General features: G+C 39.7%; 3 protein-coding genes across 10 annotated transcripts; all 3 read left to right on the top strand.

The window, feature by feature from the left end:
• The first annotated feature begins 38,738 nt into the window (after positions 1–38,738).
• LOC142596753 (protein FAM240C-like) lies at positions 38,739–42,119 on the top strand. The gene is made up of 2 exons (XM_075727191.1): positions 38,739–38,884; positions 41,987–42,119. Exons 1-2 carry the CDS (start codon positions 38,739–38,741, stop codon positions 42,117–42,119), a joined length of 279 nt encoding a protein of 92 aa, XP_075583306.1.
• Positions 42,120–88,177: 46,058 nt separating this feature from the next.
• PRXL2C (peroxiredoxin like 2C) lies at positions 88,178–92,210 on the top strand. The gene is made up of 6 exons (XM_075727031.1): positions 88,178–88,348; positions 88,889–88,957; positions 90,487–90,540; positions 90,964–91,069; positions 91,314–91,445; positions 92,078–92,210. The coding sequence occupies exons 1-6, from the start codon at positions 88,178–88,180 to the stop codon at positions 92,203–92,205; spliced, it is 660 nt and encodes a 219-aa protein (XP_075583146.1). The 3' UTR covers positions 92,206–92,210.
• Positions 92,211–95,633: 3,423 nt separating this feature from the next.
• CDC14B (cell division cycle 14B) lies at positions 95,634–143,656 on the top strand. 8 transcript variants are annotated; one of them, XM_075726468.1, is made up of 15 exons: positions 95,757–95,793; positions 103,671–103,764; positions 104,702–104,777; positions 106,335–106,427; positions 116,937–117,013; positions 123,010–123,076; positions 124,529–124,591; positions 125,505–125,592; positions 125,930–126,160; positions 127,954–128,092; positions 128,217–128,370; positions 129,137–129,237; positions 138,290–138,406; positions 141,489–141,554; positions 141,795–143,656. In XM_075726468.1, the coding sequence occupies exons 3-15, from the start codon at positions 104,736–104,738 to the stop codon at positions 141,832–141,834; spliced, it is 1,278 nt and encodes a 425-aa protein (XP_075582583.1). In that variant the 5' UTR covers positions 95,757–95,793; positions 103,671–103,764; positions 104,702–104,735; the 3' UTR covers positions 141,835–143,656. The 8 variants fall into 8 exon arrangements, with proteins under 8 accessions (XP_075582589.1, XP_075582583.1, XP_075582585.1 ...); XM_075726470.1 differs by lacking the exon at positions 141,489–141,554 and having other exon boundaries at positions 95,758–95,793; positions 141,798–143,656; XM_075726469.1 differs by lacking the exon at positions 141,489–141,554 and having other exon boundaries at positions 95,758–95,793.
• The last annotated feature ends 523 nt before the right edge of the window (positions 143,657–144,179 follow it).

Raw genomic sequence — 144,179 nt, 5'->3', positions numbered from 1 at the left:
AGCGCTGGAGCTTGGTTATGATCACATCTCTGTGTACCAGTCTGGCTCCCTGTCTGCCAGGAAACACTGACTGTTTGCCAAACACTATCAAAATGCACCCAAACTAGCCAAAATACTGCAAACTTTTAGCATGTATGGCTTTGGCTCATTCATAAATTACATATCCCAGTACTATGATTTACTCCACTTATTGTTTTCCAGAAAACTATACTTTCTATCATAGTCACATGAATAGCAAACCTGTCCTGGATAAGTTCTTCAGTTCTCCTTAAAGCCATGTTTCATTCCCGTGCTTTGGTGGGGGAAAAAGACCCTTTTTCCATCATTGTTTTGCAATCTAACCCTCCAGAACTTTTGGGCAAAGCAACTACCAAAAAAAAAAAAACAAAAAACAAAAAACAAAAAAAAAATCCAGCATGTATACAACATGGAGTTAAACAATCCTTTATGAAAATTGACCCAGGTTGAACATTTTGAAGACTGTCTATGGAACTGCTTGCACAGAAGCTCTTATTTTAGGGTATCTTCTGTACAAAGCATTTACTCATCCAACATGTGTACACATTAAAACGGGTTATTCAAGAAAGTGGCCACCTCAGGCCAGAGACTATTGTATTCAACCAAATAATCCTTCTTTACACATCAGTTATGAACATCACAAATTACTTTTATGGTTATGCTGACCTTGATCTCTTCTTTTATAATTTCTTTCAGCTCAAGAGCAATATTTTTTCAAGAAAATGGAAATAAAGCTCCTCAATTTCACAGCACAAATAACCTGACAGAGACTTTGCTTTACCTGAATAGAATGACTTTCAGGAGCAAAATACTTCCTTCCTAGTGTAATATTGCTGTAACATTTCTCTACTTCCATACCCCAGAAAGAATGAGACAACACATAGCTGAGCTGGAAGAATGATTTAGCTAAGGTGCTACTAGCTTTTCTTTCAGAACACCAAATGTTAAAACTCATCTTGGACCAGTCTCTTATTTAATTTGATCTTTTTCTTTGAAAGACCCAGGAGACCCAGCATGTTGAACCATAAAGAGCAAGCTAAGACATGTGAGATCAAAACACAGCAGCTGCCTAACTCTAAAGGAGATATTTCCAGAACCTATGTCATTTTAGCCTAAATGTTCTCCCACATGCCCACAGCTCGGCTACTAGACTGCCCAAAGCTGCCCCAGCCTAAACCCATAGGTACTTCACTCATGCCTCACTCAGGCATGAAAATAGGCAAGGCAGTAACCAAGGCCTCTGACATGGATCACTGAATGTGATCCTGATTAGTGCAAGAGCGAGACAGAGAAGAGTAATTGTGGCTCATTCCTGCATTTCAGTCATTGAGCCTGTTACACCGTTTCTGTGGAAGGCAATGAATGTTGCTCTTTCTGTGAGTCTCTGCAGTTTTCTCCCTCCTGGACTCCAAGACACCTCCCCAGTTCAGTTTTAGGAGATGGCTACTCTGCTCTGCTCAGCAAATGACAGTCCCTCTCTTCTGATCTTCATCAGGGGTCACCAACATGCTCTCACTTTCCATCAGTTCTTTGAACTACAACCTTCCAAATTTGGGAGGAAAAACAGGCACTGGTAACTTAGCTGAACTCCTTATCAAGGTCAAGCTCACCCTTACTCAGTCTTTCGGTGGTTATCAGGGTCCTCTCTCCTTTACACTTCTGAATGTTTCTATTGTGTGGGAACAGCATGATGATTTACAAATCTGTTTGATACCAAGAAAGTGTCATAAAGACCATGTCTCCATGGCAATATCACATTAATTTACTTTCCTCACTTGCAGAAAAGTACAGAATGGTTAAGCATAGCAGCATCCACCACACGTTATCTTACCATATATAGTTTTCCTGGTAAATCCTTTGCCTCTTTGCAGTTCTACATTTATTAACTGGTTTGTACTATGGGCAGATGTCTCAGGATGGGAAAGCCATCTCTTGCCATTTTTATTCTCATGGTTGTAGCGTATCTATGAGAAACTATAAAAATTATATGAGAAGTAAAACTAACACATTCCTGTGATTACTTTCTTGGCATTCATTATTTTTCCAGTGCTGCTTCTGAACAGCTTCTCTGGCAGCAAACCCCACTTCTGAATGATGTGAATTTGACAGCCCTTAATAAGAAGCAGATGGCACGTGTATTTGCAGTGATGCAGGTGGCTGGATTTGACTCTGCTGTTTCATAGGGATGCAGATGCTACTCAACTAACGAAAGAGAAGAAGGAGCAGGGGATTTAAATTTGATGTTTACTTTGGCAAACCATATATCTGGACCAAGCTGGGAAGTGCCACTTCAGGTTGTTGTCATCTAGAACTGAGTTACAGGAAAGCATAGTGATGTAGAGCTGAAAGACCTGCAGAAATAGAACTTCTAGGTCACAAAGACCAAACAGAAGCTTACACCAGGCTCAGCCTGGAGATGTAGCAGCAGAACACTAGTCACAAAATGTCTCCTTACATGAAACAGGGACAAAGACAACTCTCTGCCCATGAGCAGAAGTTGTGCAAACTAGCTGCAGCTGCACTATAGAGATCTTAGCCCCTTGTCATGTCCTGATGGCCTTAAGACATAATAATTATTGTGAGGTAGGGATAGGAGGAACTGCGCTCCTGGTTTCTCTGTTAATGTGAGGACTGGTTTGCAGCCAAATGGAGGGAAGTTTTCTTCACTTGGCAGAGGTGGTGTCTTTGCATGCCCTGGGTAAGGCACGAGAGATGACTGGAGATACAAAGTCTTTGGTGGCTATTTTAAGCTAGAAAGAACCAAATCTACAGGCACCTTATCCAACCACTGAAAAATCCTGAAGACAGATAAGACTGGCATGGAACAGGATCATGTGCCCTCAGCATGGGTAAGAGGAGCAAAACACATAGTGGCTCCATGACCAGTCCCAAAGAAAAGTTTTTCCTTGCACACTTGTGGAAATACGGACCATTATCTATAATTTCAGCATTAAGAAGCAGAGTTCCTTGATTATTGTTCCAAGTTGAAAATCTCTTTAAGGATTTTGACTGGAGAAATGTTTTTCATGCGATCTCAGCTGCTGTAAAGGTTCTGTGCATTAGAGATATTTGGGGCCAAGGTACCTTTAAATTTATTTTCAGAATTTATTTTGATGTTTTTCTCTACATCTGCTTATTCTTTAAACATAATGCCAAAAGATATTTTTCATTGTCAGACCTGCTAATACCCATTTTCTGAACACCTACGGGCAGGGATGCAGTGCATGGGCTGGAGGCACTAAAGCAGGCAACACAAGAAAGAGCAAGCGAAGGCCATAAGTATAAACAAGGTGAAGCTGGTATACCAGGGAACTAGGTATAAATCTTCAAGTCAACAGTGGAGATACCATGTTCATCATTAAGGTTTAAACAGTGAGTATTCAGACAAATGTTCTTACCTCCATCTCTTACAGCAGTGTATAATTAATCCCTGAAGTAAATAGCTGAAAACCTCAATTATAGTTGTACTGTAACATTGCATAAAGCATTTGGAGAAAATAGTTCCCTCTGTAACATTTTCACACTGGCTGTTAGCGAGCTTTCCTCCACACTGTTTTCATTCAGACTATGTAGAAGATTTTTGCGCATGGCCAGCATGTCACATCCTACAGCCCTGGAGAGATGCATTTACACATTTCCCCAGTCAGCCTCACACATACAGGTGAAGGCAGCAGTGCTTTATAATGACATGTGGATACTCTTCTGCCTTCTCTTGGGCTGCCTGTTAATTTTAGAGACAAGACACTGCTTAGGGTGACAAAGGCTATGCACAGAGGTACTGGGAGAGGTCATCTCCAGGTGTGGAGCTGCAGAATGTGGGGCAGTGTCTGGACCTTTGTGAATCCTTCAAGAGCATCTTTCAACAAATAAACTCCTTTGGGAAATATTCTTGTCCTGAAGATGACTGTTGCAACTTCAGAATGAAGTTAACACCATAACTTGGTTCTTAGCCCTGTGTCACAGCTCTACGCATGTCCAGATTACCAGTACAAATATTTGTGGGATCAAATTGTAACACAGATCACAGAAATAATCTGTGTTAAAACATCTCAAAAAAGTCCTTATATCTACACTTTCAAATACCAAATTATTTATTTCAGAAACAGCACATGTGAGCCCAAAGGATTTTAAAAAGAGGAACTCATTGACATTTCTGTGTTAAAACATGACTGGGTAGGAAAAAATCTAAACTGACGTGCTCTTCTCCACTCTCATAGGCTTCTGCAGAGACATAATTGAGCCCTAAAGCTATTGTCCTTTTGACATCTTTAACTCGTTAACAAGAAATTAACTCTCACTTTATTTGTGTCAGTACCATGCACGACCTCTTCTTGAAACAGGCAGCTCTTGAAAAACAAGGCATTATATTCTCTTTTTGAACTTGACTGGGAAATGGATTTTTCTAAACACCAATTAATAAGTTTCAATTTATATTTGTTTGACTGCACAATGCCCATAACAGATCAAGACACATCTACTATGACAGTGTGGTACACTGTAACTAAATACATGGGGTTTACCTGCATTTAAAACAGACATACTCCAAGGACAAAACACATTAACACACAAGATCAGTTTTACAAAGTGAGGCCTTGTACAAACCGAATACAACAGTTCTTTTCATTGGGTGACTTGTTTGTTCTCATCACAAAGAAAATCCTGTTGGTTCAAAGAATCACAATGTCTGAGCAGCATTGACAGACATTTGCAGCATGAGCCAAACCTGAAAAAAAAGTGAGATTCCTAAGTATGCACACAGAGAATCTCTCCCTAATTAACCCACTGAAGGGAGATTTTTCCCAATTCCTCTAAAAGTTTTCACAACAGGAAGAATCATAAGGATATATTTAAAGTATTAGCATAATTTCCATATACAATTTTGCCTGTCAATTTTAACCTTAACATCTGATTTTTTTTTAATTTTCTTTTGCTTACCCTGACCATGGACTTACATTGCACAAAGAACCTACATTTAGACAAGTCCAGCCTCTTAAAATTCCCTCTTCTCCTGCTCTTTAACCCTGAATGCCTCAAGCATCCTAGGAGCCTTCATTTCCTTCAGAAAACACATGCATAAATGCCTACATAATGGTGCCACTGGGCTGCACAAAATGTGCACATGAGTCTGTAAATTTTTTCTAGCCAAATGTGGAATATGAAACTGATATTTGACAACAGTGACCCAGGGTAAAATTTCCATGAGCTTATGGAGAAGAGAGTTATACATCATCCTTACAAGATTCAGACAGCTGCATTTTCCTGGTATAATATGTGTATCAAAAAGATGAAAACCACAATCTTAGCAACTGCTTTGAAAATGGTTTTAACCATTAGATAGGCAGGCCCATTATTCTGAAGCCATTTATAACACTACTTTCTCATCAATATGTTTATGAACATCTTTACGTAACTCATCACATTTGTGAATGAATATAGGCACATAAAGCTCTTCTGATGCAAGGAAATACTTTAATTTATGCTTTATAAATGTGGAACTGAACCACAGAGATATGAAAAACACACAGGTAAGGGAACATTAGCACTTTCTGGATGATGTCTTTGAAAGAGGTGTAATTCACCAGCTTTACTCACCTTACTCATGCTAAGCTATGGTTAGAATGCAGCTAAGGGGCTTCAGTCACTACTGCGCTATAGGAATACCAGATTTGATCATACCCTTGGCATAAATACACACCAACAGGAGAGAAACTGCAAAACTCCTGTAAGAAGTAAGCAAGTTAAGGAAATCTGTAATTTATATTGACAGAACCGGAAAAAAAAAAAAATTAGTTTACTATTATGTTCTAACGCTCTTGAGATTTAATCTCTGCTTCTGAGAAAACACACCGGTTTCACAGTCAGGCAAAGGGCAACATGATGATAAGACCCAACAATGACAAACTCGAACAGTCTTTGTGTTAACTGCCTTGCTATTTCGACACCTTCCACCCTGGCACACACACACAGGCTCCCACCCAGAGAGCCATTAGGTTTTAAATAGCTGCTAAGTTTTATTGCACCTACCCAAAAGCACTGCCTTTCAATTTTGCCTTGCAGAAAAATCAAAAAGAAATCAAAAGAGAAAGCAGGAAATCGTTATATTAATTTTAACAAGAAAGCATCCAAAAAACCAAGTTTATCTCTTAAGTTTACTGCTACTTTTTGTTTATTAAAAAAAAAAAAGTTTAAAACAGTGGTTAGTATTTCAAAACAATCTTTAATAAGCTGATTTTACATGAAGATTTCTAAGAAAATGTTCGGTCAAAATAAATTGCCTACTAATAAACCTTAGCAAAAATCAAACTTTAAAGAAATGACAGGATAGTAGAGAAAATAAATAGGCTTTGATTCAAATAGTGTAGCAAGGACTTTGAACTTCCTAGTAATGGCTGGTAACTAAGCAAGCTTATTTCACACTTAGTATTCCTAGACTCCTCAGGGCTCACTACAGCAACTGTATATTTATCCTAATTTTAATTAAATATATTTTTTAAAACAGATAAATGTTGTAAAGAATCAAGAAGGAAAAGTCAGATTTTAAAATTATTCATCTGCCATGCGTGCTGCCAGAATTTTCATCTTGAGAGGAGAAACGGTGAAACAGTAATTCACACAAGACAAATGTGATAGTGTGCAATGAATCCCTTCCAGTGGGATTATTCAAGGAATGCAAAAGTTTAAGCTGTGCTTAAGGGCCTAGATTTCAGCCACAAATCCTGCTCATTTGCCTTGGAATGAGTGGAACTGTTCATCTAAATGACCTAGATGTGCTGTAATCACTGGGGAGCTTTCAATGACAAGGTGTTCAAAAATCAACTAGTAATTATTATTTACAATCATTAACCTAAATCAACGTTGATAGAAATGACGACCACTTCAATTTCCAAGTCTTATTCTCCTTAAATTGTCCCAGGATGCTGAGGATGGTGATTGTTTCAAAGTCATTTGTATGTGTATATGCAGAAGGTATGCTGGGAAGTGATAGCATCGGTTTGGGGGAGTAAATCATTAGAGGAGCAATGAATTGATCTAGATTAGTCCAATAGAGCAAAGCTACTCCTTGCTCATTATGCCTCTTAAATAGGTGCTCTTTCCCTATTGACCTCCAAGGGCAAAACCAAACAAGAAACAGGATTGTTACACTGGATATGTCGCTCATCAAATTTCAAGACTCCAGCACGTAAATCTGAAAAGTATTTCCTGTAGGTAAAACCCATGTGCCTTCTTCCTGGTACGTCAATGGTCACAACAACCCCATGCAATGCTATAGGCTTGAGGAAGAGTGGCTGGAAAGCTGCCTGGCTGAAAAGGACCTGGGGGTGTTGGTTCACAGCCGGCTGAACATGAGCCAGCAGTGTGCCCAGGTGGCCAAGAAGGCCAACAGCATCCTGGCTTGTATCAGGAAGAGTGTGGCCAGCAGGAGCAGGGAGGTGATTGTCCCCCTGTACTCGGCACTGGTGAGGCCACACCTGGAATACTGTGTCCAGTTTTGGGCCCCTCAATACAAGAAAGACATTGAGGTGCTGGAGCGTGTCCAGAGAAGGGCAACAAAGCTGGTGAAGGGTCTGGAGCACAGGCCTTATGAGGAGTGGCTGAGGGAACTGGGGTTGTTTAGCCTGGAGAAGAGGAGGCTGAGGGGAGACCTTATTGCTCTGTACAACTCCCTGAAAGGAGGTTGTAGTGAGGTGGGTGTTGGGCTCTTCTCCCATGTAACTAGCGATGAGAGAAAATGTCTTCAGGTTGCCTCAGGGGAAGTTTAGATTGGATATTAGGAAAAATTTCTTCATGGAAAGGGTAGTCCAGCATTGGAACAGGCTGCCCAGAGAGGTGATGGAGTCCCCATCCCTGGAGGTGTTCAAAAAACATGTAGGCATGGCACTTTGGGACATGGTTTAGTAGGCATGGTGGTATTGTGTTGATGGTTGAACTGATGATCTTAGACATCCTTTCCAACCTTCATGATTCCTAATTTTACTTTCATTAAAAAATAATCCAGCCACCAAGCCAGGAAACATGAAATTAATTACTAGTCTACCCCTAATTGGTAGGAGTCGACTTGGTCAAGTGGACTTGGTAGTGTAGGTTTATGGTTGGACTGGATGATCTTAAAGGTCTTTTCCAACCTAAATGATTTTATGATTCTATGATAATCTAAACTCCTGGTACCACACGGTCACATGACAATCTTGGTCTTCATTTAGTAGAAATTCAGTGACTGCTCTGTTTGTGAGTGCAGAGCAGTCTTTGGAAAAGCAAAGCCAGAAAATAAAAGCAATATCAAGAAACAGAATGCAAACCAAGTAAAGCCAAAAGGCTCAGGCCTAACTCAGCTGTCTGAAGAAAGTTTTGTGGGGAGGTCAATCAGTTCAACTTTGAGGCTTTGACATTACTGCAGATGATATATGAAAGACATGCTCTTTGAGTCATGCAAATGTCCAGGAGGGTAGTAAGTTTCATTGTGACTGTTTCCACACAGACTTGCACTGGTTTAGTGCCATCTGTTTAGTTAAAGCAAAGCAAATTCTGACATACAATGTGGTTTTGGTTTAGATTAGGTCACAACAGACTAGGTTCAAAACTCCTTTTCTCACCTCCCAGGACAGTAACATTGAGACCCTAATATTGTTAAGCTAAAATAAACCAATCTTCAAAATATTGCATGTAGCATTAAAAATATACTCTAAACCAAAAAGCCATACAGAAAATAGAAAATATTAAAACAGAACTAAGTTCAAAATATTACCATCAGTCCCTAATTTATTCTAGGGATTATAGTACATTGACCACATAGCTCCATATTTATGTCATTAACCAGACCTGAGTCATGGCAATGATATTACATTTTAAGACCAGAAAAAAAATGAAAAAAAAAAAAAAAAAAAGAAAGAGAGGCTTTCACATAGGAAATTCAATTTACCTTTAGCTCTGTTGCCCCCAGAGACCACTTCAGAGCAGGTCCTGTGATAAATCCACCACCCAATGTCATTGCAAATTGCTGGGTTAATGAAGAGGGGTCAAGTAGGGAAATGGGAGGCGAGAGTAGAAAGGTGTTGATTGTCTGTAAATTACTTGCTGCAGGGAGTACCCTGTTAAAGCTCAGAGTGAAGTACACCAATTTTTTCTTGGATGATAAGCAGAGGATTGGCTTTACTTTCATTTCTATATTTCACCAAAATTTCCCTGTCAAAATAATTCTTTTTTGTGTACCTAATAGTGTAAAGTTATAGCAGAGGAATTTCGTGTGCAAGGAAAGAAGTGAAATACAGGCAGACCAGAGAGAAAAAATATGAAGCTTTTTAGGTAAGAATTTTTTTTTCTAATAATAGAATTGCAGTCTTTAAAATGTTTGCTACTGCTTACAGGGGAATAAAATAAATCCATCAATTTTAGTTAGTAAATTCTTGTATTTTGTACCTTTCACACTTCTTTTTCTAGTAATTACTTAAAACTGGGAGGGATTGCTTCTTCCATAATACTTATGTTGTACCTAGACAATAGTTTATTTTCCTTCCCCTTATATGTTCCAAAATTATAGTTATAATTATGTTTCACTAACTTCATGCTATAACTTAATACGGGTTTTGTGAATTCATTATTCAAATATCTTCATCTTTGCATTGCAGGTTTCTTTTAAGTATGTCACTATCTTTACAAGTGCTCCAGCTTGAAACTGGTAAGACATAACCTTTATTTCTTGGTTTTTTTTTTTTTTAATGGGCAGTGGTTCTATCAAGCAAAAAAATACTAAAGACTGTTCCCTTCCTCTCCTGTAAATAATTAGCATTAAAATAACTACTGTCTTATAGTCTCAGCTTTCAGACATCTTTATACATGAATGGGGTTACTCTTGTGAGTGACATTACCCTCCTGTTTGTCGGTTTAGGATATTCTGCGATGTTGCTCTCTTTGGCTTCTTCAGTGAGCCACGCTCTGTTGCATGATGAAGGTTGCAGGACATCCACATGGAGTTTCAGAGTGAGCAGGATCTGGTTATAGGGTCTATCTATTGCCCATTCAGGACCCACAGTATATGCCCTGATCCCTTGTTACTCTTCATGTAAATAACAAAATTAAGATTTCAAATATTCCAGTGTCTTTTATTTTATCACTCCACCACATCCTGAACCCATGTAATAACACTTGATTGAACTGTGAAGCAGAAAGACAAATAGCTAAAATAAGATATAAAACTAACATCAGCTTGTCTATCACTTTCTAAAATTATAGCTTTGATGTTCATTACTTTCATAAGAAATCATTTTATGCTGTCAATTTTTCTAAGTATTGTCATATGTTAATTATGTGTTTTAGTTGTGCCCAAGAATGTCACTGTCCTTTTTTCATTTATCTGTTTAAAGGGTGCAAAGGAGAAAACTGTATCAATTCCCCAAGCCAGGAAAATCAGAGCTCGACTTTAAACACCTTTAAGGAAATTAATAACCTCATTTCCAAGAGGAAAAGGAGAAACGCTTCTGACATCTTACCTTTCATTGGGTTAACACATGGTAAGTTGTTCAGCACATGAGGATATAATTGATTTTCATGTCCACTGTGAAGGTGTTTCTAGAGGGGGAAAAAGGGCACGAAAGTCATATAATAGTCTGTTTTCCAGAGGATACTTTCTGTTACATCTTTTAAATGCACAAATGCATGAAAGGCATTGGTACATACTGATAGCTACATTAGTTAAAAACAAACAGACAAACAAAAGCCCTACGTGTTAATGAAAACATGCAGACTCCTTGTAAAGGACCTTTACACCACAGTGTGGTTTCTTTGGCAGATAGCAGGGAGTCCTTGAACCTGTGAAGCCTGGTAAGTATGCAGGCAGCCATCGGCAACACAGTTAGCAAGCCCTTTCATGAACACAAATGCACTCTTCTGTGCTCCGGAAGATATCACAAATGCCTGCTAAAATATCCATCAAAATACTTGAAGTACGTTGGTCCTATGGAGAAATGGGAAGTGCCGCATCATCATTTCATTACTTTTGTTAATCGGTGCAGAAAGCTAGCAAGGGCTGATGGTTTTGTTTAAAGAAAGGAAGCAGATGTAGAGGCAAGTTCAGAAGCTTCTGCCAAATCCTCCCCCCTTCACAGGTCATGCAGCAACTACAGGTTGTACCACCAATTAAACACTGGCTAGTACTAGTCAGAGAAACACTTTTCACCTTGTGCTCCAATTTTGAGATGTGAGGGCAGTTTCAGGCTCAAGAAGCCAGCATGTAAGGAACTCCCAGTTTCATACACAGGGCCCAGAATGCCAATCTCAGACTGTCCCGCCAGTCAGTGCCCTGGGACATGCATCAGCAGCACTGGCTGTTGCCTCCTCTAAATTCTCTTATTCCCCTCACTTGGGGAGAATATAATTTCTAAAATTCTAAACTTTTAATTCCAAATTTCTAGGGGGGAAAAAGAAAACTGCAGTAATAGAGATGCCTCCTTTAGCCTGCTCTCCGTGCTATTAACAAAGTTGGAGCACTTTATTTGCCACGGGAATATGAAGGAATCCGTGCTGAAAGCTACTGCCCTGACTCAGAGCTATTTTCTTTGATGCTTCATAACATTTCCCCCAGCTCCCATGGAGAGAGAGTATAAAGAACTGATACTTTTATACTTGATGTAAGATGTGTGTTACCAGCTTCAACTGCAGCTGGATGTGCAGTGCCTGCTCACTAGATATATATGACACTTGTCTCTTTTCACTCTCTGGAAGCATCTTTCAAAACATCTCTGAATATACACATGAGTAAAGAGAGTTTTCTTCTTGGTGCCACCTTCTTACCCACTTCTTTTTGTTAAGAATCCAGACCAATCTAGCCCAGAAATAGTCTAATTGAGAGTTGTAGTCTCCTTGTTTGGACACCAGGGTTTGTATGTCTTTTGCAGACTTTGTAGCTAGCAAACTGGATCAAAGAAAGTAACTCTTTCTATGTTTTTAAAGAATATATGAAAGGTCAAGTCCTCGACTGAGTGCCTCTACAGACTTTAATCTCTGATTAAGCACAGGAACAAAAACAAAAGCCTGAAGGCAATTGTATCTGTTACTGAAAGAGTAATTAAAACTTATAAGGATGCTGCTTAATTTAGTCTTTGACCTTTTGAATCTGCTAACAAGATGGGATAACTGTACAGAGTCTTTGCAATAGGCAAACAAAGTGAATTTTAAAAGCATCAGGCTTAAACTGGTGGCCCAGCTGTCTGCAGCTAAAGTGGGTATCTTATTTGCTCAACAAATTTCCTGTAGTAACAATTTATTTCTGACTGTAGCCTGTGAGGTGAACAGGAACTGCTGTCAAAATGGAGAAACATGTTTCCTGGGGACTTTCTGTGTATGTCCAAAGTATTTTACTGGTAGAGATCGCAAACATGATAAACATATCAGGTGAGCAAAATGTGGAGTGGATTTTTTTCCCCAGAAATAGTAACAAGCTTACTTTCAAGATGGGTCATTCCACTTCCTAGGCTTTTTTTATTATTGCTCTTATTTCCTAATATCACAGATTCTGTGGCACAGTGAGGCACGGGGAGTGGACCAAGGACAGCCGCCTGCTCTGCCAGTGTGTCCACGGGGTCCTTCATTGTTTTCCTCATGGTCTGACAGACGGCTGTGGTAAGAGACAAAGGATGCTCTGTTTGATGGGAGTCCTTAAACCAGCACCCAGCTGTCCATTCTTATTATTCATGCCCCTGAGTATCACTGAGTCAATTCACCTTACCTAAAACAGTGGCAAACTATTTGTGGAGATCCTTTTCAGCTGCATCAAAGTGTTAAATGCACTTAGGCATCTAGTGATACTTCCCCCCTGACCATAACCAGGTCCTCATCACCCAGATCATCACCAACGTGATGGAAAGCCATAACTGCTACAAAAGTGGCACTTACCTCTCCCCACAGAAAAGAGGGTGGATGTGGCTTGGGGCAAATTGGAGGGGAACAGATGGGGTTTGGGGTTGTTGGGTGTGGGTGGCAGAAAGCTTCTCAGGGATGTGAGGACAGGCTCTGCTAACCAGCATCAGTCCCATTAGAGACCAGCCTGTCACTACACACCTTAGGTTTTACCAGTTGGCAAATCTTTCTGCATTAGGAACAATGACATTCTACCCAATACAGTAGTGGAGAGACTTTTGAAAAACAAGTGTAGTATCTTCTGCCCTACATTGACTCCTTTAGATCCAGATTTGAGACACACACAGGACATTGCTTATGTAGTTTCTATTTACATCGTTAGCTTCAGAAAGAAGTAGAGGTTTGAGGGTCTCTTAGTGGGTTGGTTTGGGGTTTTTTTCATATTAAATTCAATGTGAAGCTTGAAACGTTTGGATAAATAATATTTGGAGTTTGTAGGTTTGTTCAAAGTGTGAAAGTCACCCTTTGTGGGAAAGTAAATGGAGAAGAACACTTCAATTTTCCTACTTTTAGTGGCGAGTGATTCTAATTTATCCAACATACCAGAAACTTAAGAAAAGGTCTGGTGAGTATATGTGTTCTGATGAGTTCATATGCATACGAAAAAAATATATGTACACACACAGAGATATGAATACACAGTTATATTTATCTATGTACACAGTGTATATATACACACAATATACTAAAATACAAAAACACTGTCTTTCTATATCCAAACGAGGTGATGTTGATCAAATTTGATTCATGAGCAACTACGTTGAACTTCCTTCAGGGGCTCTTCAATTTAAACAAAAGTCTTCTAAATGCATGAACTTATCTATGTTTGTGTGTGACAAAAAAGAGGGCTTTCCTTTGTTAAACATTTACCATGTTAAGCTATTAATGCTAGAATTAAGCAAACAAAAAAGGACAACATTCTGATTACCAAATTTGCTAATTTATTTAACGGTTTTACCAAGTTAATTGGATTTTGTTAATCTCTTTAGAGTGAATTTCTCTATCCAAGTTCCCTTGAGGACTTTCCTTGCAAAGGAAGAAAAAGCCTGAGAGCTTTAGTACTCTGACATTTTTGTTTCACATTAAAACAAATTTCTGAGTCTCTAGAGGGAACATTACCTCCAGCTACTTGCTCCATATGCACTTGCAAAGAAAAATATGGCAGTACTTAAAAAGCAACATTCTGGTGAATATCTGAGATTTACATATGAATACTCAGATATTTTCTCTCTTAAGCACCATAAAATCTCATCAGTCATTTCTTAAACATTCTGAGTGCTGCTGTTTGCTGCTCTTTCAAAACTGTGAACACTGTCTTTAAGGACCCTCTATCACTGCCTGTTCAGCTGAAGTAGCTTCTGGGAAGGCTGAAAGGAAGTAGTTTAGAGCAATAAAGAACTTGAAACAACCCAGGCAAATCATTCTTGTTTCTCCTTAATTTAAAGCTATTTAAATGGAAGGGTTTTGTTTGTTCAGGTCTCACAAAAGAAAATCCGCCTTCCTGGATGCAGGTTGGACCCAGGTCTGAAGGACTGGGCCTTCAGCATAAAGCCCACCTCCTTCCTGTGCCAACCCTGTTCCCACTGCTTTGGCAGCTTGCCTAAGGAGCAACAGAAAGGAAAAGAACAGTGGCAGCCTGCCTGACAAAACAGTTCGTGTATGGAGCTTCAGGTAGCTGGCAGCTCCAGACCTGAGTGATTATCTGCCTGTGGTGGGAGGATTGCAGGACACCTCCATGTCCCCAGAGCTACGTGAATGGAACGGCTACAGCACTTCTCAGTTATACTTTTTTACTTCAGCAGAGCTGGACAATTCACATGAGAAGTATTAACACCTTCAAATAAAGATGTCTTTATTTTCAGTGTGCACACTCAGAGCCTTTTCAGTTCTGATAAGTAACTAACTGATTAAATCGTTTACTTTCTACTTCAAAGAGTTTCGTTTGAAACTAAAAATGGAGCAGGAATAATCACAAAATTCAACCTAATTTCCACTTTTCATACGGTTTTTTCATCTAGGGAAGAGTCTGGGACTATTGCAGAGCAGATTTATACCTATGCCCATCACAACAGAGCTAGGACACCACTGAAGCCTGATGCTGAAATATATGTTCAATGGTGGTTTCTTGTCATTTATTTATTAAGCCTGATGTCTTTAAAACTAGCACCAACTGAAAGAAAAACTGATCTTTCTATCAGTCTTAGGAAGCTGCTTATGATATATAGATCACTGCAGTAGGATTCATAATATCTGTTTTTATTTAGAGCACACACAACTTCCTTGGGTGTTGGTTGTTTCATTAATTCTCAACATAATCAGTGACTGGTTTCTCCCAAGAGCAGGTTTTGGGTTGGTTTTGGGTTTTTCTTGTTTGGTTTGGTTTGGTTTGGATTTTTTTCCCAGGGGAAATCAAAGGAATAATAAGTCAGCAACTAAGCACCACACAGCCACTTGCTCACTCCTCCCTGGTGGGATGGGGGAGAGAATTGGAAGAGCAAAAGTGAGAAAACTTCCCGTCAGAAGGCAGGTGTTCAGCCATCTCCAAGAAAGCAGGGCTCCATCACACATAACAGTTACTTAGAAAGACAAACACCACCACTCCAAACCAGCACCCCCCTTTCTTCTTCTTCCGCCAGCTTTATATGCTGAGCATGATATCATATGGTATGGGATATCCCTTTGGTCAGTTGGGGTCAGCTGTCCTGGCTGTGTCCCCTCCCAACTTCTTGTGCACCCCCAGCCAACTCACTGGTGGGGTGGTATCAGAAGCAGAAAAGGCCCTGACTCTGTGTAAGCACTGCTCAGCAATTACTAAAACATTCCTGTTTTATCAACACTGTTTTCAGCACAAATCCAAAACATAGCCTCATACTAGCTACTATGAAGAAAATTAACTCTATCCCAGCCAAAACCAGGACACTAACACAGGAAGTTCAAGGTAACTTTATATGATACCATAACTCACAATACACTTCTACACACAAAAGAGCTCCATGTTTGCCAGCCTCTATACAGACAGTGAGGTAGGTGTATGAAAAACAACATATGTTCATACCCAGGTGGGATCTGTTGCACAAGCAATAGTTTCTCTTTCATAACTCTTTCCTATGCTGGGAATTTTAGTCACATAACTGCTCTGGTACAGACCACCTGTAACTTAGCCACTGCCTACAGCAGGAAAAATGGATTCAGGTACAGCTCTATCCAGTAGACATTTTACTCCTAATGTGGACTACAGAAATCTCGCTTAAAACATGTAAGCTGATCATGATGGAGCTCATGTAATGGAAGGAGGTCAAAACTGCCATAACCAATATTTTCTTCAAAGATTGTCTGGTTCCCTATAAGGCCTAAGAGTTTTTGTCTTTTCCTCCATTAGGGCAACCTGGTTAAAATACTTTCATTATTTAAAGAAAAGACAAAGTCATCATCAAGTGTTCAGAAATAGATTTTTTTCCCACCCAGCCTAATCTGGGAGAAATAAGGTATATGTATACATGGGACAAGTTCTGTTTTCAGCCAGCTTTTCAATAGCCATGTACACAGCTGCACTCAATTAACTGCCAACAATATCTGGCTCTACACCTCCTGTCCCCACCTACACAAACACGTAGCAATATCTCCAATCTGATTGACCTAATAACTGATTGGCATTGCTCCAGGCTAAAAAAAACTACCCATAAGGCGTCCCATAAAACCCTAGCTGGCTATCCATGTCTTACCTTGTAAGATAGCAAACACCGAAATGTAGTTAAGATAATAGCAGAAAGTTGTGTTAATCCTTTTTAACCCCCATTTTTTTCCAGTAAGGGGATACATTTCATGTACATTTTTTCTTATCCATGTACAAATAAATGAAAATGAGAAAGCAACTAGAACGCTAGTTCTCCACTCACTGTTTATTAGACGTAAATATAGGAAGAGTAGTTCAATGATGTCCAGTTTAATTCTGATATCTCTCTCATCATAAAGGGAGAATCAGACCTTAGTCACAATTAAATTAAATTAAACACATTATCCCACTGTACACATTATCCCATCATGGAAGTGATCATTAGTTTTTATTAGGCAACAGAAGGGGATGGGACGAGTGAACAAGATTGGGAAGTATCAGTCAAAAAACAGCAAATATTTGTACTTCTGCTTTTCTGATGAAATCTATTCATTATAACTGGTACTCATTAATAATTAAATTACCCAGGTGATTTTTCTTATTCTTTCAAAACACAGCTTTTTTTTCCTATTCATTACCTTACTTTAAGTACTAGTTATATTGAAATACAGAGGAGTTTTCAATTTCTCTTAATCTTTCTTCTCTCCACACTCCTTTATGGAACTGTGAGAAAAGGCAAATTTCATTACAACAGTCATAAGTAAAGGCTTGTCTCCTCAGCTGGAAACAACTGGCTGTGTCCTTTCTCAAGGAAGCACTGAGCCCATTTTGCCTGTGCAGCTTGTCATGCTTCTGCACAAGGCTAGACAAACAGGCTCAGATGTGGATTTGGACCACAAATACATCTGTGTGTGCCTTGCCAATGACCCAGACGTGTGTTGGCTCCTGCGTTCTCTAGAGGAGCAGTTGCAGCATGTTACCATAATTTTCAGCCACAAAGGTATCCTGAAGCACCTGGTTTGGTCAATGAGCCTGGAACAGACACACTGCTAAATTGAACTTAGTGAAATTACGGCCTTCAGGAGACACGAAATAGCCCTGCTTGGAGTCTTATCTGCTGAGACAGCATCAGAGACACAGTCTCTGGCTAGAAAGGCAGTGTTGGCAGCTGTACACAAGGTGTGTGTGCTGCTGGTGTTTGTAAAGAGTTTCCCCTCTCCTGGACATAGGAACAGCTGCCAGGAAGCCCAAGGAAGCCACGAATGATCTGAACAGGGACAAAGTCTTTCTAGCTAACTCAGGTCCTTCTCACAATGTTATAAAAGTATGAATTTGTATGAGAACATACATTGGAGATGTCACCAAAAAAAACTATCCAGATAATGTCTCTCTTACCTGATGTACCATGAAACAGCAGAAATTTCAACAAAAAAATAGTGTCACCAGGAGATAAAATCTGTGACACTTTCCTCTGTGAAAAGGGGTTGTGAACTAACAGGTCTTTGGTTTCTTGATGTCCTTTATGAACTTAACATTAAAAGCAACCTGTGAAAGTCATTTGAGAAGCCACTCTTAGAAGTGAGGTCTCCTATCAGATTTTTGTTGTGCACTAGTTAACAGCTGCCAAGTATTGCAGCCCATCACATTTCAAAGCCCCGTCTTCTGCAAAGTCTGACTATGAAGAGAACAGCTAATTCCCTATGCTGGGATATACTAAGTCTTTGTGGTTCCCTTGGGGTAGCTACATGTCTGATTTCAGGCTGTACTTGCACATTGTCACAGTGAAGGTCAAGCAGGATACTGATTTTTATGATCAGTCTAAAATCACAGCCCAGCCCCACAAAATTTCCACGTTCAAAACTCCATGTCCTTCAGCAGGACTTTTGCAAAATGTACAGTTGCAGGTTTAGACCCCAGTAAATGGTACTGTCATTATTATTTATACTGTATCTGCACCATTGGACACCGTGATAGCCAGAATGAACAGATGCTCAAGAAATTATTCAGTGGCATATGGCTGACCCTGCCATCTCTTAGAAGGTTTTGAAACATTGTTTATATTTCTTTTTTATATAATTACAGAAAACCATTTCATGTTTGCTCATACTTGCTGAGAATAAGGAGGGCAATAAATCTGGATTACAGAGGAACCTGAGTACAGCTCACAGCAACAGTGTGGTTTAAATGGAATGTCTTATCGTTTGACTTGAAATTACATTATCGTAACATTTTGGAAGCTTGAGTGAGCAATTATAGAACTAGTATTTCTGTAGCACTACAGAAACACAAGTTCTTTCAGAAAAGTAAAACAAAAACAAAACAGAAAAACGTTCCTGAAAATCTTGCCCTGAAAGTATTGCATATAATTTCAAACACCTCATAAAATCTGCTATTTCTTATGCCCGAACTAAGTCCTGAGGATCACCTTATGCAATACAGCAAGTTTAACCAGATGAGAGATCAAATTCAGCTTTAAATATGGACATCAACAGTGAACAAAAATCACAAAATGTAGTACAAAAATCTGTTCAGAGAAATGGTATTAACCTATGCCACTGGTATGCAGACACAAAACTCATCTTGTGTATTCATGGACATATGACAAATTGATTATTTCTCAGTCACAGAAATGCCACTATTTTTATACCAATTATCTTTGACTGATGGTCTTTATCATTACATTCATCATTTTTCTGCTCTCCTGTGAAGCTTTGGTCACTCAGTTAAACAGTAGATGTTTACAACAAGTAAATGTTGTAGATGTAAATGATGTAGATGTAAATGTTTAAATTGTACCTTTAAACATCTACAAGTAGATGTTTAAACTGTTTACAACAGTTGCGGGACTCAGATCCCTAGTCAGGGAAGAATAATTAAAAATTGAAACTAATAACAGTACTATTTCATATATAATGGGCTAAAACTTATTCACATAAACTGCATGGATCTCTTCTTAAAAAGTAGCAGCACAGTTGACAACTTTTCTTAGTCTTATTACTTCTGCCTGAAAACTACCACATCCTGAGATGGTGATGAGTGAATATGAAATGTAAAGGTTGGCAATGGTAGTGAGATCAAAGACCTTTTTCCCTGCCTGTAAATTGCCACCAGAAATCTACTGTCTCACACCACAATGCTGCAAGACATGTGTTGGCATTTCTCTGGTCAAGAAATTATATAACCTCATATTGGTTTTCAACACCTGCACTATTTACAAGTATTTTGAGTCCTCGCCGTCTTAGTCCCTGAGGACTGCGATGAAGTCTTATGACCTGTTAACCATGAGGATTCATTTCTGTTGTCATGTTTTACTATAATTAAAACTGCCTGTTCAGTCATTTATAGTAAGTCTGAAAACCCAGCTTGAAACAGAGGAGCAGGGAACATAGACTTTCCAAACCACGCATGGGCTACTCAGCGTATATAAATAAAACACTCACTTCACTTTTTCCACTTTCATAGTTTTGTTTTCCTCCATCTCCTTGTCCCTATTCTTTTCCATCCCCACCGCTTAGATACCTTCTAGCATTGACAGCTTTCTACCCTTGTTTCCAAATCCTAGAAACTTCTCTTCCAAAGAAAGGAATCCATATCTCCTGCCTATGGTGGGAAGTGATACAGGATTTGGACTGGCCCAGGACATCCACAAGAGATAGTTTCCAATTTTTTATAACATTCAGACCAAATTCACTGACGTGTTCAGATAGTACCATGCCATTGAATCTGGACTGAACAAGGAATTTCAATCATAATAAAAGATGATGCTGGGTCCAGCTAGTCCTACAGATTTAGGGCTGCGTCCTTAGAAGCCCTTCTTGCTTAGGAGATGTCTGGTGGAGATATATTTACAAAGAAAATGAACAAAACAAAACAAAAAAATTATGTAAAGAAGATGAACTGTAGACTTGTGGACATCAGGCAGATAAATAAACTATCACAAAACAAACACAAAATGTGCAGATTTTGCCTGGAATTAAGTCAGGTCCCATCACGAATTTTTAACAGATTAAGTGATTGTCTTTCTCTGGGTTATTTGGATTAAGATCTTGAACACTGTCTGGAAATAAAGGATAGCAAGAAAAAGGACAGAGTACAAATGTGAGAATGCACTAAGAAAAAAATACAGAGCAAGCCATAAACTTCTAATGGTACGTTTGTAGAAGATATAGAGTGGTAATAATATGTCAGTTCTTTCATGCCCTGACTTCCCACAGTAGAGCAGAAATAAGCTTGCTTTCATAACACACACAGGCGTTCTCTAAAATATCCATTAAAGGCTGTGAAGGCAGTCAGATATTATGCTGAAAGGTTTTTTTTCTCTCTGTTTAAAATAGGTTATCAAAGTCTAATTATGGCAATTCAGAAAATAGGCTGAATAAGATTAAAAGAAGAAGAAACAGAGAGAAAAGCTATTACTCAGTGGTGACACAGCCACATTAGCCTTATTTACAGGGCTACTGAGCTTCTATGGCAAAAGCAGAATATGAAAGTTTTCTGACATTTCCTGATTTTTCCTGCATTAAAAACATCACAGCAACAGATTTTATCCCAGCACTGGTTCATGCCCAATAGTGGCCCAAAGAAAGCACATTAAGATGAAAAAGGACATGTAGAGGAAGTGAATAACCCAGCAAAAGTTTCTGTCTCAATCTCCAGTGTAAGTATGGGATAGGGCAGGTTCACTGCAGTTATTTAACAAACGGATTCCTGGATCAGCTGTAGAGTTGCTTTGAACAGATCATTTTACTCCCTCCAAGTCTCATTCTTCCCATCGTTAAGGTGAAAACATTAACACTTATATTCCAAATAAAATGCTGCAAGGTCTGTAAGCAAAAAGCTCTGTACAAAAGCAGAGCATTCCTCATGCTTCCACTACTTATAGCTGTGCAACCCTTGCCTTCTCCAAATTTCTGAAAAATAGTCACATCTCATCTGATATCACCTCCGTGGTGTTAGCTTATCACTTTTTTTAGGTTTATTGCTCAATATGCGAATGTAAAGGGCAAGTTTTGATTTGATGTACAGTACTGTGCTTTCCAGGTCAGCTGGTTATATGTGCTCAACATTTTACTTTCAACACTGACAATTTAACAGGAGGATTTTGGTGAATTTGTTCACGTACAACTTGCAAATTATTAAGAAGTGTGGTAATCACGGTCCTAACAATGGAATAAAATGACAATAAGCACTACACCAATGCCAAGTTTTCTCATTTTTATTATAAAATCATAATCTCTTATTTTTATTATAAAATAAATATATGTGCCATACATACCAGCTCATAAAGAAGCACAAGTCCAGTGTTTTTCCGATGGGAGCAGAAAGTGATTTTACTTCTTTTTTCTACTCAAGGAGTCCTTATTTATAGGCTTCAGAGACTGACATCCAAGTCCTTACAGGAAACATTTGAAGACATACCTTGACTGGAAGAAACACTGCAGCTGAGAAATTGCATGATGCTCTATATGATTTCACTAGTGAAGAAACAAAAGAGAAAAAAAGGTCTCTCTTGCTGTCAAAAGAAACACAGCCTATTTTTTTTTTAATCCAAGTAAAGAAATTATGTTTTCCTATGTAGTGCTTGAAGTAAATGTTCATTTGTGTCTGCTTAGATATGAGAGCAGATGTCTCTCTGTATTATACTGGGGTAACTGCTCACTGACTTAGTGCAGTTATCTTTGATTTTTGCTGGTTTCACCAAGATTAAAATTTGACCCCTTTTCTTGTATTTATATAAGACATGAAAAATGACATGTTTTTCAAGCAATTAATAACTGAGAGACCAAACTAATAATAAAAAGTTTGTAAATTAAAATGTCAAGCAGGCTAACGCAACATTTGATAAATGACTATGCTGTTTATGAGAATTACATTTTAACGTCATTCTAATAGCTTGATGATAAAGGACAATTACTGCATTTAAAGTAGGCTGGGCGGAACATAACTAGATTCAGATCTAATTTTAAACTAACCTGGATGTAATATCTCAACAGAAATATATTTCTTAACCAAACAAAATTGCACTACATTATTAGAATGGGGGGGGGGGGGGGGAGGCAGAATGGGGGCTGGTGGTGTTCTTTTTTCTCCATTATACCTATTCATTTAATTTCCTTTGATTTTTTTTTTTTTTTCTTTTTTTCTATCTGTGCTTTCCAATATGCTTGGAACCTTTCCCTTCTGGGAAAGTTTACAAATTGCTTGATGACCTCTAAGGAAATTAGTTTGAAAAACTGACATTCATTGCCACCTGAGGAGCTCTTATGCTGTGAAACAGGAGACCCTAAAGTCCACATCCTTGCCCACAACCTTGCACTCATAGCATACTGCAAAGACATAGGAAAGGATTGAAAGTGAGAAGGCAGAAAAGACCAAAATTTAGAATGTCATCTTTGTGGGAAACATGTTTTCTAACTCTATCTGTTTTCTAACTAAATCTCTTCTAACAAAGATTTCTCCTCTTTTGCTACAATTTTTTTCCTGCAATGGAAGTTTAAGGAAGAAAATTCTTTAAAATGGCCAAAATTTTGGGTATCCAAACATAACACTGTTTTCAGGAGCCAGGAGCAAATGAATGAGACTGGCAAAGTTGAAGTAGTTTTCACTCACCAGCTGGCAGACTGAAGGAAGCTCACAGGGCTGACCATCCAGGGCCCAGGACACTGGCGTTCCCAAAGTCTAAGGCCAGCAATGATTTTTATTTCTATAGTTGCCAAAATATTTTTATTTCTCAAAAAATCCTTACTTTTCTAAATAATCTTGTCTCACAAAGGCATAAACTTCTCAGTAGCAATCTGCGCCTTGAAAGAGAATCAGTGGATGGTAACAAATATGTTCTCAGACATCATCTGTACCTTTTTGGAAAGCATGTCCAACTGTGTTATAACTGATTTCATCTTTATACTCAGCCTTTAGGCTATCACTTAATTTAAATTAAAGCTGCTTTGGCAACATGGTGCTCACTGCCTTATCCATATTTTGCACAAAACCCAGTGTAGCAAATGCTCTTAGCCATAGCCTTCTCCCCACCTAAAAACATCCATCACCATGATGGACGTTTGTTCTTTTTAAACATTTGTGAATGGTTTTATTTCTACCACCTTCAGGCAATGTTTTGCTCATTAAAAAATACTTGTTACTTTTATCATTTCCTCCTAGATTCCTGGAGTTAAGTATTGTTCTAAAGTAAATCATAACTGGGACAAAACCCAAAGAACATTTGAATAGAGAAACATGGCATGTAGTTCATCAGTGTGACCAGGGAGACCAAATAAGAGCATTAGGAAAACACTGACTTATGTTCTCCTTCACATCTGAGATAATACAGGCTGGTACAAGTGGTTTTTAGCTGCAGTGACCTGACCTTGTGACAGTTTTCAGCATTCCTCTCTTCAACCTGTCAGTTGAGCTTCTCATGTATCTCACCCTAAACCATTTCCATCAAAATATTTGTGTGAGCAGGGACCTACTCTTCAGACTCTTTCAACCTCTGGGTTGCATTGGATCATAAATGGAAAAGAGCGTGTGCAGTCATTTAATCCATTTCCCTGCCATTTTACTCTGACTCCTCAGTGTACTTGGTGGTGCTTTGCCCAGTCTAACTTAAAATGTCTGAGGCAATGGTGTTTTGGTCCTACGTTTCTCTTGCAAAAAGAAATATTAATTGCAAATCATTACTATATTCTGGCATAATTAGTGTTCTTATGTATTTCCATGTGAATTAGCTCAGTTTAATATTTAAAAAAAAAAAAAAAATGGGCCTTAACAGCTTGGATACATAAACATATTGCCACAGGTAGTAAGTTCCTATACATCATCTGATTCATGTTAATTCTGTGGATCCACTTTCTTAGGCCATAACAAACAGTAATTCAAATACACTTAGGTTGTTTATACTTTAGCACTGGTGCTTGAAACCAAAGGGCACTGTTGAAGTGAATTCCCCAACTGCCCCCACTTACCAGGCTTTGGTTCACCTCTCAGACCACACACACAAAAAAAGACGACCTTCCAGGTAAGACTAAACCAAAAGATATGGTCCAAGAGCCCACCTTGTACACATCAACCAATGTCTAAGAGAATTTGAGACCAGAGTACTTCAATGGAGTACTAACAGAAACTCTTTTTTGTAGATGAACTAATTAATTAAAAAAAACCAAGGAAACCACTGCACTACTTCCTTCGCAAGTTAAAGTGTAATTAGTAGATCTGAACATGTTAATATGAATAAAACATCATCTTGGGAAATAGCAGTTCTTATACAATTCCTTTCTCACTGTCAGCTGAAGTATAGGTTCATCTACACTGGCTATTTTCCCAGATTTTACGGGTATAATAATCTGTCCACTGCTTCTCTATTTTGGAGAGTTATTAAGTTATTAGGAGTGTATTTTGAACAAATTGGTTACCCTGATACAGCCTCTTAGGCAAGCATTTCTAAACCACTTTTGCTTGCAATAGCAAAGCCAGTTTTTCAGTTCCAGTAATACAATTCCACAGTGCAAAGCACTGACCGACTATAAACTCAGATTGTAAAATCAGATCCATTCAAAACATTTTGACAGGTTAATTTTGCACTGGTAGATTTTATGTTGGTTCCCCAATGTCTGTTCATGCCAAATTTCAATTGGACTTTTCACATATATTTCTTTTTTGGTATTACATCCTTTCAATTCCTCTCTGGACCCTGCAACCTTCCTCGCACAGGGCCCTTGTGTTGTCTTCCTTTCTGGACATTTTCTGTACTTAGAATTTTGCTTCACATTGGTCAGTTCTTCAAGTCTGCCTTTAAGCGGTAGATCAAGGTAGTATTACAGCATATCCTAGTTCTCAAGATATCAGGCTTCTCCAATTGCTTTTCTTGTCCAATAATTTTACATTTCTTCAGTTAGCTCATGCAGGACCAGTAACATGATACAGCTGACTTTGTTGGAGAGATATGCTTGCCAACCTGGAGCAATACAGATGAAATAATGTCACATCATCCAGCATAATGTCTGACTACATGGGCTCAGAGGTATCATCCACAGCTTGCCAATGTGACACCCATCTACAAGAAGGGCTGGAGGGAGGACCCACGGAACTACAGGCCTGTCAGCCTGACCTCAGTGCCGGCAAAGATTATGGAGAGGTTCATACTGAGTGAACTCAACAGGCAAGTGCAGGTCAACCAGGGGATCAGGCCCAGTCAGCATGGGTTCATGAAAGGCAGGTCCTGCTTGACCAACCTGATCTCCTTTTATGACCTGGTGACCCACCTGGTGGATGAAGGAAAGGCTGTGGACGTCATTTACCTGGACTTTAGCAAAGCTTTGGACACCGACTCCCATAATACTCTCCTTGAGAAGCTGGCAGATCATGGCTTGGACAGGTGTACTCTTCGCTGGAAAAAAACCTGGCTGGGTGGCCGAGCCCAGAGAGTAGTGGTGAATGGAGTTAAGTCCAGTTAGCGGCCGGTCACGAGCGATGTTCCCCAGGGCTCTGTTTTGGGGCCAGCCTTGTTTAATATCTTTATCGATGATGTGGATGAGGGGATTGAGTGCACCCTCAGTAAGTTTGCAGATGACACCAAACTGGGTGGGAGTGTCGATCTGCTGGAGGGTAGGATGGCCCTGCAGAGGGACCTGGACAGGCTGGATCGATGGGCTGAGGCCAATTGGATGAGGTTTAACAAGGCCAAGTGCCGGGTCCTGCACTTTGGTCACAACAACCCCATGCAATGCTACAGGCTTGAGGAAGAGTGGCTGGAAAGCTGCCTGGCTGAAAAGGACCTGGGGGTGTTGGTTCACAGCCGGCTGAACATGAGCCAGCAGTGTTCCTAGGTGGCCAAGAAGACCAACAGCATCCTGGCTTGTATCAGGAATAGTGTGGCCAGCAGGAGCAGGGAGGTGATTGTTCCCCTGTACTCGGCGCTGGTGAGGCTGCACCTGGAATACTGTGTCCAGTTTTGGGCCTCTCAATACAAGAAAGACATTGAGGTGCTGGAGCGTGTCCAGAGAAGGGCAACAAAGCTGGTGAAGGGTCTGGAGCACAGGCCTTATGAGGAGCAGCTGAGGGAACTGGGGTTGTTTAGTCTGGAGAAGAGGAGGCTGAGGGGAGACCTTATCGCTCTGTACAACTACCTGAAAGGAGGTTGTAGTGAGGTGGGTGTTGGTCTCTTCTCCCAAGTAGTTAATGATAGGATGAGAGGAAATGGGCTCAAGCTGTGCCAGGGGGGGTTTAGATTGGATATTAGGAAAACTTTCTTCATGGAAAGGGTAGTCAAGCATTGGAACAGGCTGCCCAGAGAGGTGGTGGAGTCACCATCCCTGGAAGCGTTCAAAAAACGTGTAGACGTGGCACTTTGGGACATGGTTTAGTCTAGTCTACCCTTGATAGGTTTAGTGTGGACTTGGTAGTGTAGGTTAATGGTTGGACTGGATGATCTTAAAGGTCTTTTCCAACCTAAAAGATTCTATGATTCTATGATTCACAGGGCCAACATGCTGCACTGTTTTCACCTTGTCCGCTACTCTTGCACTCTCTCTGATGTCTTTCTCCTTGGAACTGTCCATGCTATGTCTCCCTTTCTGCTGCACACAGAGAGCATCCAAATAGACCCTACCACTATCAACATTTTCCCCTGACACAGAGCGGAAGATGGTAATAAGAACCCTTAAATCCTTTGGGCTGTCTATCTGTCTTGTTGCAGAGTAAACCTTCATGACCCCGATTTTCAAGCTTAAAGAAGCTTGACCTTGCTGTCCAAAGCCACACAACTGGAGACACATCCACACAGCATAAGTGAAAGCTTGGGAGTGAAGAAAATAAGGACATGGCAGGAAGACAAGATTCAGAAAGTGAACAATACAGAGATGTCCTGAATAAGTAGTTGGTGGGTGTGTTTGCTGAGTAGCAAAGCAAGAAGAACAATGTTGAGACATACGGTCTGGTTTCCAGACCATAGAAAGACTGCAGTACCACCTACACCTCATCAGCACCTCCCACATTGTCCTGTTTCAGGTACCTTGCATCCATAACATAGCCCCTTCATGAGGGAGATTACAGCATGTACTGCAGGCCCTGCAAGATGGCAGGAGCTTTGTGTCAGTAAAAACCAGAATGTAGCTGCTGTAGTGCAATTTAGTCTTCATTCCTTTTGATGTCTGCTTCCCCTCATGCTTGAAAACAGTGTGCAATACACAAAAGACAAACATAGTCCTGATAAGGAAATGGAAGTCAAGGAAATGGAAGTCAAGCAAAAATCTGAGGCTGGGCACCCTCCTCGTCAGGTAGTCAAGTACATGTGACCAAGCATAACTGGGGAAAGAAATAGGCATTTTGCAGCCTGCTAGACTATCCATAGGTCACTGCAGTAAAATGTCCACTGAAATCTTCAATGGCCTGTAATAAATGAATTCACCTCCTTTCAATGAAGGATAAGGCTTGGTTACCTAATGCAAACAAGTATCTTGTTGACAGCATCAGCATAGCTAGAGAAGCCTATCTGTGTAAAATTCACTATAAACCATTGTGTAATTAGAAATAACTTGAGGCAGAGAAATTTATGTTTACTCAAGTACCCCCTGGATCATACCAGCAATTATTGTTTTCCAAACACAGTTTGACTGGTAACAGATTGAAGACAGTCACTGCTGTCAGACTACAGTAGGAAGAGTAATTATCATCTCCATGCTCTGTGGCATCATGTGTTGCTCATCTGCGTCAAATTAGCAATGGAGCTAATCTCCACAGATGCTACTTTCCCCAGCCTCAAGTTCTCCCATAATATTCTCACATCTGCAACACAACCCATGTGTCCTTGTCATGAAATCAGACACTGCAAGGAAATTTGCTTGGCTTTAGGAAAATAGTTTTAGGTACCTAGTTTAGATAAAGGTATCTACACAACTGACCACATACTACATCAGAATCCACTAACCACTTGGGGAGTATTTTGTGTCCAGCTGTCCTGCACCTTCTTAACAAGAGTAATAAGGTATTTCTTCAGTCATTCAGATGAAACAAAACTGTTCTGAGCCACTTATGTAAGTGCATCTCAAACACCAATGTCAGCCATGGGAGATGGGTTCACAGTTACTCAGGACAGGAGATGGTTTAGTGACTGTCTGTAGCTATTAGTGGCATAGACTCCACATCAGCAATGTAGAATGTAGTACTTCCAACACTAGTATTTTTGAACATTTTTTACAAAATTGCACAGAGGTTAGTGAGACCCCAACTGTAGGCAAAGCAGTCTTTTCTTCCACACTTTTTCCTGGCTTTAATGATGGTATTCCACCATCTTTGACGCACCTATATTGCTGTCACCCATGGAGTTGCATCCATGGTAATGGTCAGATAGAAACAAAAGTGGGGCTGCCCCATGACAGGGGAATGCACCAGGAGCCAAGTGTGACCCCAGCACAGGCAGTGCCTTTGCCAAGAAGTCATCTTCCTGTGGGATCTCAGAATGGCAGGCCAAGCAGGTTCCTACATCAGGTGCTGGTAACACCATCTATCAGCAGCCCCAAGAACAGCAAGGGGATAAAACAGGTCTAGGGCACATCCAGGAAACAGGGCCAGAGACAAGCTACCTATGATGCTGTCACTAAATACTTCTGCCAGATGCCTGCTCTGTGATGTAGCTCTGAGGTCTGTCCAGGGGCAGGGTGAGAGAAAGGGCTGAAGACGTCAGGCAGGAACCAGATTCCTGGGCCTGAGCTGAAACTGAAAGGAGGTGCTTGGGCAAGGGTGTGTGTCCCAGCTGAGACTGGGCAGGTCTGTGAAGGCCTGTTAAGGTCGTCCAGGCCCTGGCAGTAATACAGTAAGGAAACGCTCCAAAATATGCTGTTATAAACACCACAGTTCACAGCCATATTCTGCAGTTGCTCACATAAAGAGAAAAAAAAAAAAAACAAAAACCAAAACCATATAGACAGCAATTTCTGCACCAACTAGCAAAAAAAAATCAAGGTGATGATAGGGTAACAAAGTGAATTACTATAGTACAACATCCAAACCACAGTTATACCAAAACTTACGTCAGTGCAAGGCAACACTACGTGAGACCCATTAACAGCTCTAAATCATTACAAATGAGCAAAAGCAACTGTCAGAGCCATACTGGGAAAGGTACACTGTAGACTTGTCAACTTCTTAGGTGAAACTGTCAGATTAGGCTATAAACCTCCAAACATATAGTGGTATCTATGTGCTTTTTAAAGTTGAAATAATTTACTCAAAATATTGATTTGTCTGGTAAATCTACAGAGTAAATCTGTGCAACTTCTAAAGTCACATAATATTCATGCAGTTGACTCTGTAATACCATTAGACTGGGGCAGACTATACTGTTGATCTCCATGTAGTGTCAGACTGTCTTGCATGCCAAATCTCAGCCACTTTAATTACAAAGATCAAAGAGCTCTGATTATTTTGCTGTGTGCCTTGTAGTGGCCTAGTCCTCTGCCTAGAGTTTCTTATGCTTTCTTGCCACTAGGCACCACTGAAATTACACAGCAGAACTGTGGGTGAGTTCCCAGACTCACTGATTTTGGGCAGTTCCAAACTCAGGAATACAAGCAGGATTTGGAGATGTTTTATATCAGGGCTGCAGTAAAATTAAGATTTTTCAAAACAAATTCCAAGTAACTCCCTCGCCAGGAAAAAGCATGCCTTAGAATACCTAGTAGCCAAAATGTGAGACAAGGTATCCAATATGTGGGAAAGTGCAACACCACCCCACACACCCCACCCCACCCCAAGTCATATAGGAGATTAAACAAGCATGCTGTTGACTCTATTTCTCAAGCCCAGAGTATTACATTATTTATATAAAGTGGAGCAGCTCCAAGAAAGGAAACTGTAAGAGTCTGACACCATCATCAGTGACTTAGGCATTTGCCTAGGGTCCAGGATCAGCTAGCAGACAGAGCAGTCTGTCCTGGAGCCGTGACTTACCAACCTCATGTCACATTTCATGGCTACCTTCCACTAACAGCCGTGGTGCTGAGTGTCTTACTGAATGATTAGTGGAAAAATTAATTTTGCTGTTCATCTAAACTAACTATAGACTCAACAGAGATACTTAATGACACATTACAACATCTCTCTCTCTTCTTTTCTCCCCATCTACTAACCACATCCAGCAAGCAATAAATAAAAATTTTATGGTAAGAAATAACGTTAGCTTTATTACCTCTCCTTTATTATCTCTTCCTCTCTCATACAGAGGAACCAACTTTCCTCTCTAATGGTCTCACTGAGGTTTATCTATTTAAACTTAGAACAATTGTTCCTAACTGATATTTAGCCTGGAAGTTTGCTGCTTCTATTTCAGACCTTGTGCATTTTTCCCAGCTTATACTAGCTGATCTAAGAAAAGATATTACCTCTACATATGAATCTCATCCAAACCTCAGGCTTTGACAGAGAACTGGAATACAACCTACTGTGTTATAGGTGGAGCCATATTATGTCACATTTCAAATAGAGATATTGGTCTGACTTTATACCATTTAAGGCTTTCAGACAAACCTTGGAGGATTTAAGAATTAAAGACCTGAAGGCAAATGAAATAAATACAAAGCGGGTTTGCCAAAGGTCAACCATGGCATGTTACTTCAGTGTTTCTCTTTGACCATGATAAAGGTGGGCAGATACATGTGGACCAGATAAACTGTGAACCTCAGTAAAATATTTAATGTAGTGCCACAGGAAAAATATTAGATAAGCTGTAAAAAAAAAAAAAAACAAAAAAAAAAAAAAAAAACAAAAACAAAAAAAAAAACCCCAAAAAAACCCAACCTCATACAAGACATTTAAGTGGATAAGGAGTAGCTAAAATCAGATAAAATCTTCTAGCAAAAGCTCCCTACCTGCAAGAAGGTTAAAAAAGGATTTCCTCCAGAGCTGTCTTAGAAGTTGTCTTACTACTGTTTTGAGTGGTGACATTTTGGCACAAAATGAAGCAGCAAGTTAAAGAAATTTTCCAGAGGACGCAAAGTTTGTCATCAGCACAGGGTACTGAATGTCAAAGACAAAAGAAACAGATGACCTGAAGGACTGACATAGAGAAAGTAGCACAAAAGGCAGGTCATGAACTTGCGATCTAATCAAAACTTCTGTTATAAGCTGGAGCTTATCAGTTGGGAAAAATAAGAGGAGAACTAGGTGGGTGCATTAATCAATTAGAGAGTGTTTATGAGCATGGTACATCTCTGGAAAAGAAAAACGTGATTCTAGATTCAGATTGTTATATCCAGACAAAATAAGGAAGCATATAAGGTACCAGTACTCAGCTGGAATATGACATTTATGGCCTGTGTTTAACAAGACTGCAGAGAAAAGCTATGAGACCTATCAAGAGAATGAGTATGAGAAGAGTCTAAAGTCTTCAACTGATTTATTTTCAAAACAAGGAAGGAGAGGGGAGGTGATTTCTGCCATACATATCATGAAGCCAAGGGAAGGGTAACTTGTCTCTTGAATAAATTCAGGCTGTAAATCAGAAGAAAACTTATAGCACTTTGTGCAGAAAAGTTCTGGAGGAACCTTTCATTGGAAATACCTGTAGTAAGAAACATAACTCATTTCAAGACAGAACTTGCCAAATTATCAGAGGGGTTATGCAGTTGGGTTGCCAATAATAGCTGAGAACAGGAGGTCCCTCTCAGTCTTCTCTCCTTTTGTCAGTGTAAGTAGCACCTTACTTCCCTGTGATTTTCTGGTCACCCAGTGGTACCAGTAGAGGGGGGAAGAATCTGTCCAAGAAGTGGAAGTGCTACATTCTGTAACAAATTATATATGCTATGATTCCAGCTCGCAGCTGGCTGAGTTCAGATTCCTGCACTATTCAGCGTATTAACAGCTTAGCTGGAATCCTGTCATGTGGACTACCAGGTGCTTTTACAGACCAACACTTCAAAAGGGGTGAAAAAGAAATCTATGTATCTGTCAGTCACTCAGTAGCACAATCCAGAGACAAGCTGTGTTATTCAACATGTTCTCTTCAGATCTATGCATTTTCTTGGAGGGGACAGTACTGAATTTTTGCAAGTCATATGGAAGTAATGTTCCAGTGATCTGCACTTGTCAAAGAATAACTGTTTCTCCAGAGCCAAGTTATGACTTCAGCAGCACCTGCCAAAAATTATAGCACAGATCAAATGTGGCATTCAGAGTTTGTGCCCTGTAACTGTCTGGTCATTCCACTTCGTGTGTTGCAGACTTCACAAAATGAGACTGTGGGTTTGGGTTTTTTTTCCCCCTGCCATTAAACTAATTCATAATAGCAGATGTCATCACTCCCAAATAAAAATGAGTGACGGATTAAAAGTTTTCATCAGTTATTCCTGGCAGTTGGAGTCCTCTTGAAAAGGGGAACCCAGAAGTAAAACTGACACTATTCAGTAATCACTCAAGAAATCCATACTTTGACAGAAGAGGAAGCTACTATACAATCAAAGTAAGCATTTATATTCTTGTATTTTGGCCAAAATAAGATTTTTGTCTTCCTATCTTGATTATTAAACATGCCTAGACATACATGCATATACATTTATTTTACTTTTTGTTAAATCATGTGAATTTGAACAATGCTTTCTTCTTCTTTCCTCCATGACCTTGAATTTTGTATATTATGGTATACTTTATTGGAAGCTAATCTGATCTTGTCTGATTTATAAAATATAAGAGGTATTCTGCCTCTGTTTTGTTCTACTCTAATCTTAACTTCAATTATTAACTTGTTATTTGTTCCTATGTCTGGTTTTGGTATTACTAGAACTTCTGTATTACACAGACTTCAGCTGAAACAAAAAAACACCAGAAAATGAACATGTAGGGGGATATTCATCACAGTGATACATTCTATAAGTGTAATTTAAAACTTCTGAGAACAAAAGGCTTTTTAAAAAAAAATAATAATAAACAGGCTTTGAACGCATGTACATACTGTCCTGTAATAATTTATAATGCTGGAGAATGTTCTATGCTTAGGCAAACAAACGCCAGTGAAGGGCAAAAGGAATAGGAGACTAATTAGTGACCTGACAAAGACAAAATATGATATGACCCAAGGGACTGAGTCCAGCTGAAGTCAAAGATAATCTTTCCATTGTTTACAATGGTCTTCAAAAAACTCTCAAGTGACTGGGGAAATTCTTTCAGAAACATGTCCATGTTCAACATAAAATTGGCTGAATCTTCAAATTCTTTAAAAGTGTTAAAATTAGCCCCAGCTCCACCTTCTAGAAAGTGGAAAAGGTAGAAATATTTTTTTTTAAAAAATTAGATATAAAAACCCAACTGTTCTTGTTAAAGATCTTGTTCTTTCAGGAATCAGCTTGGAAATAAAATTTAGAAATGTTCAAACATTATTTTATCTTGCTGGTTAAAATATTTTCCAATAAGAAAAAAAGCATAAGGTTGGATTATTTTTATTAGATAAACCAACTGATTTTTTTTTAATAATGCATCATTTAGATTGAAAATTCCTTTGACATTTTTCTCAAAACATGATCAGTTAACAGCTTTGCCGAATACATTAAAATAATTCTCACTAAAAAATAAAAGATTTTCAGATAATCTCATTGTATGCACAAGTATTGTCTCTCTATATAAAACACTGCATTTTGAAGACAATGGCTATCTCAAGACATGTATTACATAGAAAGACTGAAAAAGGGTAAAAAATGCATCCTGAAGTTTCAGACAAGATTTTCTTCTCTTGCTTGTTTATTTTAGATAAAGGTTACTAAAAATAGCACTTTCATTCAAAATATCAAGAGCCATTTCTTACTCAAAAAATTTCTCTGACAAGAGTCCAAAGTAGAAATACAATTACAAGGCATGTAGAAGAGAAATTTCTTGTATTAAATATTTGTTCATACTCCTTTTTGTACCTCAGTGGAGGTTGGTTGAGATTACAATAATTCAAAATGTGCAGACCAGGAAAGGGCTGAGACAAGAGCATTTGGACACATACTAATTTAACACCTTTCCAAAGCACATTCAGCCTGCAGATCAGATTAAAAGACAGAAGGTTGTAACACTGGCTGTTTCTGTATTAATTTTGTGGCAGTGAATAAAAGTTATGCATATAATAACTTCCAGCTAGAAGCAAAATTTCTTCTCCCTTGCACTGGAGAGATCTGTTGAGGAAAAACTACTCATAATTCACACTCTGAACCTCCTTTAAACATGCTCTGGGACAGCAGCTCAAAGAGCTTAAACCAACGTATTGTATGCAGATGCTATCTGTGTTTCATGAGTGATTGGCTCATTTCATTACAGATTGCTGCATGGCCATGTGACTTATGGTTTGATTATAAATGTAGGAGATTTTTCTTTCAGAGTGCCATTAATTTTATTTACTATTACTTCTTCTTGTGGACATTCTCTATAAATTAATAATTCATAACATATAAACTAGTTAATTAAACATATTAATCAATTAAATGACAGATGCTGTGAAAAACTCTTTCATACACACATACACTTATTTCTGACAGTTGAGTTTCAGAACTACCAAATACATACACCACTTAACTAAGATCTAGTTTTACCTTTACTTAAATGTTGTTTTATCAACTTGGCTCCCCAAAAAATCAGCCAACTATAATTCAAATGGGCAGGTATGACTGTACAGCCCATACAAAAATAGTCCCTCCTGAACCGTCTTAGTTGAAGACTGAATAAGAGACTCTGCCTTGCACCAGTGTTATGCACATATTAGTAGTCTTTCGTAGGAAATGTACTGCAGAAAGTTTCATAACATAAATTTTCAGTCCATAAATGATACTTACACTGACTCAAGTCTTCTGAATGAATAATTCTGAACCTATGGAATCGTTGTTGCTTATTTTACTTTCATATCAGTGGAAAAACATGTTAAAACAACCTGCCATTTGTAGCCAGAAAGACACCTCCTCGACTTTCCCTTAATTTCTTTAGAATGATACCTGGCTATCCAAAATTAAAATAAAGATGATAAAGAACTGCTTTCCCGTGCTCACTTTCCACCCAGGCAAAACTGGTGGAATGACTCTAAGAAAGCATGTTTTTCACTTACAGAGAAAAACTAACTGTCCTGTTAGTTTCTGAACCCTGAGGTATCTGCGTGAAGGAATCAAGAACAAGTTTGCCGGAATTAGGTCCAATCGTCAGTGTAATTCCAAGTTATGTTACTGGGACATCCAAAAAGAATGCAGAAAATCACTCAACAACAACAAAGGATGTTTTCTAGAGCAATAATAAAGAATTTGTTTGATACAAAGAAAACAAAACTAGAGAATTACTCAGAAAACCAAACCAAGCTCCTAAGTAGAATCTTTCAATTAGAAAAAAAGAAGGTATCACACAGTATGCGTGAACTCTAATCTCTATACATGATGTTGTAATGCCAGGCATTACATCCAGAAGGGATGCTTTCACACATCACAGCACAAGAGATGCTGGCTAATAATGTCAGACAGCACCATCTTCAAAGTCTTACATCAAGAATCTGTCTTAACAAGGACCATGGCAATACCATGTGAAATATTCAGTCACTGACACTCCTAGGAACTGTTATCAAGTCAAATGTTCTTGGCTTGCAAAAAGTCCCATAGGCATACCATACTAACGTTTGCAGAAGTACCTCTATCTTTTGGGTACCTGTCTGACCACAGTTTATTCCTCTGAGTGGAGCAGCCAAGATTTAAGGCAGCCAAAATCCTCATGCACCCCCAAAAATTTAACCAATTTAGACATCAGATAAAGACTGGAGGCCCTCTTTGTACCATGTGAAGAACATCTACTAGAAGTTTAATAATCATAAAACCTTAATCTCTAGTGAAAGGTTAATGTGTTATGGCAGACTCTTACATGAGGCAATGTATAATCGGATTTGGAGGGCAAACCCACTCAGACAGTTTGTCAGCAGCTTGCACTTGCTTCTGAGGCAACGGGATAATTACCTGAAGAGTGTCAAGTGGGCAGTTGCTACTGATAAAAGAGCCTTTAAATGGTGCAAAGACCCAGGTGACCTGCTGGTCTAGGAATGATGAAGTAATCATATTCCATCACTCAGTGTAACAAGCTATTAGCAGAGCATTTATACTAACACTGCTCAAAGCCTATAGAATTAAGATACAGATAGGGCATGTTCCAGTCTGTCTGTGACATGCATACCTTTTTGCAAGATGAAGCCTTAAATAATACTGTTATTTTAGGGCCTCACAGTGAGACAAAAGATCATTAAAAGATTACTCCTATTCCCATTTAGACCACATCATTGATAAACAAAGTATGTTTAGCAAAAGGTGGTAGAACTGCTGTACCCACAAATGTAACAACTCCTGCTGTATCCCACTGTGCTGCATCTACAGCGTCCCCAGTCCACATCAAGGGAAACACCAGAAAACTGCTGTTTGTTTCACAGGAAAATATCTGATTGCTTTGGTGATATTGCAGCTCTTGCTGACCTTGCTGTGAAGAGGACCAGTATCCTAACCACTCAAGCATGTCTGATACTCTGTCTCATAGGAGATTATATTGCATGGACTAACCAGTTCACACTTACTACTCCAGTTGGACTGTGCAGGTCTTTAAGCAACTGGACTTCTCTGTGGAAAAATACTGCATCTGGAAATGGCAGAGATTTTTCTTTTTGTTAAGCAAATTTTTCAGTCCAGTCAGACTTAGCACTGAGTTTGGCAAAATTATTTGTTATTACTGATCTCTCTAAAAAACAGGTTTGTGAAAATGATGCCCAATCTAAAATATTCAATCTAGGAAGATGCCAAGATCTTATTTATGTGCCCTTTTAAAACTTCAGGAGTTTAAAATACAGTATTTGATAGGAAGACCTTACACAGGTCGGCCTTCATTGTGTTGCATCTGACTGTCCTTTTCTTTTCCTCTGATCTTCCACTTACAGCATTTCACAAATCCAAGGTTTCCTCAGATTGGCCTACTTTAGCATAGTCTTCATAGTATTTGTCAAGTATATGCCATAAAGTATGACATTTTCTATGAAGCAGACTCACAAGTACATATCAGGGTCTATGAGGCATTAATTCACCAGCGTTAGAGTGGACAGTTGGCAAAAGTATCTAGTGACAGCAGAAAATAGATGTACACAAGAAAACAAAGGGATTTGAGAGGAACCCTCAAATTATGTGCTGATCTAGTCATAGAAAACTCAGGAGCATGTTCTGTTGTTTTTTATTTTTTTTCTTTCTTGTATCCTCCCACTTGCTGGAGGGGTTTAGTGGAGGAGACTGATGCAGGAAATCCTACTTCACAGTTGGGGTAGAAGTATAGCAGGTTGTTGGTACCTTATTTAATGTCATAGCAAAGCAATATTTGGCCAGCCACAAATATAGTATATGATGCAATTTTTATGATTATTTCCTTTGGAATAAACAACAGAACTTAACTTTTCAAACTACCATTAAGATCTGATAACCAATGCATACGTGGTAATATCAGCAAGCGTCTCAGACATGCTGAGAATTTTAAGACCCTCTATATTTGAATACTATGCATTTAACAAGGAGAAATTCACCTCATTTCTGTCCTTTTTCTCATTTATTGGAACTCATCTCTATATTTTAACAAGCTCGACTTTTAACAGTATTTAAGACAGAATTTTGATAAATTAAAGAACAAGGCCATAACAAGCTCTCCAGGGCTTTGCGTTCTGTGTGCTTCAACTTTAGATTCATAATTCCTCTGCATATTTTGTGCTTGATATAATTTGGAGTAGTAAAAGGAATCACTTAACAGCAACATATTTCCCTTGGATAACAACAGTCTATGATCTCTTTTAAAACTACAAGAGGCAGAAAAAGGGAAAGCACTTCACAGCATCTCATATGAACTTCAGTGATGATGGCATTATATTTGAAAGTATTTTTCCCAAGTTCTTCCAAAACCACTTAAAATCTCGCACATACTGAGGCCTCCATAACATTTCAGTGAACTGTGCCATGCATAGTCATTACTCAGTAATAAAAATATAGGAATACTATTTAACTATCACCCAAGGCCTGTTTCAATGCCTTATATTTTTCTTCAAGGCAGAGTAAGAATCAGTTACCTCTCCTTCTCAGGTGACATACTTTATTTTAATAGCACTTCATGAAAAAGAAATTCCAAGGGGCTAAGCAACACAGTATCTGCCTCAGGCTAGGCTCCTGACTGCTGTGGCCTCCAAATTGCTTTTCAGAAAATGAGCAAGCATAACAACTTTAGACGCCACAAGATGGGTGGTCATGATGCAGAAGAGCTGAAGAACTTCTGGGAGAAAGTCATCCAAGAGCAAGCTAGGCAACGAGAAGGTGAAGAGTCTAGGTTAAGCAAAAGTGCCCTGAACAAGTAAGTGGTATTTTTTCTTTTGCACGAGACTGCAGGGTATGTCATCACGTGCTTTAAAATATGGTAACCTGTTATTGTACTGCTTTATTCATAGCACAGATTGTGTTCTGGATCTTTGGCGCTTTTCCTCTCACAGCTGCTTGTCTCATATTTCCATGGCTCTTCTGCATGGAAACTAAGACACCCCTCACCCCTGAACCTCATGAGCATTCTTCAAAGGCCTTGGAGCATAGCCATGTAAAAATAAAGCACTTTGGCACTGTGGCTTGTGACAGCCAGAAAATATCAGGATTTTTACCTGGAACTGGTACAGCTACACAAATAAATAAAATAGTATTACATTAAAGGGACAGACAAACCACCCATTTAATGTGTAGCATAAACAAATCCATAGCATCTTTGTCATGTTTAAGAGCCCTTTGCATCATATAAGCTCAAAGATAGGCTCATAGAATCATAGAACCATAGAATAGAGTGGGTTGGAAGGGACCTTTCAAGGTCATCTAGTCCAACCCCCCTTGCTCAAAGCCCCATCCAACCTGACCTTGAATGTTTCCAGGGATGGGGCATCCACCACCTCTCTGGGCAACCTGTCCCAGTGTTTCACCACCCTCATCATAAAAAATTGCTTCCCTATATCTAGTCTAAATCTACCCTGTTTTAGTTAAAAACCATCACCCTTTGTCCTGTCGCAACAGGCCCTACTAAAAAGTTTGTCCCCATCTTTCTTATAAGCCCCCTTTAAGTACTGGAAGGCTGCAGTAAGGTCTCCCTGCAGAATTCTCCAGCCTGAACAATGCCAGCTCTCTCAGCCTTTCCTTATAGGAGAGGTATTCCATCCCTCTGATCATTTTTGTGGCCCTCCTCGGACCTGCTCCAACAGGTCCACATCTTTCCTGTCCTGAGGACTCCCAAGCTGGATGCAGTACTCCAGGTGGGGTCTCACCAGAGCAGAGCAGAGAGGCAGAATCACCCCCCTCAACCTGCTGGCCATGCTTCTTTTGGTGCAGCCCAGGATACAGTCAGAAATGGTACAATAAGATTTTCCTGACCCATGAAAAATATTTCATAAGCATTCCTGCTATGCAGCAGATAAAAAATAAGGCTATTCAAATTAATTTTAATTTATTTAATTTTAATTATTTATTTTAATTTTTTAATAATAGTATAAAGCAACAGCCACTGCCTAGAAAGAGCTGTGACTGTGGTATAGATACTCTGCACAATATGGTAGACTGCTTCAAATACTTGCTCAAGTTGTTGCACCTCAGGATTTTGAACCAGGGTCTCCCACACACTAAGTGAGGATAAGAAATACCTGTGCCTCTTGTGTTTTTCTGATGGGCTTTCCTCATGAAGTTGACAAAGGTTTTCCTGCACAAACTTTCCTTACAACTGGGACATTCACATAAATTAATTTGACTTCAACAAACTGGAATGTGCTGCTAAAGGGCTGTTTCTTTAAAAAAAAATTGCAGGTATTCTGACCCTAGTGCCCAAGGACAAAGCTACTATTGTTATTTTAAAGATGAGGAAATCAAGATCTGGGCAAGCCTTGTGTCCCAACAGAGTCAGATGTAGACAGTCCTGCTCCCAGTATCCTACTCCATCTAGTCATTAATACTGCTAAACCCAAATCACCAAGTTGGTGGAGAGAAAACATGCATAAGAAAACCCAGAAAACTGTTCAGCTGCACCGGAAACCTTTGTCACTCTAGCTTCACAAAAAAACTGCCACAAGAAGACATCACAAATCAATTGCAATTAGGGGTGTAGATAATATTTTAAACTTTGCAAAGTTAGAAATGTTAAAAGTTTTTATAAGATCTTGTCTGAATAGAAAAAAAAATGCAACAAAAGAACTTTGAATATGTCTTAACATACATGTTCAACATGTCTTAACTGCTGGTTACAACTGAAATAAACCCAAGCGAGTTCCTTCAAGGTCACTTGACCAAAGCCCAAATTGTTCACAAAGTGTTCTTTAATTTGGAAAAAAAAAATACTTTCAGGAGGTAATAGACACTGTCAAAATCTACAGGTCCACTACCTCATGTAAGTGACACCTGGGAGAATTAGGTGGCTCTAAGTATAGGCAGGTGCTCTCTCTGTGACACCTAGGACACTAGTTGACAAGGAACACCAGTGCTTTTAATGGCAAATTTTTACTAATTGCACTGATTTTTTGAGGCCTAACTGTATGGCCAATAGTGAAGCCAAGACAAGGTAGACCAAATGAGAAAAGTTTAAAACACAATCTGAAATCAAACACAGAAGCCAAACTAACACAAGCATCTGTGTCAAACAGCTACTGCTAAGCTACTCTCAGATGAAATCATTGGCTGCTGTTCTTTTTAACACATCAAATGTAATATAAAAACCCATATATTCCATGATGCATTTGGCATTACCATATGATATCTAATCCTATAACATTGCTGGGTCAGGTGTTTCATAATACCATTTCCTTTGGAAAATGACCCAGCCAACAATACCTTGCAGTCATCCCTAGCGATTTTCTCTTCTGTCTGTACTACACTTGTGTCTTGAAGCTATGTGGCTCCTCTTGCATATGACATCAATCCCTTTCATCAAAGACATACAAGGTCTGCAGAGATTTTGGGTACAAAATGGTTACTTTCTTTTCCTTTTTTTTTTTTTTTTTGTTCAGAGCAAACCCAAATGGACATGTTTAAAGTTCTGCTTGCTCTTCTCCACAGCATTTTACAGTAAACTTGGGGGCTTGGGGGATGGAATTGTATTTTTCATTTACACATTGAATGACCTTACTGGATAGAAAGTACTTCTGTGTGGCTTTGAGAATACCCCAGAGGAAAAAACAGAGCTCTTCACACTGACAGTATTTCAGCAGTTGTTTGACTCATTAGGAATCCAGCAATGTCAACCACTGATAGCATCAGCACTATCCCTTTCTCCCCTGCATTCCTAATCTAGCAAGCTAGAGAGATGTGCAGATGATAAATAAATATGGGACAAGTGCTATGGTGATGAAAGAGGAAAGCTTCAACCCTGCTGAAAAGCCCTGGATACATTTGAAGGATTTGGCTCAGTACTTGCTAAGCATTTGTCCTCTCTTTGCAGACTCCGCCAGGAATGGACTCTGCGGCTGGAAGGCCGAGCAAGGCAGGTCCAAGCGCACACAAAAACGCAGAAAGAACAGATGACGCTGCTGTCCATCGACGCTCTTCCCTCACCAGATAAAACTGTTGCTTAAAGTTACTGTGAAAACACAGAAAGCATTGGGCCTGACTCTGACCTTCTGCATGTACCTATAAACCAGCAGTTACACTGCTGAACAAGAAAAAGGTCAGAATCTGGCCCTTTTCCAGACTACTTACTAGAGCTACTAATAATGTCCACTGAATTTCAGTGCAAGAATAAGGCCACAGTACATAATCTTGAAAAAAATTCAAAGGGATAGATGAGAAGCAGACACCTTTAATTCTCCATGATATATTATTACTGCGATGCAGCAGAACTTTCTGATGTAACTCTGCATTTCCAAGTGACAACAACATATTTCTAGGAAAGAGGATTGCTTGTTTAATAGGAATAATACATTCAGATGGCTGCATGCAAAATTGCACATTTCCATTTACAGAGCTCACAGAGTCTCTGGCTTAATGCAGATATAAGCTGTTCTGCCTGTCTTCATGAGACACAGTGAAGGGAGTTAAGGATTAGTCTGATCAGCTGGACAGAAGGAGAAATATATTCTTTAATGGAATCAGGAAAAAAAAGAATGAGCATTTCTGATCAACATACAAGAAAATTTACAGATCTTAATCATTAAATGAACAGAGGAAAGGATTTTGACTCTCATGGGGTAGGTAAGAAAAAGACTACTAAGGTTATTATGAACCAGTCTGAGAAATGTCAGAGCAAGTGTGTATGAAAGAGAGTTTGAAATAGAAGGCAGCAAATCAGTTCATCATAACGGCACAGGAATGCTTTGCAGGGTATCACTTGCCATACCTGATATGCACTAATCCTAACACTTGCTGCATTTCATATTTTTCTAGGTCAGGTGAAATACAGGGAGGAATAACTAAACAGAGTGTAGTGTGTGCTGTTTACCTATATGTCTGTGTATCTAAATACCATATCTTTTGGATGAAAACATTTTAATTTCTTTGATATGCAAGAGAAGAGTCATAAAGAAGAAGAGTCTAAACAACTATTTTTATCTAACAATATTGAGCCAGATGGAATTTTACTTTGCATCTTTGTTTACACTGAAGAAGCAAAGAGCAATACATCTGATAAATTTCAAAAGAAAACAAAAATTAAACCATGTTGGCCTCACAGAAATGCTTTTTTATCTTTTAAAAACATTTCATTAAAACGCACAATTTTACTGAATGTTCCCACTTTTACATAGTGACATCTCCCATGGGAAAAAAAAAGCATTTTATCACAAAAATGTTGTTATTCCACAAAGGTTTAAAACAATTAAAAACTTATAAAATGTTCTTTGGTTATCGAAAACTGAAGGGAATTTAGAATCAGTCTCTTTTCATATAACCCAATCAAAAAAAGCAATTGTTTCTTCCAGTGGTTTTTTTTCTATTAGAAAAGCAATGCTTAAAAATAATAAAGTTGTAGCTGCTTTTGCCTTTGGAGACCAGTGTCTTTCTTCTGTATTCATTTATTTCCCACTATTCTCTAAAAAATTATTTTGCTGCCACCCAAGTTAAACATTTCTGGTGAAGAAGATCAAACAGGACCTGAATTTGCTGCCACTTACATAAAAGACATAATAGTTCACTGTTCTGTATCAGTAACTAAAGGACATAGACAGAGCCTACTGAAATGGAGAAATGCCAGACTGAAAACCAGACCTACTAGGTTTGTTAACTTAACCACTGCTTTATGGTATTGTAATGCCACCCACATCAGTGCAGCTTACCCCTACTCTATGCCAGAATGACAAGAGAAGATCCAAGAACAGCTGGCCCAATAAGAATTTATTGTTCTTTTACATTTAATGTCAATGTTTTTAATTATTATGAACACTTCTATGACAGTATATCAGACTGTTTATGAAGTTATATGACACAGGAAAAAAGATGACACAAGTAGATGCAATCCACACACAGCAATTTTCAGCACTCCCCAGAGTACCTGAAAACCCCCTTAGGTCCCTGAGCAGTAGCTTTTCCATCAGGAGTTCTGAGGAGGTTTAGGGATGTGCAAAATCACTTCCACTACAAGCAGGCAGCATCATATTGACTACATGCTGGAGGACTGTCATGGGCATTGTTTATCTTCACAAGTACACGGAACCCATTTCAGTCGTGAATGGGTTTCTGATATGTCCATTGCAGCGCAGAGTGTGTATATCACATGTGAAGAACTAAAATCCTCCCCCTCTTAGTCAAAACCAGCTCTTTGTGAGTTGTTCAAGTGCATATGCATTAGTCATGCTTACCTATTCTAACACATATTTTACAGGACAACCGTATCCTGGCACCTCCATGATTTGAATGCCAGATGCTTTCTGTTCCTAAATGTGGCTGTTCATCCATTTTCACTGCTACTGCACATACAACCAGACTGAGAAACAAATCAAGTAATAAAGTCTAGCAGCCGGATGTAGCCAGATATGTTGCTTGCAAATTGCAAAGCTGAAGGCAGACAGTAAGGTGACGGATAGCTTTTTGTCCTTTTGCTTTAGTTACTGAATTGGTGAAATTCAAGCCTGAATTTCGGCATTTCAGACATGCCTGAAAATGTCAAACCTGGTTTTCATTAAAAAAAGGAAGTAAATAAAAGTCAGTTCAAGTTGAATTTTTATATTAAAAAACACCTGTCTCATTCATATATACACAGCCCCCATTGATAGAACAGGATATCTAGTGAGCATAAGCTGTTGGAAGAGTAGGCCCCTTCAATTGAGCACAGCATTTTTTTTTCCCTTGTCCCTAGTTCCTCCCCACTTCCAATGGAAAAAAAAAAAATTTTTCAATTGAAAATTTAGATTATAATAACTATTCTAAGAAAGTTGGACTAGGTATTTGAGAAGAAAAACTAATTACCCAGATATTTTTTCCTTGGAGTTTATTAATTTGCCTAATAAAAAAAGAATTGGAATTGAATATCAGTTAGCCTGCATAATCAGTACCACCCTGAGCTTGCACTAGCAAGACATTACCATCTTACATCTGCATATAAGCCAATCTACCACTTGCTTAGCCAGTATAGAACAACTGAAATTGTATAGGATAGGGCAGAGACTAATGTTTTTGGTCATAGGACTTCAATCATATGATATGTGATGTAATAGCTGTGGATCATACCTATGAGGTAACGCACTTAAGCTGGCATACTGATGTCAGCGGCAGAACACCCACTTAGCATGCCCAAATTTATGTGCCTGACATATAATGTGAGCACATACTACACTCATTCACATGGTTACTCTTAAGTGCTGTGTCTGATCCAGGAACCAGTGACTAATGCTTGAGAGACAGCAAGGATTGCTTTCTTAAACTGTCTCTGCGTTGTGGCCAGTTGTTGAAGTCCAGCTTACTCAAATCAAGGCAGTCAAAAGGATGAATATAAACCACATTGAGCTGCAGCCTGACTTCATTCGGACACCATCCAGAAACACCCACACAATCAGCTACAGATAGGACATGTTTAAATAAGCAGCAACTCAACACCTGTCAGCTGCTGCACTTGAATTAGCACTTAAATTCAGAGCAGGAGAGCCTTTTTCAAGTGAAACCCTTGATTGTCTGTACTTACCACACATTGGTTTGGATCACAGAGCAAATTTAAGGCATGCAAACCAGATTTCTTTCAGAGGACACTAAACCAGACCAGAAGCCGTGCTTCCAGTGCACACCACAGGACCCTAGCCTCTAAGGATCTGAGACAAGCACAAGCTCTTCAGACAGTTTTGAGACACCTGCACAGTGGGGATATTTGGTCCAGCTAACCAAATTAGATCGAGTCTGACGTAAACCCCTGAACCATGCTTAGTCTAATGTAGGGACCTTAGCAGCAGCCACTTTGATCTACTGAGCTGCTGGTAATGCGCTGAGTCTCTTGCTAATGTAGGTGAGTATAATCCAATGAAAACAAGAGAGATGGGATCAAAGCACATTAGTACATTTCATGTAGATCTAAAGGTGGACCTTAGCAGATACAACGACTGAACTCATGAATGATAATTTAATTATACAGCCATGCAGATGTGCCAGCATGCATAACTATGCACAGCTTGATCAACTGACCTACTGAAGCTGTATGCGTTGAAACAGAGTTTACGCACACTACAATAAAACTTAGCATAGATCTGGCTTCTGGAACCATAAACCAGCTACGTGTGGTTCAGTTCTACAGGTAAATGATAGGACTATGAGGATAATTACCAACTTCCTAGCCCAAAGGTTCCTCCTAATTACAAACCGGCTGTGTCCTGAGGGATGCTGTTCTCTACCTTGCCTATTAAACAGCACTGACTGGGGCTTCACAGCCACAGTGTGAATAAGGAATAGTAAATCACGTAAAACTTGCACATAAAAAATACTTGTGGATTGAAAAGGGCATCTGTAGATAAATGAGGATGAAACAAAGAGTAGCTCTAGAAAATCTTACACTTCCTGAGGATGCTTCCCTTCATGAATTAAACATTACTATACTATTTATTTCTTACAGAGAAGGACAAGAGTTACCCATGGTGTTATGCATTTGAGACAAAATTGCACACACAAATTCAGTAGTCAGGACTGACAGTACAAAAATCTTCTTTTTCCTATTTCCCATCTATTTCAGGTGTGTGTATTTATCTGTGTGTTATTTAGTAGCCAGAGTTTTAAACATATTTCAAGCTAAGGTGGACACAAAGCAGGGAAAATTCAAGCCCCAAAAACAACAGTGTGGCAAATAGCCTGAAAAAGGGTTATATTACCAGGGAAGCCAAACTTAACAATAGGTTCCTACGTGCTACCTCCACAATTAAGTGTACTTGTCTCAAATGCCATTCCTTAAAGGAAATAGTAATTTCCTACTAGTGACTACAGAAATGTGAGAGGTTACTGGCCTAATCTTTACCTGGTACTTAGTGCCAGTTTTCAGCCTCAGTGGGTCTACTCACAAATGGTATTACTTCAGAGGTTCACAGTAAGGGTCACTATTTTTTCCATGGCAAACAGCAGCAGCATCAGGGATACTTATAATTTCAAATAATGGCAGTAATAAAATAATCATCTGACAAAAATCAAAAGGGGAAAAAAGATGCAGTAGCAAATCTGAAGAGAAAATATTTAATATTTCAGCTATTTTGGCCAACTTTTTAAAGAACAACCCCTTTGCGTTTGCTTTCCACTGTGGTTGGACTGCATATCCAACCTGAACATTGGTGCCATTTGATCAGAACTGTAACTTCCCAATATATTTTAACAGTTCATAGGGAACAGTTCAAAAAATAGACTTAATAGTGAAAAAATCTTGATTCTATTAGATTTAGTATCTAACACAGAGGAATCGTATCTGCAAAATACTGATACAAAAAGCTCAGTCTGTGTTGTCTATTTGCAAATAAGCAGCAGAAAATTATGTTTTCAAAGAGATTTTGCTATAGTTAATGTTATTTTTTTCCCTCTAATGCGCTATTCTAGTTAACAATGGCATCACTATTGTCAGAGTTTGAGGTTACCATATAGGCTATGAGTCTAATCAGGCAAGGAAAATACAACATCACTGGAGTGGCTGTGTTATTTCAGACAAACCTTTTGAAAAAGTACCTGTATTTGGCCTGATATCTTAATTTTAGTTTTTTCAGCGTGATGTTGATTTCACTGCAGCTTCTCATACAGAAATTTATTCTCTGAGATTTGTATCAGTGCTTTATATGTATTCTAATAAATGAACAAACCCACACAACTGTTCAATTTTACATGTAAAAAGTTCCAAATAACAATGCTGCCTCATTAATTACTGGATATTTTTGCAGCAGAGTTCTTGTTAGAGCTTAGTTAATGATGAGGTGCTAACTAATGAATTGATACTTTGCAGCTTTTGGATAGTACACGAGTTTACTGATTTTTGGTGATACTGCCTCAATCATTAAATATGTTTTTAAAATGACAAGACTAACAGTGACTGAAAATAAGCCCTACAAGCAGTGAGGGCAGCCTAATCTGAAATATCAGAAACAGCAGTTATTATCCACCAGTTAAAATGAACACTTAATAACCTGGAACTAAATCCCTTCAGGCTCCATTTATAGTATGTACAGACTTCTGCTGCAGTGATGACAAATACTCCACTTTTCTAGAACTAATGACCCCTCTATAATATGTACTAGGGGGCTGACAATTGTGTGGAATGAGTCCATCAACAGACTAACAGAGTACAGCCATGTTTGAAAAGTTTTATGCCTAAACCACAGGCAAATTTCAGTACTTCCAACCCATAATAAGCCCCTCTGGCACCATATCGAACTTCTGTAGTGTGTGTTTGGTCAAGAGAGTTTCTGCATATGCTTTGTTTATTTTCAGTTTGGTTACCTTTGGCCATTACAGATAATTAGGAGTGATACATGAAAGTAATTAATACGTAGCACTGCACTGTGTTCTGACAAGATATTAGTGTCTCATGGGATGTTTTATTGCTTTAATTGGTGGATGCAGTAAAGGATATCCTCTTTATCTCAAAACCAAACCATTTTTTTTTTATTCCAAGGCACCTCTGAAGAAGATCTTAAAGTAGGTACAGGAGCCTCTCACAGCTTTACTGCAGGCATTTTGACAGCTCTCAGTTAATACATCACTACAAAGATTAAGGATGCAGAAAATAAGTATACTTTCAACTACATTAGCTGCTATATTTACAGTTTAACTTGGACACTGCCATTACATACCCTGGAATCACCAGGGAAAACAGCCAGCCCAATGACAAGGCTAGCACCTCTCCCAGAAAGCTAGTTTTGAAAAGTATAATACTGACTAGCCCAAATCCTGCTAGATTTGAGCCATTGTTTTCAACAAAAGACAGAAAATTTGAGCAGGTACACTGCCTAGTTCCATCAGTGTCATCTTCTGTTTCGGGTACCCTCCTACCTGGAATCTCTGGCACTCAGTTGTAAAGGCTCCCATCCAAGTGCAAATTCTCCTGGCTGCCAGTCCTCAATGCACCTTAAGAAAGTCCAGTATTTCTGTTGGCAAGTAGGCAACAAGAATTCACAACTAGGGTGTAGGATTTTTGAACAGAGGAGCTTGATTTATGTTGTCAAGAGACAAGAGCAAAATTTGAATTGGGAAAAATACAGCCTTCTAGCATGAATTCTAGTCAATGTGACAGGCTTCTTGAGCTTTGCTCTGATCTGGCATGTAATTACTATGTATCCCTGATCTGCAAGCTGTATCTGCTAAGCTGCAGAGCAATTGCTGACTTGCACACATATATTTTGTAACAAGAAAATAGTACTTGAAAGATTGTCTCAGGAAATTAATTTTTAATCACTGAAAATAAATAGAAATAAAAGCAATCAATTATGCTTTCAGAAGCTTCAAATTAGTCCAGATTAACATGTCAGTTAAAAAGTAAACCAAGCTGAACACATGTATGTGAATTTTACCTGCAAGAAACATAGTTTTTCTAGCAGCATCATTTAATCGGTTATAACTGAAACAATGAAAGCTTTCCACAGGGAGGACTGGAATTACAGTTAAAAATAAGTTTTTCTGTTCCAAAGAAAAGTACAGACTTTGCAGACCAATGCAGACACACTATCCTAAATGCTTCAGCAATTCTAATCTCGAGTTTAGGAAAATGTCAGTTCGTAATGCTCCATCTCCAATCTGGATGCAACACAGACACAGTGCTCTGCCTCCTGGTTTCTTAATATTTGGTGTTCTGCACAATTTCACCTGGCTGTTTGCCAGCCATGGGAGGAATACATCAGAGAGGAAAACCATGCTAGGGAATGTTAAACACTGATCCAGCACATCCCCCCAGCGGCCTCAGGCACACAGCTTCTAGGAAGCTCTAAACACAAAATAAAGCTGCTTCCAGAGCAAAAGATTTTTGTTCTTTTGGTTTTATTTTCTGTTGTTTTGGGATTTTTTTTTTTTTTTTTGGGGGGGGTGGGTGGGGGGGTGGGGAGGCAGAGAGTAGTGTCAGAGGAGCAAGGTCAAACAGGGACATTCAAGTCCCCATAATAGCACCTGTAAGCTGAGCTTCTGCTCCCTCAGCCTGGAGCCAAGTTTTGCCTTTTCCTGCAGGATGTGTTATCTGTATCTGTGTCACTGAGGGGGAGCTCCACCATCTTCTCCAAGTGCCAAAGAGACACACAGACCTGTGCAAGGAGGCATGCAAGAGGGATGGTCACCCACCCAGGGCAGCTGCCTCAAGTGACGTCCTGCTAGCAGGACGAAGAGCCAAAGCTACCACCCAACCTTCCTTCATCCCACTTTTCACAGCCTCCCTCAGCTACTTAAAGCTGCCTTTCAACAGCAGGAGCAACAGCCTGCCAGGTCTATGAGTAGCAATGCAGGAAGGGGCTCCAAGGACAGGGATCTCGATACATCTTGACTTTCTCTTCCCTGTCACACTGAAATTGCAGGTGACAGATGTGGCTTGAGAAATGCTGGCAGTTCTCATGTCAGTCCCAAATGCAACCAGCTGCGGCAGGAGGGCAGTCACAGGACAAACCCCCATCAGTGCATGTGAAGCAAAGTTTCTCTCCAGTATTCCCATGCAGCTCTATGACAAGAGGAGGAATGTATAAGCAAGAGGTAAATGGAAGATGGAAATTAAAGTCAGGCAACAGTGCCAGGGCACAGTACTAAGAAGACTAACAGGTGCTCTGGAGCCAAACAGAAGATCCAGAGAAGAAAACTTCTAAGCTGGTTTTGTATATTTCTCTAGGCAAATAAAAGACTCTTTAAATTAAAATTCTGAATGTGTTCTTTGAAGTCTGCTTTCTCATGTGCCCTTTTTCCCTAGGTTAACATTTCTCAGAATTTATGGTAGAGTTCTTATTAAAGACATGCTAATTTTTAACCCAAACAGCAGAAAAAACACTGGGTACTGCCAATCCCTGGCATTCAAACTTCATGGACTATCCTTCCTGAAATCCATAATACTTTTTTTAAAAAAATCAAGAGATTAATCACTAAAAATGCTGGGTTCTTAATTGTGCTGGAGTTTCAAGCTTTTGGGCCTTTTCCTACAACTTTACAGGCTTCAGGCATCTTTTGCATCCTAAGTCCCCAATCAGCCTTAAAACATGACTTTCAGTCCATGTTCAGTCTTTCAAGCTCTCAAGGCTTTTACTAAAAGAGCCTGAAACATCCTGATATCTGAGATACAATCTTAAGGGCTGTCAGTGCTGATTATAAGTTAAAATATTAAAATTATTATATTGCAAACAAATGATGACAAAAGACTATTTCTTAAGGGTCTTCTCCAACCTAAATGATTCAATGACTCTATCCTGCCTCAGAAGCAAATTGCTCTGTAGGACTACTTTTACCAAAGAGAAGCTTGCGCTAGTTTCATCCTCTTGAGCTCACAAAGTCACACAAAATGATTGAGCCACTGTAACAATTCACTGCTACCAGAAAGGCCATGTCCCCCCGCAGCCCCACCTCTGCATGTGCTCTGCCTCTTCCACCCTGAGGCTGCAGGGCTCTGCATATCACTAACTCAATCCTCTGCTGTTGCAGAAACCTAGCTGGAGTTTTCCTGAGTGAGACTTTGCTGGGTTAGGGAGATCTGGCTCACCAAGGAGGGTCTGACAAGCCCCCTTGGGTAGGCACAATGAAACATCACGTAAGTGAAACTGGGAGTGGAGCTGCAGTGGGGAAGAGGTATGCAGTGTATTCGCATTCAGATTGCCTAATGCCACACCTGACCGGGTGCAGCCACACCAAAGAATTTCATGGCACATGTAATAAATTCATGTGCAACAAATCGTTTGGATTCAATGGTCTTCAATATCTAGGGCTACATCCAGAAGGTTCACCTATCTTTGCTGCTTTTAGCCTTGAGAATTGTACACAGTGTTTACAGACACCCTGGAAGCTCCCCAGGGAGATCAAATCAGTGCAGAATATAGCTTCCTGCTTCCAGCTTTATGGCGGTAAGTGAACATACAGCCATGGTATGTTGGCCCCCTGCTTTTTTCATTCAATGATTCATGTGACCTGAGGATCAGCAGTCATCTTTTGGCTAACCTTTTCTAGTTGTAGTCCTGGCAAGGCTTTCAGGGTTGACCGGGAAGCCCTGGCTTTTAGGGGGATTCAAAACCCTGAGACTAGTTCTGACTACATCTAGCAGCAGAGGAAATCCAGTAAATTCATAATGCATCTCAATCGATTAAGTGTGCCTCCTTCATTAGATTAGCAGGACTGGTGAGGATTTCTGACTTCTAAAAATTCTCTCTTCATTGGCAGTTTCTCAGAGTCCAGCATTAATGACCTTCAAATCACACTACAAGACATAAATATCTTAGTCAGCTAGGAGAGCAAAGGTGCCACAGAAATGAGTAAAATAATGATTCACTGTCTATGGACTTAGTGAGAGTGCATGAAGACAGAGACAAGGAGGAACAGTCATTCTCAGTAGCTTTATGTTTCCTCTAGATAAAATTCAAAAGATAGTTTGAGATCCAATTTACAAGGAATTGAGATTTCAATAAAATTCGCATCCAGGGAATAAGTAAAAGCAGAAAGTTATTCAGACAGAGCTAGAAGAGAAACTGGGGAGGAGGGTACTGGCAACATTTAACATTTCTTTGTCTCCAAAGAAAGAAAGCACCCTTAAAAGAAGCAGCTCAGCAATTCTCACAGGGAAAAAGCATTTAACACAATATAGTTCAGTTCCCAAAACTCAGGGGGCTTTTGCCTTGTTTGTTAGGGATAGGCTAATAAGCTCAGGTAACCGAATTCATGTTTTAATTAGCATCTTTCCCCAACTGCCAGGTAATATATCGACATTATGTTACCTATGCCCTGAGGAAAGGTTTTGTTATATCATAATACAGAACTCCAAGAGCATATGCGGTAATGCTTTTTTGAGGAAGTCTTAAAAAAATCCTAAAATGTCATGTCAAGTTTTATTTGTGAGAATGGCTTATTTTAAAAAATCTGGCAAAAACCCCCAACCATTCTTTCTATAGTGCAGACACTCATCTAGCTTAGATCTTCGACACAACCAAATGTAAGATATGTTTTCTGTTAAAAATTAACCTTGTGTAGGCATAGACTGTCATAAAAAATATAAATACATTTGAAAAAGTAAAATGCTGAGCAATAATTAACAAAAATATTATTTGTATATTCAATATATTAAAGCTAATGTACAAAATATCAGCATTAAATACAGCATATGCGTATGTAAAAATATTTTAGCAATTATACATATAGATTTTCCCCACTTATGATTTCACAGATTTATTCATAGCCAAGCTAAAAGCTAAATTTAAATGTTTTTTATGAATTCAAAGCAAAAGAAGAGAGAAAAGTCAGAATACCCAGATAGATCTGATCCTTTTTTTAAGAAATTAAAAATAAATGGTAAATTAATTTTTTCTTCTTTCCCAAATAGCTGCTGCTCTGTGGCTTGAAAATTGATCTATTGGCACAACACAAGGCAGAAGTTCCAATTCTTGCTGTTTTCTAGGGCTCCTACAGAGATGTTTTTGGCAGATTTAGTACTGCAGGACCTAATTGTTGGTCCCAGTCGTCTGTCTCCCAGGTTCCCAGCCCATCTAAGCATACAGGTACAATTTGGCGAACTGTTAAGCCAAGAGTGAAGGTTCTGCAGTGAAACATGAGTCCTTGACCTGGGACAAGTGAAGTACAGACACAACTTTCATTCTGTCATCCTGGCTAGGAAATGCAGTAACCTGCAGCTGGTAAGGAGAAATGGGCAGGTGGGGGGTGGTAACATCCAAAACTTCTGCAGCTAAATCCACCATAGCTGATCTGTCGGAGTCCTGAACTCCCAGCCGAAGCTGTCACAGAGAGCCAGCCTATATGAACCATTCTGGTCAGCACCAAGGAAAAGTCAGGGCTAGGCAGCCCAATCAAAACCACTTTTCAGATTTATTAAAACAAGTAAATTATCAAAGGAGCCAAATCTTAGCCCATGTAGGACAGCAAGAAGGATGAACAAATGAGGCAAAGGAGGAGCTAAAATGTTGAACCCTTCACCAGGAAGGTATAACAAGAAATTTACTCCTCTGCCTGAAAAGTATGATCACATTGCTTTGATATCTGAAACCAGGCAATGAGCAAGAATGTAACATGATAAATAGCTGGGCTTTTCAAACTGAGGCTGAGAGATGCTTATTTGTACATGCAAGTTATCTGCTTTATACTGCCTTTTAACGTGCTTGTTTTCTCTCCAGATGAATCAAGGACAAGTAAACTGGAACAGAGGGAAGAGTGCCACAGCTTTTGAAATCCAATCTCTCTTACCTTATACTGCTAATTTGGGGATGGAGGAAATTATGTGGTTCAATTTACAATTAGGATTCCTCCACAATGATGCCTTTCCTCCATAGCTCTCACATAGGACACAAACCATTTCCAGAAACCTAAAAATAAAGTATATTGCACAGTCCAGCTGTAGTGTTAACTTGGTGTGACAGATTGATCAACACAAATATAGACAACACAAAAAGACAGTGAGGTGCTCTGACCAAACATGATTTGAAGGGCATGGCAAAGGAGCAATCTGAGCAGCTGTCAAAAGGGTAGACTTTCTACAATGTGATCAATGTTCCAAAAAGTTCCCTATTACGTGCTCATAAACAGCTCTTCACAATCAGGCAATGCATGTTTATGTATTGGTTTTGCATATTGATGCTCACTCATCCCATCAAAATTAAATATAGTACATTTAATATAGGGTAAAGCTCTTTGTGTTCCAAGTAAACCTGCAGTGAAGGCAAATCCTGTGCAAAAATGAAACTAAACCTACACAATGCCAAAACTTTGCAGTTAAGATTACCTCTGGTTTTGGCTTGCCAGATTTCAGCAATTTTAGCTAAAAACACTTTTACCCTTCAGGGATTTTTGTTGCCACCTCCATTAACCATGCCAAGCTATCCCTTAGGAAAGGGAACTAGCAGTTCGTTAATACACTGTATGTTAACTCAAAAACATATTTTACCTTCAGTTTGCTCCTTTTGGGGAGAGGAAAGGATGAACTGTTACCCATAATGATAGGCTGAATGTCTAAAATAGCACCCGTAAACTAAGAAATCACCAAGGCATTATTTTTCACTTTGCCAAAGTTTCACTGTGCAAGATTGACTATCCTGAATAAAACTAAAGATCCATGGGAAACACGTATAATAGCAGCAGTATAACAAGGTCTCAGTCATAATGCTGCTGCTTGGCAGATCAAGCTCTTCTGGAATGAGATGCCCCAGTTTTTTGAATTCTATGCCCTTCCTTTTCTTGGCACATGGAGTGACTGCACTGAGTCACCAAATTTGCTTCACGTAAGGCAAAGCACATGCACTTTTTTTTTCTTTTTTCTTTTTTTTCCCCTTTTTTTTTTTTTCTAAACTAGTTAAAGAGCATTCAAAAGAAGTCATTGTTTTTCCCATAACTTTGCTATTCTCCATAGCACAGGTGACGGCTATAGATGGATGGAGGATAAGCGCCATGAGGTAAAATCTCAGCCCTTTCAACTTAATGGAGCTCTGCCATCATGTTCAGTGTTGCCAGGATTTCACCCTAGCTTCATTCATCAGCCAAAGAATGGCAGAGTTGGAGTCAGCTCAGCTTTAGGAATAAGCACATCAACTTACTCAGAATATTTTACCACTATTGTGAATTTAGGTAAATCCAGCCTCTTGGTTCCATCTTGTGTCCTCCTGTAATCTGGTCTCTCTCAACTCTGTTCTTTCCCTTTTTCTCTCACTGGCAGCAGCTATTCTGAGGACCAGAAGAATCTATCCTTAATGGAATCAAATGCCAGAGCACCCCAGGCAGGAGAGCTGCCTCCATTCCAGGCACTTCAGACTTCCTGGGCAAGGACTGTAGTAATCTTGGGAGATGACTGGAGAATACTAAATCAAATTACTGTAGCGCATTTCACAACATTTTATAAACTAACAATTCCACAGATTTCTTTCTCCTGCTCCCCTGTAATTTCCCCATTTTACACCCTCGAACATATAATTCACAAACACATAAGATTTTGGTATGATGTCTAAAATAAAAGAATTACAAATCAATTTTTCATTATTTGCACAGACTCATCTGCTTTTGCAAGAGTTCAGACTCAAACAGTATAACATTTACAGAAATTGTTGGAGTGCCACCTATTGGAAATAGATGTACAAATGAAAAAGACCTTGGTTAACCTGCATAAAACAATCATTTATTACTCAAGTGTTGGTTTAACTATATAAAGTTAAAAGGCTTTACATTGCATACACTTCATGTTCTGTTCATAATTATGTTAAAATTTACATCAGAATGTAACTTAAAAAAATGAGTCTCTCTAAGGCATAAAACACTGGAAAGTGGTAAAGATTTATAGCCCTGGAGTATAAAATAGCAAAAATCAGAGCAGATCCACTAGAATAACCACCTGCTTAAAACCTGAGTCATGTTACTAAGCTCTATGTCCACTGTTGGTGTAAATTTTATATCAGATCCTGGTTTGCACTCTGCAGAGACATATGTAATCTTCAGGCTCACACAGTTTAGCTGTGTTTTAGACTCTGAATGTAAATTATTTATTTTCCCTATGGAAAGCAGTCACCTTGGGATAAAACAGCCCTGTCCTCCCATGGAAAACTTATAAATCAGTCTTGGGACAGTACAACCAGTTTTAATGAAATGATCTTCATCTGCCATTTCTGCTCAGAAGATACTCGGGTGATGCCATGAGTGACTTCTCTCCTCTGTCTCCCATGAACAGATAAATTTATGGGTTTTTCCTCACTTCGTCCCCAGTTATTCAGGCCTTCTAGCTGCTATTGAGTGAAAGTGTGCTGATTTACCCTTAAAATTGAACAAGACTGCAAAAATTTTAAGCAACTGAAAAATCTGACGCAGTTTTGAACCTCGAGCTTGATCCTTGAGCTGTTTACCCTCTCTCCTTCCTTACCACCCAGCAAGCAGCAGGTTGGGGGTGCCACTGCCTGAAGATCACCACTACTAAAATCCTCACATCTGTTTCATCTCCTCGTCTTTACTATTGCAGCTTCCTCTTCTGTGGCTTTACAAGCTTTCACACTAAAAGAAACAACTGTGTTGCCTAGCTCTTTTCTGCCCAAATATCCCAAGCTTGATCTCAGAATCAGAATATTCTTCTTCCTAGTCCTTCTGTTAATTAGCACTGACCCCCGCCCAGCTCATAACAGCTTTTTTGACAGCTCTTTTCATGGTTGTGATTGAGAGCTACACAAACACATAGAGTGGGAGCTTTTGTAGATGACTCTAGGAAAAAAACCCAACCAAACTGCAGTTAATTATACCTGATAGCATAGAGTAGAAAAAGAAACAGAAGACTGACATGGTACAGAAACAAAGGGAAGCAAAATATACTGAGTGTGGGATAATACACATACAGTATTTCATATATTCAGTCCTCAGAATTATTCCAGTAGCCAGCCATTCCAATCCACTCGGTCACCCTCACTGGTCTAAAATTTCTGATTCTAATTCTGTGGAAAATACTAAGTAGTATTTTATAATATGTTTACAAAAATGACATATAGAATTGAATTACTAAAATACAGGCTATCTTATTTGCAGTAAAGACTAAAACCAGCTTTTCCATTAGTGTTGCTTATGAACTGATTTAGATAGTTAGTGACATGATCTCTTTCTAAATTGGTTCCTAGTCTGTCACACCTTTATTTCCAGCAGGTGTCTGATACATATTTTCATTCTTCATAACCACTTCTTTCTCCTGGTAGCTTACACCATTCTATCAGTGCATACTTTTTTATTCCTTGGTTTTATCTCTTCTTCCAGATCCCACAGAGTATGCTCCAGGCTTCTCTGTGCTTTATAAAAGACCTTTTCTCCTATGGCTTTCTCTTGAAACTTCGATCATTCTCTGCCTCCTCTTGAGGCATGCTCTCACACATAATTTCCCTACCTTAACAAACATATTTTCTTATTCTGGGGACATATTTACAGCAAAAGTTCAGGGGAATCAGAAGTAACATTTCTTTGGTGCAACAGTTGTAGACCCATGTCTGAGAATAATGACATGTCTCCTATGCCCACTATAATATCTGCACTTGTATTGTATGTGAAGAAGAAGGAAATGTGAGGAGAATAAAAATGTTTACAACAAAATTCTCAGTGAAATTGGCAGGTCTGCTTCAGGTTTCATGCCATATTTTCAACTTAAAATGACTATGCCATAAGCATTTTAGGTGAGAACTAGTTAGGGTAAGCATAGCAGTAATTCTTTAGTGTTAACAAAAGTCTTGGAAGATGTATTTGTGACCAGATTTTTGTAAGTCGATTCTGGGCTCCTCCCAGTCTTCTTTTTCTTTCTAGCTGAAACTTTTGGGCAACTCTAGTAGTAGCAGACAATGTAGGCAGGCCCATCACCCACTCAGTGTCTTTCAGACTAGTAGTCAAGTGTCTTTCAGACTGTCAGTCAAGACCTAGCTATGAGGTCAACTTGCTATTCTAAATATTCATGTACGTAAAGCTCAGTTTTAATAGACTTGTTAAAAATTTGGTGGAGGAAGGAAATGTAGTCTGTTGATTCTTTTTCTGCTGGACTGCATGAAATGTAAATTAGGTCAACCTAATCTCTGTGTTGCTGTTTAGATACCAGGACTCACTCAAACAGGAAAAGAAAATTGAATATTTTAAATTTTATCCATAGCTTGGAAGAAATTATAATTTCAACATGATCTTCAATTGTAGATCACTTATTCCAGTCACCTCCTAAAATTTTCTCTAAAGTTTTTCTGAACATATTTTGGAGTAGCAGAGAAAAAGGAGTTCAGCTACACCTATTGGCTAAAAGCAGCAAAGGCGGATTTAGGAGTCCTGTTGGCCAGGCTATACAAGAACTCTGGACAGGTAACGTGGCAACTGTGGATGGAAATTAAATTAATAGGCATATTTTCCATAAGCAATTAACATAGCTGGATAAAAACAAAAAAAATAAGTATGCAACCATCTTTATTCTCCCTCTCCACCAAAACAAAACAAAACAAAACCTCCACAAAACAAACAAAAAAACCCAACTGTAAGGCCTGAAAGCTTCTTCAGTCATTTTAGGATACCATTGATCATACAATTTAACATGAATAGCCATATTAAATGAATGAGGGGATTTATAATTTCCACACTATGGATTTCTCCCCTCTGATATAAATATCTGTAAAAAGCTCCCATGAGTTATGGCAAAAGATGCCTTTAACCTTTGCATACATAATTTCAGACCAGCTTAGCATCATTTTTCTCAGAATGAAACCATATGTCACCTAATGGCTCAGGGGAGATACTGGCATATGGAGCCTTTCAAGTTTTAACTGCCAGTTTGAATCCAGCCCAGGTCAGTAACAACCAACACTGCTATATCTGAAGGCTGTTGGGTAATCTATGTGAAATGAGTTGGCCATCTCAGCCCAGATCCTACAGCAAAGTTGTCCACCAGAATGCGACCACTGCAGATGGCTCAAACTCGCCCTTCTGTCGGCAGTACCAGCAAGTCAGCCAAAGATTAAATGAGCCTTGTACATACAAGAGCTTTCACACTGTAGAAGTCACTTTCCCAAGCCAGAGGTAAGAGACCTTGACATGCAGGGCAATCATTGTGAAACACGACCCTGGAGGAGGACCTGCGGCACTCTTCAGCCAGTCACCTCTAGCTTTTTTGCATTAGCATTACACCACCTCCTCCCAGCTCTTCCTTCATACAGATTTAACCCATTAGACAGATCAGCTTTTAATGTCTGCATTAAAGCTCCACAAAGGATAGTAGTTCTTTGAGTAACGAAAATTCTGTTGTCTAAAGTGAAGATTCAGACCTGGGAGAAATCTTTATAAAGAGAAAAAGAACACAGAATTAAGCAGTGTCATGATGAGGGAAGCTTAAAACATGCAATAATTTTATGAAAGTTGAAGAGAACACTGTATGATAACAAACAGTTAACTTTCTTTGAAATAGTATCCAAGAGTAGAAAAGAATTAAATAATAATATTAATACATGCATTGCAGTAGAGAACAATGAATGCTTGAGAAAAAGAAATTTTAAAGCCTCTTAGGAAAAAACTACTAGGGAGCCTGTTCCTAATTTTCAACAGGAGGGATTTTTATCAGTATGAAATGCGAATTCTCTCTTTGCAATGGTGAAAACATTGTATGTCTATATTATCGGTTCTCAGTTAGGCTTCAAAAATTATCACTGTGTTTTTATTTCCTACTGGAAAATTTATGAAGACAGCTATTTTAATGCATAGCGTGACACTGATGTACAGCTGGGAAATGAAGCCAGGCAAATTAATTGATAATGCAGTTCTTTATGCACTCTGTGGGAGCTGTGTCACAAAGGAGGCTAACAGTAGGTGTTTACAAATAAAACAGAAACTAGGAGGTGATTTTAAAAACAGGACTGTTCTTACTGATTCTATTCCACATATTGCCAGGTAACCAAAGAGCTTACATGAAAGCATTAGTGTTAGTGAGACATTAGTTCATTGATGGAACAGCTCATGTATACCTATTTATGCAGGTTTTTTGTGTTACCAGGCTTGATATTTTGCAGTTTTTTCCCATTGTAGCTTTGTGAAATAAATATGCATATACCAGAAAGCAGCATACACAGTTTACACATTTGCCTTTTTTTTTTGCTACTGTAAATTATATTGTTATTTTATAAAACATACATATTATGTCAAGTGCTGAAAAGGACACTGTCAGGTTCAATATATACTCCCCTTTGTCACTATAGTAACTAGGCTGTTATCTATATCTCAGCTCTTCCTCGTGTGTCAGACTTGACGCAGTTCACTTACAAGGCTCCACACCCCTGGAGTATCTTTCTGCACCTATCCTATGTTGTTAAGCCTCATAAGTGAGCTGTAACAAAGATGCCAAGAGGGGGTACCACCCGTGGCGTAACTGTGTGTGAGAAGATTTCAAATGAGGGTATATATGCCCCTGTAATCCACTGACTGCTGTGACCCAAGTGATGAGCTCAGCAAGCACTACTGCAGAAGATGAAGAAATGACTGGTGAGACCTGTGTGCTGTGCAGTGGGCTTGCATACCCAATTCCATGGCTGCAAGAAGTGGGAAAGTAAGTGCTGTGGAGGGATGATATCCTAAAGCCACGGTACATTGCCCTTTCTGAAAAACATTTGGCTGAATCCCATGACTTATTTCTTGAGGTTCCCAATGACACATCACATTGGAAGTTATTGCGACTTCTCTCTTAAACACTACCCAACTATCTCAGCATTTATACCAACCTACAGATCAGAGGTTGATCTGATAAACATCAGCCTTTGTTATAAACTCAAGTCATGTCTTCTTCTAAAGCATTTGATTTCAGATAATTTATATAACTATAATATGTTCATGCAATATGTATTACATTTACTTTTTCCTTTTCAAATGTTAACTTTTGCTTTTTATTTCTATTAGGCATAGAGTTCAGATTTCCAAACATTTCTACAAACGGAGTACAGACTATGGTTTCTTCCACTTCTATTTTCTTTATCCTGGTAACAAGGTGTTCTCCTCTGGCTTGCAGAAAATGTAGAGGGCAGTTTAAAGTGTATGTGTGTGGATTAATCTGAGATTTACTAAAAGAAGATTAATAACATTATATCCGTGATTGATTTAGGGAATTTTAAAAATAGTACTTTTTAACCCCAAGTTGGGTTCAATGCAAAAAGAAAACATGTTTTTCCACAGGTACAGTAAGGGTGATGAATCATGAAAAACAGACGTTTGTCTCAGTAGGCTAGATATTCTACATGAATGTTAGAAACAGTGCCCAGTTAAAAACACAATATGTATAATACCCTTAACGCAGTTAAACTGTTGACAGTTTCTAACAGTTTGAGAAGAAACACTGTTCTGAGATAATGGTTTAGTAGTATTCTGTTCAGAAGTACTACTGGTCTGGATGAGGAAGAGTTATGATGTAATTGATTTTGGCATGAAGGAATGGGATATTTCAGCCAGATAATGTAAAATGGAATCAACACAGATGCTGACACTTGGCCTGGAGAACTGGTTGTACCTCTTTTGTACCCTCTGTTGTACCTCTTTTATATTTGACTCCCTTCTTCTCCTCTTAAAAAAGAAAAAAAAAGAATCACTGCAGTTAGGTTAAATGGTAGATAAAATGCACATATCCATCATTAATTAAATAATTCACTGAACAGAAAAAGAACAGCCTGTCATTCTTTCCTCAGAGATAGGATGGTTAAGCATTCAGGCTGATTCCTCATTAATGGCCAGGCTCAAGTATAATTCGGGCTTAGGGTATCTTTTGTCTGACAGGAAGCTTACTACATAATGACATGACATGCCTATCCCTTTTTCCAAACCTTTTGCAGGAGCACAGTATTTACTTTCCCTGGACTAGAAAAATTTAACTATTTAATTTGTGTTTTAGATTTTTCTCACAAGAGATCTGCATACAGGCAGTAAAGAGTGGTGGAGGGGAGCCTGAGAAGATATCTTGAGTAAGAAGAGTCAGCAGATCAGACAGTCAGATGAGCCCAGTGACAGACCTAACTGCCTGGCTGGGAACACCTAAGTGCCTTGCTAGGAAGGTCCCCATGGGACAGTAAGCTCAGTGTGAGCAAGCAGTGTGCCCTGGCAACAATGAGGCCAACAAAGTCCTGGGCTGCGTCAGCCAGAAGTAACCCAACAGCTTGAGGGATGCGATTATTCCTCTTTACTCTTGTCAGGCCACACCTGAAATAACTCATCCTGTTTTGCAGCTCAAGAAGGACACTGAAGAACTGGAGAGGGTCCAACAGAGAGCCACCAATTTGATTAGAGGATTGACAAATCTGGTATACAAATAAACATTGAAGAAATGGGGTTTGTTCAGCCTAGAGAAGGGAGGGCTCAGGGGAAACCTAATGACAGTCTTCCAATAGCTAAAGGGCAGATACAGAGGCGGTGAAGGTACTCTATGCACAAGGATGGATCGTGACAGAAGATGCAACAGACACAAGTTGCATCAGGGGAAATTCCACCTGGATATAGGAGAAAATACTTCACTGTGGGGACACAGTCCTGGGCAACCCATCTGAGCAGGGGAGTTGGACCACATGACCTCCAGAGGTCCCTTCCCACCTTAACCATTCTATGATTCTGTGACAACTAAATGCTGAAGGGGTGGAATCTCCTTTGCTGGACATACTGAAGACTCAGCTTGAGAGGGCCCTGGACAATCTAATCCTGTTTTCAACAGGAAGTTGGATGAAGTGATCTCCAGGGTCCCTGCCAACAGAGACTTTTCTATAATTTCTATCCTACTGGAAAACAATGGGTTTTTAATTTGCTTGCAACCAGATTGGATCAAAAGACAAATTACTGCCAAGAATAATTATTACTTTGAAGCAGAAAATTCAGAAAAAGCACAACAACACGACTGTTTTGGAGATGTTCAAATATATTATTGTATCTGCTCAGTTCAGCACAGACTGTGTCCACCCAACTGCTACCCTTCCTCAATATAGTGCAGAGGCCTCACGTCTTCTTTTCCTGCTATGGACCAGGCACCAAAACAGATAGCAGACTGCTGCCATCACAGAAATTGTGGCCAAAGTCTGGTCAGAAGAGAAATAAGAATATCATTTATGTTCAAACTATACCTTTGTATTGAAAAACTTAGTGATATCAGTATGTTCCAAAACCATTTAAAGTGTTACTAAAGTGCAAAAAATAGAGTTTATCTATTCAGACTTTCAGAGCTGCAAAGACTACATCCTTTTCCAAAAAGGCATACATTTCTTTTGTGAAAAATTCTGGTTTTACTGACTGCTACAGAGGGCAATAACTATTCTGGGAGTGCTGCTGAGCAAAGAGTGAGCATACTCTTTGTATTCAGGGAGTTTTAAAAGGATAATTCCAGGACGGGACTACATGCCTATTGCTTTGTTTAGAATGCAATATAATTACCTTTGGGCAAAAAGAATCACAAAAAGAATTGGCTACATTTTTAAAAATCATTACAGACTCTATCTTTTTAAAAAGCTTTTATCAGTGCACAGTATTTCTTTCCTTCACCTCAAGGCTTCTTACATTTGGAAACACCCTTGTCTGGTACGAAGTTACCTAATTTCCAGTACTTCCATTACCTCACATATTAGTGAGGTACTTGCTTCTTCTCTTTGACTGACTCTGAACTTGGTGTTGCACCCTTTCCCACAGTTACATACTTTCCTTTTTGTGATGACTAGTACCACGCATGTTATTCCTCTTAGATTGCCAGATTCCAGTCTGAGGAATACTCATAAGAAATCACAGTTCTGACACAATTTAGCATAAGGAGCTCAAAAAAAGTTATGGTGCAGCCCAGCCAACTTATTTTCTCTGTCCCCTCAGCTATTACATCCAGATATCTACTCTCATTTATTTGTTGCTTCCATAATTTTGCTATTCATCACACTTCCTGGTAAGTTTTCCAGACTGAAAATAAACCCATATTAAACATTATTTGCTAAGAATACTAACAGCTTGAAATACACCACTGATGTACACAGCTTATTCCATCATTCTAAGTATGCCATAGATCAAGCTATCTACCTGTGATGGTGAGCATATTAAATCACTTGAAGTTCCATTTGCATGATCATCTTTCTAAACACTCTTGCTGTGTTGCTGACTCAAGCACTTTGAAAGACTCACTCGAAATTACTGTTTTAAAAAAAAATGAGAACATTGTCTCACTGAGTATGCAGGAAATGAAATGTGTTAGCACTTATCCATTTCAAATTAGATTCAGCACATAACCGCCTAACGTGAGTGCACCTAGCTATAGTTTACATTTGTCTCTCCAGTAAGCTTTTTAATCAAAAGTAATTTAGTGTTAAGCATATCAAAAAGCTTTTCATTAGCTATCGATGGGACTTGATTTATTCATATCCTGTGTGACATATGTTGCTGATGCTGTCGTCTACCACATCTCCAATTTTAAATAAGTGTTTCAGTTTTGGGTTGATATTTTTGCAAAGAGCACATCTGCAGTTTTGCATTGTGCAAGGCAGGAACGTTCAGTGTGCCCAAGGTGTCTGTTTTGCACTGGTGACTGAATTGCAGAACTAGTCATAGGACATCAGGTGGCAGATTGGAGGGGATTTTTCTGTTTTCTGGGGTCTTGCTGTTTTTTTTTTTTTTCCCCCCCAAAGTAGTTTCAGGGCATGATTTTCACTTGCATACTGGTTTTGTAGCAGTTGCAGTTACCTCCCTGCAGGACTGAGACGCAGTTCAGAACCTTTCAAGTACAAAACAACCAAGGTCACAAGGCCTTATTTTGAATGAGGCATCTATCCTGAATAAGATATTTCACTGCACAATCCTACTGTATGGGAAAGCAAAGTTCAGTGGTCATGTCAAGACATGGCTGTGGAAAGTGGTTCCATGCCTACATCCACCGATGTGTCATCAAGCAATTCACACAGGACTAGTTATTAGAGGTGTATAGGAAGTAGAGGGGGATTGCCGAGAATCCTGTTTAGTTTGGCATTATACATAGGCATTTCTGATAGTTCCCAGGTAGCCCTCCATATCATGCGCTTTTCAGAAAATCCCACCTAACTTCCTTGTATCTCAGTTAACCACCTCCAGACTGGAAAAAAAAAAAAAAAAAAAAAAAAAAGAGATTTCTCTCATGCCTCCTTTTGTCTAGTTAGTTTTAAGTCCTTCAGAACAAGTTTCTCACACAGTATGGCTGAAATCGTGGCCACTATTGAGGTAGGTAAGAATTTGTTGTAACTTCCCTGAAGTAAAAATTTTACTTCTGTTTGTACAGCAAGAATCAAGAAGGGTCACTTTAGGCTTGCATCAGCTAGGTAGTGTCAGAAAATGAGATTCACATTGCCAGTCTCATACCAATATGGAAATCAGTTATGTCACTAGTCAGACAGAAGCAGGCATTTTCCACTAGTGACTCAGAGAACTCACCAAGCCCACATTACCTTACACATTCATGTTACCAAAAGACATTTCTGAAACACTGTTGTGAGAATACTCAGTGCTTTCAACAAATTGAAAATTGAAGTGTTCCAATATATTGCAGAATTCCTAGATATTCTCTAAAGACAGGTTACAACTAGGCAGGGCAACAACATTGTGCGAATAGTTTCTTACCTTACTAAATTAAACAAAACAAACTCAACAACATGCCAGAACGAAATCTTTAAAGATGCATGCTTACAGCTCACAGATTTAGTTACACAGAAGCAAATCCTTCAAATTCCCTCAGCAATGTGCACTTCTATAGAGCTGCCTTTATTATAAGAAAGTTGGTCACCGTGTCTGGTAACAACTGTTCAGGTGCTCTAGTGGTGGAAATTAGCCGGCTCTTGTCAATTCAGGAGGCTAGAATGAGGTTAAAGGAGAGACAAGCAGCTAACAAGCATATAAAATAAAGTCCATTTCCATTCACCCTGAGGAATCCAATTCAGATGAATATCCATCACCCAAAATATTTACATCTTTGTTAATACACATGTCATCTCATGTGTGGCAGGAGATACAGTTCAGCCTCATTTCCTCAGTACCGACCTTGTGTCTCCTCAAAAGTTTAAAGCGAGGAACAGAAACTGAATTTTTTTACTCTGTTCTTCCCACCCCCCGCCCCGCCCATGAGGGATGAAAACTCGCTTTTACATACTCTTGCTATGTGCCCATACCTCAGTCTGTTTCTGCCAGTCTTTTTCCCTTCGACAATATTTGAACCTTACGTTCAATTTCAGCCAAATAAGACAAAGGGGTCTCAAAGGAAGTTGCTTGGAAATAGGCAGGCAATGAAAGGAGAGAGACCGCATTAGTGCCCCAAAGATGGAGAGGCTAAAGCATGCATTCTGACATTATTAGTCACCTGAGAGACCCCTTGAAAGAGAAACTTGGTGTTTCTCAGCAGTCTCTGAATATTCCAATTGCCAGCAAAGATTAGATTGGAGCTCATACCTATTAGACCCCATAAGGCACAGACATCCACTGGGAACTAGGTCTTAACAGTACTGTAGTTCCTGGAGGAGCTGTTTTTCTCTCTCTCCCACAGCTCTGCTCCCTCTTCCTTCATTGTCTCACAAATGAGCTTCATTTTTTGTGTGTGTGTGATGAACTGTTAAAAATCTGCTTAAACAGTCTCCCTCAGTATCACCCTGATTCCACTTTCCTTCTGTGGAGAAATGCAGCGTCTTGTGCACTGAGTCCTTCTGCTCCCCATGTATTACGCACTCAGCCCCTAGGACCAACTCCCTTTAGTTACCCATCACTTCATGTAAAGAAGGAAGGCACCAGAGCCCAACAGTAATAAAGGAGTCAGGAATATCTTCTATGAAGGCTGAAAAGGGAGTTATCCCTGCCTTTCATCACTGGGAAAATACTTCCTGCCTATCTCTTTTGACAAGAGAAACACACAGACAGACAGACAGACAGACACACATGCACACTGGTCATCTCTCTGCCCCACAAAGACCTCCCTAATCTGTAGGGGACTGTCTGGTGGTTTCCAATTTATGTGTATGAGTCAGGATGCTCTCAAAAGCAATCTTCAACTAAGCTAGAGCCAAGCAAAGTGATACAAAGACAGGCACAATTAACTTGCAATGTTTCCTTCAACTAAAAAAGGGAATTATTTGAATTATAAATGGACATAATTACTTTTATTTGCTATACAGAGTCATCTGTCTCAATAAAATAATACTGTGTGAACAAAGATATATTTTATGATACAGAATGAAGCAGGGAAAGAAAATACACGTTTTATAAAACAATCCTTTTTTTTGCACATTAATCTGGCAATATTAAAATGACGCACAATGGTTTTAATTTAAACAAAATAATCAAGATTATTTTATTAAATAAGGTTTTTTTCGTATGGAACTTTTTAATATTTTATTCCACCAGCAAAATCTGCTGATGCACTTGGAAGATCTCCCACTAAAGCAGATGCAAACAGAATCTGGATACACATTGCCATCTAGTGGAGCTCTGACCGACAGAGCACGCTCCAGAGACCTCAAGGCTTGCTTTACTCGGGAGCAACTCCGTTTGGAGCTGGTATTGATATTTAACAGAAAAAAAAAAAAAAGTCTTCTAAGATACATAAGTGTCGTGGTTTAACCCCAGCCAGCAACTAAGCACCACACAGCCGCTCGCTTGCTCCCCCACAGTGGGATGGCAGAGAGAATCAGAAGAGTAAAAGTGAGAAAACTCATGGGTTCAGAAAAAGGCAGTTTAATAGGTAAAACAAAGCCGTGCACACAAACAAAGCAAAAAAAAGAATTCGTTCACTACTTCCCATCGGCAGGCAGGTGTTCAGCTGTCTCTAGGAAAGAAGGGCTCCATCATGCATAACAGTTACTTAGAAAGACAAACACCATCACTCTAAATGTCTCCCCCTTCCTTCTTCTGTCCCCAGCTTTATATGCTGAGCATGACATCATATGGTATGGAATACCCCTTTGGTCAGCTGGGGTCAGCTGTCCTGGCTGTGTCCCCTCCCAACTTCTTGTGCACCCCCAGCCGACTCACTGGTGGGGTGGTGTGAGAAGCAGAAAAGGCCATGACGCTGTGTAAGCACTGCTCAGCAATAACTAAAACATCCCTGAATTATCAACAGTGTTTTCAGCACAAATCCAAAACATAGCCTCATACTAGCTACTATGAAAAAAATTAATTCCAGCCAAAACCAGCACAAGAAGCAGCAGAGAGTTTTAAACACAGGTTGCAGAGCCAGAAATAATGTTACAGTTCAGGTCAGCTGAATCTCTGCTGGGATATCTTAGTTGTGAAGTAAGACAAAAAACCTTTCACCCTTAAAGCACTGCTTCAAATCAGAAGTAAAACAAATAAATACACTTGTCTGTTCCATTTTACAAGAAGTACATGACTGCTAAAGAGCTCTATTTCACATTTAAGACCACACTTAACAAGCAAGGCCACTGAATATTTATTGTGCTCAGAGAGGTGTATTCTTTAGGGCTGGTTTGAAGAACAGTGGGCCAGTGGGGGAAAATCTGAAGGTCTCCTACTTAAGACCTAGCAATTTGTAGACACAGACGTCGTAAAATTTTGTCAGCTCAGCACCTTTTCCAAGCATGAAACTTCTTTCAAAAATTGAGATGTTTCGCTCCAAGCTTAGATGAGTCAGGGAGTTATTTGTGGTGTGATTAATGAATACCAAATAAAGCAAGGCACAGAGGGATGAGTCATATCACCATAACACCGAAGAAATAAAATATATAGCCCTTCTGGTTCTTACTCCTTTTGTGGCTTTTTGTTTGCTTGGTCTCTGTTTATTCTCATCATTCAGAGTAACTTCCATCTATTGCACTTCAATTTCAGTTTTTTTAACTATTTTTTTCTACAGAGCTGACTCACAGATGAAGGAAGTATTTGGCCTCCTGATACGGTATTAAACAACCTCCAAACTGCAATCTCCCAATCTTTTTTCTCCTGAGTCAACCAGTGTTAGCCCTGAAGCCTTTTCACTATGAAGTAACAAAGTCCAGGCCCCTCTCTAGCATTTTCATTCCTCAAACTTACCAACTGGGACAGCTGATAAGCTACAGACATGCGAAAGACAGCAACAGTACAAAAGATTGCACCTTCTGCACTTTTTTTGACAAAGAAAAGGCTATCCTCACACAGGTTTCATAATACTTCACCTAAATCAACACCTTGCTGAGGAGCTAATGAAAGCTGAACCCCAACAACAATGAAGTTGGTGGGCAGTCACTGTGTGGTCAATATGACTAATGTGAGAGGTAGGATGAAAATCATCACCACATAAAATAACGCAAATGGATTTCTAGGCAGATAGCATGATCATTTGGCTGAGGAAGTAAATGTGTCTGCAGTGTGAGAAGAAAGGAGCAATGATAAATCTATTGCAACAGGAAAGATGGCTTCAAGGTCACTCAGTGACACCTTCAAGGTTAGGTAAAGACACCCACTTCTAATCAGTGCAACACAGAGTGTTTGCATTGCTCAGCCTAGAGTACTAAACAAATTAATTGGTGGTTGTGGTCTTTTTTGTAGACTACCACTAGTGAGAAGGATAAAAGCATTCATTCTTTTCTGCAAGATGATGTCATCAGAGGTGTCAGGAAGAGATGTCACAGGTGTGTACAGCAGTATGCTGGTAAAAATGACAGCATGAGTATCACTGTTCAGTAAGCAGAAGCAGGACCATAGATTTGGGCTGACATGAAGCTGTACTCAAGCAATGGCTGTGAAGAAGAGCTTGCAGGCCACATTTAGTACCACAGACAGTTAATAAGGGCTTACTGAGTGTTTATTCAGTTGCTTTCATGTAAGTAAGAAGAATCAGAACCACAAACAGAAATGCCAGGAGCGCATGCTAGTAGTGACATGTACTTGCGGAAAATATACCAAATGTATCTAAATTTCATCAACATCCTAGCCTGAACTACACCCACTGATTGCAATTCTGTACAGATCAATTACATCTTGCATCATATACTTTTATCAATGTAAAGTTTTTCATTCATATTTTTATTACAGTCTTTTTTCCTGAACCTTTGCCCCAAGGAGGGAGTCATACAATTTTTTTTTCTCATATACCTTCATTAAGATTATCACTGCTATCAAGCACAATGGAGCCAATGAAGTTAGGAAAAAATGCTCAGAATTCAGATCCCAGGTTGGGTTGGCAGCTAGAAAAAACCCCTACATTATGAACTGAGCAAATTTGTTACCAGCATCATTGAAAGAATAAATATACCGTCACACAATGTCAGTGATTCAGAATGAAGTGTTATAAGTGCCAATTTTTATGAACTGTGGTGGCAGAGGTTAGAAAAATAGATTATTTTTCCAGGCACTGTATAAAGGTGATTCAATATATTCCCCTAATTCCAAAACCTATATCTAAAAATAACACAGTTTTGCCATATTCACAAAGTACCTCTTATAACCATCCTACATTATACTTAAACCGTGAACTAGTTATTGATGATAGCTGGCATAAAAGTTTTCTCCATATTTACAGTCAGTTCAGAAATGTTCTGTTTCTAAATACCAAGGACCATGAAGTAAAGAATCCGAGCTCATACATGCTTTACTATCATCATTTCTACTAACAACAGACATACAGGAACAAACAAAAATCACTTATCCCAGTAACATTCTTGTGCATCTCCATTTCCTTGGAATACAGCCTAATATAAAGTTAACCCTGAAACTTCCGTAGCTACAGGAAGAATCATATTGATGCTGCGTAACATAAACTAAGCAAATTAGAAAAGAGCAACCAGAACCACATAACTCAAGATAAATAAAAAACAAAATCAATTTATCAGACTACCTGACATATGTCTCCTCTGTAGGTAGTGTTGTGTTCTGCCATGTGAGAACCGGGCTTGGTTCTAGCACTCAGCAAGGAAGTACAGCAGAATAGACACAGCAAGACATGATCTTGCAGTTTCTAAGAGGAAGTACTTTAAATACACTGATACACTAACATGCAAAACTTTTACCTAGGAACCCAGCATTACAGCCAAGAAAATCTAAGAGGACCTAAGGCTTTGACCCTGGGGATGAGAGAAGCTCTTGGGGAAGTTAGGTGCACGTAGAAGAACACGGAAGATTAGGGGCCAAGGAGGCTCTGCCAAAAGATCCTTTTCGAAATCAGAGGAGGCTGGCATTCATTCCTTTTTCTTTTTTTATTTCTTCCTAAGAGTAGTCTCAGTGCAGTGTGTTTATTTAAAATCAGCAAATTGAATTGAGACTGTTGTATAGATACCCCTATAGGCCTATAATATCATTAAGCACAGACCATCAGCTGATCACAGCAGACAGAAACAAACAGTGGGCCTGATCTGCCTTCTGCTACCGTGGTGTAAATAGGGTATCTGTTTTTAAAAGAATGGAATTTATCCAGATTTTTAACAGTGCAACTGAGGCCAGATTTGGCCCAGCTTCTTCAGTGGCCACCAGGGCCCACAATACACATGCAATGATGCACAGATGTGCAGTGAAGTTTGAAAAACATGTTCTCTCTTTTTTCAAAGTGTGTACAATGAATATTAAACAACCCCCTGAAGTTCACATTGCCACTTGCCTAGAATCAGCACTGCAATCCCTATTATGCGCTGCACTACGTGGAATGCTAATGACTATTTAAACTAATTCAGAGTGGATGTGTAAAGAGTCAGGGCAGTGACAGGGATATGGCAAGTGCAAGATTATTCTGTAGCTTTACATATTCCTTTTCTTTCTTCTTTATTTCAAAGAGACCAGACATTTTTTTCTAAATTGGACTATTTTTGATAGCCTTGGAGGAGAGAAAATGAGATTCCCACATCCAAATGGTTAGGATACCCACAGGCCAATTTTGATTTAGGAAAAAGGAAAAGCTGCCAAGTACCAGAATACAATGTCAAAGGCTGGGGTGATCAATTGAATCATAAAGGAAATGGACAGGAAGCTTCATTAAAAGTGTGGGATACGGAAACTCCCTGTAAGCCACAGCGCTTTGTAACCTCATACTTGCATTCTAAATATATTTGCATTAGATTTAAAGAATTACAGCACTAAAGTATCAGAAAGCTTAAACCCGTATGTTTAGCTAGGAGATAGTAAGCAGGTGATGTGACAGCCACTTACATAACTAGAAAGACTGTGTACACAACAGTATACAATTTTCATTAGCATATCTCACTTTTTCCTTCCATTTTCTGAAAAATGCCACAGCTAATGCATCAGTCAGCAGTAGAGTCAGAGGACTTCACTTTCTGGAGTTCAGTACAGCTTCCACTTATTAACTCAAAAGTGGGTTAGTGTCTTTTTAAATTGTTTTTCTGACAGAGTTGCTTGTGGCCTGAAAGAACCAGCATTTAAATAGTATTCATCTTAGGCTATGGTAAACTACAGCTAATAGGATCTACTCTGTTCTGGTTTTGTGCCTCTGTGCTCTCAGATGGTGTCTTCCCCAGATCATCATGTCAGTAAATCCTAATCTAAATTTAACTCATTATTAGCCAAATAGATCTTCTGAGGAATGCTTCCTTGAAGAGGCAGTCATAACCTAGATTTCATTTTTGTTGCAGGAGGAACTTGCACAAAACTGAAGCGAACTGTGGATTCTCTGACAAACATACTGGCACAAAAACATGTGCACCTGAACTACAAGTAACTAAGCAAGTAGCCAACAACTGAGCTTCCAGATGAACCTACTTGGTTTCAGAGTAAGTTCTGCTCTGTCTGAAGGAGAAGCCAGGACCTCTAAGAAGCTGTAATACTTTCAAAGATGAACTCAAGCTGTTAAACTTGGGGACAGACCTAGATTTTAGATACTCTAAAATAGCTTGACACCATGGTATTAGATATGACTGCGTTTTCATTTCAGATACATGAAATATAACACACTATGTTTCTCTAGAGGAAGTTCTTGGCTACAAATGTGTATACTACTCTACATTTCTATATTACATTCCACACTTGGCTGATCAGACCCATTCCTTACTTTCTTGTTCAACCTTCCACACTCAAAGCAGCACAGTGGCAGGGAAACTGGCTGCAACATAAACTGTGCTTTTCCCAGGACAGAGATAGCGCAAGTGTTGCTGCTGTGGCTTTGCAAAATGTTCGTAAGGTGGGAGGGATGGAGACAGGCTGTTCAGTATCTTGCTGAATGTTTGCACAAGGGTTAGAAACAATGTTATACAGGGGAAAGGGGAAAAAAACAAAAAAGCAGGCTCATTTAAATCCTTAAAAGGAACATCAGATTGTTATCTAACTGTCCTTCACCTCCTTTGCTCAGTTTATAGCATCCTTTTCCCTAACTAGAACAGTGGGGAGTTTTGTTAATTTTTGAGTAGATGCATACGCTACTTCTTTACTCCCCTGTGTAAATCATTTTAAGGTCAGAGAGTTTCTTTTAAAGATTCATTCTTTCAAGCTGCAATTCTGAGGACAAGTTCTGAGGACAGCAAAAATCCCAGGAAAGGCTTGTGTTTCTTGCACACAACTCCTGACAAACACATTCCAGCAGGATTTAGTCTTACCAGCATTTTAGCAAAACAAAATATGCAGCTAAAGAGAAAGATTGGGGGGGGGGGGGGGGGGGGGAGTAGAAGAGGGAAAATTAATTATGAAAAGCTAAAGATTGGAAAAGAGAAAAGAAAATTAAGAATAAAGAAACCGAAGAGCCATCCTTTTGCTGAAGCCATATCTTAAAAATAAGAGTACATAATGTTAGCCACAGTTAGCCTGATTGACATCACAGCATCTGAGCAATGTTGGGCTCTGCTTTCATGACATCAAGTGGTTAACCTGTAAAGGTGCATTCTGCTGATCTCTTGAACACACTCCTCCGAATTCCAAAGGCTGTTAAAAGGAAGTTGTACTTAAAGGGGCTTATGAAGAGATTGAGAGCAGCCCTGCGGAGAAGGACTTGGGGGTACTGGTAGATGAAAAGCTGGACATGAGCCAACAATGTGCGCTTGCAGCCCAGAAAGCCAACCGTATCCTGGGCTGCATCAAAAGAAGTGTGGCCAGCAGGTCGAGGGAGGGGATTCTGCCCCTCTGCTCTGCTCAGACCTCACCTGGAGTACTGCATCCAGCTCTGGGGCCCTCAGCACAAGAAGGACATGGACCTGTTGGAGTGTGTCCAGAAGAGGGCCACCAAAATGATCTGAGGGCTGGAGCACCTCTCCTATGAGGCCAGGCTGAGAGAGTTTGGGTTCAGCCTGGAGAAGAGAAGGCTGCGAGGAGACCTTATTGCGTCCTTCCAGTACTTAAAGGGGGCCTACAGGAAAGATGGGGAGAATCTTTTTAATAAGGCCTGTTGTGACAGGACAAGGAATAATGGATTTAAACTCAAGAAGAACAGATTTAGACTAGACATAAGAAAGAAATTTTTTACGATGAGGGTGGTCAAGCACTGGAACAGGTTGCCCAGAGAGGTGGTAGAGGCCCCATCCCTGGCAACATTGAAGGTCAGGTTGGATGGGGCTCTGAGCAACCTGATCTGGTTAAAGCTGTCCCTGCTCACAGCACTGTGGTTGGGCTAGATGACCTCTAACGGTCCCTTCCAACCCAAAGCATTCTATGATTCTATGATCCTATAAAGACAATCCTTCTCAGCCCACCCTTGGTTGGGTTACAGGTCCTAAGGCAGTGTTTCGTAAGAAACTTTTTTTTATTTTACTCCAGCCCCTTTACCTTTCATATGAATTTTCATTTATTCATATTCAAAATAGTGTTCAATTCAGAAGTCAGATTAAGTATTTTAAAAGATCCCATCTAAGAGAAACCATACCCACTAAACACCTGCACAACATATTTTAAAAGGAACTCACAAACAATAAAAGAGCCCCAACAGCAGTTAAAACTAAGCCTGACATGGAACAGTCTTGACTCCCTCCCCTACTGCTATTATAGAAGCAAGTCAGAAAACAAAACGTACCAACCAAGAAGAATAGAAAAACAAATGCACCAGCATGGTTGTCATTTTGTTGAGACCAATTGTTTCTCAAAGTTAATGATTATTGGGACCCAGATGTCTTCAAACTCTCTCAACAGTAAAAAATCTGCTCCTATTGACTGTGATCAGCATTCAGGAAAAAAAAGATCCCATTTTCCTTTTAAATTTCTATGCCTAATTAACAATTAAAATTAGTACAATTATGTTTATTTCTGTTTCCTGTAAGGCAGTTATCACCACAATTCCTACACATTTTCAAGTCTTTAGGACATTCAATGAATGCTTCACAGTTGACCCTGCTCTGTGTGTCTCTGTGGGCTTCTAAGCCAAGTATGGCCAAATTCTCATTTGCTTTCTGATTTATTTCATTCCTGACCTTTCTATTAATATAATTCTGTCTGCAGTAACACAGAAAAGATTTTCCTAGCAGGAAAGCATTGCAAATTGTAGTTTAAATTAATTTTTATTTCATCCATTAGCTCCCTCCACAGTCAGGTGACCTCCTCCAAGAAGCTTCCTCATCTGTCCGGAGCTTTCTAACTACATGGTTCCTGACAGCATAGTTTTTGCATCAAGCTGCAAATGAAGAAAAATAGATTAAGGACTCTTGAATGGATACTAGAAGTCAAATAAGAGACTGTGGAGGACCCTGGGAACTATAGCAACCTGCTGGTAGTGTATTTTTTATACAGAGAAAATTAACTGCAGCATTTACACCAGCTAAAGCTGGTGCCTAGCACAACCTTCAGATATAAATCATTACAGCAGTCTTTGCTGAGGTGATGATCACAGGGATGGATCAGTAGTTTCTTGTGATAAAGAGTAACAATTTTTGCCTAGCAAGCTAGACATGAAACAAAGCATCTCCTCAGTCTTCATACTAACTCAGAGCTTTGCAAGACTCGTCTTTGATAATTGAAGGCACATACCTTCAAATAAAGTCAGTATTGTGACAAATCTATAACACATTTAACTTCTGTAACAGCCTCACTTTCAATCCATTTGCTTTAATTTTTGCTCCTCTGTTTTCAATTGTTATGTCCAGTAGACACTCTGACATCGTTGAGGAGGAGCCATTTTCAAAAGAGACTGCTACTAACAAACAAGAATTGCAATTGATTTCTAGTTCAGTTTTAAGTATTTCATAGATATCAAGTAACAGCACATAACCACGGGATAAACAAACCAAAAGGCAGCAAAATGGAGTTTGCTATTTAGGTAGACCCTGAACTACCTTGGGACATTTTGGGAGCCCACTCAGTAAGAGTTTGTCTTGCATGGGCACAGCATGCTATGCCAAGACAGGGCACCCAGCTGTTACTGGGCACAAATGTCAGGTTTTCTGTAGCCAGGGGCTGCAAGGGTGCCCTGCAGGGAGGAATCCATTAGCTGCCCTGTGCAGTCACAGCTGCTTCCAGCTGGCTCTGAAACCAGCGTGCACCCCATATCACACACCAAAACTTCAACCAACCACATGATGCCTCCATTCAGACATGTTTAAGAAAGAGTGGCAGCTGCTGGGAGAGGAGAAACAGAGGAGACACATGGACGGGGACATGGCTGAAGGCACAGATGGAGATGTGCTCTTCAGAGACGCTCCATGCCACAGGAGGTGCACCTCTGAAGGGACTGCAGCCCATGGAGGAACCTGCACCAAAGTAGCAATGCGCTGAAGGGACTGTGCATCCATGGGTGACACGCACTAGGGTAGGGACACCCCTGAGGCGCTACAGTTCATGGATGATCATCACCAGGACAGGGACAGTCCCAAAGGAACTGTGGCTCATGGAGAATATATGTCAGGGAAGGAACTCCCCCAAAGGGACTGTGACCCATGCATAAACCACACTGGAGCAGAGGAATACAAGTAAGGAGAAAAGATTGGCAGAAAGAAAACATTACTCGTACAACCCCAACCCCAGTTCCCCAAATTGTGGCTGTTTTGCTTGTGACACCACCTTAGCTGGTCCCCAGTAGAATCCCACTGGCTCAGGATGCTCTTATTGAGGTGCAGTGAAGGAAGAGACTCATGGAGCCTGCAGATGAGACATATTCATGTGAGGGGTAAATGAGAGGTGGATCACCCACCAGCTTTTCCTGCACACCAAGAGATAATGGATTTGTCTCATTCCTGGCACTAGAGTTTCACAAATTCCTGTTTCCTCTAAGTGCTGCTGCATACGCTAATCCTCTGAAAGACTATTAAATCTGAAAGACTGTTAAGTGTAAGTTATATAAAATATATGCTGCATGGTTTCTTCTTTTTAAGGTAACGAGTAACTGCCAAATAGCACCTGTTTCTAGGTAGATAGCAAGCATTAACACTAGTGACTCCATAGGTAGTATCCTTTCCCCTGAGGTGGTATTAAATAATAGGCCAGCACGGTGTCAGGCTGCATTGTTGGAAGCCTTTAAGATGCAGTATTAAACCTATATCTGAAGTATTCACAGTCCTCAGAGATCTCTATTGCACTGTGAACAAGGTTATCCCTGGAGTTCTGACTTAACCACATTTTTGCAATTGCATTGTCAACCTAAACTTCCACTGCATTTTTGTTTAGATACTGTACACTCCTTTGCCTCCAGTCTTAAACTGCTGAGCAGTATTTGTGCATACTTTCAGAAGCCCACATGTCGGTAAGTGCTGGGAGAGGAAAACACAAGGTCATGCTGCAGTTTCAATCAGAAAAGTGCTTTTATTTCACTCAGACTTGAGAAGTTAGGTACAACAACAGTCCTCCCCTTCAAGTACAGGCCATGGGCTGTTAATTTGAAAGGGTACAGGCTAATCATTTGTATTGGTTTTGCATGGTAAGGTTTTGGTAGCAGGGGGGCTGCAGGGGTGGTTTACTGTGAGAAGCTGCCAGAAGCTTCCCCTATGTCCGACAGAGCCAATGCCAGCTGGCCCCAAGATGGACCTGCCACTGGCCAAGGCCGAGCCCATCAGCAAGAGTGGTATTGCCTCTGTGATAACATATTTAAGAGGGGGGGGAAAAACCTGTGCAGCAGCAGCCAGAGAGAGGAGTGAGAATATGCGAGAGGAACGACTCTGCAGACACAAGGAAGAAGGAGGGGGAGGATGTGCTCCAGGCACCGGAGCAGAGACCCCTGCAGCCCCTGGTGCAGACCATGGTGAGGCAGCTGTGCCCCTGCAGCCCATGGAGGTCCATGGTGGAGCAGACATCCAGCTGCAGCCCATGGAGGACCTTACACTGAAGCAGGTGGATGTGCCCAAAGGAGGCTGTGACCCTGTGGGAAGCCCGTGCTGGAGCAGGCTCCTGGCAGGACCTGTGGAGCCATGGAGAGAGAGAAGCCCATGCTGGAGCAGGTTTGCTGGCAGGGCTTGGGACCCTGTGGGGGACCCACGCTGGAGCAGTCTGCTCCTGAAGGACTGCACCCCATGGAAAGGCCATGTGTAAAGGACCCACGCTGGAGCAGTCCGTGAAGAGCTGTAGCCCATGGGAAGGACCCACATTGGAGGAGTTTGTGGAGGACTGTCTCCCATGGGAGAGATCCCACACTGGAGCAGGGGAAGAATGTGAGCAGTCCTCCCCGCTGAGGAGGAAGGAGCAGCAGAGACAACATGTGATGACTGGACCACAACTCCCACTCCCCATAGAGAAAATCAGGCATAAAGTTGAGCCTGGGAAGAAGGGACGGGGCGGGGGAAGGTGTTTTTAAGATTTGGTTTTATTTCTCATTATCCTACTTTGATTTGATTGGAATAAATTAAACTAATTTCCCCAAGCCAAGTCTGTTTTGCCTGCGACAGTAATGGGTGAGTGATCTCTCCCTGTCCTTACCTTGACACACAAGCCTTCCATTAAATTTTCTCTTCCCTGTCCAGCTGAGGAGTGGAATGATAGAGCAGCTTTGGTTGGCACCTGGTGTCCAGCCAGGGTCAACCCACCACACTGCAGTATTTACAGGAAGCATTAGAAAGAGATGGCCAGTGGTAAATTCAGTATTGCCAGCTTCAAATAAAGGTAGCTCTTGATCCAGAATCCTTTCAGGAGTGACATATTTGGGGACCTTTTTAAGCTGAATGTGAATTTTTAGGTACGTAAGTACTACTCTCAAACTTCTGTTTGTTACAGAAGCAGAACTAGTAAATTTTTAGTGAAAGCTTGTGACTTCAGGTTGACACTTGTCATTCAAATAGTCAGGAGAACTAATAAGAGACTTCTGTACTTATGACATACTACTTTCCCATTCCCTCCTTTTTTTACAAGCCTTTCAGTGCAAGTTCTAGTATATCCTGCAAAAATGTAGGACCAATTTTTGTGGCACACTACACTTAGAAGCAAACCACTGTCTAGATCCGACAAATGCCACAACAGTATGCAGAAGGAGATGGTGCACTCAGGAAAATGGAATTTTTACACCTATAACAGACAGCATTTCCCCTTTATGTGGGAAAACTCCTTCTAAGACTCTAAATCTTTAGAACAATGACCTCTTTTTTTGGACTATAATACTTAAATTTGTGTGGAAAACTGCAGACAGACAGTATCACCCCCTTTGTCCAAAGACTTGTCTATCCATCATTCAGCACAGCAAGACAGCTGCTGACTCCCTGTTCTTCATGGGGTTTTTTTCTGGAACTGGAATCCAGTAAATAACTTACTCTAGAAAATTACCATCTTTTTTTTTTCCGAAGAAAGCAGTCCTCTTAATTAAATTTCAAAGAAAATAAAAGCTCTCTTACCTAAGTGACATCAGAGATAATAATAAGACTTCAGAAATTTTTATCACCTGAAATTCCCATAGAAAGCTAAAATAGTACCACACTAAAAGACTTCTCACAGCTTGTCCACAATATGAGGCATAGATATTCTGAACAACGCCATGCTTTTACGTGCCTTTTCCTGCAGAATCATCCCTTATTCTGATTTAGTGTCATTATTTGAAATTTATTTCACATAAGCAGAGTTCAAATAGGCACATTCACAAGTGGAGTTACTCAGCAATAGCTACAGAAATTAAATTTACATCTACTTTAATCAGAATTAACTTTCAATTGTGATCAAGCTCCTTGTTATGTTGTTGGAAACAGAGGCTGAATTACAATGATCCAGTTAGAATATAGCTGCACAGATATACAAGGAAAAATAATTAAAAGCATGATTTTAAAAAAAATGTTATTAAAGCTTTTATTCAAAAGTCAGTGCCATAAGGACAGAGGCACAGGCCACAGCAGAAGCATTCCAAAGTAGCTACACACACACCCCACCTATGTGAAAAATGGATTATGAAGAAAAAGAATTATGAATAAAAAGAATAAACACATGCATCTCCCAAGCGGACCATACTTCCTGAAGAAGATATTTTTTAGAGTAGAATAAATATGCCCACAGCCTAAGCTGATCAAAAGCCGTTTTATACTTTTGTTTAAATAAATAAATACATACATACATAATCCCTGCTAGACCCATTTGCCTTACCTACTAGCAGCCTACTAAGCAGTAGGAGGGAAGTAGGATGGGATCCACAAAGATCAGCCAAACAACTCTGATAAATGGAAAGACCATAGACAGAAAAAAATTAAAGACAAGCAACAGTGGTTATAACCGCTCAGAAAGGGACACACAAATTAGATTAGCAAGAAGTGATTCCTGCTGGCACAGGAATTCCAGACACTGCACTGATCCCACTTAGATGGTCAGCCACATTTCTTCACTCATCTGATATTTTCAAACAACAACTATTGCTTCTTTAGATAATTTCCCTTTGTAGAATTAATGCTAGCAGCAGCATAGAAACAAATATGTTTTATAGATTGACTGCTATGATACCTAGCTAATTTATTGGTATGATCAAACCTATATTGAAGTCATTAGAGTTCAATGTCAGGTCCTCAGAAACCATCGCAAGCCCATAGCTTGAATGTTAAAGTGCCTAATGAGGATTTTTGAACAGTGATTGTTGATCACTCCTGCTGGAGAGAGCACGAGAGCAAGTCAATTCACTCTGAAAAAATAATCTGACTTATGTACTATGCAGAAATGGCAGAATCTGCTTTTAACAAATTGTTGATGCATGAAAATCTGCATCAAGGAAACCAAGTTAAAATTGTTGCAAACATTTTACAAAGGAACAATGAGGAAAATGAAAAAAAAAATTAATAGGGTTTTGGGGAGAATGTGATCAGCCATTTTTCATTCCTTTACCATTCTTTCCTTTTTTAAATCTTTTTGTGTGTACTTTATTCTTCAGCTCTTGTGTGTGAAATCTTTGGTTGCAGACAGAAGGATGCTGCACATGCTAATTTATAACATGAAAGATGGTGGTGTAATGGAACAGTAGTACATAAATTGGAACTAATTTAAATGACCTTTCACCAATCTGCAAAGAAAGATAACACTTCTTTTACATTTACAGATGCTTCACTTAGAGAAGTTGTGTTTTAGACCATATGTTAATACCTTTTTATTTATGGTTGCCTGTAACTAAAGTGTATTTAACATATTTGTATTCCCCCCTTTCATTCCGTTCTTCACTTCTACTGCTAGCTTTATGCATAAACAAATGATTGCATTAGAAACGTATGTATAAAAAGAATTGAAAATAGCAGCTGAAAAACAAGGAAAGAAGAAATAGCTTCATTAAGAAGTAAAAATCTTCTGAAGCAGACTGACATCTTTGTTGAAGCAAATAACATAATTATGATGCAAACACCAGGAATAAGAACAGCTTTCTTGTTTAAACACTGGAAGATACATCAGGGGCCAGATTCTTGAGCCTTAAGCCAAGGATCAGCTCTCAAAGCGCCAAGTGCAGGATTCACATCGACATCCACGCAAACTCCAGACCCAAAACGCTTTCAGGGCTAGGCCCTCTGCCTCAGGTCTGGCATGAATTTTACTGGCTGTGGCGGAAGTTTTCATTGTTAACAAACCAAACACATTATTTCCACTGGAGAGAATTTCAAAGGCCCTCTCAGGAGAGCCAGCTGGAAAGCTGTGATGTCTAAAGTTCCTGACAGAGCATTCATATGACAGCCATTAGACACTTTACCTTTGGAGTCCTTTTTCTTATTTACATAATTTCTTCAAGAAGGCTTTACTAAATGAAACCTGTGGCTTACTTCGTCCAGGTTTGTCACATACATCATCTCAAGTCAGACACACAATAATAAGATATAATTAGGCAACATATTTTAGCCAGTTTGAAAGGGGGGAGGGTGAACGTGGGCCACGGATTTGTAGTCCTCAATATAAGAGCAGTCAGTCAAGCTTAAGTGCTTGCAAAACCAATCAAATCTACCTCTATATGGGAATTGGCCTGGGTTCCTAATTGATCCCTCTAGCAAAGAGGCCCAAGAGATATGTCTGATGTTAAAGTGATGCTACTCTTAGTTATATACCAGGAAATAAACAAGATCTGTTTCAAGTGTGTACTAAAATTAGCTCAAGTTATTAGCCTCCAGCAAATATATTATATCCTCCACTGGCCTCAAGAAGGGAATTCCTAACTGTAGCTAAATGTCAACTTTGCCATATGTAAAAGAACCATTTGAACTGAATCCACTGCTAAGTACACACCCAGCTCTCTATGAACACAGAAAACAGAAATAGCAGGTGGGAACTAAAACCTTCCTACAGTATGCTTCTCTTGCATAGGCAAAACACAGTAGAATACTGGGGGGGGGGGGGGGGAGGGGGGGGGTGTTTTAGCTTGTTAGGCTGTTCTGCTGGCAGAAAAAAAGTAACTGTATCTAAAGCTTTCAAGAACGTTTTTGTTTACCTTGTAAGACACCAGTGCAAGAGTCTTAAATAACAAGGCTTCATCTGGCATGAACACTCCACGAGATCACCTCCGCTTTTCTTCACATTATTCATCTCTGAATCCTCAGATCTAGTTTATACTATAATTTAAACACTAAAGATAATTAGCTTACTTTCTAAGAGTCTTATTGCTAACAAGATATAAGACAAGTCTGTTTGGCCAGTTCGGATTGCAGCATATCTTTTATTTGCTTTTTTGACTGTGTCTCATCTACTTAAGTAGTGATTTCTTCAGGTGAGAGACCTGCTTCCTCTTAGTTCTTTAAAGGCAGATTCAAACCAGTGGCACTTAGAGCAACTAAGCAGCGCCTTCACATATAATTTACTATTGTTGACATTTCTCTTTTTCATTTGCAGCATACAGAGTAGGTAGCTGCAAAACAGAAATGGATCAAACGCAGAGAGCTCTTACTAGATGCATTAAAGGCTCTGTTTATGCCTTGAGACTATATTACCCAAAGTGTGGGCATTTCACTTAATATTGTTGCATTTTGTGTAGTAAAGTTTGCAGTTACCGATCTCTCTGTAGAGTTTGTATTACAAAACTAAATATGCCAAACATAAGAAGAGAAAATTTTTCTCTCCGTATGTCAGTATGATCACTAAACTATTAGAATAGATTTTAATTACATTCACATTTTGTGTTGTGAAACAACAGTTAATCAGTATGCAACACATACTGACACAGCAACCAGATTTACAAAGCCCCTAGTCTTGTAAATAATCTTGAATAATCTTTAAAAGGAGTGAAAAAGCAAAGTGCAAAACTTAGGCAAGTTTTGAAACTGTAATACCTCCTCCCTCAGCAAAAAAATAGAAAGTAAATCTAAAGAGAAACCATATCAGGAGACAGAAAGCACACACCAGGTAGAAAAAATGGAGATGAAGCCACCAGCATTTGCAATATGACTTTCAGGGCTGCAAATGATTCTCCCTTGCTGATCAGAAGAATCAGTCCCATGACCCTATGCCAAGGAGTCTAGCATACCCCTGGTATATCATGACGCTAAGGAAACAATGAAACGCATCCATAAAGCAAAAAGCCTCTTATCTGCAGGACAGTACGCATTTTACCACTTTTTAATTACAACAACAGTTTAAAAGCAACTCATTTTTAGCTAGCACTTAGCATGATGTTTTTACTCCAGAACTGTAAACAGTAATTTATTTTTAGCTGGTAAGTAATAACCACGTTATCTCTAGCTAAATAACAGTTAGACAAACAAGAACAACAAACATACTTGTGCTAAATACACAGTACCTCTCACAGTAAATTGATAATAACATGTTGCTTTACAAATAAACACCACATACCCTAGACAGTGTTGAAGTATGCTACCGATATAGGCCACACCTCTCGTCAGATATTTTGTTCAGCTGTTGTAAATAAAGGAAATCAGGTTGCATAATTACAGCTGGTATTTTGCTTCACTAGTCAGTACAGAACAAATAAATTATTCCACATCTGTGTGTATTTTTTTTCCTCTTGAAATGGTAGGAATCTGAATTTCCTATCCATAGCACAAAGTAATGCAACCCTCGGTTAAATATTAGCTATGTTTCTCTTTACAACTGTAAATTGCACTGCAGTGAAGGAAGTGACTTGCATCTTGAATGTTACATTGTGATTAATAATGCCAACATACTAACTGATTCTCCTTAAGACACTGAAAAAGACTTCACTCTGACAACTATGTTTTAAGTTATCAACATCTTTATATCTAAGAGCTATGAAGAGGAGAAAGGAAAGACGGGGAGGTTACCCTAATCACACCTTACATTGAAGAATTTTATATTTTTAGTAGGCTGCACTCTTAGACAGTCAGTCAGTAGTGTCTAGAATATCAGCAGATGCGGAGTCTTTCTTTCCATCCAAGTCAGTGGAACTTACATCTGTATTTTTGTTAAGCATACATAAATGAAAGGCTTTAAGCTTCAGCCTTCAAAAGTGACTGCTAATTTTGAGCGATTCCTCATTCAGAGGTCATGTCAATGTTCAACTGCCTTCACCTCTGTTCTTTCTCTGTAAAACTGGGGGTGACAGCAATTTATATGTGTATTCTAGCAACACTTAAGAACCTCCACCAAAAATTAGAAACATGCTGTTTGAGGGGCTTTAGAGAATGCTTTGGCAAATATCCTTGGAAGAAAGTTGCTCTTCCTCAACTGTATACTGCTGAAACCAGGTGCTAAGGATATGTTTCTTCAGCTAGTTTAAGGAGGCAAAATAGCATAAAAGAGCAAGGTCTGCAGGCAGTCTTGATTGGCTTAGCAGTAATGTTTACCAGCTCTCCCAGATAGGCTAGGCTCCTCAGAGATTCCATTTCAAATCAAGTGAGAATGAACTCCCTGGACTCTGGGCACAAGGTCAGCTATGCGCAGACTGAGCCGGGACAGTGTCCTTTGTGACACCACCCTGCCCAACTCTTTTCATCAGCAAGGTCATCCCTATCTGTGCTCACAGAGGCTGTGGCGGCACATCCCCTGTAATGTTACGACTGCCTCTTCTGCAGGCTCTGATTTCCAGCTGCAATAACAAGGGCCCTGGTCCAAGCTGTACTGATGACCAAGTGAGCTGTGCCCTTGGGCCCTGCCCAATGCTACCCGGTGGTTTTACTGCAGCCATAACACAGCAAGCGTCTGTGCCCAGCCTGCCCGCTTCAGCCTCAAGATGAAGAACAAAGCGTGTCAAAAGTGGTCAGTTCTCCCTGCTTTGCTATGTCCTGCGGTAGTCACGGTAGGCAGGCCATTCTCATCAGTGCTGCTGAGGGGCTGCAGAGCAGTGCTGCACAGCCCACGTTTGGTTCATGGGCTGCTAGCTGAATAAATTTGTCTGAATAAATTTGTCTGACAGCATAATATATAGGTAACTGTCAAGTGAACAAAGAAGCCTGATGACAACAACAATGGGGAATTAATACTGCCCAAATTCTTATCTAGCAGAATATAAGTTTCACAATTTTCAGAAATTCTTTACTGATTTGAGCTCTTTTAAATTGCTTTTTAAATCGAAGTCATTGTGAGGGCATACCGGACTGCAAGATTAGTCCTTGAAGTACACAGGCACCAGCAAATACACAAGAAGTGCTTTGCTAACACTCAAATACTGATTTGCTAGCTCAGCAATGATCACAGTTAACCTGTCAAAGCCACAGGCTGGATCCATATCATTGAAACAAACTTCCATTACTGAAACAACACGGGTATGCCAGTGGCTGGACAGTTTCACCTGCGTGTATGTGCTGGAAACTTGTAAAGAGCTATCAGCCAGGGATCACTTTTCCCTCATGTTGTTATTTATAATGCAGAGCTCACTTGTCTTTGTTATTGACATGGCACAAAGCACCTTAGGTGCCCTGCAGGTCTTGTTGGCAAGAGTTTTAAAACAGAGCTGGGAGGTATCCCAACTGAAGGGCCAACTATGTTGTATCTTCCTATGTAAATGTCTTATGCAGAGCTAATTTGACTTTTCAGACATTGTGACATTAGAGAGAATTTCTTTCACCAAGTATTGTAAGACAAATGGCGGTAATGCGCTCCCTTCTAGGGAAGGTCTGGAGCAGAGCAGCTGCGAGTCATAGTGGCTCTCAGGCTGAACAGGGGTCAATAAAACTGTGCCCTTGCAAAAAGCACGAACGCAATGCCAGCATGTTTAAGTGGACATGCAGACCCAAGGTGTGAATAAAACCCAACACTTAGCTAAAATACTAGTTTTAGGCACAAAAGTTCAGGAATGACTGAAATTGTGTAGGAAGTCCAGAGGAAACTACAAAATAGGTATTACAGAAATTTTAGAAAACATGACTTATGAGAAGAAAGAATTGTAAAATAAAAAAAGGGGGGGTATTTAGTCTAGGAAACAGAAGATTGAGAGCAACACAGCAATAGTCTGTGTATGGTTAAAAAGTCGATGCAGTAAGGGAATTAACCTGTTCTGTGTGCTCACTCCTGGTAACATAAAAGCAATGGGCTGAACCCAAAATACAGGGGATATAAGTTTGAATTAACATTAACATTACAGACACTGGGACCATTTGCCAAGAGAGACTCTGAAACTATCATCAGAGAGCTTCAAAAAGGCAACTAACTTCTGGAGATCCCCCCAGTCCTATTCCCTGATACTTGTTTTCCTCTGGCCACTAAAGAAAAGGAAAGTGCTCTCCTCCTCATAATCTTTTAGCTAACACAACAATCCAAGAGACTAAAACACACTTCAGCTGTCTGGTGTTTTTCATATTTTAAGATCTGTTCCGTTCACTCAATTCTGCGTGCACTTGATACCCTCAACACGAGCATTTGCACTGCTCAGCACCCTCTGCTATTCACCTGCCAAAGTCCCGTGAAAATCTGCTTTTTACTGCAACATGGAAACCGGGTCAGGTTCTTCTTACACTCGACAGTTCCTTAGGAACAGAATTTTCTAGCTGGCTCACAGCCCTCTGAAATGCTGTGGCACGCTGCAAAGCCAACCCTGACCTTGAGCCTGTACAACAGCATCGCTGCTTCCGTTAGCGCGCAATTTCTGGGAGGCTCGCTTTCATCCCGTTGTCTTTTCCTAGCAGAAACCGCGTTCTGGCGGCAGCGCCTTGGGCAGCGGACTTCCCTCTCCTTTAACCCCACGGCCCTAAACCCACCAACTCCGCCCTCAGCGGGCGGCGCGGAGCGCGGCGCTGCCGGCCCGGCCTCCCCTCCCGGCCCGGGCACCAGCCCACGGCCTCCCCGCCAGCCCCGGCGCTTCCCCGCGGCCGCACAGCCCCCGGGCGCTCCTCTCCGGCTCCGCCTTTCTCCTCCTTCTGCCTCCCCGCCCGGGCGGAGCCGGAGCGGGAAGCGGGAGCGGGGAGCGGGAAGCGGGAAGCGGGAAGCGGGAGCGGCCATGGCCGGGCCGCCGGCGCCCCCCGTCACCCAGCAGGTCGGCTGCGGGCGGCGGGCGGAGGCGGGGGAGCTGCGGGAGGCCGCCCGCTGCCTGGTGGTGGACGCGGACGGGAGGAGCATCCCCTTCCAGGCCCTGTACGGGGAGCAGAAAGCGATCGTGGTGTTCGTGCGGGTGAGGAGGGAGCGGCTGGCCGGGAGGGTCGGCTCGCCGGCCCGCAGCCCAAACCGGCTCCTTGCGGGGAGCCCCCGCTGGGCTGTGAAGGGGGCGGGGGAGCGGGGAGCCCACGCAAGCTAGGCTGGAGCGGAGAGAAAAGCAAATACAAAGCAGATCGGTTCTGCTTCTAAGAATCCCCCTTCTTTGGCGAAACAGTATTTACCTGAAAGGAAATAATTCCTCAGCCGAAGACTTTAGCGATGTGTGTTTAGGGAAACAAGTATTGTGTTCCCTGATCCCCCAGCTGGCAAGCCAGCTCTCACATTCCTAAAATATCCAGAGATAAAAATATTAGCAAGGCCCCCAGGCCGGTGGCCTTGTTCAGGGTTGGATTAAACCGGGATCCTGATCTGAATTTGGTAACTGCAAAGAACTTCAGTCTCTCCTGTTCCCAGTTCCTGATCACCTCCAAAATGGTTTGTGCCCAAAGTCAGAATCTGATGCTTCATTGCTAATAGTTATGTCTGTTTCTGACACGTCCAAATGGCTATGTTGCAGAATTTTTTATGTTACATCTGTAAGGAGTATGTGGAAGACCTGGCAAAAGTCCCCAAGGCATTTTTACAAGTAAGTACTTTGCCCTCAATATGCACATAGGGTTGCTGTAGTCGAGCAGATTTGTTATGTCCCACTGCAGGCCTGTGTGAGTCTTAAACCTTCTAGGAATCAAAAAAAGGCTCAGAAGAAAGTTAGCACTTTCATTGTTTTCTACAATAGCCATTATGCATCTGCCTAGGAGACACAGGAAAGGATTTATTGCACTACATGCTCTGTTGCAGCAGCATTATTTCTCCCTGCCCTATTAGCTTGGTGCTGTTTTTTCTGATGTGTTCTGAACAGTTAGACAACATTTGACAGGCATTTCTTTTGGTATCAGTAGTGGCCTGGGCAGCTGTCTTTTCCTGACCACTAACTACTGCCCTTTCCATTATGCTGGTACGGCTGACTGATGCTTGTGCATGGAACAAGATCAGAAAATTGATCTGGATCAAAAATAGTCTCTTTTTCTATGGTTATTTGTAAGCTGGATCAGTCGTGTGACCTGTTCTCCAGGCAGCTGCACAAACAGGAGTGACATAGTGACAGAAAGGAGAAATGGAGTGGGCAGGGGTTGCTATGGACGGGTATTTGTTGGGTGGTAGGAGATACTAGGAAAGACAATGATCCCCTGCTAAATGCGGAAGGTCAATCTGTCTCTTCTAGGCTGCTGATTGAAATTCTGTCATACTTTATTCCCAACAGCAGCATAGCTGATGGCAGACACTCAGCTCCTTGCTGACAGCAGGCCTTAGATGGACTAGGAACTTGGGGATGAAAAGGGGCAATTTCTTTGCCAGCTCCCCTTCTCAGGACAGATTTTTCTAAACTGCTTGATCAGTGTTACTCAGAATGACATTTGCTTAATTTGGCTGCTCAAATAAATGTACACAGAGAATCAAAACCGTCCATGCTTTTCTTAGTGTGAGTATTCTGGTTTTAGGAGGGCTTCTTTTCATAACAAGCAAAATGATTCTATATGGGAAAGGCAAGTATTAGACCCTAATATTAAAACAACCTTGTATTTTATTAACTGTTTTACTGGCATCTTATTGAACTTAAGTTTTGGTCTCTATTTTAGACTCAGGCCTAATGTTGCACCTGCAAAAGACAACAGTACCCGTGGATGCAAGTTGTATCTATTAATGAGTGTCCGTATATGTAAATCACAGACGTACTTGCATGTCCACCAATATTTGCATGCTGCTTCTTTAGATGCAGGTGCAACTGAGTGGAAATTTTGAATTTCAAAAATTGTAGCAGGTTGCAAACAATTGAAAAGATGACACTACTAATGCTACAGAAAAAAAGTTTACACACCTGTAACTTAAAAGTTATCTTTAAAAAAACTTTTTCACTTAATAAATTAATGTAGCTGCTAACTGTGGGCGGTAGACAAAGGTGTGGGCTCCAAACATGTAAGTGATGTTAATTTCAAATAATTTTAACTCAGTGCACTGTGATCATTAACTCAGGACACCAGATTCTGCTAATGCTTTGCAGCCATGCAGAAACACCGAGTTCTTCTTTACAGTTTCAATACCCATGTTCTGTTCTAGGAAGCAAATGTGAGGCTTATAGTTATTGGACAGTCATCTTATCATCACATCAAGGTAAATAAAGTAGTCATTAAGTACATTGTATCCTCTATTGTGTGTTAATGGTCTGCATTGAGGGATATGCTCTGAGTGAAAAGATGGTCATTTGCAACCACAGAAAAAGAGGACAGTATTCTTTTTCATGAAGCAGTTCTAATTGTAGTACCTGAATAAAACAAATCACTAAAACTTTCAGTTTAAAAACCACTGGGGCTTGCTAAGGAAACATCTTTTCTAAATTTCACTGGAAGCTTTGTTTTAGTAAAAGCTTCAGGACTAAAAATTTTTGGCCTTTAATTTAACATGACAAATCCACTGGTTTCCGAATTGGGGGTGGGAGGGTAGGGTGGCAGTATTTTTTCCACTGTGAGTGAATCCTAACTAATTACTGTCTTAACCTTAAAAATATTAATTTTTTTGTATGCCTATATTTTGCAGCCCTTTTGCAGTTTAACTGGGTATACGCATGAAATGTATGTAGATACACAAAGGGAAATTTATAAAACGCTTGGCATGAAAAGAGGTGAAGGTAATCATGTATCAGGTAAGAATAATTTTCTCACCTCACTTGGACTTACACAGAACAAAACAAGAACGCTCGGATAAAATAGTGTGATCACAATGTAAATAGGAAGAGAGTTGCCCACCAGACCGTCTCCTATAGGCTGTATTTTGTCAAAACACTGGTAATCACGAAACTAAACTATTCATAGCAGCTGTTTGATTTTGTTGTTCTCCTTACATACTTTTGTATTTCTGGACAACAAGTATTTTGCCATTTTGTTTAGCGCGGAGCCCTCATGTGAAATCAGGCACACTCCTGGGAAGCATGAGGAGTATGTGGAGAGCAATGACTGGCCCAGCTTTTGATTTTCAAGGAGACCCCGCTCAGCAGGGAGGAGCTTTGATTTTAGGCCCAGGTGAGCTTCTTTGTTTAGTGTGAAAGTTAGTCTTCCCCTTCAGCTGTTTGCTTTAACGCTACCATCTCGGCTGCTCTCCCTGTGGATCCCAAGGAGACAGTCTTGTGTCAAACCGTGTGATTTTGCCGGCTGAAGGAACCTGCAGCAGTGTCACTGTGTAGTTCTACCTCCCACAGAGGTGGCACAGAGCTGATCATAGTCCTGCAGATATCGATAGGAGTGCTGATGGAACAAATGCCTCAAAGTTTGGAGGGTTTTTTTTGACATCGTGGTGTTGACCGACATTCTGCTTTCACATTTGATTCTAGGCATTTAATGCGGTTTTAGTAAAGGAATAATGCGTGAAGGGCGGGCTGCAACATGACAAAAGTGATCTCATCAGATCATTAGGAAACATCATGCTACAGCAGATTTAATTCAGTTAGAAGCCTCAATGTTCCTTGCTTCTATAACTTAATTAAAAAAACAACTTTGTCATTGTTTAAAATACAGTATGTTGTGCAGCCTATAGAGCTAGTACACATTTGTACAAGAACTAGTAGGAAGTCAGAATGCTTCTTTGATTCACTTCTGTCTTTGAATAAATAAATATTTTATTCAACTATTTACATGTTATTCTCATTCCATTCCAGGCAATGAAGTTCATTTTTTGCACCTTGATAAAAACAGGCTGGATCATGTTCCTATTAACACAGTTTTGCAGCTGGCAGGAGTTAAAACAGTAAATTTCACAAACAAACCCCAGATTATTGACATATGACACTGACACAATATATAAATTTTTTTATTTGTGCTCTACAAGAACAATTCTCCAGCGAATTCCCACCAGCATCAGTACTGTTGTGTCTTTATGGGACGGACATCTGAAACCTTATCTAGAAAATCAGAGCACAGAATTAACTACCTGGCACTGAAGACTGACACGAAAGTGCTATTTCCATTGCGTATAAGATAACAAAAACTAAAACACAACTGAGGCTTATTGCAAAAAATCCTGTAGCTTATTATTTCCTCATCAAACAATCTTGCTAATATATTTTAAGAATCTTTGTTCAAGATGCACTAAACTAAAAGATCTGGCTTTGCTCAGGAAGAACTTGGGATTCTTGCCTCCAGCAGATCACACTGGCTTTCAATCCACTATCTGTCATCGATGTTTTAAAGCTTCCAGTACTGTGTGACAATCTTGTATTAAAATATACCTTGAAAAATCACAGTTTCAAACACTGGGACTTAAGCTTATGCCTACTTTTGCATCTGGCACTGGCAGAGGTTATGAAATACATTTTATAGTTTAAAATAAATATTTTACATACCTCATCCGTTGTCTGCAATTCTTTTGTGTCATACAAAAAGGTGGATCTGTAAGACCACGGAGAGGTGCGTCATAAACATATTTCTGATGAGATTGTCAGTTTTGGAGTGGGCCATAGTCAATTACTCATTTTCCTATGAGGATTTACATCAGAATATTCTCCCTTCTATGTACGTACTTTCTCTTGGACCAAGAGATCTCTGAAAAAATGTCCTTAGTTATTTCTGTCCTAGACGACTGAGCTAGGGACAACAGCATTTTGGTTTGCATTTCTGTCAGATCTCATATTATCCATTTTTCTAGAAATGTTTATGTTCAGAATCTATTGCTTTCCTTAAAGTAGATGTGCCCTCTTTCATCCATAAGCCACTTTTTAGCAATTTTAAAATAAGATTGTCCAAGATTTATGGAGGAGCATATCTTCCTCTGCAGTTTCTGATCTTTGGCCTTCACTGTAAAATGCTGCTATTCATACATATCTCACCTGCAAATTTTCTCCCCTTTTAAGCTTTAACACTAATGCAATTGTAAAATGGTATTCTGTGAAGAGGTTTGTCCCTGCATCCATTAAGGTCACTGGCAGGCCCGGAGCAAGCTGCAGAGCTCTACACCATTAAGAGTATGTGAAATTAAATGCAGTGTTCCTTGACGAAAAGTAAAAGCCTTGCTTAAGAAACATAATGATACTGAGCAATATAATTCCATTAAACGTACTATGCTTAGCACTTTATTAATTACGTACACATTTTGATACAGTGTGTTTAGAAGAAGGATATTATTATTGCAAAAATACTGTGTTTAGTTCCCTGCTTTGACTAAAGAGCACTCGGCACAGGGCTAAAAGTAGCCATGGGCAGACTCTGAATCCACGTGATTTCAGAGCTGGCCAGAGGCTTCCTCGGATCTCGGCATAACGGACTGGGACTGGCAGCTGAGGCTCACAGGGGAGTAAAGTCTACTTTTCATGAATCACTGCCCCCACATTCATAAATAAGGAGCTGCCTCCTTCCTCCAGGGCTCTCCCAGCTCACCGGTATTTTTGAGTATGTCAGAAACTCTGGAATGCAGCTGCCTCTATATTACTCAAACCACGTAAGAAAGCAAGCTAGAAAACTGGTTTTACATTTGTAAAACAAAGACAAGAAACGCAGAAAACTTAAATTATTTTCAAAGAGGAAGAACGATAAATATTCATTTTATTTGTAGTGCTTCCACTCTGCTTCATTCACCTGATCATTGCTGCCAAGGACACTGACTCTAGTTCCACTTTCGTTTTGCAATCATTTCACTTTCATGTTCTTGGTGCTTTTGATTTCAAAGGAAGTGTTTAGCTAGCTGTTTTTCTGCTTGTTTTGCTTTCAGTAGAATTAAAATAATATAAAATGGGAATAGTTCTAGTGCCACTAATACATTAAATAAAACTAACTATAGGTAAAAGAACTGTGGCCTCTTAAAAGGGATTGGAATGAATTAAGTCGTAGTTTGACAGCTCTGTAGGTTGAAGTCATCCACCTTCACCGTTTCAACACTGACAGGAACCATACCACAGCCTCTGTGTTATCCCAGCAGAATCACTTCTTCAGAAAGATTTGCAAAGCGCAAAAAACAAAAAGAAGGAAGAAGACAGAGAGGAGGATTCAGTAGAAGAGCAATCCTAATTAGGGCACAGGCCCTGCAGTTTGCATCTGGCCACAGCTTCACCGAGTTCGCTGGTGCCCTGCGAGATGATGATTCCCACGTGCATAAATGAATTGGAACAACAATGGCCACATCCATCCATGGGAGACATGTTTTTCCAAGTGTCAGCAGAATTTTAGGTCTCTGGTATTTAGAAAAAGTGTTTCTAAAAAGTTATGCAGTGAAAGGTGGAAACCAGTGGGAGATAAACACTGACCTCATACTCAGCAGATGGTAGAATACTTCAGCAAGGGCTTTTGTCACGGCCAATTAGACAGAGGTGGGGAGGGAGCAGTCTTCAGAAGTTGTTTTAACGACTAGCTTGATTTATTTCAACACCTACTTAAAATAATGGTGTGTTTTAAAGTGTCACTGTGTCTGAGAAGCAGACTCAAACCCAGCTATTTAACTTGCCAGATAAATCCATTTACTGTTCAGAGCAGAAGACGACTGCACGTACCGGGCTGGTTTCAATCGGCCCCACATGATGTCACGTCCCTTCGGGACCCTCTGTTGGTATGCATCGCGAGAGGCACCTGGAAGCCTGCGACGCCCCAAAAAACGCAACTGAACACGCTCATTTCCGAGGGCGGCGGCTTCGTGCCAGCGCTGGCGCTGCCGGCCTGTCCGTGGGAGCGGGCTCACCCCACAGCCGGGGCCCTCGCACCTCCAAGAACGGCGTTTCGGTCACGCTGTCGTCACACCCCCCCCCTTCCCCCCCTTCCCGCCCCGAGAGAAGTCCGGCGCCACGTCAGCAGCCTTGCCCGCGGCGGGCGAGGCGAGGGCGAAGTGCCGAGGGCCCCGCCAGCAGCCCCGAGGCGGCGGCGACGGGCGGGCCGCGCCCGGCCGCGCTCCCCCACCCACCTGTTACAGCCACCATCATGACATCACCGCCCCCACCGCTCCGCGCTGGTGACGCCACACCGCGCTGACCCAATCAGAGGCGGCGGAGGGGGGCGGGGGTGCCGGGAGGTGGCCGGGCGCTGCCGCCGGCTCGGGGCGGGGGGGCCGTAGGTGCATGGGGCGGTGGGAGGGGGCGGTGTCCGGGGAGACGCGTCAGCCGCCGCCGCCGCCGTCGTCGTCGCGGGGTCCCTCCCCTCCGGCGGCCCGAGCCCCGCGGGGAGCGGCGCGGCGCGGCGCGGCGGGGATGAGGCGGGCCGCCTCGCACCCACCGTAGCGGCGCGGCCGCCTCCGCCATGAAGCGGAAGAGCTGGGCCGAGGCCCGGCGCCGCGCAGCCCCGGCGCCGCCGGCTCTGAAGAGAACTCGGGGCGCGGCGTCGCGGGCGGCGGGGGGCGAGGCGGAGCGGCGGCAGCCGCCCCCCCCCGCCGGGCCGGAGACCTGCCTGAGGATCGCCGGTGAGGGGGGCGTGCCGGGGGGGCGGGGGTGGGCAGGCGGGCGGCGCGGCGGGAGAGTTGAGGCACAAGTCGGGGCCGGGCTGCCGGCGGCGGGACGGGGCGGGGGCCGCTGGGGCGAGGGGGTCCCGTCCCGTCCCGTCCCGTCCCGTCCCGTCCCGCCCCGCCCCGCCGGCGGTGGGTGCCGCGCCGGCCCCCGGGTGGGAGGCGCGGCCGCGGGGGACGAAAACTTCCCCTCAGCCTGGGTCGCCGCTGCCCCCGCCGGGACCCCGGGGCGCTCGGGCGGCGGCGGCCGCGGCCGCCTCTGCCATCTGTGCCGTGGGTCAGTGCTTGCGCCTCTCTGGCGCGTCACCCTGCGAAGTCGTCCTCAAAAATGCGTCGCGAGTTCTCCTGCCGCTCTTCCAGGAGGATAAATACCGCGGTTTCGTCAGTAACTTCGGCTGCGCCGAGCAATTGCCTTGTGATGTCTTTTTGCTGCTTGTGAGGGAGTAAAGGCAAAACGTATTCGAACCAGTGAAACGCGTTTGTGCGGGCGGAAAAAAAAGTTACGTTTCTATGTTGGGGATCTATCTCTTCCTCCTAATGTTGCGCTTGCTGGCTGAGGGGTGAAATAATGGACCAGCGTTGCAGCTCCTCTTGACGCTCGAGTGCCAGCCGCTTCTGCAGGCAGGTTCGCTCCGTGTCCTCCGTCCTTTTCGCGGCCCTCTGGTTTGAGCCGTGCTTTGTTTTGGCACGGGAACCTGCCTCTGTGGAGGAGCGTTTTGGATCGCAGCCGAAATAATTCTGGATTTCGGTTTGAGTTCCCCAGCTAAAAGACGTGCTTGAGTTTCGTTTGCCTAGAAGCAAAAAAAAAAAAAAAAAAAAAAAAATTACTTTTTATGTCCTGTGTCAGAATCTGCGAATGGTAGTATTTACAACTTCTCTTAAAAAACAATAAATAAGCCTCACTTGCCACTTCTCTGGGAAAGACACAGGAAATTTTCTGTAGACAGAGCAAGCAAAAATACAAAGAGCAAATGTGGACAAAAAGCAGCGGTCTTACCTGTGCCAAGAAACAGGGTTCCTTAATTTAACTAGCGTGTCTCCTAGATAACAATATGTTTCAAAAACTGTAAGATTTTGTTTTGAAAATGGGGTATAATGATGTAGGAATGTAAACTCCCAAAGCATACCACATTCCTTTTTTTAAAAAGCTCTAATGCTGTCAGGGAATAAAAGCCTAAATACTCCAGCCTAAAATACAGCATTTTAGGCCTAATCTACACAGAAAAACATAATGGTGTACTTACATGCAGAACTCTAATGCTACAATAACTCCATATGTGTGTTTTTCTATAACTGCAACCATTTCTATAGGAAGTGATGGTGGTACAGTTTCAGGGTTAAACGCAGAAGCCCCTGATTTGTTAGGTGATGACTTTTTGGTATCCAAGTAATTCCACTACCTAGAACAGACTGTGCAGCCGTGTCCAGCTCGGATCTCCAGCAAACAGGTCTGTCTAACCGTTCTCATGCAGCAGTTGCTGGGATCTGATATCGCACGTCTGGCGTTAGCAGGCCCCTTAAATTACTGTATTTTCTCCTCCAAAGATACGTTCACCCGTTTAAATAATACAGTAGAACACCTAGGCTTTGGCTTGTCTTTTTTCGGTGGGATTTCACCATATGCAGCAGTACACAGTATAATAAACTTGATTAAAATGCAGTAAATTATTATATTTAATAATATTACATCTTTTTTTCTTACTGCACACAGTGGCTGCTGTTTACAAGCTTCTAATAATGAAACAATTATAGTTAATTTTTATTATGCTGGTATGTCATACGCATTTTTTAAAAGGAGAAACCTTAAAAGAATAAGCCCACAGGCTTACCTTTTTATTCAGCTGTTTTAAAAGTTACTTCAAGTTTTGAACTGTCAGGTCTGCCTTCTCATAATGCAGTTGTGAGAAATGAATTAATAGTTCTGGACTGGAGATAGATTAAAGCATAAGGCCTTATTCTTGCAAATGGACATGCTGGTAAATATTTTAGCCTCTGTAAAGGCTGATAGATCAGCGTTAGCTTATCAGCTTACAGAAACAGTGCCAAACTCATTAAGAACATTGCAGGCTACCCTCATTTTTATCTTTGCTAAAAGACAGAGCCAGAAAACAAACCCGAAAAGCTGTAAAGATTTGTGGATCTTTTCTTGCATGATGTTACATTCATAAACGGCAAAGTTTGTAATCCGTTATTTGCATGGATTTTATACTCAAAATACTTACAGTAATTATTGCATTTATTTCGTAATGAATTGTATGCCTCAGCCATATGTCAGAATAATTTTTAATCAGAATATCTGAATATATTTGTTTACTATTAAGACTAGTTCAAGAAAGCCATTCTTGTAAAAAAATGTTTATTTTGGTCTGTTGAGCTACATGGTAAGCCTTACCATTTTCTCTTTGTCAGCTAATGCGTGAGCCTTGCTGGTATGAATTCAATTTGCTGGAACTGAATGCATTTCTTCTGTTTATTAGAAGCATATTCCCATATCCTTCTGATCTCTGAAAGAAGTAATTTATATGATCTAAAGAAAATGTAACAATTCTGTGTGAGATGCTTGAAAGCTGTTGATTTCCTTTCCTTGGCTGCTTTTCTTTGTCATTGCTCTGATTTTATGAATAACATTTTAAAGAAGGTGTGGAGTAATGCATAAACCTCAGGCAAAAGGTGTGTGTTTCTCTCTCACCTCTTTTCAGTAGTTAATTCTGAAATGAAGTAACTACAATAACTATATGTGGATCTAAATTTTAAGTGCCATAACACTGTGGGGCATTTCTTGACATTTGTTTGTCCTCCTGCTAAATGTATATACAGTTTGTTTTCAGTGAGGAACTAACATCTTAAAGGATGCTCTAAGCTGTACTGTATATGCCTTTTTTCCTTTTATTGAGAATCATTTTACTTACACTGTCACTTGGAGTTTTTATGAAATAGCATTCAGTTTAATATGTTCATTGATCAGTGGGTTGTTTTTTGGTTTTGTGTTGGTTATTTTTCAAACCATTGAGTTGTCTTTTGTTTTTTCAGTATTGCTGGCTTGTCATTATAAACTTTGTTTATCGTGCAGAAAACTTTTTTTGGAATGCTAAGAACACTTCTACTGAGTATCATTAAGCTTTCCAACATTTTCAACTATCAACACTGTCAATTAGTTTTCATTATACAACTATCTCAGTACAAAAGTTGTATTTACTCTTTTATCAGTATGACCTCGCTTACCTGTCAGTCTTTCTCAAAGTTAAGATTTTAAATACAAGTTTAAGGCTTTTAGTATCTAATCCAGCACTGAAAGCGCATGAACATACGTAAAGTAGTCTTGTGTATCAGACAAGAGACGCAGAGTGCAGGGACTCTGTTTGAGTAAAGTAGCAAAGTGTCAATCAGTTGTGACATGGCCCTGAAAATAATTTTTTTTCATGGTTTTCTGTTAAATAAAAAGTTCCTTTAGCTTTTTAGTGTGCTTTCATTTTCTTTTTCAGATGCTAGGCTGTTGTTTTAATTGCCAACTCTATCATCACTTTGAAATTTGAAGTATCATAGTGATAGGTGAATGAATCTTTTCAAGAATAAAATGACTAAAAATAAAATCTTTTACAATTTTGCTTTTCATCTTTACATTGCAACAGAATTTGTCTTTCATGTTTTCTCATTTGTTTTCCTGATATTTTGGAGTCTTTTAAATCAAACACAACAAAATACCATGTACCAGGTCTGAATTTAGAAATACACTCCTCTTACAATAGTAAATAACTCTCTGGTTACATTTGTGGTAATTCAAAACAGACTAACGTTGGTTTTTGTTGTACTGTCAGTCTCCTCTGGATTTCTCATCTAAGGCATCTGTTTAACAATGGAACTGTGGAATTTCTCTTTTTATGAAATAATCTTTGCTGATCATATGCAGACTTGTCCTGCAGCGAGTGCCTATTTGGTATTTAGTTGTCTGTTGGATTACTGAAATTTCTTTCTCCAAGGCCTGTGCAGCAGATCCCGAGAAGCATCAGGCTTATTGAGAGTAAAGGGAAGGAGATTATTTTGTCCTCTCTATAGTCACGTTAACATGATTTTGAGGTGGTAGTGCTCAGTTTTCTACACGTCTGTTTCCACAGAACACTGTAGATCTGAAAAACAAGCAAAATGCTTTTCCTTCTGTATGCACACTGCAATCAGATGCGTGATTATTATAGCTTGTGTAGACACGCTTGTGCTAGCTTTAATCTCACTAGTTCATGTACCAGCAGTAGCAAAGCTGTGGCAACATAGTCCTCGGTTAGGGGTATGCAGGCTCATTTTGTTGTACGTAAGATGCTTACTCAAATTAATTGCCTACAGTGACGTCCGTGTTTCTGTATTTTAACTGTTTTGTTATAGGAGGCTAACAAAATTAAGTGTAATTGAAGTATATCTACCATACTGCAGTCCTGTCTCCTAATTGCAGTGCAGATGCAGCCTGTAAGGCAGTGAGCCTTACTCTCTCATTCTTCTGAGAGACGATTAGAAAGGTCTGCTCTAGTTTGATAGTTTTAGGATGACCTTTTATCAGAAATTTCCAGGAATCTGGAAGTGCTCAAGCACACTAAATGAAATACTAAAAAGCTAAAATTAGCAAAGGAAGCATAAAAATAATAAAATGGAAGCCTTGCTCTTGCAGTCCAAACCTTTGAGGAGTCCTAGTGAAATCAATTCATCAGTGCGCTGGTGTATTTTATGTGTAAGCCCTCATCCTGCAATCAGATCCTTAATGAAGGAATTCTCCTCTCTCAGCATGTGTTACTCCTATTAAAAAATCAACACACTAATCCTTGCCTAAACAGAACTGGGAACGTGCTTGCAAAAAACCAGGTAAAAACAGACATGGTGAGTAATACAGTACTTGTCTGATACTGGACGGGTAAGCCAGTAGAAAGGTAAATACACTTATGGGAAAGGACTTCTCAGTGTAGCTCGTTTCTAAAATCTCCCTATAGGAAACATGTTAAAAAGATGGAGCCTGCTGTTTACATAATAGGGAGCAATTGTTAGCAGTGCACAGGAACGGACAGCTTGTCAGGATATTGGCATTTGACACACACTGCTCTTATTGTGAGGTAGTTCTGTAAATTCATTAAACTCGAGTTTCTTTCAGGTATTTTAAGAATAGCAACAATTAACATGGTCCAGAGATACCAGTGCTGAATTGAATGCCAATAGCAATTCAAAAGGCCATGTACACACTGTTCACTCAAGATAGGAATTCTTATTGGACATTTCTGCAAAAGCTGCAGAAGATTTTCAGTAAAAGTAGGAGCGCTGAGGAAGCAAGTGATTCTGTGACTCCAAATCCTGTTTAGGAGCAAAATGCTGAATTATTTTACAACTTTGACTTGTGCAAATGTATTTCTTTTCATTTTGATCCTCCTTTTGTGTTTGAGTGTTTTGGATTACTCTTTGTGTAGCGCTTTTATATTTTCAAAAGTGATATAAAGTTTACATGAAGAAGCTGGTGTGCAAGAAGGTAGCATGTCAGTTTGAGTACTACAGCCATTTTGCCCAGACTTTGATGCGGATGTTGTTTGTGTACAGGGAGAGCTCAGTCTAAGTCAATAATTAGACTGGATCTAAAGGACAGATGCTATTGAGGGGAAAATTCTGGCTGTGTATTCCCACTTTTAACCCCCAGTGGGCTGGTTCAGTGAGCTCACTCAGGAGAAAGCTTTTCCTTGTAAGGAACCTGGTGGCAGCTAGCCATTAAATCAGTTTAGAAGTGGTGTGAAATTGTAGCTTGGGGCTGTAGTGTGACATGTGTTTAATCCAGCAATGCCAGTTTAAACACAATCCCTAGATATCATACCCTCTCAGTTCTCCTTTCTGCTTCCTCCTTTGCCCTCAGCCCTCCCACACACGCACGTTAGGTCTCATTCTCAGGGCAGAGGGAAGTCAACCAGCAAAGCAGCTTTTTTTTTTTTATTTTTATTTTTTTGGTGGTGGTGGTGCTTGTTTGGTTTGGGGTTTTTTTTTGTTTATACTATGCTAGGATACCTGTTACAGTTTCCGATTCACACAAATCCACCTTGACAGAGCACCAGGAGTAACGCAGTGGTGGGGACAGATGCAGCAGAGTTGTGGGAAGCTGGAGCTCCCTCCTCCCCCAAAGTGTTGGCCTAAACACTTTCCCATGACTGCCTTTCTGAAGCAGTTTTCTGTATAGCGTATTTTCCATCCAGTTGGGGTATTGGTGCATTTGCTTCTTCGCACGTATTGCCCTTCGTGGGCCAGTTTACTCGCTTCTTAAAATTTGGAGTAATGCTCTGTATTTTTATCCTTTGGCTTGTTTCCAGAAGGTGTTCTGGTAGATTTTGGGAGGTAACCTGCGGCTGCTGTGTCTACAAGATGGGACTATTAGATATTAAATAAGCAAGTTTGATGCCTTGCTTCTGCTGAGACTAAGGAAATAGGGTGCCTGACTTGCTCAGGAGTTACTGTACATCCCACTGGTTGCACCTGGCCGGTAAATGTTTAAGCCAAACCATTCACATCAGGCTGCTGTTGTACTGAAATGTGCATTTAGCAAATGTACACTTTTTGGTGGTGGTGTCTGCCTCCAGCCCCCAAGATACTGCTGTACATAGTTGAGCACTGAGCATGTGAGTGTTGAAATACAGACGTGGGAACTCCTTTCATGGCATACTTTACTGCGTATTTTCAAGATACAGGTAATGATTTCTAAGTGCTAGTCCCATAATGGAGGATTTTGTTTTGAAGCATAAAGTGATTTTTTTTCCCCTGCTCTCTGGAAAAGGAGATACAGTTTTTCTTTATCAGAAATTATGCTTTGAAATTATACATTTATATGCAGGGGATCTGTTTTGATATTTAAATAATAGATCTTCCAGACAACTAGTTTGCAAAAAAATAAATCTGTTCTTTTACGTTTTAATTTTAATCCATGTATTTTTTTAATGATATTTTTTCAGCAGGAGGAAGAAAAGTATTGTGGCTCAATTTTTATTGACCAATTACCGCAAGCACAGCAATTTACAGCAGCAGCATAGTCGGTGTTTAAAGTTCACTGGGGCTACAGCTCCCCTGGCCATAAAAATAATTTATATCTATGTGAATACCGCTGGCGTTTTTTTTCCCTTCAGCTTAACAAAGGAAAGGAGGGCGAGCACACGGTGCCCCCTGCCTGCATGCACGCAGGCTTCGAAGGGGCAGCCGGGGTGGGGATGGGGATGCAGATGGGGGTGTCCAGGTGGTGGCTCCGCCGGTGCTCCCGCGGGTGGCAGCGGGCTGCCGCCTCGCCCCCTTGCATCCCTCCGGCGTCTGTCGCCTGCAGGCTTTCACTGCACGCCGCAAGCGTCAAAATCATCGTTTAGTGGAAAGATCGGAAGCGCCCGTGTTTCGGCATGAGGGCGCTTCGCTGTTTAGTTTAACGTAGGTGCTATGAGGTGCTGAGGGATTTGTGCTTAGTTGCGGGGGGGGGGTGTTGGTATTTGGAGTGCAACAGGTGGGGTCTGTTGCCAAGAGGAGGTGGGTCTCTGCTGTGTGCGTGGGTGCAAGTTGGTCTTCTGCTGTATTGCAAAGTCATCAAATAGGTAGCTTTCTTGGGAACACTTTATTTGGGAAAGAACACTAAAGAACTGCGGATTACAGGAACACTACTGAGCAAAAAGCCTCAATCTTTGTGTGCTCTGTTGCTTAACACCGGAGAAATAATGTCTGGTTTGGTAATACTTAAAAGAAGATTCGGTTTATTTTAAACAATTTAAAGTTGTTCTGTTGACAGGTAATACTTCAGACTTTAGCAGAAAAGTGTGATGTTTCTAAAAGCTTTAAATTTTCTTGCATTTCAGATCGCCTTTATTTTGCAATTCTCTGCCAAAAACCAAAGAGTGGAGCTGCAAATACCCATTATTTCTGCATAGATGATGAATTTGTATATGAGAAGTAAGTAGAGAGTTATTTTTTCCTGTTTTTTACAGATCATTGAAATAAATTAGTCAGAACAACAGCAATGAGGAACCAGTCTAATTGACATTCTGTTTTTAAATGTAGCTGAGGGAAACATACATCCCGTTACAGAACTAATTACACAAGTTTGGTCCTCTCAGACTTATCTGCCTTGGTAATTTATATGTCTTAGGATGGTTTCTTGGCTTCCCATCAGGATTGCTTAAAAATCTTTTCAAAGCAGAAGCTTTCATTTTACCCCTTGTTGTTAGAAGACACAGGAACACGATGCAACAATACATATTCAGAAGTGCGCACTGGCCTGCCGAGCTGGAAGGGATGTCTTTGGTTGCTCAAGTATTAAGTGGAATGTCTAAACTTTCTAGAGGAAGAGAAAAAACTGGCAAAATCAATTCAAGCCTTTATGAGCTGACAATGGATATATTATTTCCCCTGTAGTGAACAATGTATGCCTTTGTATGTGATCTGGAATGCTGCTAATTCTTTAAAATTTTTGACCAAGCACGTGCTTACTGTTTTTGAAAGTACTAATCAGTCTTTATTCTCTGTGTTCACTTTTCTCTAGCTTTATTAATTGTCTTCTTTTAAAGTAAAGCTTTTGGGTTGCTCTTGAAGTAGAGTTTCTAAACTGGTGTCACAGAATAATACAGTAGTGACAATTTTTCAAACCTCAAGTATTCCAGTTTGGTTTTGAGTAGTGCTGTGTGGAAAACAAAAAAGTTTTAGTACCTGTTTACAGGTGACAAAACTGTTTCCTCCAACAAAATAGTATGTATGTAAGAAGGCATTCTTGTTTTTAGAATGCTGGACATATATCACATACATATTATTACTCCTTGCTTTTTGCATCTGATTTAAGAAAAAAAAGGCATTTACAGAGGTCATGTACAATTCTTCTCCTTTCTCCTACCAGCTTCTATGCAGACTTTGGACCACTCAATCTGGCAATGGTCTACAGATACTGCTGCAAGCTAAATAAGAAATTAAAGGTAACACTTGGGTTTTTTTATTCAATATTCTTGACTTTTTAAGAAACAAAACCAAATGTGCCAAAAGTTTGGGGTTGTTTTTTTTTTTTATTCAGGTGCTTTCCTGGATTCCTAATCCAGCAGGTTTTGAACATGAATGCTAAATTTTATCAAGGTGAATTTAGGGAGGAGGAGGATCAGGAAGGAAAACCCTCTTACCTTTAAAATCCAGAAGATGCACCACTGTGGCAGTAACTAATGTTAAGCTCCTAAAAGATTATCTTCTCTGAGGGGTGCTCAGTAGTTTTCGGGATTGGACTCTTGATAGAGCATAGTGTCTTTAAAACAGAGAGTTCTTATGTTAATTAACATGAACGACTTCAAGTTAGTTGACCTCTAACAGATGTTGGAGTATAAAACGTGTTAGGCGGATAAAAAAGCTTATTAGCATTAATGTGAATCACAGTTTGCCTCTTCAAAACTGCTTAGATCTTGAAACTGCCACTGAACTGTGAAAATTGGGAAGTATGCAGAACATTACAGTTTAACAGAGGTTTGGTTGGTTTTTTTTTAATTCCTTGATGTCTGTCACTGGTATTAGTTTGCATAATTCAGCCTTGCTTTGTCTCTGTGGCACTAGGAACAAGTTTGCTGGAGACAACGTTCTCTGACTTTTGTTTACAGGATGCTCTGAAGCAACACAAGTCTATATTATAATCCCTTTGAATGTCTTGGGTTAGATATTGGAGAGGTGTGTTAGGGTTGCTGAGAACATGCTACTGCTAGTGATCTGGGGTTTATTTGTCTTGAGTGCATTGAATAGTATCTGGGCAAGTAACATTGCTATTTAAATAGTGATATTTTATGATAGCTTAACAGTTGATCAAAGTACACAGTTTCAGGTGCATCAAAATTTATTTCAGGGGCCAGTTAGGGGATAGTTTTTGCTGCCACCACAGATGTAAGTGTCCTTTCTATTGGCAATGCCATTCCACCCCCTTTCTAATAGAATTGGAGAAGATATATGCCAAGCTGCGATGAAATTTTAAAAAGTTATTTATGACAAAGTATAGAAATACTTTCAAAATATTTTAATCTAAGCATGTGTTTTCCAGTGGTTCTGATCCTTAGAAACAACTACTAGTTGATTTATCTAGAGTCAGGTTTTCTTTAAGAATAAAAAAAGGTTAAATTCTGTTTTCAAAACTACTGCGACTTTAACATGCCTTTGACGTTTTTGAGAATGCCAATTTGTATTCACTTCTAGTAAACACCTGTGTGTTACATAGGGCTTGGAGTCAGGAATACTAAATGCATTTAAGGAGAAAAAGAAAGATTGCTCTAATTTGTATCAGAAGTTATTTAGGCTGGATACTGGGAAAACTATTGGAACAATCTAGGTAGGGATGCAATAGAGTCTTCCAAAGCTTTTGAGGGACTAGTCTACAGTATACATGGTCCTCTGAATACAGGTGGCTGAAAGTAGGTGAACAGGCCTTTGCATTTCTCTAATTCTATAAAAGAAGGCACGAAAAACCTAAAATGCAAAATCATAATCTTGTTTATTTCTTGATACAGTCATTTTCATTGATAAGGAAGAAAATAATTCATTATACTGGCTTTGATCAGAAAAAACAAGCTAATGCTGCATTCCTCATAGGCTCCTACGCAGTAAGTATTCAAATTTTTACATTACATCAACTTGCTAAACGTGTTCATTTTTCATACTCAATTTTTAAAACAGCGAGATAAAAACAATTCTTTTCTCTTGAATAATCTCCCTACTAATGTAGTTTATAGTAAGGTACCACATACTAAGACAGTTTTTAAAGTCTAGCAGGTGTGTGAAAGGAATTGTATGGGTTTGGTTTTTTTCCTCTCTGCTGCAATCTGTGCTCCTAAGAAATAAGACCACCACTGGAAAAAGATCTTTATGAATATTTTCATTTTAAAAAAATGACTGCTTCTTGATGTTTTTCCTTTCCCCCACCCACACATACTCTCTTTTTTTCTTTTTTAAAACAGAGAAATATTATCTTGCACAAAGTACACTATATCATTTTCCCATTGAATGCATGTTTAAATATACCTTTTCTTCCCCAGCTGCTTCTTTTCTAATGTAAGGTGATCTCTTCAGTTAACCTAGGAGAAGGAGCGAGATCATGTGGTAGGCTTAGAGCTGGTATGAGGCCTGGGAATATGCAAGGTGGCTGGAAATGTACTGAGCCAGGTCCCTGACTGTAGAGGGGAAAATTACTGGCTTTGCATCACAGCTGCATGTGTTTGGTACACAAAAGCGTAGTCAAGGAGTAAAATCCTGAATGCTTCAGAATGAAAGATATGATGTACTGTATTCACGTTCTGCTTTGACTTGTAACACACCTTGATTGTAACCATCTCTCTTGTTTACTGAGTAATAAAATGAAGCGGGAACCTGTGTGTTTTTGGATGTTGGAGATTTGAGGGGTCAAAGTTGATGTAGCCTTAGGTCATTCCTATTTATTAGCTGCAAGGCTATACTGTGATGCTGGCAGTCTCCTTGCTGCCTCTCTGCATCATGCAGGAGGTCCATTTCCTGCTCCCCAGGGTTCCTCTGTTGTCTGTTTTCTACAGCTTGGTACAAATTAAGAGCTAGATTTCAAAATGTGTCGTTCTTGGTATTTGAAACGCAGGTGCTTAGGAATGTTGCTGTAGACCTTTGCATTCTTAAACCACATGGAAACTGGTAACACAGGTTACTAAACTTCTTTGCAGTTAAGTCGTTACGTTGACAAAACAGTTGCAGCTTTTAGGAAAACTGCTTCTTCCCAGCGACTTGATCATAGTGGAGGCCCAGAAAGCAAAAGGGGACTGGCTTCAGTTATCAGCCATTATTTGGAAGGAAGTGGGTTTTGTTTTTCCCTGAATTTTTGTTCTGAATATTTGTGGTAGTATTTTGCAGCAAAGCGCCTGACATTTTCAGCTGAATTCACAGTACAGAAAATTAATGGTGAAACAGTCTAATACGAAAATACTGCAGTTGACTATGTAAAAGTGTACAAAAGACCTAACACAAATCTAATTTCTGATCATCCAGTAGCTCTGCCATGTTGCAATAACAGCATGCAGTTGAAAGGGAATGCTTGGACAGGCTTGAATAAAGCTGTAAGATTAATACGTATGGATTATGACAGTCCAAAGCACGGTGGTTAAAAATGGAGGCTGTTGGACAGAGGAGTAGGCAGTTTTTGCTTCAGAGAACTGCAGTGAAGGGGGTGGGAGTTGCAGGCTACAGAAAGGATGCTAACACAGATCCAGTTGAAGTATGACACAAGATCATGACTGACTAGCCAATGCATGTGGGAGGGCTAGTTGCAGACAGCTGGCATATGGCAGAAGGAGTCTAGTTAAAACCACTGGTAATTTTCAGAGTTCAGAGACCTGTGCTTAGGTTATTGCATTGTACAGGTTGAATATTTTGGAAGTTTCCGTTAAAGACCTGTGGCAAAGTGAAGCACTATGTGAGTATCAGTTTGCCCCCGAATGTGGGGGTGTCTGTCTTGCATAATCGCAAGTCCTAGATGGTGAGGTAGCTCTAGGTAGATGCTGATTTTCTTTCCAGTGCAACAGACTTTGGCTTTGGTACTGCTTTTTCTATAAAGCAGGGTACGGTTTCTTCCCAGATTGATGTGGGAGGGATTCCAGTGAAGGAAGATCACAGAAGACTATGCCCCTGAGGCTTACTTTTTTCCCCCAGTGCCCTTTGATGATCTTTCTTGAAGAGGCAGGCTTAATTACAGCACTCACTGTTGAAGTGTTTAAACTTATATGTCCCACGTTTCTGCTTTCTGCACGGAGAATTGGATTCTTCTCTATGGGGCGAGCAATGGTATAGGAGCTGCTCAGAATGCATGATAAATACATGTCTATACACATACTTCATGATTGAAAGGAAATATATTGAGGCCTTCTTTATTTAAAACATATGTAGGCTTAAGCATCCACCTACTTCTTCAGAGTGCTTTGCTTTCTAATGAAGAAGAATCCATCCATTGGTTAAAACTTCAAGAAGTTTTTCTGTAATTTTAGTTAATCAAACTGTGTCCTGTTGGTAATGCTCTTTGCTGCTTGAACTGAGTATCATAATTTAATTTCTGATCCCTTACAGTGTAAGTGGTAGGTTGCCACTGTATTTTGTTTTCTGTGGCTTGAATGTGTTTTGTTGTTTGATTTTGGGTTTTTAGCTTCATGATGGGTTCCCATTTCAGCAGTTTGCCTTAGGTTGAAGAACTGTGTGGTAGTGCATCAAGTTGGAGGAGTTCAGGTGGGAAGAGCAAGGAAGCAGAAAGGGAAAGTAGCCTTTGCAGAGGTATTCAGGGAAATAGTGCTTGTCTACGTGTGTTGTAAGGCCTTTGATAACTTAGGCATAGTTTTGGGTGCAAGGTGTTCTGTAGATGCAGGAGCTTTAAGATACTTATTAGGAATAAGAGGCTGCCAGGGTTTGAGGAATAGCACAGACACAGTAAGTGTGTCTGCTTTCTGGTCTTGTTGTCTTTTTTTTTAAACACAGTCACATTTTCACTGTAAAACTATAATGAACTGTGTATAACTAGTTCTCCTCTGGAACTTGTATGTCCTCATAAACATTGAATATTTTTATGCTAGCAACTTCCAAGCCTGTCATTTTAAGGGCTTGTTGACCTTAAATTTGTATTCTTAAACAAAATATTATTTAACTTCTGCTTAAAGGAACTGGGGTATATTACCACGGTTTATCATTCAACATCTTTTGTTTAAATATATATGAGTGTGTGTGTATATATCATGTTGGGGATATGCTTATTTTGATTACTAAGGCAATTACGAAGGTCTTCATTAACTGTGGTGAAGTGTAAGGGCAGCTGCTAGTGTTCTGGATTACAAGCAAAGTCTGTTCCCAGTCTTTTCTTCACAGTTGGTGTGTTTTAATGTTTCCCCCCCCTCCCCTTCATCTAACTTGTCTTTCTTTCCTCTTCAGTAGAGATAGTTTCTGAACTCTCCAGGCTACACACTTCTTTCTCCCCCCTCCCACATCTGCTGCTTCCTTCCAGGTGTACTTTGATGTGACAGCACAGCCTAACGCAAGCTACAGGGCTCTTCAGTATAACATGGCCTTAAAAGTGAAGAACAAAGTTTTCAAATACATTGTTACATATGTAGTTTTAGAATGAAATATGATTTTTTTGACTGAATCTTAACAGTTTAGATCTTAATCCCTTTATTGTTCATCTTCATCTATTTTAATTCTGTATTCTGTTTCATTTTTACAGATGATATACTGCATAATGGGAATAATATTCTTCTGTGTAGATTAGCACAAATTTGGCACGTTCAGCCACACAAAGGGTAGCCAGAATTTGGTGTGTTGGGGTTGAATGTTTACACTGTATTTGGGTGGAGGGGGTGAAGGGAAAGAAGGGGGGAGGGAACAACCTTTGTTCTTCACCTTTTAAAGAAAAATTGCTTTTCCTTGGAAGCTATCTGCACTGTTCAGGCCTTACCACTCTACCAAAGCAGCAGTGATCTTCTGAGTTGATCTCTACAGTGGCTTCTCTTGATTTTCGCCAGGACTTGGCTGTGGGTGAGGAAAGTCTGCTTCTTTCATCATTGCTCCTTCTATATTAAGAAAGAAAATGTACCCTCTCTGCCCTGTCCACCCAATTCCCAAGCTCCCCCCTCTCCCCTTGGCTGCATTAACTTAGTAACAGTGTTTTTTTTCTCAGGCCTGGCACTAATTATGTACTTGGAGGGTGACCCTCCGAGGGTACCGCCCCATGAACTGCTGTAATTCAGGTCACCTTCTCCAGGACTCATCTCTGTACTTTGTCTATTTTCTCATCTTCTTTCTTCAGGGTAAGCAGCGTTTCCTTCATCCGTTCTGATCCGTAGTACTGTTTTTTTGCCTTTTCAATTTGTTAGTGTCCTTCCTAGCTGTGGGCCTAATGTTGGGTAGAAGCTGGAGGTTGCAGAAGCAATTAGCACCGGTCTGTGTGATGTTGAACTGCTCTGTTCTTACCGTGGCATTTGCAGAATTATCTCTGGCTAAGCTCTGGGAGAGCAGGCAAACCTGTTTGTTTAGTGGTCCAGGCTGAGTGGTGGTAAATGGGTAACTGCGGCAGCGCTCAAATTACAGGTGGGTAAACCATGTTTACCCTTAGGTACGTTTTGGTGAGAGGTGCTTGTGCTTGACAAGCAAGTGGCAGAGACGAGATGGACAAAGTACTGGCCTCTCATTTAAGCAGAAATTGCCTCAAGTCTTTTTGGCTTTCTCTGTGTGTGTGTTCTCTAAAATGCTACCTTCTCTAAATTGTATTTGGGAAATCGTGGTTAGTCTTCATGACGGCAGCTTTTCCTGCTGTTTGTACTAGATTCTTCGTCACGATGTTCTTACCAGGCTGCTTGTCTCCATTGGAGAAGCAGCGTTGCTCTTTGGGGGTCCCTATAGCATTAGCTTGCTTTCTTAGCTGTCGTGAAGTACTGATGTGCCCAGCCCGGTCAGTTCCCAGCTAATAGGGTTTTATATACCTCCTCTCTGCTGTTTAAAAGGTAATTGGAGGTTTCTTGCTTTTGTTCAGGATGAACAAAGAGAGTTGCCAGAGACAGGCAGTTATTCCCTCTCTGCCACTTTTATCCACATAATGACTGTGTTTCTGCTACTGAAGGGACTGTGTTTCTGCTACTGTTGGCCACGTGTGCATTTCTTCAGTACACCACAAATCCATACAGGAAGCTTTTTATTCTAATATACTTCTATTTTAATTTTGCTGTATTTAACCTTTTCTTCTAAGGAATATTGCTAGAAAAATTTAATGTATTAACTGACTACTATATCCAGTGGAAGTTTTAATGAAGCAAAACATTTAATACCTTTACGTTACAGTAAAATTATGCATGTGTGTGAGCTTGTGTTTGAGTCTGGTCACACACAGTAGTTACTTGTATTTGTTCAGAATGGGTGCATTGTGATTATTTGCAGTTTACAGCAATTCAGGATATTTTGGGTGAGTGACATTTTTGGAACATAGTTGTATCACATGAAATTTGCTCGTGAGCAGTTTAAAATGAATCATCCCATTATTTCCTGCTTTTAAGTCAGTATGGCTGGTAAAATACATGATTTAGTTAGCAACCTTAAGTAGAGTTTGTAGTTAAGGGTGAGCAGGTGGATAAACTTGCTTACACTAAGCACATCATAGACATGAATTTAAAGTGCTATTTACAGACTTGATATAGTTTCTAACAATACAGCATATTTAAAGATCCTGTTCAATTTTCCTGAAAGAGCAACAAGTTATGTCACAGATGATTATTATTAAACACGTTTTGTCTTGCATGCAGTGTTACTATTTCACTTGGCAATCCCATGTATTGAAGATTAAGATGCCGTTTTCAACCACGGCCTCCTTTCCTTTTCTACCAGGAATACTTTTTGTCTTGTGAATACTGTTTTCATGATTGTAACGCTGATCTAGGAAACCTTTGTTTAAAAAATAGGGCTGGTTTGAAAACACTAATATGAATCAGACAGTAACATGGCTTGCTAAAAGAACTCTTATTCTGTGGTTGATTTTAAATGCTCATAGATAAAGACTGGGTCGCCTAGTCCTGCAAGCCCTTCTGTTTCATTCAGTGAACATTATAGCGGCTGTTTGTCTACACAGTGATGTTGGCAGGAGCAGTGCTTGAGTGCACCTTTCCCAGTGCTCAACGCTTGGACGGTTCTTGACCATTCACAGAGCTGCCTGCAGTCCCTTAATTAGAAACAGATGTCCTAAATGAAAAGGATGATTAGAGCAATGTTAATGGTTCAACTGCTAATCGCAAATTTCTGGCTGTATTTTGAAGTTCAGTAGGGTTTTTTTGGTATGCATAAAGAAAGCAAATTTCTGAATTGTTGGTACACAAGTGATTGCACAGTGTGACAAAATGGTATGTTAATGTGGGTTGAAAGATGTCAGTTCCTTATAGTAACAGTTTTCCTGGAAGGTACTTGAGTAGAAGATTTGTGAAGGATTTTAAGTGTTTTTTCGTGTGTATTTGTGTGTGCCTGTGTATGTAGATGTGTATGTACACCCATCTGCACTTGCATATAGTTGTAGGAAAATTCTAAAACCGATGCATCTGTACTTGTGGATGATTTATTTCAGGTCTGCTGAATATGTTTTTTTAAAAGCTGGGTGTTTTTTTTAAATATTTGCCTGACCTGCAGGAAAGGACCCCCTTGGGAAATCAGTGTAAAATTCTCATAGACTTTTCTCCATTTGTATATACAAGAATGGACAAAACCTATCCCAGAAAATGCCTGCTTTTGATAAATAACAGTTAATATAATTGCTTTAAATTTATTTTAATATTTTTCATCTTTTTAATAGTACTTCTTGTTGGTTGCTTTATTGGCATTAACTTAAGAAAAAACTTTACTTGTGAAAGTTTCTGTCATCTTAGAAAGCACAGCAGAAATACAACTTGTAATTAGCATCTGGACAAACTGGTTTCAGCTGTTGTATATTTTGATTTCTGGAGGTTATGTCTTTTTCCATTTCCCTTCCTTCCCCCAGTACACACCTCATGAATTTACAAATACATCTTTGTTTTGCTGTTCGTCAGATCAACTTTTCCATTCTATTCTTTTCTGAAACTTCGGTTCTGCCTTAGAAAGTCCTCTCTTTCAACACTTCTGTCTAATACAGGTCTCTCTGATCACTTTTTATTTTCTCTCTCATTTACTGGCTTTCTTTAGTCCTTTGTTCACCCACATAATTCCAATGAAATTGTTCATCTTTAAGGCTTTAGTGGCCTCCTCCTATACATAACTCTATTACAGTTTCAGTTTGTGTCAGGACTATGTTTTTGAAGTGAATCTTCCTTAAACTCTGCTCACTGCATTTTGGTTCACTTCAGGGAGCAGTCCAGGAGCAATCCCAACAGGTAATGGGTGTCCAGTCCACAGGACCAGACTAGGACTAGCTGTTAACGTTAAAAGCTGCTGGAAGTGTGGATGTCAGATCTTCAGTGCTGGCTCTCAGTTTACAGATGCATTTCTGCTGGTGCACACTACTTCCTAATGCAGATGTGGCCTCTGCTGCCTTGACTCCTGTTGCTTCCCTGGGCTTTGCTGCTCCTTCCCTCACTCCTTCAGTCTTACCTGGTGTTTCCACATCTGGAATTTGGTTCACCCACAACCTGAACCCAGGGTCACCTATGTTCAGCCTCCATTCAGCCTTGCTTGCATCCAAAATTTCCAGCTGGGTGCTCTCTGATTCTGATCTTAAGCTGTGACACAAACTGATCCTGTCTCCACTTTGACTGTCACAACTTCTTGTGTTGTGTTACTGCCAAGATACTTTCCCTGTGAAGTACGTATCTGTTTATGGTCTTTCCTGTTCTGTGTAGAGACTGAATGCCATTCTTCCCTTTTGAAGCACTCCATGCAATTGCACCTGTCCAGATATCCTCATACTAACCCCATTTTTTTTGTAAGCCACTTTTCACTGAGAACACCATCTGAGCATTTCATCAATTACTGTCTCTGCAACTGTTTGTACGTCCTATCTTGTGTGTATAGTAGTGTCACAGCTGAAGTGTAGCAGGATCTCCCTTTGTTTCAGAAAATTCTGAGAAATCCAACTTGAAGAGCTTGCTTCCTCAGTGAATGTACTGTGTATTGCTTCAGTTGTACAGCAAATAGTGCATATTTTTGCTTAGTAGCTTGTCCACATTGAAAAATACCATCTTTTTCCGGTGTGCTTTTTGTATGTACTAAGCGATAGTACACACTGGATTTTTGTGTCAAAATCAGGTTGGCTTTTTCAAGTGTCCTTGCATGTAGCAAGTGTTCATATAGCTATGTTAAGGAAAGTCTATACACACGTGTATGTATGTTAAAATGCTGTTTCTAGCAACTTCACTGGTAATGTAGTTTCAGAAGTTGGGTTTGTGCTTGAGAGCTAACATGTTTCAGTATACTATAAGGTTATTTAGACTTAATACAACACTTAACATTATGGAAAAATCTTGCCTCTTGCAGCTGTTACACTTGCAAACAAATGCTTCTGTGTTGAAGCTTGTTTTCTTTAAGAAGCTGGTGAAAGCTCAGCTGAGATACAAGAGAACTCCTTGGTCTTTTTGAGCTACATGCACTTACAGGATTAGCTGTATTTCTACTTGCCTGTTTTACAAGTAGTACTCTCTGTCTATTACCCAGCCTTACAGCACTGAATCCCAAGTTTTTTCCAGGTGACTCATTTCTGGCTACAAACTGTTTGTGCTGTTTAATTACCTTCTGTTTGCTAATGCCATTTCCATTTCGTGTCTCTGGTTTGTAAGTTGTGCTGCGGCAGGGCTCTTTTTCTGATAAGCAAGCAGTGCTAGATTTATATCGTTGCTAGCAATATGTGTTCACTGTGCTGTAAGATGCAAAGTATGACTGCATCGAAGCACACAACTTGAAATTTCTTGGAACATAACCTTTGTATCCAGTTCAGGCAATGAATATGCCTGCAGAATAGAAGGTGAACTCTGGCATCTGAGGAGCAGCTCTTCAGTCATATTGTGGGGGCTTTTTAAGTCTCTTTTATATTCTGGGTGTGTGCTTGCAAATATAAAGGCAAAAGTCATTTGTTCCTCCCCAGTGAAAGCACTCACACAAAACATGCAGTTTTCATTGCTTAACTAAACTACTTAAACAAGACATGTTTTTTTCTTTGGTTTTGCTAATTGCACAGGAAGAATGCTTAGAAAATACTTAACATAGTAATTGAATCAGAGGAAGAATGAAAGGGGTCACCTGTTGCCATGTATGTTTTAGCTGTCTGTTTAGGATATGTTTCAAGCTGTGTTTGGTTGTTTTTTTTTTTTTAGCAACATCTGTTCCACCTCCCATTCTCACCTCACAAGAATGCATGTGTATGTGTGTGTGTTTGTGTGGGGAGAGAGGATGTTCAAGGTATGTTAAGCCATTTGTTCAAACTGGCTTTGCAGCAGCATCAAAGAAATTTGAAAGGTGATGCTAAATTTTAAAAGAAAAAGATGTCAAAAGCAACAGAAAGCAAAAATGCCACACTTAGATTTTTGGGGGATGTTTAATTAATACTCATTAGGATTCTTACTTTCAACAAAGCTCTGAGGAAAAAGGTCATTAATATAAGACATGTATACACTGAATGTTGATGAAAAAAATAACTTTCTGTAGTGTTAAAACTTAGTTAATGCCATTTTAAAGAAAAAGTATTAACGTGAAATTACTGAATATTGACCTGTTAATGACAGCTTGTTATTAACAGTTGTTATCTCCTGGCCATACTGGGGATGGTGTTTGATGGTATTGGAAGACATGATTTGCATAAAAGAGGAGTTTTACGGTATTCTTTAAGGAGACCTTAGTGTTAGAGGCTGTCCAAGAGGGATCAGGCATGTCATGATGGAAGACCATATGGATATTTGTCGTGAGTTGGCCCTTCATGAATTCTTCTCTGAGTGTTTATTGACAGCAGAAAGTTTGATACATAGTGCTTCAAGTATGTTACCTCATTCTGTTCTTAGGTTTTTGCTTCCGAAACTACAGATTTTTTTTTTTTTTTCTTTATGGCATCTGGATTTAGTTACTGGATACTGCTTCACCAGTGCAATGGAGAAGTACAGGATTTGGAATAATGCAAAAGTACTGCTTTAGGAAAATCAAAACATACATGAATTACTGTTTTAATCTTGTCTGCTGAGTGTACACACTGTTTTGTAGACCAGATGATTCATAGCTTTTCTGATATCTCTGTGGGCCTTTGTGTTTTGATTTACATCTTAAAGCTTAATTAAAAAAAGAAAAAGAATCTACAAACTGGTCCAGCAGAGTTGCAGTAGAAACGTGGAAGAATCCAAACAGACAGAAGCTTTTTCACTGTAGCCTGTAGTTGAACAACTCCTGCACAAATCTATAACTTCTGTTTTAAAATACATATTCCTCTAGGTTGACCAGTATTTTATACTGTTTATGTTAGTTTTATTGTTGCATACCTTGCATACATTTGTTCTTGATGCCACTCTTTCCCAGTACTTTTGAGCTCTGTGATAATTAATTATGCCTTCTGTAGTAAACAAGTGACTTGTTGTTATTAATATCAATCTTAAATAATCTTTGTATTTTCTTGTCTTTTCCCACAACAATAGATAATATACCTGAGAGAATCCCCAGAAGATGTATACAGGCTTATACTGGCTGGAAGCGTTTCATATCTTCCTTTCAGGTAAATAACAAGTTATTAGAACTTTCTGTACCTTGATATTTTGAAGAATATAGCATTTACCAGTAGTAATTTGGAGGGGTTTTTTTTGCTGAAGTTTTAACACGTGACAATTCACTGCCTGAGCTTTGAGTGCAGAGTGCTGAACAGGGGTGTTAGCAGCTGGAACTGAAGTGTACTGACAGAAGGTGAAGGAGCCATGCTGCTTTGTATGCACTCTTGTTGAGCTTTTTGAACTACATTGCTTCTGGTTTTGTGCCAGTAGTTGATAGTTAAAAGTATCAAAATATCTGTCATTCATCACAAATGGCTTGTAATACTTTTAGCACTCCATTTTTTCCACTTGTCAAATGTATGCAGCAACCCACAAATACTGTTTTGTGCATAAAGAATGCTAGCTAACCTCATATGATTTAGTGTAACTTCAAAGTATTTCTTTTTACTGATGAGGAAACGCGTAAAACCATTGGTTCATGGTTGCTTGACCCTGAGGGAATTTGATCCTAGCTGTTTCAGACCACAGACTTCTCTTTGTGGTACATGCTGTGCTGTTTAATGTAGCAAATAAAGTTGATCCATCATGCAGAGGAACAACTTCTTAATTTCCTCCAAACAAGAGTATCCAAAAGTTGGACTAAACTAACATTCCGTTGGCTGCCACAATATGCAGAAAAGAATGGCCAAAAAGCTTTTTAGGAGGCAAGTTTACTGTCCAAATATATTGCTATGGGGTGATTAATTCAGTCCTTGCTTGTTTTCTAGCTCTCTTGCCAAGGGATGGGCTTTTGATGATCTGAATTTCTATTACTTCCCCCCTGCCACCACCACAGTATAATGGTGTAGTAGCACCTCTCTTTATTTGCATACTTCCATCATCCCATTTCTGACTTTTACATTCCATTTTTATATTCCCAGAAGAACAAAAGTCATCCTTAGGAAGACTGTAAGGTTTGTTTCTGAATATCATAAAGGGGTATGTGGGTGATGGAGATAGTAGCTTTTCACTCAGGTCCTATAACCTGCCCAAATTCCCAGACCATCACTTCAACAGCACTACTGAAAGAAATGCGAAGATGTGTTACATAATAAGACTTACTGAGAGCTGACTTCTGAAGACACGTCCAGCTTCTGGGATAAAGAATGCAGTCTGCTGAAGTATCTGCAAACTTTACTATTTTCTTGAGTTTACTAGTGCAACTAAACCTGGTGCAAATAGAGGAATTCAGATTATGTTAATGATCAACTGAGTTGTTGGTCTGGGCTCTGTTCCTTTAAGATCTTCATCTCTGCAAAAACAGTACCTTCCCACAGAATAATAAAAAGTCAGTCAGGTAGTTGCTACTTAGGGTCATTATCAACACGAAAACTTGCGCAGCAGGATGCAAAGAATTTCTTTTTTCACTTACAGAATCACAGTGAGGTTGGAAGGGACCTCTGGAGATCATGTGGTCCAACGTCCCTGCTCAATCAGGGCCACGTAGAGCCGGTTGCCCATGTCCACATGGCTTTTGAATGTCTCTAAGGATGGAGACTCCACAGCCTTTCAGGGCAACCTGTTCCAGTGTTCAGTCACACTGAGAGTGAAAAAATGGTTCCTGATGTTCAGAGGGGACCTTCTGTGTTGCAGTTTGTGCCCATTGTCTCTGGTCCTGTCTCTGAGCACCACTGAAAAGAGCCTGGCTCTGTCATCTTTGCATCTTCCTTTTAGGTATTTGTATACATTGATAAGGTTCCCCCCTGAGCCTTCTATTCTCCAGGCTGAATAGTCCCAGCTCTTTCAGCCTTTCCTTCGATATGAGTCCCTTAATCATCTTTGCTGGACTCTCTCCAATATGTCCATACCTCTGTTGCACTGAGGAGCCCAGAACTGGCCACAGTACTCCAGGTGTCACCTCATTAGTGCTGAGGAGAGGGGAAGGATCACTGCCTTCAACATGCTGACAATACTTTGTCTAATGCGGTCCAGGATGTCATTAGCCTTTTCTGTTGCAGGGCACACTGCTGACTTATGTCCAACTCTGTGTCCACCGGGACCCCCAGGTCCTTCTCTGCAAAGCTGCTTTCCAGCTGGGCAGTCCCCAGCCTATACTGGTGCCTGGGGCTGTTCCTCCTCAGGTGCAGGACTTTACATGTCTCCATGTTGAACTTCATAAGGCTTCTGCCAGCCCATTCCTCCAGCCTGTCAAGGTTCCTCTGGATGGTGGTACAACCCTATGGCATATCAGCCACTCCTTCCAGTTTTGTGTCATCAGCAGATTTGCTGAGGGAACTCTCTGCCCCTTCATCCAGATGATTAATGAAGTTGTTGAACAAGATCAAATGCAGTACTGACCCCTGGAGTGCACCGCTAGTTCTTGACCTCCAACTAGACTTTGTGCCGCTGACCACCACCATATGGGCCCAGTCATTCAATCCACCTGTCTGCTTGACCAGCCCACACATCACTAGCTTGTCTGTGAGGATCTTACAGAGACAATGTCAAAGGCCTTACTGAAGTTCAGGTAGACAATATCCACTGCTCTTCCCTCATCTACCAGGCCAGTCATTTCATTGTAGAAGTTTAACAGATTGGTCAAGCATGATGTTGCCTTGTTGAATCCATGTGAACTACTCCTTATGATTTTCTCGTCCTTAATATGCCTGGAAATGGTTTCCAGAATTAGCTGCTCCGTCACCTCTTTGGGGATTGAGATGACACTGACTGACCTGTAGATCCCTCGGGATTCCTTCTTGCCCTTCTTGAAGTTGAGGGTGATATTTGCTTTCCTCCAGTCTTCAGGCATTTCTCTCAGTTGCCATGATCAATCAGAGATTATTGAGAGTGGCCTTGCAATGACATCATCCAGCTCCCTCAGCACTCATGGGTGCATCCCATCAGGGGCCATGGACCTAGGTATGTCCCATTTGCAGAAGTATTCCCTGACCTGATCCTCGTCCACCAAGAGTACATCTTCCTTACTCCAGTCTTTCCCCCTGGTTAGTGGGACCTGGGATTCCTGAAGGCTGGTCTTGGTAGTAAAGACTGAGGCAAAGGTGTCATTCAGTACTTCAGCCTTTCCGTGTCCTGTGTAACCAGCTCCCCTGTCTTATTGAGCAATGGGCCCACATCTTCCCTAGTCTTCCTTTTGTTGCCTGTGTACTTACAGAAGTGCTTCATGTTTTCTTTGACATCCCTGGCCAGATTGAATTCCACTGGGACTTTAGCTTTCCTAACTTCATTCCTGGATGCTCGGACGATGTCTCTATATTCCTCCCAGGTTACCTGTCATTGCTTCCACCCTCTGTACGCTTCCTTTTTGTGTTTGAGTTTGGCCAGAAGTTCCTTGGTCATCCATGCAGGCCTCCTGGCATTTTTGCCTGCTTCATATTCATTGGGATGAACTGCACTTAAGCTTGAAGGGGCTGATCCTTGAATATTAACCAGCTTTGTTGGGCCCCCCTTCCCTCCAGGGCATTATCCCATGAGACTGTTCCAAGCAGGCCTTTGAAGAGACCAAAGTCTGCTCTCCTGAAGTCCAGGGTTGTCAGCTTGCTTTTCCCCCTCCTCCTTGCCCTCATCATCCTGAACTCCACCATCTCATAGTCGCTCCATTCGAGGCTGCCTTTGACTTTCACGTCCCCAGTGGGCACCTCCTTGTTGGTGAGTATGAGGTCTGGCAGAGCACTGTTCCTCACTGGCTTCCATATCACTTGGAGGAGGAAGTTGTCACTAGTTCATTGCAGGAACTTTTGGATTGCTTATGTCCTGCTGCATTGTCCCTCCAACAGATACCAGAGTGGTTGAAGTTCCCCGTGAGGACCAGGGCCTGTGAATGTGAGGCTGCTCCTGTCTGTCTGTAGAGGGCCTGATCCACTTGTTCATAGAATCATAGAATAGAATCATAGAATCATTTAGGTTGGAAAAGACCTTTAAGATCATCCAGTCCAACCATTAACCTAACATTACCAAGTCCACACTAAACCAGTTAAGGGTAGAGTAGCAATTTCATGTTTCCTGGCTTGGTGGCTGCATTATTTATAATTAAAGGAAAAACTAGGAATCATTAAGATTGGAAAGGACCTCTAAGATCATCAGTCCAATCATCAACCCAACACCACCATGCCTACTAAACCATGTCCCCAAGTGCCACGTCTACATGTTTTTTGAACACTTCCAGGGATGGTGACTCCACCACCTCTCTGGGCAGCCTGTTCCAATGCTTGACTACCCTTTCCATGAAGAAATTTTTCCTAATATCCAATCTAAATGTCTCCTGGCACAGCTTGAGCCCATTTCTTCTCGTCCTATCGTTAACTACTTGGGAGAAGAGCCCAACACCCACCTCACTACAACCTCCTTTCAGGGAGTTGTAGAGAGCGATAAGGTCTCCCCTCAGCCTCCTCTTCTCCAGACTAAACAACCCCAGTTCCCTCAGCCGCTCCTCATAAGACCTGTGCTCCACACCCTTCGCCAGCTTCATTGCCCTTCTCTGGACACACTCCAGCACCTCAATGTCTTTCTTGTATTGAGGGGCCCAAAACTGGACACAGTATTCGAGGTGCGGCCTCACCAGTGCCAAGTACAGGGGAACAGTCACCTCCCTGCTCCTGCTGGCCACACTCTTCCTGATACAAGCCAGGATGCTGTTGGCCTTCTTGGCCACCTGGGCACACTGCTGGCTCAAGTTCAGCCGGCTGTCAGCCAGCACCCCCAGGTCCTTTTCGGCCAGGCAGCTTTCCAGCCACTCTTCCCCAAGCCTGTAGCGTTGCATGGGGTTGTTGTGCCCGAAGTGCAGGACCCAGCACTTGGCCTTGTTAAACCTCATACAGCTGGCCTCGGCCCATCGGTCCAGCCTGTCCAGGTCCCTCTGCAGGGCCATCCTACCCTCCAGCAGATCAACACTCCCAACCAGTTTTGTGTCATCTATTCTTCCTGGCCAGGTGGCCTGAGAGACACTCACTACAATGTCACCTTTACCTGTCCTCTCTTTTACCTGAATGGGGTTCTGTTATTTCCTTCTCCTGCTGATTATTTTTTTCCCAACTTTCACACTGATTAATGAGGGAGGAAAAGGATACAAACAAATTGTAGAGGCAGCCATCCAGGTTCTTCCGAAGTTCTTCCTCTCAGTTGAAATTTGAACATGATAATTTTTTACTTTTTTGAAACGTTAATGATTCTGTGCTGATGAGGGCTGCATGGTCTCAGAAGAAGTTGTTCTGCCAAGACAGAATATTCTTTGATGTAGATTCAGTTTGAATTTATTTTTTGGCTTGACTATAGTATTCCTGTAGAATGCTTACTCTACGGTGCTTATGGAATCTAATAATGGTCACATACTAAGAATATGCTGTTCTTGGATCAACAGAATTTAAAAAATTGTAGTTGAAAGAATGAGTTTTAGTGACAAGCAGTTTCTCCTCATGTTTAAACACAAACCATTTTATGCATCTTAATGAAAGTCTTTTAATGTATCTACACAAATGTGTATATAGACAATTTCAGTAAGAAGATGCTCTTCATATATACATAGAAGCATGTGCGCAGCATCTTTTTTTTAAATAGAGTTTGAAGAAGATATTTGCAGTGTATGAAAATTTGACTTTTTTGAAAGTGTACTTCAGAAGAAAAGGTTCTAAGAGTGTATGTTAGAATATGATACTAATTTAGGTATTAGCTTTTGCCAGAAGGAGTTTGTGTTGTCCTTTGTTGACATGAACACTGAAGCATGCTATTTTCATTGTTCATGTCAGAAATTGAACATGTCAGCTTTAGCAAAACTGTAACTGGAGTAATCCAGTATAACTGCATCATCTGTTAACATAACTTATTTTATGTTTTGTTATTATTGTAAGATGCAAGGTGGGGGAAGTGAAGTAATCCTTTGACATAATTATTTCACTGTAATAGTAATTAACTTGAAGCAATTTTTTAAAGGTGTTCTAGAGAAATATCTTCAATTGCTTTCACTTGGATTAAAATGGGATAATTTTACCATTTTGGTCATCTTATCTTACAGGGATGCTTCCTTTGGTACTTGCAGTTTTCATCTGACATTGCTGGACTGTTTTCATGCAATAAACAAGGTCAGTAAAACAAATATCATATTGCAAAAGGTCAGCTAAATATTGCCCAGCAGAAGGCGGCAGTTTAGGAAGCTAGGATCCAATTAGAGGCGTGCAGTAGCAGATTCTCTGACTGTAGCCTAGCTTATTACGTATTATGCATTGTAACAAAACTTCTAGATACAGCATGCATAAAAGTTGACCGATACTTTATATAATCAATTAGTGAAGATTTTAAAGAGGGAATTTTGAGTTTTATTTATGTAATCTTTCAGGACAGTCATTCACACCTCTAATCCCTAAGAGTTGTGTGATGGGTTTATTATATGCCCCCCTGGTGTTACATTTTAGGCTGAATATAGCCTTTGAAAGTAGTTTTGAATTGGTTAGTGATACTTTTTTAGGCATTTGCAGCATGTGCTAATGACTTCAACTTTTGGTTTAGTAATACAAATAGAAGAAATGTTAGGAAGCAGCAGGTGCTTTTGTTTTTTAACTACAAATTATCATAATCCAGTGTTTTATAGCAATACAGTGGTGAGGTAACGTGGCATTGAAGAACAGGGGAGTTTATATGTGTAATATGCGTACTTTTTGGTCCGTATGAGTAGTGAAATGGGGAATTCCACAGCTCTCCACCCTACTACTGTCTTTTGTATTATGGGTATCTGCCAAATACTGGTGGTTTTACTGATTAAGCCAGCTTCTTGCAGATTTGTGATTTTCAGCTCTTTTGGATATGTTAGCATTGGCTGCTTGTATGCCGAGAGCAGTGAATTGCTATTCTTCTTAGTACTGGGGAACAGCAAGGAAAACTACAAAAGATTATGCAGTGAAAGAGGAGATTAGAATGTCATATTTTAAGTATCTGGAGATACAGGATTGTCTGTGTTTGTGCTTCCTGACGTAACAAGTAGATAATCTGCCAGTTACCCAAATGTTTACATTTTTTATACAGTATTAAATATTATGGTTGTGGATAATTATGGGACACCAGGGACCACACTAGTGTCTGCTTAGGACTGTGTGTCTGCAAACAATTTAAAATCAATGAAGATATTAGGATCATAGTGAGAGCAGTTAGCATTCATGCACAAAAATATTTGCAATCCTTGAATGCAACTTTAGAATGTACTCATAATTTCAATAGATAATTTTTGCCAGTTATTTTTCTCTTTTTTATTTTGTACACCTAGCAGTAATAAAGACCGAATGTTTCTGTAGTCTGGAATTTTGTAGTGATTCAATGAAAACAGAAGAGAGTGGATTTGCTTGTCTAACTTCACTTATATTAAAATTTACAAATCTGTTTTGAACCAAGACTGGGTTGATCTGTATTTTTTCAAACATATGAAGAAATCTCTCTGAAGGAGTAGAACAGGTATTAAGGGGCTTTCAGTAACCTTAAAGAGTGATAAATTGTCCTCACTGAAAAGACGTTGTCTTTGTTAAAAGCTGTTTTCTGAATTTTAGGCTTTGCAATATGGTTTCCTGGATTTCAATACGTTTGATGTAAATGAATATGAACATTATGAAGTAAGTGTTCAGTATCATTCTTCTGATTTGTTTGCTGTTACTTATGCTAAGATGATTGTTTATAATATGTGCTATTTTTTTGTAGTATTAGGTTACATTTGTTTCTTTAAACTTTGATTGTTAAATAAAAGTGTGTGGTCAGAGAGAGAATATTAAAATTGAGATTTAAGCATAGTCAGCCTGAAACATGGGGGAGAAAGCAGAAATCAAACTGGAAATACCTTTTTCCATTATTATTAAAGTCCTGGAAGTTGATCGGGGCGTGGGAATTTGGCCACCTTTTAGAGGTCATGCATATTCTTGAGCAGTCTTGATGAAAAACTCAAAGGCCTACAAGTCCAAGTCTAACTGAATTCTGGAGAGCAATCAAAGTGTGTATCTGTGAACACATGGCAAAGGTATAATAACGCTCTTTGAGGTAAAGAAGGAAACAGGGCTGGGAAACTCTAAGCCTATAAAATTCACTTTGGGGCATGGGAAACAAATGTGACAACGAAGGACTGCAACTCTTGACTATATGCAGTCTCAGAAATGCAAAGCTGCCAGTTACCTGTAAAGAGAAAATTAGGTGTTCCTAGAATCTAAAAAAACCATTATTTAAATTGTGAACAGAGATAAGGCCAAGGTCATAATTTAGAAACCTATAAAAAATTAAAAATCTGAAGTTGCCCTTCATCTGAAGGGTATAAGTTCTGTTGTTCTAAAACTCTTAATTTAGAGAGAGGAGAACACAGGCAAGAAAAGTGTGGTTGAGAACATCTGGCATCCTCCCAATGGAACAGAAAGCAGGTGACTAACATAGCTTCCTTTGCCAAAAATTGTACATCACTTCTATCTAGCATGTATTTTGAAACAATAAGGAAAAACCTGAAAATACAGGGATAATGATAAACCAAGCATTTTCTCTTGACAGAGAGCAGAAAATGGAGATTTTAACTGGATAATACCAAACAAATTCATTGCCTTCAGTGGACCTCATTCAAGAAGTAAAATTGAAAATGGTATGCTTAAAAAAGGAGGTGGGGGACACAAGCCCACTGCTTTCTTAGTTGATTGTTATCAGTAAGAACAAGCTTTAAAAATTGTTCCTCAAACAGTGTGTTTTTTCCTTGGCTCTTTTTCTTTTATAAGAACCCTGGCAGTAAAATTTTAATGCTTGGTTTAATTGTATCTGACCTAGGTGATTATGTTAAAATTCCATTTTCAGTTAGTCTATTTCTTTATGTTGAATATGAGTTCTATTTTGAAAGTGTTTTCATCTCTTGTTTTTGAGTCTTTATTTCTGCAGTTTGAGTCTTACTCTCTTCTTTTTTTTTTTCCCCTTATTTTTTCAAATAGGCTATCCCCACCATGCTCCAGAGGCTTATTTCCCATACTTCAGGAAACATAAGGTCACCACTATAATACGCCTCAACAAAAAACTGTATGATGCCAAACGATTTACAGATGCTGGATTTGAGCATTTTGACCTCTTCTTTGCTGATGGAAGCACACCTAGTGATACTATAGTTAAAACATTTCTAAATATTTGTGAAAATGCTGAAGGTGTTATAGCCGTTCATTGCAAAGGTATAGTGTAAAAACAATTTACATTATAAGTGATGCTTATAGTTACAATTGCTGAGGTATTTTTCAATATAATTCCATTATATCTGGTTATTAACATCTCTGCCAAACTGCAACTTTTCCATACAAATTAATTCTATGCTGCTGTTCTGCACTTCATCTTCTAATTTTTTTTAAGTTCCAGAAAAATATTCCCAGCTGTTTCCAAGAATGAAGTTGAGGAAAGTGAGCTTGCCAATATTAACAGCTCTTTCTGCTAGAAAGTGCTAGCACTTTCAAAGGGTGCTTTTGAGCAGGAATTTGAAGTCCTGGCAAGGTTTATAGGTCTTTCTGAAAATACATGGTTAAACATACAAAATCATGAACTTTTGAAAATACCAGTGCAGCTTTTTGAGGAGATTCCTCATAAAGTATGAGTGCTCTTTCAGAACCACAGAAATCTTTACCCCTCAGAAACCCTTTATGCTAGCTACATTGGGCATGCTCTGAGTATCTGTTCCTCCAGAGTTAGACTGCCAAGGAAAAGATATTCAGAGTATGCCCCATGCAGCTAGTATAAAGATAACAGTTTTCTGTGGTTCTAGAGGAACTATGTTTCCCTTGCCACACCATCTTTAACAGTCTATCAGACATTTATTCTGTACAAGCTCTGCCTTACTAGTGTACCCAATAATGCTGTGATTGAAAGAGAAGGGCCTTTTTCTTGTCCCGTTTGCCTGGGACCTGCAAAGACTGCATTTTTGTTCCCGGATCTGCCATCCATTTGCTGTGTGTTTAACAGGATTATACTGTGAAGTGGAAGAATTGGTAAAAACTTCATCTTGACTGTTGGGAATCAAGTGCATACTCTTACTCTCCAGTGAGCTGATAAATTCAAGCATATCGCTTAATTGATTATGCCTGAATATTGAGTATCAGTGGTACAAGTGCTTTGTTTTCATTCAAATTAAGATGGTTTTTGATATTTATCATACTAATGATGTCTGTAATACCTTATGTTCCTCAACCTGCTCTTACTATTGAGAAAGAGTAGAATGCTGTAGCCTGTTCTTAAAGCTGGGCAAGGCATGTAAAGTGCTATGTGGTTGTCTTGATTATTGGGCTATACTGAAGATTTTACACTGGTGTTGATCAGTTGCTTGTTAAATGAGAGAACATGATGTGTGGTTTGACATTTACAGAAGTGGCCAAGGAGAGGAGCCACTTAGTTGGAGCTGTCCTCCTTTCCTTCTCATGTTTCCCAAGGTAAATAGAACTGTCTTGAGGGCCATTGCAAAGAAGGTTCCTCATTCTGGAGTATCTTTTGCCTGTGTTGGCTAGTACCCAGACTTGCGTATTGCAAAATTTGTCTTTTCCTTGGGAAATAAAGTAAGACATTAGTTAGAGGAGAGATTGGAAGAGCAACTGATTTCAGTGCAATGTATGATCAGTTTGCAAGAAGATGCTTTGAGAATTTTGGAAAAAACCCAGCTGTTTTACCCCATGCATAAAAACATTCTCATACCCATATACGTATTCATAGATAGGTAAATAAAGATAGATAGACTTACAGATATTTATAGAGTTGCTAGCTTTGGAAGGTTACCTCACTCAAAAAACGTGAAGAATGTGTTAGGAGCCTTGTATATGGGAGAAAAAATTCAAAAGGTGAGTTGCACATGTCAAGTTTGATCAGTAACAGGTTTGTTTAATAAACCAGGCAAGTAACTGTTTGTCCAAGTAACAATGCCTGTAGCTACAGCAGATTCCAGATGAAGATGGGTATATGAAAGAAGCCATTCTTTTATCTTACACAGCTGGTCTTGGACGAACTGGCACACTTATTGCCTGTTATATTATGAAGCATTATCGGATGACAGCTGCTGAAACTATTGCCTGGATTAGAATAAATAGACCTGGCTCAGTGATTGGACCACAACAACACTTCCTGATGGAGTAAGTAGATTGATTGTAAATTAATTAAAAAATAGATCTAGATGTCGTCTTCTTTTATTGTATACTTCATAATCTTTGGTGTTAATTTGTTGTGTTGTGGGCTTTTTTTTCCATGTTATGATAGCAAGCAGGCAGAACTTTGGACAGAAGGAGATATTTTCCATGCAAAGTTGAAAGGAAACCGTAAAATTGCTGTAACAAGAATTCTGTCAGGAGTAGATGATATTTCAATTAATGACACGAGAAACAGGAGAACCATCCGAAAGGACATTGAACTGGTAACCATCCAAATATTGTGCTCTTATAAATGTAGTAACTGGTGTTGAGAATCTCTCAGGTTCTGAACAAACCAGTGGGTACAGTAAAACTATGTTAATCAGATTCTTTTTCTGTTTGCCCTTTTTGTATCAAGGGATATGGGGGGAGGAAGTTATGGACAGCAGGTATGAAAAGTGAAGTGCAATACACAGGTGAAGTAGGAGCATCCTTATCTTACTTTAGTAAATAGGTAAATATTAGAACAAAAAATGTACTCAAGATTTGCAATCAAAAGCACTGATTTTGTTTTGGATCATCTGTTACTTCACTGTGTGTCTTTAAAGGGAAGGGATGAAAGGGGTTTTGCTCTTTTTGATTTCTAAGTTATTGCAACTTCTATGTTACCTTTTGATGCTGCCTTTTAAAAAACAGTACTGCTGTTTTAAAAAGGCAAGTGAAGGAGGGAAATGCTGTACTGGAGTGAAGATTGTACTGTACCTAAGCAAAGATTTGATAATATGTTTCCACTGGTTTAAAGGTAGATAACATTCTGATGCATGTAATTCATGATACCACTTAATGATTTACAGGTTTAAAAGCAGCAAATAGGAAACTGGGAAGAATAGAATTGTATTTATGCAAGTGAATTTCCTTTGGTTTTATGCTGGCAAACTTTCCTGTTGGGATAATTCTGACTTTTAAGATTTAAGATAAGGTTAATTCTTACATGTCTAAATGTCTGTATTTCAATCTTGGTTTATCCCTTCCCTGCCTCCATTTATCCAGTACAGTGATGAAGATGAAACAAACTGTGTAACACAAGGTGATAAGCTTCGTGCTCTGAAAAGTAGAAGGCAGGCAAAAGCTCCAACTGCATCTCCACTAACGTAAGTCAGTTTCTGAATGTATAAATGCCAGAAATACTTTTATCCTCTTCTTTATGCATACTTCCCTTTGTCCCCAAAAGTTTGATGCTAAGGCTGCTTTTACTCATTGAAAACAAGCATGAGATTCACTGTTCCTCTGAAGGCTTGGTGAGCACTAAGGAGGCAGAACTTGGTTAAAGAACTGCATTACTCAGTTTCTAGTTTTCTGCATTGTTCTTGATTCCAGTAGTCTGCACTTTACAAGCTCCCATAGTATTTCTGAATGCTTTACTTTTAGTTTAATCACAAATATTCCCTTGCCTTTCCTGTGGTAGTATAAAAATCGAAGCATATGACTCCGTGTGGTGGTGTTTGATTGGCTGATACAAGGTACGTGCTGTTTTTTGGGGTAAAGTCGGCTAGCTAAGAAGAACAGTTGAAAGAAGAATCTTTAGCCTCTTTTCGATTCCTCTTCCTTGGAGAGGAACTTTCCCTAAATCCTGTGGGCTTGGGATAATGGCTGGTAGATCTGGAAGGCAGGGAGCAGCACTATTTCAGTAAATAAATTCAAAAGGAGCACATTGCTGTCAGGGAACCTGGTATGCTAGTCTCTTTATTTTAGACAAGTACTGAAACACCACCTGTAAAAGAAGGTTCATAGTCACCTTTGCATCTGTTGTACGTTATAGCAACTGTAGGTAGAAAAACTTTCTGTCTGCCCTTAAATAAGCTACAAGAGAATGCAAGACTTGCAAGACGTATCTGGATCTCATTTGATTGCTAGGAAAGGAATGGTGACCCCTGGCTGTCAGATTTTTGCAAATAACAGAGCACCAGAGTCATAGACCAAAAGCAGCTTGGCTTTTGTTGTGTTGTCTTTCTGTAGGGGATGCTGCTGCTAGCTGCTGGCCTTTTTTCATTTTCTTTTTCTTTTTTTTTTTTTTTAAGACCAAACAGTGTCATCAGACTTTTAGAAAAAATAAGAGGTATGTAGTGAGAATGTGCTGAAGGGAAAGGAATATGTCTTTGGAAACCCTCACACATTGCTCTGTACGAATTCTGCTTTTGTTTTGGAAGATTCTCTTCTGTTCATGCTCATCGTTTACACAGGCAGTCATGAAAGAAACAACAGATTCAGAACAAAGCCTGTATCCAGCTGACATTAAAAAAAACCCAAACCACATGACCTCAGTTACCTCAAATAGCACAGTAAAATCAGCTACCTTGCACATTAGTTTCTAAGGCACATAGTGCCTTAGTTTCCACTTCATAGTATTTTTTCATAAAAGGTACTTTAAGTCATGTAATAAAGGTTGTGAAAGTTCTCTATTATTGTGTGTTCCATGGAATGAATGTAGACTGTATGATAATCTATTCAGAGCCATTGTCTTAATATGCAGAAAGCCTATCAACTATTCAAATATTATTTCATTCATGAAGCATTCTGCAACGACTGCTCTAATTAAAACTAGTTAGCTTGTACTTCTGTAGAATTAAAGAATTGATCTAGAGCTTATAGTTGTTTTTTACAGTGTGCATTGTGGCACAGGGAGTTGGAATTTCCCTCCTCCTATTACCCTGAGTTATTTGTATAGTTTGCAGCTTGTACCGAAATAATTTAGTGAAAAACGAATGTATAACTTCTTACGTTCTTTGTGTTACTATTATTAAACCAAAATACCACTAGGAATATTTAGCTGCCCTACGTGAGTCAGAAGTTTGCCCTACTAGAAGAGGTGTCAGTCTTTTTCCCTGTTAGTTCAGACTGGTAAAAATAATTAATCTTGCAGTGAAAAGGATTAATTTTATCTAAGCAAAAAAAAGAAGCTGCTAAATCCTCTATATAGTTTTATTTCACAGACAGGGGGAAAAAAAAGCAAAATAAGCACCAGAGGCTGGGACAGTTACAGTCTTCGAGAGTTAGAGGCATTGCTTACATTTAAGTCGTAAGGGATTTGTGTATAATGTTTGTTAATGTTTATTGAAGTTAGTTGTATAAACTCTATAGGCTTTGATGAATGGATACTTTGTATATGTTCTAATAGCAGTATTCTGCACCTTTGGCAAAGGATTATGAAATAGCTTTTGCTACTTTGAACACAGGAAGGTAGGATACCCCATCATCTGGGTATTTACATAAATTGTTTGTTCCTACAAACTGATCTGGCTCTGACCTAATGTTTTAGTATTAAGACATGATTGTGAAGTAGGATGTATGAATACAGGCTGATCAAACTATGTAAGAGATGGCGGCAAGTGGTCAGAGATCTACTGCTCCAGCATGCGCTTATTTTCAGAACAGTGATACAGACTTTCTTTTGGAATAGACGACTTTAGTGAGGCTTTCAGAAAATTTGCTTTGATTCCAGCAACACCTGAATACTACATTTGGCAATTTATGGTTGCATGGATTGTTACAGTCACAGACAGTACGAAAATGCTTGGCAAAGGTTATAGAGCAATGTGCTTTTGAAGAACGTGAAACAAGCTAAAATGCACCAATAGCTTTTGCTTTTGAATTTTTGTTCATCTTTTCCTCCCCCTCCAACCCCTTTTTTAGATGGCTCCTAGCTATGCTGGTGTCTACACTGTGTAGCATTGTCATCTGGTGGATTGTATGTGGCTCCCTTCTGCCCAGCCTGCTATTCTGTCTAGATGGTTTAAGAACATAGTAACCATCAGGACCCCCTGAGAGAGAGCCACTGTGTAAGTGTCCCATTCCATTTCTCTACAATAGTTCACACTTTCTGTCTAGTATGTCTCATAAATGCATGTTTTCATATCATGTTTCTTACTGGCTTTGTTGCAAGAGTAAATTTCACTGCTCTGGCTTTGTTGTATTTTTGTATATATTTGGAATAACGGAGTGATTTTTATGGCTGGCTTGCAATACAAAAATGTGCAGAGCTTTTATAATTAGGATTATTTATAATTTTGAAGCCTTTCTTCTCTGCATGCTCCTGCAAATAAGCAAAACTATATTTGTAAAAAGGAAAAAGTATTGCTTTAAAATACGATCCTATCCTTTGCGTATTGCAAATGAAGATGCTAGCTCCAGTTTTACTTTGAAATTCATGAACTTGTGAAGGAGGTTAGTTTCCCAAAGGACAGTTTTACTCACGCGAAATGTCAGGAATTAGAATTTGTTAGAAATGCCATTAGGTCTTTGTTTTTACTAAGAGATTATAGTATTCTATGCCAAAAGAGGCAGTAAAATGGGACTTCTTTTTTCCTTTTTAACATAACAGAAGATAAGGCAGCTTGCAGTATTAGGTCAAGGCTCACTTGTTTACCCAGTCAATCTGGGTTCCTCTTCTTTTGTTCTCAATTTTTTTTTTTATATAGTGCTTTATCAGACTAGTTAAATCCCTTCTTTCTGTTACTTGGATTCAGGAGCTGAGTAAAGCATTGAAAACATACTAGTTCCTTGAGTACAGTTTTCACTCCTTCTCTACTCTGCTTTTGTCAGAGTAGCTGTAGTGATTGCTGTGCCTCGCTTCCACTTAGAAGGTGCAATGTTTTCATCAAAGAACAACGTCCATCTTTTGGCCAAACAAAGCTTCAGCAGCATGCAGAACTGCCAGGAAACCCAAACAGGAACTTTTTGCTTGCTACCGTGTCTCCCTGGAGCTGCTCCACCGCCACCCTCAAAGCGAAATGGTTACTTTGGGTGAATGCTTGAAACGTTGGTGCTCTCAGAGAAAAAGTAGGTCAGAAAAATTGTTTTACACCAGAGTACTAAGTAAGAAAAAGCATTCTTTCCTGGCAGAACTTGAAGGTTGAGTTTCTATCCTTCTTACCTTTGGCCCTGCAACTTTTTGTCTGCACTTTTAAAAGAAGCATGGGACTCTTTCTGATAAAGTAAATGACCTAGTAACTAAAGAATGAGAAGTGGGGGACTTGTGGACAACTTAGTTATCCTATTAACCTTAGCTGAGGTCATCTCAGTCTGTTCTTTTGGAGGAAAAAAAAAGAACTAAAGATCACTTCAGCTGGTTTTCTTTTTCATTGGTACCTAACTTTGTCAAAGAACGTACTTAAATGAGAGGCTTGTTCTCTAGGTTTTACTCTGAATGTAGCAGTATTTCTTGTCTCAGTGTTTTCCAGAAGTTGGACCTCAGATTTCTAAACACAGACTAAAAAGCTAAACTTAAAACACTGGTTAAAAAAGTGAAACAATCTGTCCTTTGTTTTCCTGTACTGTAAGATCAATTTCACTCAACTGTCATCCTTTCTTTCTCTTGGGGTTCTGTGTTCTGTCTAAAAACTCCCTTGCTAGAGGGAAAGAGAAAAGCCTGTTTGATGTTGGTAAATGTGTCACGATGCAAGCAGTTGGGTTACTGGTGCTGCTGCCTCATATTCAGGACTGGCAATCATACAATGTTGGTTTATGTGCGGAAAGAGAAAATGCTTAAGTTTTTCTTAAAAGCTAGACTAACATTCTCTCCATTATGCAGCTAGTGTCCCTTGTGTTTTAAGAGAACAAATTATCAATCAGGATCGTGAATCTCTTTGAGCTAGCCTGGCAGTCCTGTTGGCTGGAGCCCTGTGAGTACCAGTCACTTGTTGCCTATCAATGCAGTTGTTGCCTTGGAACAGTGGTAGAGGTCTCAGGCCTGTTTTCCTAAAAATCATGAGGTGATAAAGGGGAAAGCAATATTGCATTTGACAGACGTCATACAAGAGGTAGCCTTGGCAAGAATAAAATGCCCATCGCAGGTCAGAGAAGGCATACTCCTGTGTAACCTCTCTTCCCCTTATCCAACCTTAGGATTGTGTAATCATTTTTCTGTTGAAAAAGCTTGTTTCGTGGATTGATTTCTCCAAGATGTATTACCTTGCTGGCATTTCAAGTTTTGTGGATTTTGTCTTGGGTTGTGAGGTTCGGGCTTTTGTGCCCTGGTAGTGTACCTGTCCCCCTACCCCGCTCTGAGTTAAATGGTGAAAAAAGTTGTGAATTATTTAAAAGATTGTGCTACTGACCCAAACACTGTTCCATTTAAGCAGGTTTGATTTGTTTAAAGGCCAATATACTAGCTTGAATAAGAAAGTAGCGTATAAACTAGTGTGGTGATTGGGGAGTACATTAGGTTCAGAACTACCAAGTGATGCTTCCATTACAGATTAACTGGGCATGAAAACTCTTGTGATATATGGATTACCTATTTTAGTAGCGTGGCTATTACAGCATCCTGTAGCCTATGTTCAGGAAATGTTCTGCTTTTTTTTTTTTTTTTTAAATCATATTTCATTGAGTTAGAAAACCTTTGTGTACATCAGATGTGTTTTCTGATGTTTTTGGAAGTTGGTGGTTGTCATGTGCAGTGTGACGTGCTATTTTACACGAAAACAGTTACAAGTCAGTAAGGTAGGTATCCTGAGGATCTTACCCTTCTCTAATATAGTTTGGGATTTTTTTTGGTGCTGAGATTTTGGGAGGATTTCCTCTACTGTGGCCTCATCTCATGTACATTATAAAATCTGTCTGTCGAACCTACTATCACGTGAGGCTGCTAGTCTAATTGTGTGTCATGGTTTAACCCCGGTTGGTAACCAAACATCACCCAGCTGCTTGCTCACCCTCCCCACTTCTGGTGGGAAGGGGGCGAGAATCAGAAGGGCAAAAGTAAAAAAAACTTGTGCATTGAGATAAGAACAGTTTAATGATTGAAATAAGAATAATAATAACAACAACAATAATAATTTGTAATGAAAAGGAAAACAACAAAAAGAGAGAGAGAAACAAAAACCAGGAAAAACAAGTGACTAACCACTCACCATCAGCCAACTGATGCCCAGCCAGTCCCCAAGCAGCAATCGCTGCTCCCTGGGCAACTGCCCCCAGTTTATGTACTGAGCATGACACCATATGGTATGGAATAGCCCTTTGGCCAGTTTGGATCAACTATCCTGGCTGTGCCCCCTCCCAGCTTCTTGTGCACCTGGCAGAGCATGGGAAGCTGGAAAGTCCTTGACTTAGTATAAGCAGTACTGAGCAACAACTAAAACACCAGCGTGTTATCACATTATTCTCATACCAAATCCAAAACACAGCACTATACCAGCTACTAGGAGGAAAACTAACTCTGTCCCAGCTGAAACCAGGACATTGTGTTAAATCAAAATTCCATATATTAGAGGTAGTTTCTTCTCTTACCTTAAACATGTATGCAGTAGCATTCTAATAAAAGCTCTGATAGCAGTTACTGCTCCCAAGCTGACAGTTGTTGGGCCTGAAGGCAACTCTGGGTGTTTAGTTGTAACACCATGTCAGACGATAGTGTAAACGCGACCTCGTCTGTTTTCCTTGAGGTGCTATCAGCCTTGGAAGTCTGTAGTTTTAGTCTGATTTAAACATGTCTGATCATTGAGCAACTGTTTTGTGCATAGGGATTTCAATTAATCTTTACTCTCGGATAGCCATGTGAAGTTGTGTATTGCTGAGATGTAAAAATGACATATCTACTGAAGAGCAGATGATGTTAAAGGTTCTGCCATGCTCACAGCTGGCTCTGAGCTGATCCCATAAGCCAGCTCTTTCTCTTCCTTACCCTTTGGTAGATACAAGAATCTTACGAGGATGATGTTGTGGTTTGTTTGATTTTAAGGTGCAATTATATACAGTGACTATTTTTATAAGTCTCATTCCCATTTAGAACTTCTTTTCTTTCTTTGTTTTGAACAGATAAAATTAAATTCTGTGGGAAGTAAGGACTTACCTATGATATGTTGAAAAGATGAATATTTAAGTGTTTGTGCAAGATGATATCTTAACACTTCATAGTGTTTCAGTTCATATTAGATAAGTATATGGGTTTAAGCCATGTATACTGACCTGTTTTCTGAATTTCTGGTGTCTGAAAAGAGTGGACACCTATAAAAGAAAGATTATAACAATTAGATCATGTTCCAATAACTTTTGATTTTTTTTTTATATGTACGTTATATGCATTTTGTACAGAGAGACATGATGTATGTATTTAAAGAGAAAGCATGATTTTTCCATCTTTCTGTCTGCCTGAGCACTAATAAACCAGCACGTGGCATGATTTTGTCATGCTTATATTTCAGTGACTGAATGTTACAGGGTTTAGCCAGCTTTGTACCTTTCCGTTCAGTCCTGGAAGTTGCTAATTGCACAGATAAAAGGTACAATGCAAGTCTTTTTTCACCACTGGTGTCACTTTTAAAGCTTAGTTGAAAGTGCAGTAGCCCAAACTTGTTCATATTGTATGACAACCATAGCACTGAAAACAGAATTTTAAGTTTTCAGATCAGAACTTTAATAGTAGAACTTGTTAGAACTGGTTTACAAGCACAGTAGAATTACCGAACTTCCACGTTTTGAACCTTTTCACCTTGGGGATGCAAGGAAAAAGGAATTTTGTTAGAAGAATTTGTGTTGTATACAGAAGCATGATACGATGTTGAAGGTGTCTGGTTTTTGTTTTCAGCCTCTCAAATAACCGATTCCTCTGACTTTAAATGTGTTGTGTTTACAGTAGAATTGGCTTTGCATTTTGATAGTACTTGCCAGCACAATCTTATCTTGGAGGAAGAGAAGACTGTTTGGTTTGGACTTTCACAAATCAAGTGACAACATTTTGCAAGTTGGAAATATTAAGAGAGATTTGTTCAAGTAGAAATTTAAAATAGTTGAATTTTGTGGTTCTGCAGTTATCTGTTTGCTAAACAGTCTAGAAGTATGTGGTAAATAAGGTTGCTGATCAGTTTTAGTGCTGTGAATGTATTTTAGATGAAATTGTGTAATCACCAATGCATATTCTAATTCTGATATCAAACCTGTATAAAACAGTGAAAGCGTAGGGGTTTTTTCCATTTCTGTTTTTGGTGCATATGTTACGTGAGTATGAAAATACTCATATTTTCTCACATGTATGTCTGTCCACTTTTGCTCCAAAAGTTACATTTTATGTTCATATCTGGGATTCCGTGAAAACAGTTTCTTCAGAGTATTAATCAACCAGACTGCAGTTTATACAACTTAATGAAGGTTTTGATTTCCAGTCTAACATAATCCGCTGACACAGATGGACTCAGTGAAGCCACTGAAAATTAGAGTGTAACAGCAGCAGGGGAAGAAACAGTAATAGCTAAGTTACTCTTAGCTCTGAATCTCTAAAATGATGCATAGTTTTACAGTTGGAAACTTGCACAGATGGAACGACTGGGGAATAGACGTATAAAATGATGCACTAAATAGATATCTGTGAACTCCATTAACCAGTTGTTACTTTTTATCTCCAAAGTATCATAATTTCACTACAAGTATTTAGGTATACAGAAGACATGGTCTCCCTATGAACCAGTTGGCTGCTGGCTAAAAACAGTTGTTTGCATTTCACAATCTGGAGTTCTTTTGTTACTGATGTAAGCAACACTAGGATTCATCTGCGAGTTTAGGAAGTAGTCAATATATTGCTCTAGAGTCTTCCAGAGAAGCAGTTGAGCACAACCAGCATGTAAAGCTGAGTTTTGAGTATGGTGTAGTAATTCCCTGTAAGCACAAAATGCCAGCATATGCAAAGATTTTTCTAGCCTATGGTATTTGAAGGCAATATCTCTTGGTTAATTGCAGGAGATTTAGATTTTGATCTTCAGAAATTGAATTACTTGGGTTTTTTTCTGAATTCCTTTCTGTGTCAGTCTGGAAAATAATGTATGCCTTTGTAGCATACTTCAGATTTTCTCTTTTTTTTTTTTTTTTTTTGTTTCAGTAATTCAAAATACAGTTTCTTAGCTTTTTGTCTTCCAAAGACTTAACAGGAAATTCAAAACCATTAATTTAATCCATTCTTTGAAAGCAAAAAAAAAACCCAAACAACAAAACAAACTGCTATGGTCCTAATAAAACAACTTGCATTACCATAGTTATAACAAGGACGTTATAAAGAGAAGTATGTGTTTCAGGCAGAACAGTTTGCTTTTCAGAATGATTTGTGAAAAGCCAGCTGATACTTGTTAGCTCTGCTGCAACTGTAATATCCTCTTTTCAGTGTTTTCCTACAAACTTTCAGGTTATATAATCTTTCTTTTTTCCTACTCTTTTCAGAGTAATTCTGCAGTCCACTGTTCAGAAAAATAAAACCTCTGAACCTAGCATTTCTGACAGTACAGACATTACTAAAAGAACTACCAGGTCTGCTGCAAGAAAAAACAGTTTAAAAAGGTGAGAGTTACCCTCTTTACAGGTCCAGTAACTGTTCTGTAGGCAAATACTTTGAGCTGGCGTATCCACTGCTGACAGTTTTGCCACAGTTCAACTCCTCCTACTAGCAATGGGAAATGAGAAACAATTTTATGGTTTACGTCATGTGCTGAGAATATCTGGAACCTTAAGTCTTATGTCATTTATATATATTGCTCAGTCTTTCAGCTTTGAGAATTTTATATTCTAAGTCCTAATGTGAGTCAGAATTACTGAAGGTGAGGGATTTTGGTAACAAAAAAAAGCTCTTCTTTACCAAACCTCTGCCTGGAGTAAGAGGTGGGAAAGTTGTTCACAGCATTAAGTCAATTATTAGTTGGTACATGAAGTCAAAACTAAGAGGAATTTGATGGACAACTGAAATGCAGTAGTAGTGGAGAGGTGAAGTGTATAAAATGCATGTGTACGCTGATACGAGATTTTGTACTGAGAATATGACTGATAATCTGAACTGAATCTGTTCAGTGAAGCTTAATGAAATTTTAAATTTGGATGGATTTACGCAAGACTGAAAGTGCCTTTTGGCCCAAAAGCATGTGGCCACACTACTGCTATGTTTCTTTGTGTGTGCATGTGTTCATGCCCCTCTGTGGCAGCTCTCCAGGACATTATCAAAGATAAGCCTGGGATTGTAGCTTAAAACAATTTCCAAGCAACTTCCAGTGGTTACAATTGACCAGAATTTGTCTTGTGCTTATAGTGGAAAAACTTCTGAATGGGTCTGTCAGGTGCTGAAGAGACTAACATTTGTTGGGAAAAGTAAAAGGTGCCAAATAACATAAAAACTAGTTAGGTAGCTTGAGTTATAAATACTGCTGAAAATTCCAAGTTCTTGTGCAGCTTCTTCCCCACAGAGCTTTCCTTTCCCCTTCTTCATCCTGTTACCTTGAAGGTAACAGAAGTTACGAAAAATTCACTGTCAGGCAACGGAAATAGTCACTAACAGTAGACTGCAGTAAATTCTAGTCAGAGAATTTTTAGCAGTGTCTATATGAATTATGTTTTGATTCGCATAACAATAAGTTAAAAAAAATCTTTTTCCTGAAGTGCATGTTTTACTAAAAATCTGAAGTATTTGTCAGGGTTTTCCTGCTTCGTTGGTTGTTTTTTCCCTCCATTTTGCATTGTTCTCACCATGTCAGTTTTGGTCCAAACAGATTGATGGGATTCTGCCTGCTGTTTTTATTCGTCATGCTTCTCCCAGTCTTAAGCTCCTTGCAACTTTGGTAGCTGTGTACATGCACATGTGTAACTGAACAGAGATTTTCAGTTACTGGAAATCGCACCTCCAAGATGACCTTTGTGTTGTGTGAGAGGAGAATACCTATCCTTAGTTGGAAACAACATCCCTAAAATCAAGTTTGTAGAAGACTTCAGTTATTTTGAAAGAAATCCTTTAGGTGTATTGCCAGATTTATGATTCTGAGGACCAAGGATCAGGTTGATACCAAACTTCATAAACTACTTCATATATTAATGGATTTTCTAAAACTTCCAGCCCAAATATTTATTCCATATGCTGTTTCTTCTCTTGTAACTTTGAGGTCAAAGAATTCCAGTAACTTTATGCTTGGATCCAATAATCAAATTTGTCCTAAATAGTAACATCACATTTCTGGAGTTCTTAATTATCTTGTTATCTGCGAGGGCTAATTAGGTGCTGGTCCCTCTAAAGGGTATTTTGGTATGACTGTACAATTTCATGGGCTTAGAATGCAGTACCTTGTTGTTAATCTTGTACCTGTCCTTTTGTTTTTCCTGTAGCATTTGGCAAAACCTCACTCATGTTTTTTTAAGCATCCCTTTGTTTTTTCATCTCTTTTAAGTTTATTTTAATTTCTTGAAGTCTGTGCAGTTTGCATTACCTCATAGTGCTCAAATTGGTTGACCTATTCCAGATTAAGTGGATTGCAGGGTAGAGGAGAATTATTATTACAAAATTGAGATCATGCCCTAACCAGCATCTGTCTTTGTCAAGACCTTGTTGCCTTCTCTGAACTTCGGACATTACTGTGTACATATTCTTTCATTTTCTTGTCTGATACATTCCAGTGGAAACATCTTGCAGTATTTTTACATTAATCTCATTTGTTGATGCTTTAGGTCATTTTAGTCAACTCTTACTGTAGATGAATCACATTTGTGACCCATCCTAATGCAGTATAATCTGCTGAGCTGGGCAATTCATTTGCCATTTCATCCTTCAGACTGTTGGAGACACTATCATAGCATGCCTCCAGAATGACTTTTCATCCAAAACAGCTGTTTACACCTAAAACACTCTATTCTGCCTTTGCAAAGAGAATTTAGGGAATTTCATTCCTATTGGTAACATTCACTGCATTCCCTTTGCGGAACACCCCTAGATGTCAGTTGCCACCTACAAAAGACAAGTACTGGTGGACATAACACATTATATCTTGTGACTGAAGTAACACTGTTGAACTGCAAGAAATTGTATTACTAGAGCATCATACACAGTCTTTTCCTGTAGATGCCCTTGTTTCTCCAGTTAAGACATCTCCCTTGTAAATTTGCCAATTACTGAGTAGTTCGTGTTTGTATTTTAACAAGGTGCATACATCAGATCCAAACCAGCTGAATCATAGTAAGACACAAATGAAAGAGTCTTTTCTGTGTTACCACACATAACAGAATTAGGATTATGTATATCGTAAGTAGTTGATTAGAAATGAAATCTAGAGTGGTGAAGGAATTTTGGTAGATAGAAGTGCTTAAGGGAATGCAGGTCAAGTTATTACCAAAAATAATTTGGCATATGGGGGAAAATGTATGAAAACTGTATTGTGTAGATTCCTTTACTTCTTTCAACCAGAGAGGTATATCACAAAAACTAACAAAGAGGAATATGCTTTAAAAATCTCATATGCTTTTGCTTGCTGGGAATTGTAAAGAAGCTGTCTGCACCCTTGTTCAAACACTGAAAACCACCTGCAGCATTTCAGAGCTTCTCTATGTGTAATCTAAATCCAACTTTTAAAAAGTTAATGTTTCTTTACTATTCTTTCTACTTTTCCTACAGTCTGATACCTCAGAGGGAGAGAAAGAAAAGGAATGCTTTACAGCATATGCGCTTAATGAAATTATGGTACTTTGAATCCTCTGTTGCTTTTCTGTATGGAACAGAACCTTTCTTCATATTGTCTGTGATCAGACCAGTCCATGCTTTCTTTACAACCAATATTGCTGTGTTATTAAATGCAGAGACTTTTATCTTCTGTTTCTTTCTTTGAAGTATTGTTTGCTCATTTTACTTTGCCAGAAATGTTTGCTTGAAATACATATTGAGTACCATTTAACTTTTTTCCTCAAATATGTTTTATTTCAGCAGCCAATCCGTCCAAAGGACTAGAACAGTATTGCGTTAAATTTCAAATAAGCAACCAGTTTTGAAGAGGATATTCAGGAGTGAAGGGGATGTGACTAGAGGGGACTTGATGCAATTCAAGGAAGATTACTTTGGCCCCATTTTTCGGCAGAAGTGAAACAGATGAATCTCTTCCGTACTTGTAGAATAAAATGAACTGTCAACATGCTTGGTACAGACCTTCCTAATGTGCTAACTTTTCCTCAAACAAAACCAACAAAATCTGTGTACATTTAGACTCAGGTGTAAATACTTAAGCTCTCTATTATAAAGAGGGCTTGCTAGTATGTATGATGCATGTGTATAAATTGTGATGGCAATCACTTAGCTGCTGACCACCAGAAATGAAAAGATGGTGGGAGCTTTTAAATATATAAATCTGTGTTGTCCGTTCAGACTGGGCTCAAGTCTCCACTTGAGACTGAAAATCAACCACAAAAGCTTTTTTCTTATAGTATTGGTACTCTCCTGTGTTTATTGGCTATTCTTTCTTATTTTATATGAAGTTTTTTATGAAGCCGCAGTATTGAGTATACAAAGTAACTATTGTCCACCAAAGAGTGCTTTATTTTCAAAGGTTGTGTGGTTTGTTTATTTTGAAAAAACTAACTATAAGCAATTAACTTGTTTTTAATAGTAATAGATTTTTAGTTGTTCACAAACCAATGGCTCTTTTAAACTAGTTGTAATTGCTTTAAATCTGGTATGATTTTAAGGGGGAGGAAAAACAGCTTACCATTTAAAGCAGTGCTGTCATATTGAAATGTCATTACTGTTTCTTTTCCTATCTTCAAGTCTTTGGTCTAATCTAAAGGTGAAACTTTAGATTACCATAGCTAAAAGGTAAGAATTTTCCCCAGGTTTTATTGGTACACTTGAGAACATGTAGATGTCACTGTTTTTTAGCTTTGAGACACTTAATGAGTGCAGCACACAAAAAAGGGAAAATACGCTTGCGGTACAACTGAGATTGGTGGTGGAACTCAGGGGCAGGTATAGTTTTTAACATCTAATTAACACTTTAAAAATTACAGCTTACCTCTTTTAAAAAGCAGTGTAATTTTTAGAGGAATCTGTCTGAGACTGAAATTTTTGTCCACTACAAGACTGTCTTCAAACACTGCCAGCGTTTTTTCCCTACCACTTCTCACATTATGAAATCTCAGAGCTGGCTTTGCAGTGATGTACCCTTGTCTGCCAACTGAAGTTTATAGCTGCATATCCTTCAGATGAGGACTGTTACCACATAGCCTTAAATATGATACAGTTATCTGTTGATACAGTGACTCTTACGGTAGAAAGTAGAAGAAATGGAGAGATCTGAAATGTTAGTGAAATAACTGCAGTTTTTAAAGATACAGATTACCTCTGCAAGGGGGAGAATTTTCTTTTTATTAATGTAAATGGGCAGGTTCAGTGACTAGTTTCAATCTACAGCCTTTTAAATTAAAATTAAGCTTTCTGTTAGGCTGGTGATTTTTGAATGCTGATATGAATAACCACACATTGGCTTGAATACATTTTGTGGCAAGAGAATCATGGCCTGGAGGGGAGGCAGGATGCGAAGCCTAAGTAAGCTTATAGGTAGCATCCATGAGTTTGGGTAGTCAAAATTTGCAAATGTGAATACAAAGAAAACAGAAGAGGCTTCTATGGTGCAGAATAAAGGACCATTGAGGCTCAGACCCCAAATAGTTTTTGTTTTCCTCTTAATTTTCACCTCGCCACCATTTTCTTCTAGGTGAAAAGTAGTGAAAAGCATCTAAGAGGGACAGCATTCACCCTGATACAGTAATTAAAATATCTTGTCTTTTTTTTTTTTTTTTTTTTTTTTAAGTAAGCCACTTGCCCAAAAGCTGAAGTACAGGTAATGAAAATAGTAGGTATATTGTGCAAATATGAATCTGTGTTTATTTTTGAAGAAAATTCTTAATCTTGGAAGGCAGAAAGGATGAAACTAGTGAGGTGAGAGGGTGAGAGTCAAAACAAGAAAGATTTAGTAATATTTATTGTGTTTGGCTTTGCCCTTCTCTCAGCTGAAGTTCGTCTTTAAGCATCTTTGTTCTTAACCTAAAAATAATCTGTCTATTTCACACCCCTTCCAAATTCCAAATTGGATAAGTAACCAGCAGAGCCATTACCACTTTCAGGTTCATCAGAAGTAAATTAGCATAAAACAAGTGCACAAACACACACAACAGCAACTCTAGCTAAACCAAAACTGCATGTTTGGCATGAATGTGTTTCAGGATACCCCTTCCCCACCCAGTATCTTACTAAGAAACACATAAATGTCAAAGGGATTTTACATTTGAACTCTCCAAACAGCCTTATATGGAAAATTAA

Source organism: Pelecanus crispus, chromosome Z, assembly GCF_030463565.1.
Source record: "Pelecanus crispus isolate bPelCri1 chromosome Z, bPelCri1.pri, whole genome shotgun sequence".
Taxonomy (NCBI): Eukaryota; Metazoa; Chordata; class Aves; order Pelecaniformes; family Pelecanidae; genus Pelecanus; species Pelecanus crispus.
Note: the sequence above shows the minus strand (reverse complement) of the source record. Positions and strands in the feature narration are given on the sequence as shown.

Bases quoted from the DNA above. Each gene is read 5' to 3' on its own strand.
- LOC142596753 (XM_075727191.1), top strand. From the start codon at position 38,739: ATGAGCAAGCATAACAACTTTAGACGCCACAAGATGGGTGGTCATGAT. The intron at 38,885-41,986 runs GTAAGTGGTATT...CTCTCTTTGCAG, and splicing joins AGCAAAAGTGCCCTGAACAA to ACTCCGCCAGGAATGGACTC.
- PRXL2C (XM_075727031.1), top strand. From the start codon at position 88,178: ATGGCCGGGCCGCCGGCGCCCCCCGTCACCCAGCAGGTCGGCTGCGGG. The intron at 88,349-88,888 runs GTGAGGAGGGAG...GCTATGTTGCAG, and splicing joins CGATCGTGGTGTTCGTGCGG to AATTTTTTATGTTACATCTG. The intron at 91,446-92,077 runs GTGAGCTTCTTT...ATTCCATTCCAG, and splicing joins AGCTTTGATTTTAGGCCCAG to GCAATGAAGTTCATTTTTTG.
- CDC14B (XM_075726474.1), top strand. From the start codon at position 95,634: ATGAAGCGGAAGAGCTGGGCCGAGGCCCGGCGCCGCGCAGCCCCGGCG. The intron at 95,794-103,670 runs GTGAGGGGGGCG...CTTGCATTTCAG, and splicing joins GACCTGCCTGAGGATCGCCG to ATCGCCTTTATTTTGCAATT. The intron at 128,371-129,136 runs GTAACCATCCAA...CCATTTATCCAG, and splicing joins TCCGAAAGGACATTGAACTG to TACAGTGATGAAGATGAAAC.